We start from the raw sequence: 144,179 nt of genomic DNA, 5'->3' as shown, positions 1-144,179 counted from the left end.
CACTCAGTTTACTTTAAAATGTTTATTTCTTACAAGGTATGCTTGTTTTTATTACTCTAAATAAACGTGGGTTCTGAGGGGGTACCGACACAAAGTGTTCTTAGAAAATTTATTTCTGACAAGGTATGCTTGTTTTTACTGTAAATAAACGTGGGTTCTGAGCCGGAGGTACCGACACTCAATTTACTTTTAAAAGTTTGGTTCTGACAAGGTATGGTTGTTTTAGCTATAAATAAACGTGGGTTCTGAGGAGGTACCTACTCAACTTCTTAGAATATTTATAGTTCTGACAAGGTATGATTGTTTTAGCTATAAATAAACGTCGGTTCTGAGAATGTACCTATACAAAGCTTCTTAGCATATTTAGTTCGGACAAGGTGCGGTTGTTTTAGCTATAAATAAACGTGGGTTCTTAGGAGGTACCTATACAAAGCTTCTTAGAAAATATAGTTCTGACAAGGTATGGTTGTTTTTACTGTTAAAAACGTGGGTTCTGAGGAGGTACCAACACAAAGTTTTATTAGAAAATTTAGTTCTGACAAGGTTTTGTTGTTTTTACTGTAAATGAACGTTGGTTCTGAGGAGGTACCGACACTCAGTTTACTTTAAAAGGTTTGGTTTTGACAAGGTTGTTTTTACTGTAAATTAAGGTTGGTTCTGAGGAGGTACTGACACAAAGTTTTCGTAGCAAATTTAGTTCTGACAAGGTAAGGTTGTTTTTACTGTAAAAAAAATGTTGCTGAGGAGGTACCGAAATAAAATATAGTTCTGACAAGATATGTTTTTACATTAAAAAAAAGAAAAGGTTGGTTCTGAGGAGGTACCGACACAAAGTTGTATTAAAAAATTTAGTTCTGACAAGGTATGGTTGTTTTTACTGTAAATAAAGGTTGGTTCTGAGGAGGTACCGACACTGATTTTATTAGAAAATTTAGTTCTGGCAAGTTATGCTTGTTTTGACTGTAAATAAGCGTGGGTTCTGAGGAGGTACCGACACTCAACTTACTTTTAAAAGTTTTGTTCTGACAAGGTATGGTTGTTTTACTGTAAATAAAGGTTGGTTCTGAGGAGGTACCTACACTCAGTTCACTTTAAAATGTTTAGTTCTGACAAGGTATGGTTGTTTTTACTGTAAATAAACGTGGGTTCTGAGGAGGTAGCGCCACAAAGTTTTATTAGAAAATTTAGTTCTGACAAGGTATGTTTGTTTTCACTGTAAATAAACAGTTGGTTCTGAGGATGTACCGACATAATGTTTACTTAGAAAATATAGTTCTGACAAGGTATGGTTGTTTTACTTAAAAAAAAAAAAAAAAAAAAAAGTTGGTTCTGAGGAGGTACCTACACAAAGTTTTATAAGAAAATTTAGTTCTGGCAAGTTATGCTTGTTTTGACTGTAAATAAGCGCGGGTTCTGATGAGGTACCGACACTCAACTTACTTTTTAAAGTTCTGCTCTGACAAGGTATGGTTGTTTTACTGTAAATAAACGTGGGTTCTGAGGAGGTACCGGCACAAAGTTTTCGTAGCAAATTTAGTCTTGCCAAGGTATGGTTGTTTTAGTTATCAATAAAAGTGAGTTCTAAGGAGGAACCGAAACAAAGTTTTCTTAGAAATTTTACAATTCTGACAAGGTAAGGATGTTTTTACTGTAAACAAAAGGTTGTTTCTGAGGAGGTACCGACACAACTTTTACTTAAGGCGTATTTGTTAGTGCAAAACCAGTTTTAGTTTGTTAAACTTTCCATTTGTTAATGAGAACCAGTTTGAAACTAGTTTCGAACCTAAACTGGTTTGCCGTAACTATTAAAACCATGTCCAAGGGTGGTTTGTGGTTTCGGTTTAGGGTTTACAATGGCGGAAATATTGATGCAGTGTAGTGGTCGCGAAAAACTTTATGCAAATTCTATGGTCAAATTGATTTTTTTAGTGGATTTTCAATACTAATGTACTAGTATTACCTTTTTTTACCTTCACATAGTTTTATATAGATAATTAATGTTAATTCTGAACACTACATGTATTTGTTTGATCATTTATTTGTTGCTGTTATTGCTATTTTTCTCAGTCTGGCAAGTGTCTTCTTGTATAAATTGGCAATTAAAAAACGTTTTAAATTGTAAATTTTCATTTGTTGTAAATTGGAAAATACTGCAAGATGACGATTAATGTTTATGAGATAACAATCCGATAAAACAAATTGTAAACATTACTAGAATTCATAACTGTGATATAAATTGAAATAGCCTATGAGAACAAGAGCTTATGAAATTATGAGAATTGTTAAAATTTGTAATAAAGTCGTCATTTCTAGGTCAGTGATTTTTGGTATGTATGTTGTTGCATTGAGATAAGCACAACTCATTGTGAAATTAAAAAAAAAAAATGGTTCCATTCTCGATTTTGGTATGAAACATTTGACAGGTACCATGATGAACATAATTGTGATTAGGTATGGTGCACCACCATTTATAATTCATTGATATTGGCAGTCTGTACATCTCTTTTTAACAGAGATTATTATAATTTGTCAGTATCTTACCAATAATTAATTAAGAGATTTTTTATTTTTATGTCTAAATTCTTAGCAAAAAATACACCTCTTTCTCTCTGCAGTGTCAATGATTATTTAACACAATTTTAAATTGATGCTAATTTTTAATGCCCAGTGACAAATATTTCATGCATGTTCAGGAAAACACAAGATTAAAAGTCGGGTATATAATGTTAGTCAAGAGATGCGATATTATTGCTCATGAGCCAACTATCCAAATAGTGGATGTAAGCAATTATAGGCAACATTAATGCCTTCAACAATGACAAAACTAGATACTGTAAAGCCGTTTATAAAAGGCCATGAAATGTGAAACAATTAAAATAAAAAAAACTAACGGCCTAACTATACAAAACAAAACAATTTACAAAAAATCAAATATGAGTTGAGACATGAACCAACGACAACCACTAAACAGCTTCATAAAAAATATGGCAGGGGTTGATATAAAAACAAAGATGTGGTATGATTGCTAATGAGACAACTCTTCGAAGAGACCAAATCACACACAAAATAACAGCCATAGGTCACCATACAGCCCTCAACAATTAGCAAAGCTAATAATACCACATAGACGGCTATAAAAGAACCAGAAATCACAAATGTAAAACCATTCAAAGGAGAAAACTATAACAGTTTTCACAGGCACTTGAGTTGTCTCGGGCTCTTGTCTCAGATCTCCCCCCCCCCTAATATACTTTAATATATATTTCAGACAAACATTGAAGATTTCTCGTGCAGTTTAAGAGTATTCTTAAATATTAAATACTAGTAGTGGGGGTGAAGCCTGGTTGGTTTAACGAAATTGAGTTAAAGGAAAGCACAAATAAAAGTGTAACGAAGAGAGCACACTTTTACAGTCATTTCTACTGGACGTATCTTAATTTTCTAAACAATTAATTATTGTAAACTTAATTCATGTCATCGAACATAACAAAAATTTGCTATATTTGACGGCAAATTGAACTTTTTTATTTTATTGATCTTCTGTAGAATATCTCCAAAAGAGGTCCAGATTTATTTTTTTGGATTCTTCACCAAAAGGCATTCTGGAGATGTGCAGAACAAACTTGCCCAAGTAGTTTTGACATCATGTTTTTACCTATAAACTTTACATTTGTTGAAAAATATCTCAACCAAAACCAGTTTTGAAACTCAAACCAAAACTAATCAAAATCGGTTTTAAACCAAAACCTTAAACTAAAATCAGTTTTTCTGTAACAAATACGCCTTTAGAAAATATAGTTCTGACAAGGTATGGTTGTTTTACTTTAAAAAAAAAAAAAAAAAAAAAAAAAAAAAAAAGGATGGTTCTGAGGAGGTACTGACACAAAGTTTTATTAGAAAATTTAGTTCTGACAAGGTTTGGTTGTTTTTACTGTAAATAAAGGTTGGTCCTGAGGAGGTACCGACACTAGTTTTACTTTTAAAAGTTTTGTTCTGACAAGGTATGGTTGTTTTACTGTAAATAAAGGTTGGTTCTGAGGAGGTACCGGCACAAAGTTTTATTAGTAAATTCAGTTCTGACAAGGTTTGGTTGTTTTTACTGTAAATGAAGGTTGGTTCTGAGGAGGTACCGACACTAATTTTATTAAAAAATTTAGTTCTGGCAAGTTATGCTTGTTTTGACTGTAAATAAGCGTTGGTTCTGAGGAGGTACTGGCACTCAAATTACTTTTTAAAGTTTTGTTCTGACAAGGTATGGTTGTTTTACTGTAAATAAAGGTTTGTTCTGAGGAGGTACCGACACTGATTGTATTAGAAAATTTAGTTCTGGCAAGTTATGCTTGTTTTGACTGTAAATAAGCGTTGGTTCTGAGGAGGTACCGACGCTAATTTCATTAGAAAATTTAGTTCTGGCAAGTTATGGTTGTTTTGACTGTAAATAAGCGTGGGTTCTAAGGAGGTACCGACACTCAAATTACTTTTAAAGTTTTGTTCTGACAAGGTATGGTTGTTTTACTGTAAATAAAGGTTGGTTCTGAGGAGGTACCGACACTAATTTTATTAGAAAATTTAGTTCTGGCAAGTTATGCTTGTTTTAACTGTAAATAAGCGTAGGTTCTGAGGAGGTACCGACACTCAAATTACTTTTTAAAGTTTTGTTCTGACAAGGTATGGTTGTTTTACTGTAAATAAAGGTTTGTTCTGAGGAGGTACCGACACTGATTGTATTAGAAAATTTAGTTCTGGCAAGTTATGCTTGTTTTGACTGTAAATAAGCGTTGGTTCCGAGGAGGTACCGACGCTAATTTCATTAGAAAATTTAGTTCTGGCAAGTTATGCTTGTTTTGACTGTAAATAAACGTGGGTTCTGAGGAGGTACCGGCACTAATTTTATTAGAAAATTTAGTTCTTGCAAGTTATGGTTGTTTTGACTGTAAATAAGCGTGGGTTCTAAGGAGGTACCGACACTCAAATTACTTTTTAAAGTTTTGTTCTGACAAGGTATGGTTGTTTTACTGTAAATAAAGGTTGGTTCTGAGGAGGTACCGACACTAATTTTATTAGAAAATTTAGTTCTGGCAAGTTATGCTTGTTTTAACTGTAAATAAGCGTGGCCCCGAAATTACAATGTAAAACAATTCAAATGAGAAAACCAACAGCCTTATTTATGTACAAAAATGAACAAAAACAAATATCACTGAACCACTGAATTACAGGCTCCTGACTGGAATGTTCATAATACATGTACACTAAATGTATGTTCATAATGAAATTAATAGAAAACAAAAAATGGGAATTTTGGAAATAAAGGAGGAGGGTTAAAAAAACATCTTCCTGTCCCCAAGTACCTATGACTTTTGATACTTTTCCTGAAATTCTCAAGTCATTAAATCTTTTACAAAATTCTTCCTACAACACTTTACATCCTTTCAAATACGCTCTGAATTCCCGCGATTTCGCGGGTGTGTTCTAGTGTCTTTTAAAGATGTTGCCTAAGTGGTCCTTGGACATTTTGAGTGCTAGTCTTATGGCGTTTGTTAGACATGTCTTATGAGAGACCTAATTTCGATTGTACTACGACCATCTTAAAATATCTATATAACTAATAAAATAGGTAGAGAATTTAATGAAATATATAATGATAAGAAAGAAAATTAATGTCTAATATAATTCAGCAGTTATGCCCTTTTCGTCCAAAACGGGCATCTTATTATTATGAATGGTGTATCTTAAAATAGATTATCAATTAAAGTTTGTGTTTTCTATCGTTTCTTCACAAGTAAAAACGTATAAATAGGATCAGCTTCACGTCACCATTCTGTGAAGACAGTTACAAATATACATGTATGTGTACATATTAAATCTTTAATACAAAAAACAATAATTGATTTGAAATAAATTTCAGGTGGATGGGTAATAGGATTATGTCCCCATTCCGTGGTATATGCATCTAAGTGTCTTCTGCGTGGCGAAAGTCCAAGAGATTTTGTAGATCTTCTGCGATCATTTAAACACCAGCCGAATGTGGTAATTGTCGATGTGGCAAACAAAGTAGCTTCATGTGGCAACCGTTTGCAACCAGGAATGTTCCATCCACATGAAGGAAGAGTTGCAGAGGCAACAGAAGAAAACTTATTTAGAGCTGAAGAGGGTTTACCGTTTAGTCTTCCGTTCTTACAGGAAACACAAGATGAAGTGAACGAAGCGTGCAACCCAACGACTGGTTCTTCGGACCATTACTGTCTATTTGATTGGTTCCATGAAGGAAACTGTAAGGAGCAAAAAGAAAATCTCCGCAAAATTTCCCTTGTTGAAGGATTGGCTGGTTCTATCGATACCCAAGCTGCTGAACAATTTTTCAACTCTTTAAAACGTGACCTATATTTTATTAATCAGATGTCACCGTTAGTTCATGTATTCATTTGCCGCTTATTGTTCCATCTTCACAATGAAACTGTCAACGATCACCTATGGTCACAGCAACAAAAAATGACACCATACACACTATGTGTGAATGAATATGGCCAGGTTCAGCATACAAAAAATGCAACGACAAACGGAACCAAATGCAGCTATTTTAGAAGAAGTTCAACTTCGAATACTATTACCATAGATAAAGATGCAACAGACAATGCTCGTACCAACTACGAACAGGAACAGGAGGCAATATATACAGCAGAACCTGTGCCTGTTACGATACAAACGCAAGGTAAAACCGATGGAGTGCCAGCAGATAACAGCTTGATAGAATTATTCCATAGAAAATTAAACGATTATATAGAGGGGTCTGAAGAATTAAGTGGAAATGAACAAGATGCACTCAATCGGAACATGAAATATGCCAATGAAACCATAGGGACATCTGCATCAATGGAAAGACGACAACAGATATCAGAACATATTATCAATGACATTTTTATGCAGTGCCAGGGTTCATCCAACTACTGTGGTCTTTGTGTCGTCAATAATATATTGGGACCGGACCAGCACAACAACTTTCCTGTTACAATAGAACAGATGGACGAACTCGCAGACAATATGTGGTTGAATATAGCAAACGACCCATTTTCAACCCCATCATTCATACTCCCAGTTCTCCGTGACAGGGAAGGATTTTACACAATCGAAGTTCTCCTGGCTGCATTGGAACACAATGATCTAACGACTGTAAGGCTTGATCCATCAATCGTTAACCACTCCACAATAGAGGAAATTTGGAACAGCCTTAAACTGTACGATAAGGAAGCAATAAGTCTGCTTATAAGATACAAGACAACAGCTCACTACGTTGCTATAACTTGGAGAGGAAATTGTTATCGCCTTATAGATTCCAGGGAACCTTCAGCTAGTTTGATTAGTCCAACGCAAATGAGTTGTTTAATTAAATTACACTGCAACCATCCAGGATCAATCTATCTAGTTCAGGTATATCAAGTTATTCGTATGTTTGTAACATAACATAAATAAGATGCCTGGTATACATTAATGAGACAGCTACCAACGACTCATACAACAAATGTTATTTGGTATTCAAACATGTACAAGTCCTAAAATCTAGATATAAATGTACATATTAAATATACAAACGAAAGCATTTTTCAGATTTTAGTGCAAGATATTGTTGTCAATATAATAGACCGAATAGGTGTATACAATTTACTTCAAGATATTGTTGTCAAAGCAGAATGATAGTTTTCAATTATACAGAAGGATTCGATCATATGTTATCAAAAAGCATGATAAATACATGGTTTCCAATTTCACTTAACGAAATCTCTATGGAAATACTTGTGTATATAACAAACTTCATGAAATGATTAAGACTTATTATACATTAATACATTATTCATATATATATATATATATCTCAATTTGTAAGACTAATTATGATAGCATACTGCCGAAAATGTAATTACATAGATCTGTATCATGATATATATTAGTAATATTAACATATGTCAGTTATTTAAGTTTTTCTTGAATTTTAGAGAAATGCAACAAGTGAAGAGGAATATTGGGAGAGGACATTCGAAAACCAAGAATCTCCTCATACGGTAATAAATAGAAATAACTGTATATACAGTGTTTATAACACCTAGTCAAATATCAAACTATAATTATCAGTAAAAAATAATCTTTCTATAAAATAAGTCCATTTACAAGATATCAGTTTACTGTATCAGAGCCCCCATAAGATTTTCACCATCTCTGTATTTTGGTTCAAATGTGTTGAAGATAAACTCATCATAGATACCAGAAATAAAATTTAAGATTTACGCCAGACGCGCGTTTCGTCTACAAAGACTCATCAGTGACGCTCGAATCAAAAATGTTATAAAAGGCCAAATAAAGTACGAAGTTGAAAAGCATTGAGGACCCAAATTCCTAAAAGTTTTCTCGGATGTTACGTAACTAAAATTGAAAAAAAAACCTGAAAAAGCAAAAACAGTTTACATAACTGTCATATGATATCGATCTCAAATACATATAACCCCGCAACATTCTTCTTTTAATGCATGTCCAAAGTTGAGAGCCCGTAATTCGTTGATTGTCGTTGGCTTCTGTTTGTTTTATTTGTTTTCCGTATAGTGGTTTTACATAGATTATTTAATTATTTAAAAATTATTTAACATTTTATCAAATTAAAGGATTTATTTACTTAATTGTAACGTCGTACGGTAACCTTTTATTTTATATCGTTTTGTTTTCTTTATATAAATGGATATTTGGCAATCGTACCGCATCTTTTTCTTTTTGTATAAAAATTACATTCCTATTATATAGGCTACAGAAACGAATGGGAACCGACAGAACCAATACGAAACAAACATGGAAGAAGATATATTGGATAATATGGAATCACAGAGACATGACCTGAATACGGGGACGCATCAGAAGGTTGGATTAAATATTGAAAATATAAAAAAAATAATTATATCGCTGAAATAACTTATTTGACTATTTTTCCACATTTTTATACCTACTAACGTTGGATAAATGATTTAATTAAAATCATTCGACGATTTATTTATACTGGTTTGCTTAACTTCCAGTGACGAAAGACGTTATAAATGAAGTGTTTTTAAAGAGGATACTGAGTTTGAGGCCCAATTATTTTTGCAATAAAACACATTTTCATCTTCCGTAGCTACGTGTAAAAACATGCCACAAATGTATGTCATTTCTATAAACAATACCTGCCTATTTAAACGAAAAAATGTCATAAAACAATTAAGAAATTACAGTACTGCATGTGTTGGAATTGGTAATTTGACGTTGTCGTCCATGCCTGACGATTCAAAGTTGTTGAAACACTAGGGACGGGATTTTTTTTTCAAACCCAAATTATCATGTAATTTAATGTGTTCTTTTTTCATCTTAGGACAATACAACGGAAGACGTAGAAGAACAAACTAGTGATGAAAACGACAACGGTACAGAATATATGACAAACGTTGAAAATATAATGGTAATCATTACTTAATATGCTTGAATTTATGAATAGGTGATTATAATAATCATAAACGGTGAATACTTGTATCATCATACCACATCTAATTATTTCTATATCCTATATTATCTAAGTAGACATATCTACAAAATTTTGTTGATATAATTAAAAGCATGCAATCCTTCAATTTTACCAATTTTGTCCAATTTTATTTTAGATCACTGAACATGAGTCTGGAATAGCATGGTGTCTTTTCCCTTACTTTTCCTTCTCAAAATTCTAATCCTTACATTATATATCAAGCCGTCCCAGTTGTATCGTTGTAGAGGAATCGTCTTGGTTCTAAGTCGTGGGTAAATTTACCAGTTTTTTTTTCGGAGCAACAACAAAGACTGATTAGCTCGGATTCAGAATGATGTGTATCTTGTATAATATGCAGCTTTACCAGAAATAATAATTTATATTTTTACCACTTAAACATGTTTTCATCTGTTCATATGTCCATGAGTCCATGATATATTTGCCACTTGACGTTAACTACCAATCATTAAAAATTGGAGCGTGTCAGATATAACTTACTATCGCTTGAATAATTAACACAGATTGCAAACGTTCGTATTCGCTTATTATATTCGCTTATTATTGTGCAAAGTCGGGAATCCGAACTAGACTTAAAAATAAACAATCTGTCTTTATTTCAGGGCGAACGTAATTACGAATTAAGGAAGAATCCAACACAGGTATACTTTATTGAACTTAAGCATACACCATATAAAAAAACAACGAATCAGATATATATATATATATATATATATAATATACAGAGTTGGCAGAAGATACAACATACTTATAAAGAGCTGTGCCACGAGCCAAGGACACGCCAGTCGCATTTTCAAAGAATAAATTTCCATAACTCTTCTATGTCATATCAGATAGATATATATATATATGTTGTGTATATATAAGTTGTGATGTTGTATAAATTATAATTTGTACATACTTTTGTACAAGTTATCAAGGATTTATGAACAGCTTTACACAAATGAATGATGCAAGCACCCAGTCTTTTGTTTCTCATATTTCTGTCTACAACTACATGATACAGACTAATTACGAACATTGATACATACACATTATAAATACACAGACAGACTTTTTATGGATATGATTTTGGTATACCGTGAAAAATAAACTTTAGATTTAAATCATTTAGGTATCCTCATTTCCAGTTTATGGACAAAGAGAGAAGCTCAAAATGTTTGGTTGGTGTATGTACATTTGAATTTAAGACATTAAACTGATACATTTAAAAAAAGATAAACTTTTATCACCTGGTGCAAGAAGGTATGCATCAAAAAAACTTATAACTTGTACAAAAATCCTGTACAAATTTGTACATACTTACATCTTGTACACAACATATACATATATAAAAAAACTAAAGAGAGGTAATTTAAAAAGAAAACATTGATACAAGGACGTATAACTAACATATACGTCCTTGATTGATATAATTGTCCTATATCTCAATTCATATAGATCGATAAAAACTTACGCAAAAGAATCTCCAAAGTTTCACAAAAACTGATCAGAGCAATTTTGAGATATTGTCCGAAAACTGAAAAATCCTGCTCTTAATATGAACAAAACCCAAGAAGTAGGAAACGTAAACTCTAAAAGTTTATAAAAATCGAAATGGAGCTCAAATAATATAAACAATTCGTCCAAGTGTCATGCAGATTAGAAAGTGTTTTTGAGTTATTGTCCGATATGATGACGACGGAAGGATTGATGTACAACGGTATACTAATATGTCGACATACGTCCCGTATATATAAACTATGTCGAAACTAACGTTACATTGTAATAAAACCATATTGAATAGAAGGATAATTTCCGTTTTATGCTTCACAGAAAAGAAGGAAAAGTTTTTGGTATGAATTTGACCAGAAGAAGAAGGGCAAGGGATTGCAAAGTTGTGTAAGTGTCTGTCTTTAATTATAATGTATACATCAACAGCAGTCGAAAAGTCTGAAACGATATTTAACATCTTCAAAATTTGACTTTAATGAAACTTTGCCAATTGTAAAAAAAATGTACCAATAAACGATGTGTGATTTTTCAAAATTGAATAGAAGAAAGTTCAATTTATTTCAAAAATGGAAAGCATTTTACTGTTAAGCAAAATATGTCACATAAAAGTTCAAAGGTCATCTATGACACAGTAATTAATAACTATAGGTCACTTTACGGACTTCAACAATGAGTAAACCCATATTGCATAGTGATCTATAAGAAACAATGAAATGACAAATTTAAACAATACAAACTAGAAAAGTTCTTTATAACTTTTGAAGCTTAACATTGTTAAAAAAATAATATTTTGAACTGTTATATATTTAGTCTATGGAAGACATTCTTAGGAATTCAGATAAGAAAGACGATCTTCAAAGTGATAACGAGGGCAGTATGAAAGGTATTAAAAAAAATAACCTACTAGTATACAAACTCTATATTGTACACAAATAGTTTCTTAAAAAAGAAAACGATTTTATTACTAAGTTGCAAAACTTAAGACTCTTTATCGGCCTTAGATCAGTGCAAGAATCGAAAGGCTAGAGGGTCGATTAAGAGTACAATATGAATAATTGCAAAACTAATGTGGCATCTCGTGTAGCATTCGAGAACACTTTTTCTGAACAGGATATCAGATTTCCACAATTCCGTTGAATAACATGTTATAGTCATCGATTTCTTACTACAAAGTGATATCTGTAAGGGTTAAGTACATAATTTGGTTTCAAGAGGAAGGAATAAAGTCACACTCAACTTGTTTTAAGAGGCAATTTTTTTAGAACAAAAGTAGAACATTGTTGCTTGGTAATCCAAAGGCCACAGCTTGTCAATGGACGTCAGAGCAATCTCGGACCATATAAAAATCGTTGTATAATTTTCAACAAGAGACAAAAATAAAACAGAAATTAATAACTATAGGCTAATGTACAGCCTTCAACCATGAGCAAAGCCTATACCGCATAGTCAGCTATTAAAGGCCCCGAAGTGACAATGTAAAACAATACAAAAGAGCAAACTAACGGCCTAATGTATGTACATGTACACAAATTGAACAGCTCGAAAAACAAATATATGTAACACATAAACAAACGACAATTTTTGCTTGGGTGCTTCATTTTAATTTTGTTCCACATGTGTTACATATACACAGTAAGCATTCATTTGTTGTTTCAGATATGTCAACGAGTTCTGAGTTGGAACACGATGTTGTTTCAGATATGTCAACGAGTTCTGAGTTGGAACACGATGTTGTTTCAGATATTATGTCTACGAGTTCTGAGTTGGAACGCTGTTGGAGCTCTGATGTTGAACAGGTAAGAAGATTCAATCAAACCGGTTATGAACATATTAACAATTAGTGCAGAACAAAGAAAAATGTTATTCTTTTTGAAAGGAGTAGGTCCAGTAAGACCCCTTTTTGGCCCCAGAATATAGCAGTTTTACAAAACTGTTAAAATGTAAACTTTTAGTTATTTATTGGACAGTAAAATGATTCTGCTACATAAATATAGGCTGTTTTTGACAATATAGTGCACATATATCGGGTACTAGCACCATTAAGTCATGCTAAATTACTGAAATCTTCACAATTCTAGCATTTTAGTTTAATTTTAGACGGTTTTCGTGTAAAACAAAAGTGGCCGCATTCGTGTTCATCCTTAATATTGAAATGTAAGTTGTATTTTATGATAATACATAAAATATATAAAGGTTGAGGATGAACACGGATGCGGCCACTTTCATTTTTGACAAAAACCATCTGAAAAGTGACATTTTTCGGCATATTTGTTAGATTTTTCCTATTTCAGCTTGAATCGGTACGTTTTTAATGACTGAATCAGTTAAAATCTTTCACATAAACTAATTGATTCAAATAAAATAGACACTTAAGTGTTTAAAAAGTGGTCAAAATATTTCGTCAGATGAACCTGAAATTTGAGGCCAAAATCGGCCCTTACCGGACCTACTCCTTTGGAAAAAATATATATATGGTGTGTCTATCCTTAAGATGTAATTACTGACTGAGTAACAACTTTTAAAGAAATGATATAGTCGTGAACACTTAAACATGTTTATAAATATTTATACTAAGTTTACTAAATATTTTTAAATATCTATGCAATTTCAACAATACTTTTCCAGTCGTATCACTTTTATTTGGCCCATAAATGGCATAGGAGACATACATAGTTGCAGCATATATTTATTTTTTAGCCGAATGAGAGATTGGTCAGTTATATAAAGATTTTCAAAAATAAGTTAAACAATTTCATAGTTATCGTTTTAACAGCTACAGAAAGACAGTCCAGATAACCAGGAAATTGGAGGCAGCGAAGAGGAAGAGGAAGAGGACGATATAGATGATGGTAATCTATTTTGAATTCTCCATTTTCTTTTATGCTCACAAAGAAAAAGTAAAGATTATTTCTCATTTAATTAAACAGTTCTAAAAGAAAAGAAAACTTCAAATTGATTTCGATAAAAATAGTATACAATAAACATTTTACAAGGACATCTTTGTAGTTTGTAAGCATTATGTAGTAATGTTCTGTAGCTAGGAATTATTTCTCGGGCCCTTTATATTAATGTTCGATGTGAGCCAAGGCTCCATGTTGAAGACCGTATTTTGGCCGTTAATGTTTTTATGCCCCACCTACGATAATAGAGGGGCATTATGTTATCTGTTCTGTGTCTCTGTTCGTTCGTTCGTTCGTTCGTGCATCCGTTCGTCCGTTCGTCCCGCTTCAGGTTTAAGTTTTTGGTCAAGGTAGTTTTTGATGAAGTTGCAGTCTAATCAACTTGAAACTTTAAATACACATGTTCCCTATGATATGATCATTTAATTTTAATGGCAAATTAAAGCATTGACCCCAATTTCACGGTCTACTGAACATTCAAAATGATAGTGCGAGTGGGGCATCCGTGTACTATGGCCACATTCTTGTTTTATTATAAATTGTGCCTTGGATGGAGAGTTGTCTCATTGACACTCATACCACATCTTCTTGTATCTACTTATTTATTTAACAGTCTTCGTTTATAAAGCCTCGGTCACACCTTAACGGATAGCTCGAACGGATGCTAACGAATAACTTTTTCCTGTTAGCTTCCGTTCGTCTTATCCGGTAAGGTGTGACCAAGGCTTTATGTTTGAAATTATTAAGAAACTAAGGTTTCAACTCCCTAAGGCAAATTTAACTTTAGATGGATTTGGCTATTTATTTTTATTTAGGTATGTATGTCATATATATCGTTTCGGTAGTTATACACCTTCGGATTTCAAATACTTGGCTTTGAGCGTTCCTGATGAAGGTAAATCCAGGAAAGCGCTTCGGATGCGAGGAATTATTGAACATGTTTGTTTTTTTTATTCTTTTATACATTTTATGATTTCTCAATTTTGATCGAATTTTGAGGCTATGTTTTATTAATTTCAATGCCTTCAATAGCTATCTATGGTAGAATGAATAAAAATACAGTTATCACTTCAATCATTCTAAGCACACGACAATTATAATCTGGTAAAATAATATGTTTTTTTTATCTTCAGATTTTTCACTGGAATTTGCAGATTTTGAAGTAAGTAAAATTTTAATGCAAACACTTATTACTGTTATCATAATTGTGATAAAGGCCAACAGCAGTGACGCAGATAGCTTTATAAATTCCCATTACATTATAATACCTTCTATCTGTTGTACGAAGCTTTCTAAGCGGATAGTGTAGCCTAGTGAGGAAGCCTGTTCATTTTTCGTTCTGGTCTTCTGTCACACTTTTGCATAAACAACTAAACTGATCCTGAACAGAGTAACTGAATTTAATAAAATTCATCCGAGTCTTACTCATATGGTGTCTTTTTGCATCTCCGTTATAATGCATGGATAATTATATCTGCACACTAAACAAATTTGACTCGACTTATACTTCTTAAAAACAGACTCATAATTAAATGACATCTCTCATATAATGCAATTCTTTTTATGTTTTCCTCGTTAAATTGGTTCAATTCGTCGAATATGTTTTAGTGATAGTTAAAATGCAAAACCAATGTTTATGAAAAACCAAGTACAATTCTTTGCTAATCGCCATCAGAGCTTCCAAAGTTTATAGTGGCTGACACCATGACAAAGATCCCAGAATGATAGAAACATTCATAAGAATTTAGCTTCAATTTATACTTAATTTTCTTTTTTAGAAAATGGGGATACTGACATATATTTATGGAATCATGCACTGTATGGACAGTACTTGGTGAGTTTAAAATCATTTAAAGCACGACATTTCTTAGTTTAAACAGTACGGATGTGGACGTTGATACCAGATATACAAGCTTTTCTCGATCTTTATTTACTATAGATATAGGAAGATGTGGTATGAGTGCCAATATACAACTCTCCATCCAAATAACAATTTATAAAAGTAAACCTTTATAGGTCAAGGTACGGCCTTCAACACGGAGCATGTTTACTGAGTACTCACGTCTGCTGCGACATTTTTGGTCTAAGATATCCAACTAATTATATGATGTATAATGCCAATCAACCTTGCAGGCAACATTAATTTCATCGACTTACACCCCTGGTGATGAATAACAACCATTTAACTTGAAAGGAGTGGTGGTTATACCCAATTCGATGAAAAAATAAAATCTATTCAAGTAGAAGATTAAAAAAATATATTCTGAATCCAGTACCCCCATACCTTATAATGATAAATTTAGAAGAAGAAAAAAAATTATTGAAACTAAATAAAATCATATTGCAATGGGATAAAAACCTTAGCCCCTTTTGAAGTTAAAAGTTTGTTCCCTAATTTAAACTAAGAAATTATGGTGTGTGTTAACTCTAACTAGTTCAAAGAGGTATGTTTTTTTACTTCCACTGCCAGTAGCGGACTTAAAAGCCATGAGATTACACTAATTAGTTATTGTCATTGATTTATTATATGTTATGCTGATTGTTGTTTTTTTTGTTGCATCGATCATACTGCAACAGTGTATCAACTATCATTTTTGCTTTTCAGTGATGAGGCTGATCACGAGCGTCACCATCAATTTATTTGCAACCCTGAAACAATATACAATAAAGAAAGGAAAAGAGTAGCTTTTGGTTTCGGAGTAATTTCTAATAAGGTATGCATCAAGGTTTTAATAAACGTACGATGGCTCTTCGGATTATTTTAACAAATTTGTTGATATTGTTAATAAATGCTGTATGCAATATATAAAAAAAACAATGAGGAAAACAAAAGTAAAAACTTTTTACGGAAAAGGGACAACCCCCGTATTCAGTGAGCTGTTCTCATCACTTGGCGTCCGTCGTCCGTGGTCGTTAACTTTTACACAAATCTTTTCTCTGAAACTAATGGGCCAAATTTAACCAAACTTGGCCACAATCATCATTGGGGTATCTAGTTTAAAAAATGGGTCCGGTGACCCGGTCAACCAATCAAGATGGCCGCCATGGCTAAAAATAGAACATAGGGGTAAAATGCAGTTTTTGGCTTAAATAACTCAAAAAACCAAAGCATTTAGAGCAAATCTGAAATGGGGTAAAATTGTTTATCAGGTCAAGATCTATCTGCTCTGAAATTTTCAAATGAATCAGACAACCTGTTTAGTTTAGACATATTTTATTTGCTGAATTAAAGCAAAATAGATTAGACACAAGTAAATCATACTTATGAAGTCTTCTCCATTGTTTATAGGTTGCTGTCCCTGAATTGGTAATTTTAAGGAAATTTTACTGTTTTTGGTCATTATCTTGAATATTATTATAGATAGAGATAACTGTAAACAGCAATAATGTACAGCAAAGTAAGACAAAAAAAATAAGTCAACATGACCAAAATGGTCAATTGACCCCCTAAGGAGTAATTTCCCTTCATAGTCAATTATATCACCATCACCAAAACACAATTTTGTCATGAATCCATCTGTGTCCTTTGTTTAATATTCACATAGACCAAGGTGAGCGACACAGGCTCTTTAGAGCCTCTAGTTTCTATTAACTATGAAAGTTGAATACATAAATAGAATGGCGTTAAAAGTGAATGCTTCTCTCTTTTCCTAGTATTTCATTTACCTGAACTCAAATGTTTCGGTATTGTATCTTGACTTTTTTCAATATATAGACTGTCTTAAACATTAATCGTGTTCACAGTATATGAATATTTTGAATGTTCGGGATTTATTATGGTTATTTTTGCAGATTATTAGTGCTCTGTTGAAGTATTTGACAGAAGAACTTGTATACAACCATCAGGTTCCCTTCAGATTCGGCGGCAGAAGAATAAGAAAGATGAAAAATATTGAACTTAACAATATTTTTTTGAAATATAAATTGTAAGTTTAATCTTGTTGCTTATCTGTCGATTTATAAGGGATGCTTATTTTCTTATAACAATTAAAGCCTATTTTGACAAAATGCATGCTTCCAAAATGTCGTTTGTAAACTGCGCTCACTCGACAAAAAGCTTCATATTGTGACTCGCAGATGATATTTTACAATGTCAACATGCAGACAACCTGATAATCGGTACATCATAATTTTTATCGCATTGTGGTTTTTTAATTATGAGGCTGTGATTGGTTTAACACCGTGACGTGGTGCCGTTTCTATGGAGCCGTATGGCCGTTAGTCAGTTTCATATTTGGTAAGGTTCATGACGAAAACGCCACGGTCACGTTTTCTATTGATGTAGTTTTTCTATTGATGTAGCGAAAGGTTCACATCAGCAAAGTATGTATAAATATGTCGATTTCTTAAAATGACTTTACAAACAAACAAATAGGAATAAAAAAGTTTAACCATTACAAGCCGCTGAAGTTTAAATTCTGTTTATTTATAATTTCAGTTTTGCTGACAACTATGTGACCTTTGTTCTACACAAGGAGGCAATCATATACTTCCTCCAGAAGACAACAATGTGTCCATATGAGTTGGCAAACGAACAATGTATGGAGAAAGAAATAGATGTAAATAATGAGGTGCAAAAGAAGTATAGGAAATAACTATGAACATTCAAATTCAAAATATATATTGTATTAAAGTAGTTATGATGGTCTTATAACATCAATATTCAGCATTTTAAAGATGCTATTTTTATTTCCTTATATTGGTTTCAAAGCTGTAAATAAAATGACAAGAAACAGTATAACAAAATTAAACAGACAACCATTTGAATTTTGAACTTAAATTAATGGAGTTGTTTTAAAGGAATGTAATGCTATCTTTTTATTCTCGAATGTAAGAGATACATGAAAAATTAGTTAAAGTCTAATGAAACTTGCAATTTACTACTTTTTTTTTATTATGTTGCCATACACATTCATCATGTTGCCGGGAACGCGGTATGTGTATATTTGGTTATTGTGGTTGTGAAGGGTATAATTTACATATAAATATGTTAAAAACTAAGATTGTTGTATTTAGAAACAGAGGTGTTATCAAACCAGATGAAAAATGGTTCATTAATGGAGAGAATATAAGTTATATGTGATGAATTTATTTATCTAGGTATGCTGTTAAATTATAATGGTATTTTTAGGAATACTCAGAAAATGTTGTCAATTCAAGGTAAAAAGCTGTTTTTTATTCAGTAAAATTTAAGAAGACTGTTTTTATACAGAAACACTTCTGTTTTTACTTGATACATATCTGTCAAGCATAGTGAATTATGGTAGCGAGGTTTGGGGATATCATAAAGCATTTGAAACTCTTTACTTACATTTTTTAAAGAAGATTTTGAAATTTAAGAAGAGTATTGCAAATTACATGATGTATTTTGAACAAAGTAGAGTCCCTATGTATGTACATAGATGCTGTAAAATAATGAAATATTGTTGTAAATGTTAAAAACTGACAATTGTATTCTAAAAAATTGTTATGCAGAAATGATGGAGGCTAGCAATGTAAAAAGTAAAAATAAATTGAATTGGTCATGTAAAATACGATATTTATTATGTGATTATGGCTTAAATCATGTCTGGTTGACACAAAATGTTTTAAATGTAGATGTTTTTATAGCTGATTTCAAACAGCGTGTTACTGATAGGTTTATATCTGAAGCAATGTCATTTGTTTTAGGAGTCTTCTAAATGTCTGTTTTACAAATACATAGATGACGGTCATGGTTTGCAGTTTTATCTTAGTAGACCTGTTAATTTTGGAAAGTATGTATTGCCAAAAAAAATCGTAATCGTTGAATGTGTATATCATACTTTAATTAAATATTATAGTATTGAATGGGTGTTTTTATAATAGCCCTGTTATGTGTCCAAGGTCTGTAATAATGGTCGAGGAAGTCTGTAATGGCCTGAGGCAACGCCGAGGGCTATTACAGACATCCGAGGCCATTATTACTGACCGAGGACATATAACAGGGCCATTATAAAAACACCCATTTCTTAATACATTTATTAACCAACTGAACAAAAGTGTATGTGTTGCTGCTTAACTTGATGTACTGTCTTACTCTTTTAATGACAGTTTAGTTGGAACAAAATAATTTGTACTTCACCATTATAAAGCTTTGAATATACCAAACATCCAAGAAGTTGAAAGAGATATGTGTTAAAAAACAGGATGAACAGTGATCCCTTTATGTGGTTCTTTAATGTTGGTTGCTGGTTACTACTTTTTAATAATATACAAAAAGGTATTATACTCTTTACAACTTAGTTTTATTAACTTTATTAGAAACCCCAACATGGCTTAATACAGACAAACTGGGCATTAATACAGGGCCATTACAGAAAAACAGGGCCATTACAGAAAAAAACAGGGCCATGATAGAAAAACAGGGCCATTACAGAAAAAAACGTCCATTACAGAAAAACAGGGCCATTACAGAAAATATGTAATTTTTAATAAACAGTCACTTTTGGCAGTAATGCACTTGTTGGTTAATAAAAGATTTTTAAATAAAGCTAATTAATAACATGCTCCTACATTTGTTTTTAATTGTATTAATTACATATTAATGCATTACCTTATTGTAATATTTGTTTCTTACTATATTTAATGTAATATTTATTGTACTTGATATCTATAAGATGTATTGCTTTTGGAAAAAGGAAACTAAATTTAATACAGCGACAGCTTGTGTTCATACGGATGATCTAACAATCTAATTTATCTTTGACATAATTGAATTCTAAAAAACTGTGTGTATTTATATAATTTAATTTGAAGTTGAACGAATATTTTTTGTTATACATTTCAGCTTTACACTTGTTGTGTCATTGTCTTATATATATAGAGATATCACCTTTCATTATACTATGATTTTGCATATATTCTCATTTTGTTGTTTTGTCGCTGTCAGATCAAAACGTAATAAATAGTTCTATATGTTACCCTCTAGACGTTTTTTATGCCCCACCTACGATAGTAGAGGGGCAATTTGTTTTCTGGTCTGTGCGTCCGTTCGTTTGTCCGTCCATCCAGCTTCAGGTTAAAGTTTTTGCCTTTAGGTTACAAAAAGGAAACGTATATTTACAAAATTTCCTTCTAGATACTAACTTTTGACCATAAACAAGCTTCTGTCAAAGTTTGGCAGAAATCAAGGATACTTTAAGAAAGTTATTAAAATTTTAAAAAGTTTAACCACAGAGCTGGCAGAAAAACTAAGTCCAATTTACAAGTAAAATACGAAAAAAAAAAGTATTTTTTTTTTTTAAATTTTACTTCTTGATACCATCTTCTGATCATTAACAAGCTTCTGTTCAAGTTTGGAAGAAATCCAAGGTAGTTTAAGATAGTTATTAATTTTTTTAAAACTTTAACCACAGAGTGAATGTTCAATACGGATAAACAGGATTTTTTACAAAATTTACTTCTGAGACCATCTTATGATGATGAACAAGTTTCTGTCCAAGTTTGTTAGAAATCAAGGATAGTTCAAGAAAGTTATCAAATTTAAAAAAAACTTGTAACCACAGAGTTATTGTTAACCACAGAGTGATTGTAATATTAATTGTCAGAAAAACTAAGTCCATTTATAATTAAAATACCGATAAACAGTATTTAAAAAAAATATATTTCTAAATACTATTTTATGATCATAAACAAGCTCCTGTCCAAGTTTGATAAAAAAAAATCCAGGATAGTTTGAGAAAGTTATCAAAATTTGAAAAAAAACTGTAACAAGAGTGAATATTTATGGATACCGCCGACGACGGAGTGTAAGATCGCTATGTCTCGCTTTTTCGACAAAAGTCGAAGCCTCGGCAAAAAAGACTAAACAGTAAAAGTTGATATTTACAAAGACAAGTAATAAGAAACCCACATCAACAAACGACAACCACTGGAAATGAGAATTTCCTGACTTAGGTCAGATGCAACCAAATGCAGCGGGTTTAAACGATTTGATAGGCACCAACCTTCACCCTACCCTGAAAGAATGGTGTTAAATCACAAGATATAATGACACACTATTTAATATCAATTGAAATGGTTTAACTCAATCAAAAGACATATATATTAAAAAAACAAGTGAACATAAATTAGACCGTTTAATGTCTCGTTTGAATTGTTTTTCATTGTCATTTTGAGGCTCTTTATAACTGACTACGGGCGGCCAGACAATGACCTATTGTTGTTAATTTCTGTGTCATTTGGTCTTTTGTGGATAGTTGTCTCATTGGCAATCATACCACATCTTTTATATATATAAGTACGTCTGAGTCAGTGACAACCCTACAACAGATGTATCCATCAGATCGCCATCAATGATGGTGATACATGGCTGTGTACATAATGTATATACAACTCGTCTAAACATCAACCCAACAATGTTAGATCTGTAAATTTGCTTTTTTTTTGCGAAAGCAAATTTACAGATCTAACATTGTTGGGTTGATGTTTAGACGAGTTGTATATATATGTATATATATATAAAAGTCTATAAAAACGACCAACCAGCAAATTTACTATGTATATATATATACAGAATCAACGAATAAATTTGATCTAAGACACAATGTAAATACAAAAATAATAAAACGAGGGGGGGGGGGGGGGGCAGGTGTAAAACAATATCAGAAAGACAACCATAACCATACACAAAATACCTGCAAGTAAAATAGCGCACACAGCCGTAGATAGAAATAATTTTGTTGTTAGGTAAACATGGAGCGCAGAAATATTTGTTATTCGTCCATAGTGCGATAACAGAAATGATAATTTAAAGTTATACCACACTGAATCCCTTAATGTCGGTACTAAACAAAAACCAATCGTTATTTACAGTAAAAAAATACAATACCTTGTCATAACCAATTCATTTCAGTTAATTTTCGTCGGTAACACCTCAGAACCAACCGTTATATATGGTAACCAACAATACCTAACCAAAATATTTTTTAAGTGAACTGAATACCACTGAGTTACCCTTCAGAACTAACTTTTATTTACAGTTAAAACAGCAACACCTGGTCAGAGTTTAACTTTCTTAGTAAACTGAATATCGGTACCTCCTCAAAACCAACCGTTACTTATAATAAAATCAATCGTACCTTGTCCAAACAAAATTTTCTCAGTAAACTTTATGTCGGTACCTCCTCTGCACCATCTTTACTTACAGTAAAAAACAGCAATGCCTCGTCAGAGTTAAACTTTCTTTGTAAACTGAATGTCAGTACCTCCTCAGAACTTTACCGTTATCGGTACCTCCTCAGAACCAACCGTTATTTATAGACTGGAAACAACCATACCTTGTCCTAACATTTTTTTTCTCTCAGTAAACTGTATGTTGATACAACCTTATAAAAATCCTTTATTTACAGCAAACACACCAATATTTTAATTGTCTAATCAAACTGAATGTCGGAACCTCCTTACAACCAACCGTTATTAATACTGAATAAAATCAACAGTACCTTGTCAAAATAAAGTTTTCGTAGTAAACTTAATGTCGGTACCTCCTCAGAACCAACCTTTATTTGCAGTAATAAAAGCAATACCTGGTCAGAATTTAATTTTCCAAGTAAACTGTAAATCAGAACCAACCGTTATTCATAGTAAAATCAAACAAATTTGTCCGAACAAAATTCTACAGTTAAAACAACAATATATAGTTAGAACTAAATTTTCTAAGTAAACTGTATGTTGGTACCAACTCAGAACTTGAACCTTTATTGTCAGTAAAAAGTACTAGACCAGGTACATCCTTAGAACAAACCTTTGTTCAATTAAAAAAAATGTCAGAACTTAGTTTTTAAGTGAACAGAGTGTCGGTACATCCTCAGAACCAACTGCTATCTATGGCATTAAATGAAAAAAACAAAAAAAACACCTGTAAGAACCAAATTTTTAACCGAAACTTTATGTTACCTCATCAGAACCACCCTTTCAGTGATATTGTTTGCCTTAAATTACCGGAGAACAAAGGTTTTTTCCCCTGGAGAAAAATCCCAATTTGAAAAAAAATGGCTTAAAATCATTCCCGAAGGACAACTTTTTTCCCAAACAAGGCAGTCTCAGTAGTAATTGTGCATGAATACAAACTGAAAAACACTCAATTAAACCCTTTTCATGCCTACAATGACTAAATGTGCAGATTTGAGGGTCTATTTATGTATCATCACTGATAATAAGGGGTCTTATTTCAAATTATGGTTTACCTCTTGAAAGGGGGTCTGCAAATTGAAGTTCCAGTCAAATTCATGGTTTATTATAAATTTCCCAATTTGATCAAAATGACGAATATTTTCCCAATAAAAAAGGGTAGAGGTAGTTTTGAAAAAGCCAACAATATCACTGCCTTTATTAACAGTAAAAAAAAGTAAACTGAATGTCGGTACCTCCGCGGAACCATCCTTTACTTATAGTAAAAATAGCAATACTTGGTAATATTTAAGTAAACTGAATGTAGATACCACCTCAGAATTTAATTTTTCTAAGTAAAGTAAATGGCAGTGACTTCCTCAGAGATCTCAGAACAGACAGTTTTCCCCAGTAAAATATAGTAGATATACGTTATACCGTTTCTTCTATTAAAGCGTCTAATGTTTTAATGAATTTTAAGTAAGCTCCACTACACAAAATGTTGTTCAAATAATGTTCATTCATTGAACAATGCACAATTTTAATGTGATTTGGGTAAAACTCTATGTCACTTAACTAACTGTGGTATCCGTTGACATTTGAATTATAAAAAAAAAATTCTTCTAATGTTAGTTCAGGGAAAATCTATTAAAGAAATTAGATGAAAAGGTGAAAAGATACATAAAGAAATTAAAAAGACATATTTTCATGAGATGAAAATTTGGAAGTGACCCAATGACAATTTGAAAAGTAAAATAAAAATCACTTCTTTCATTTTCGGGGTACCAAATCGCTCGCAAATTCGCAAACTGTTTAGAATACTCTAAAAAGCATACTAGGAAAATTACAAATTATAAACTACATAATTCTTTTATACAATACAATACAATGTATGGTCGTTACAATTAAGCTTCCCTAGGGAGGAGTTACAAAGATACAGACATTAATACATTGACTATTAAAGGATTGCATATCCCCAGGTGTATAGATCTCAATAAAATCTATAATAACATCAATACGGATCATCATATACATTATCGGATGAAAAATAAGATCTATAGCTATAAAAAAATTGAAATTGACTTATTAAATGTTGGAGGTATCTATCTCTGATTTTTTGTAATGTCTCCGTTTTTCTTATTAACCGTTAATTAGATATATTTGTAAAATTAAAATAGTTTGTTAGCAGCTTATTTCACCCAAATAATAATGTGTAATTCATAAATAGATATATAGCCTATATACATGACATGGTAAAGTAATCACCACATAAACATTTTTATTACACCGACTCTAATCATGATGAGGCAAAGTTGAAACATAGATGTACAACTTGATGTTTTCTTTTAGGGTCGTTGTTATCTGTCTTTATTTTACGGGAGTGAGATGTCAAAAAATTACATATCTGCGCAAGACTGATATTGGTTCTGAGAGCGTACTCCGGTTCTACACAAGTAATGGTTCTGAGGAAGTGCACCGCTGCCGTACCCTGATCTTAAAATTGCGTCGATCAATCATTATAATTTCAGAAATCGCAATTCTCTATTAAAAAGGGTACATTCAGAAAAGACGACAATTTAAGAAGTAAAAAATATTCTATGCCGTATAAAATCGATCAGATTGGCTTACTTATAGATGTTATAGATAACTATCCACGGTACCATTATCCATATATCATAAATAAAGTGCTAGGCGCACGTGTTCGACACCCATTAAAAATAGCTTTGCACTGAAAATTACATCGTTGATTATAGGTAGGCACTTAAAGTTAACCATCGAGGGACGTTAACTACCGAGGGTAGTAATGAATATTCATCTTTACCGGATGATTGACAGCGATGTAAATAAAAACATGAGAGTGATTACCGTGTGTCAACGTCATATCAAATTAATTCAATTTAATTGTTAGAAATACTGTTTTCTGCTGAAAATTAAAAAATAAATAAAATTGAATGGAATGGAATGGAATGGAATGGAATTGAGCTATGTACAATACAGTAAATATTAGCAATTAGAATTAGACGGTAGACAAGCATATTTTGCCTATTGATTCTTTTTTGCATGCCTATTTGGTTATATTATAATGCACTAATTGTTTTGATACTGTTTAATGATTAAATAAGACCCATATGTGAACCATTTATGCACTTTTAATATAAAGATCAGATGCACACAGGATCATACAGTTCGAGCTAACTATTTTATGTACGAGAGCTATTACTAATGTAACGGTGATGCTTAGATAATCTCCCTTTGCTAGAATATGGGATGACGCAAAATGAACTATATCACTGTGCAAGAACGGAATAGCAAAGTGAATATATAAATCAAACTGTATTGGGATGATTTGGTAAACGTTTATCCAACTTACTGGATATTTTATGAAAGATTTTGCCATTTGTATAGAGGAATTATACCTTTTCAAATAAACTTGGGAGAATAATACACTAATTATAGAATTTTTGGCATCTTAAACGAACTAATCTTGTCAAATGAAATATACATCAAATTCATAGTCTTTGAATGTAAATTTGTTGCGTGCAATTGTTGAATATATAATGCGATGAGTGTCATTATAGCCTGAAATGAGATTTTGATTACAACGATTAAGAAAAAATCCTGATTAATTCAAACGCAATACTTCAAAATGCGAGTCTTAATTATTGTCGCAATAATAAAAACCTCGCATTAATTTCTGAATTTACAGACATCTGTACCGTCAGCGTACCGTGATCTGTTAAAGTTTTTTTTAATAGTTAATTCCGGTGTCACTTTGTCTCTTTTAGAGAGTTGTCTCATTGGCAATCATGCCATATCTTCTTTTTTTATATAATAAAACAAAAACCTGAACGACTTTACATTATAAATTAAAATGCATCCTAGTCGTGATGGAGACAGAGTCAAATGAACAAATGGACTCGATGAAACTGAACGAAAAAAAGAAAGAAAACACCAATTTGATCTGAAAGGGGTGAATTCTATTCTTTATTCAAACTCGAGTTTGGTTTGGAACCGTATCTATTGCGATTACTACTCAAGGACAGATATTTCATATCTAAACTTCGATGCTCGAATTTGAAGTTACCTATTGAGACGGGTAGATGGGCGGGGATCGCGAGGGAAAATAGAATATGTACATTATGTAATGAGGGAATAGGGGATGAGTTTCATATATTGTTTACCTGTAAAAATGCTGATGTTTCTGCTCTTAGATCAAAGTTTGTACCAAATTACTATGTAATGAATCCAAGCAAGAAGAAATTCACTGGCTTGTTGTCTAGATGTAACGTACAAGTTCAAAGGAAATTATCAATTTTCGTGAAGAAAATCATAAAATACTTAATCTAATTATACCAATTGTCTTTTAAAATATACTATGTATTTGTGTCGTTTGTCCTGTCTCACTATATATTATTTTAATATGGTTGTATATATTATTGTCCTCTTGTACACAAGTATGTGTCTGAGGTTATGAATAAAATCTTGAAATCTTGATACGAGAAAAGATTATATTTGCTTCGGCTTTTTCCATTTGCGCCAATCTGCACTTAATTAGCGCCTATTTTTTTTATTTCTTTGCGCCAAATTTATTTTCTTCATTTGCACAAATTAACAGGTAAACACAAGTCATGAGGCATATAAGATGCATAGAATTTATTTATATAATAACAAAAATATTCCTTCTGGCCTTTTGCCACCTGCCACTTGCTCACACGTGACGGGGAGGAGGAGGGGGATTGAAAGCAGGATAAGTTTATTGCAAGTGTACATCACACTTGAAGTAGCACTTTATAAAATAAGATTGTAACAGTTTGACATAAAAAGCACATTTGCATATGCACAAATCTTTTTTAACTGAGTATTGTCATGCAACACTTCTGTTGAACTGCAACCTTGTGATATCTTCCCTACAATAAAGCATCCCCTTTTTTATCAAAATTTTTATAAGTTAAAGCCTGTTTTTTTCTTTATGGCATCGGTTCCATATATGAAAGTAAATGTTCGGGTACCAGAAGTGTGATTAAATGATGATACCCATGAGCTCAACATGTGTCTATACACACATTTATCTATATTGTAGCTTGTGTTCATTGAATTGCTGCGTTTAGTTAAACAAGTTTAATTTTATCATCTAAATTTATCAGACCTAACCTTTCGAATCAATTTGGCGCAAATTAAAAAATGTCAATGTGCGCAAATGAAAAAAAATATGCTTTTTCAAAATTGGCGTAATTGTCATACGTACATTCATCGATCACATATTACTGGTTAGATAAAAAAATATTTTTTATTTAGATTAAGAAGTACTTTAAGAAATTGATTGATTGTTGTTTGCCATCAGTACAGCCGCAAATATTTCAGACAAGTTCAGGGAGAAAACTAAATAATGAATACAATAGGGAATGTTACTGGTCAAATAAATGTCATCGGTCATTCAGAGTGAAGTATAGATACGAAACTTGGGACTGTCGATTGAAAATAGTTTGTTTTGATAACAACCGCCGGTAGGTATAGACAAATACGGTTGATAGACGGTATATAGGAGCATTAAATTTTATGTTAACCACCGACAGTAGGTATAAAGAAATACTATTGACAGACGGTATATAAAGGAGCACTATATTTTACGTTAACCACCGACGGTAGGTATAAAGAAATACTGTTAATAGACGGTATATAGGAGCACTATATTGTATGTTAACCACCGACGGTAGGTAAATTCAGATACTTCTGACAGACGGTATATATGAGCACTATATACGGACCATATAATACGTTATATTGACCATCGACGGTAGGTATAAATGAAAACTGTTGATAGACGGTTTATAGGAGCACTTCATTGTATGTTAACCACAGACAGTATGTATAGACACATAATTTTAATAGACAGCACTATATTTTACGTTAACCACCGACGGTAGGTATAGACAAATACTTTTGATATACGGTATATAGGAGTACTGTATTGCTTGTTAACCACCGATGGTAGGTATAAACAGGTACTGTTGATATACGGTATATAGGAGTACTATATTACATGTTAACCACCGACGGTAGGTATAGACTAAATACTGTTGATAGACAGTATATAGGAGGACTATATTGCATGTTAACCACCGACGATAGGTATAGACAAATACTGTTGATATACGGTATATAGGTGCACTGTACTGCATGTTAACCACCGACGGTGAGTATAGAAACAGGTTAGAAACATAGTGTTGATAGACGGTATATAGGATCACTATATTGCATGTTAACCACCGATGGTAGGTTTAGAAAAATACTGATAATAGACGGTATATAGGTGCACTGTATTAAATGTTAACCACCGACGGTAGGTAGAGAAAAATAGTATGGAAATACGGTATATAGGAGTACTGTAATGCTTGTTAACCACCGATGGTAGGTATAGACAGGTACTGTTGATATACGGTATATAGGAGTACTGTATGGCATGTTAACCACCGACGGTAGGTACAGACAAATACTGTTGATAGACGATATATAGGAGTACTGTATGGCATGTTAACCACCAACGGTAGGTATAGACAAATACTGTTGATAGACAGTATATAGGAGGACTATATTGCATGTTAACCACCGACGGTAGGTATATACAAATACTGTTGATAGACGGTTTATAGGAGCACTATATTGTATGTTAACTACCAACAGTAGGTAAAGACTAAAACTCTTGATAGACGGTATATAGGAGCACTATATTGTATGTTAACCACCGACGGTAGGTATAGACAAATACTGGTGATAGACGGTATATAGGAGCACTATATTGTATGTTAACTACCGACAGTAGGTATAGACTAAAACTCTTGATAGACGGTTTATAGGAGCACTATATAGTATGTTAACTACCAACAGTAGGTAAAGACTAAAACTCTTGATAGACGGTATATAGGAGCACTATATTGTATGTTAACCACCGACGGTAGGTATAGACAAATACTGGTGATAGACGGTATATAGGAGCACTATATTGTATGTTAACTACCGACAGTAGGTATAGACTAAAACTCTTGATAGACGATATATAGGAGTACTGTAATGCTTGTTAACCACCGATGGTAGGTATAGACAGGCACTGTTGATATACGGTATATAGGAGTACTGTATGGCATGTTAACCACCGACGGTAGGTACAGACAAATACTGTTGATAGACGATATATAGGAGTACTGTATGGCATGTTAACCACCAACGGTAGGTATAGACAAATACTGTTGATATACAGTATATAGGAGGACTATATTGCATGTTAACCACCGACGGTAGGTATAAACAAATACTGTTGGTAGACGGTATATAGGAGCACTATATTGTATGTTAACTACCAACAGTAGGTATAGACTAAAACTCTTGATAGACGGTATATAGGAGCACTATATTGTATGTTAACCACCGACGGTAGGTATAGACAAATACTGTTGATAGACGGTATATACACATGTAGGAGCACTATATTGTATGTTAACTACCGACAGTAGGTATAGACAAATACTGTTGATAGACGGTATATAGGAGCACTATATTGTATGTTAACTACCAACAGTAGGTAAAGACTAAAACTCTTGATAGACGGTATATGTAATAGCACTATATCGTATGTTAATCACCGACGGTAGGTATAGACAAATACTGGTGATAGACGGTATATAGGAGCACTATATTGTATGTTAACCACCGACGGTAGGTATTGACAAATACTGCTGATAGACGGTATATAGGAGCACTATATTGTATGTTAACCACCGACGGTAGGTATAGACAAATACTGTTGATAGACGATATATAGGTGCACTATATTGTATGTTACCTTCCGACAGTAGGTATAGACAAATACTGTTGCTAGACGGTATATAGGATTAAACCATTGTGGTGACGTCAGCCTATTCATTTACCGTGGATTCCTTTTCTAGAATCAACGCTTCCTAAATCCGTCGCTGAAATGGACTCACCAGATTATATTCTATTGTTTCCTTTGTGTTCCTAATATCATTAAGTTTGAATTGACTAATTTCCTGATTTCTGTTCACTAATGCAATTATTTTTAAAAACTTACCTTTAATTTTTGTAATTTCTATATGCCTTCACTGGGAATCGAACCCGTCCATAAGTTTTGTAACTTGTTACTGACATTAACATATCGACGAAACCTCTGGGCTACCAATCGGTTACGATTTAAAAGTCTATTTTATATATATAAATGAATATATGATATACATCGGTACAACGGACACACATGGCTTGTACCTTAATATATACATAATAGGTAATCGTATAGCATGAGTTGATAGCCACGAGGTTTCGTAGTTAAGATAAATGAGTTAAAGCTAAGGACTTGTCTGTTTAGATTCGAATCCCTGAATTCTTTTTGTTGTTCCAAATTAGTCTAGATTTCCAGTTTTTGTTCTTGTTTTGAATGTTATTGTGGATATTTTGTGTAAAAAAGCGATTCTGGTCGTTTATTATCGGATAATGGTTAGCTATTCCATATGTTTCAAAGAAAACAAAAATGGATTGCATAATAATGGTCCATTTTTCTTTTATAAATTAATATTATATGATTTCATCTGTTTTACTACATAATTTTACAAATTTTAATTCACAAATTCCTATGCTAGAAAATCGTGATATGTCTTGAATTAGGCTTATTGCTAGAAATTCCAGAAACATACTTATTATATGCACTATATATAATGTTTTTGTCGGGTTGTTGTCCCTTTGACACATTCTCCATTTCAATTAAGATCAATTCAAATAGAAATAAGTTCGAATATGTCCTATTTTGTAAAAACAGATAACATTCGGATGCCTGATGATATGAAGATCTTTAAGGGCAGACTTGTTGTGTTATAATATATTTGTATTTTTTTAAATATTTAATTGTGATATCTAATTTATTGTAATGGATCGTTTGACACAATATCAGGGTTAATTAAACTCACTTACAATACCTTCTAAGTAAGAATAGACTTTAATTTTCAAAAGACATTATCACAATAGTTTAAGTGATAGATACAATGGATAAGCGTTGATTCATGAAAAACAAACCATTCGCCCTGCGGGCTCATGGTTTCTTTTTCAAGAATCAACGCTTATCCATTGTATCTATATCACAAACTATATTGTATGTTAACTACCGACAGTAGGTATAGACAAATACTGATGATAGACAGTATATAGGAGCACTATATTGTATGTTAACTACCGACAGTAGGTATAGACTAAAACTCTTGATAGACGATATATAGGAGTACTGTATGGCATGTTAATCACCAACGGTAGGTATAGACAAATACTGTTGATAGACAGTATATAGGAGCACTATATTGCATGTTAACCACCAATGGTAGGTATAGACAAATACTGGTGATAGACGGTATATAGGACCACTATATTGTATGTTAACTACCGACAGTAGGTATAGACAGATACTGGTGATAGACGGTATATAGGACCACTATATTGTATGTTAACCACCGACGGTAGGTATTGACAAATACTGCTGATAGACGGTATATAGGAGCACTATATTGTATGGTAACCACCGACGGTAGGTATAGACAAATACTGTTGATAGACGATATATAGGTGCACTATATAGTATGTTACCTTCGGACAGTAGGTATAGACAAATACTGTTGATAGACGGTATATAGGAAAACTATATTGTATGTTAACTACCGACAGTAGGTATAGACAAATACTGGTGATAGACGGTATATAGGATCACTATATTGTATGTTAACTACCGACAGTAGGTATAGACTAAAACTCTTGATAGACGGTATATAGGAGCACTATATTGTATGTTAACCACCGACGGTAGGTATACACAAATACTGTTGATATACGGTATATAGAAGCACTATATTGCATGTTAACCACCGATGGTAGGTATAGACAAATACTGTTGATAGACGGTATATAGGAGCACTATATTGTATGTTAACTACCAACAGTAGGTATAGACTAAAACTCTTGATAGACGATATATAGGAGCACTATATTGTATGTTAACCACCGACGGTAGGTATAGACAAATACTGTTGATAGACGGTGTATACACATGTAGGAGCACTATATTGTATGTTAACTACCGACAGTAGGTATAGACAAATACTGTTGATAGACGGTATATAGGAGCACTATATTGTTTGTTAACTACCAACAGTAGGTAAAGACTAAAACTCTTGATAGACGGTATATGTAATAGCACTATATCGTATGTTAATCACCGACGGTAGGTATAGACAAATACTGGTGATAGACGGTATATAGGAGCACTATATTGTATGTTAACCACCGACGGTAGGTATTGACAAATACTGCTGATAGACGGTATATAGGAGCACTATATTGTATGTTAACTACCGACAGTAGGTATAGACAAATACTGTTGATAGACGGTATATAGGAGCACTATATTGTATGTTAACTACCAACAGTAGGTAAAGACTAAAACTCTTGATAGACGGTATATGTAATAGCACTATATTGTATGTTAATCACCGACGGTAGGTATAGACAAATACTGGTGATAGACGGTATATAGGAGCACTATATTGTATGCTAACTACCGACAGTAGGTATAGACAAATACTGGTGATAGACGGTATATAGGAGCACTATATTGTATGTTAACCACTGATGGTAGGTATAGACAAATACTGCTGATAGACGGTATATAGGAGCACTATATTGTATGTTAACCACCGACGGTAGGTATAGACAAATACTGTTGATAGACGGTATATAGGTTCACTATATTGTATGTTACCTTCCGACAGTAGGTATAGACAAATACTGTTGATAGACGGTATATAGGAACACTATATTGTATGTTAACTACCGACAGTAGGTATAGACAAATACTGGTGATAGACGGTATATAGGAGCACTATATTGTATGTTAACTACCGACAGTAGGTATAAACTAAAACTCTTGATAGACGGTTTATAGGAGCACTATATTGTATGTTAACTACCAACAGTAGGTAAAGACTAAAACTCTTGATAGACGGTATATAGGAGCACTATATTGTATGTTAACCACCCACGGTAGGTATAGACAAATACTGGTGATAGACGGTATATAGGAGCACTATATTGTATGTTAACTACCGACAGTAGGTATAAACAAATACTGTTGATAGACGGTATATGAGAGCATTATATTGTATGTTAATTACCGACGGTAGGTATAGACATATACTGTTGATAGATGGTATATAGGAGCACTATATTGTATGTTAACTACCGACAGTAGGTATAGACAAATACTGTTGATAGACGGTATATGGGAGCACTATATTGTATGTTAACCACCGACGGTAGGTAAATTCAGATACTTTTGACAGACGGTATGAACACTATATACGGACCATATAATACGTTATATTGACCATCGACGGTAGGTATAAATGAAAACTGTTGATAGTCGGTTTATAGGAGCACTTTATTGTATGTTAACCACCGACAGTATGTATAGACACATAATTTTAATAGACAGCACTATATTTTACGTTAACCACCGACGGTAGGTATAGACAAATACTTTTGATATACGGTATATAGGAGTACTGTATTGCTTGTTAACCACCGATGGTAGGTATAAACAGGTACTGTTGATATACGGTATATAGGAGTACTATATGTCATGTTAACCACCGACGGTAGGTATAGACTAAATACTGTTGATAGACAGTATATAGGAGGACTATATTGCATGTTAACCACCGACGATAGGTATAGACAAATACTGTTGATATACGGTATATAGGTGCACTGTATTGTATGTTAACCACCGACGGTGGGTATAGAAACAGGTTAGAAACATAGTGTTGATAGACGGTATATAGGAGCACTATATTGCATGTTAACCACCGATGGTAGGTTTAGAAACATACTAATAATAGACGGTATATAGGTGCACTGTATTATATGTTAACCACCGACGGTAGGTAGAGAAAAATAGTATTGATAGACGGTATATAGGAGTACGGTAATGGTTGTTAACCACCGATGGTAGGTATTGACAGGTACTGTTGATATACGGTATATAGGAGTACTGTATGGCATGTTAACCACCAACGGTAGGTATAGACTAAAACTCTTGATAGACGGTATATAGGAGCACTATATTGTATATTAACCACCGACGGTAGGTATAGACAAATACTGTTGATAGACGATATATAGGAGTACTGTATGGCATGTTAACCACCAACGGTAGGTATAGACTAAAACTCTTGATAGACGGTATATAGGAGCACTATATTGTATATTAACCACCGACGGTAGGTATAGACAAATAGTATTGATAAACGGTATATAGGAGTACGGTAATGCTTGTTAACCACCGGTGGTAGGTATTGACAGGTACTGTTGATATACGGTATATTGGAGTACTGTATGGCATGTTAACCACCGACGGTAGGTACAGACAAATACTGTTGATAGACGATATATAGGAGTACTGTATGGCATGTTAATCACCAACGGTAGGTATAGACAAATACTTTTGATTGACAGTATATAGGAGCACTATATTGCATGTTAACCACCGATGGTAGGTTTAGAAAAATACTGATAATTGACGGTATATAGGTGCACTGTATTATATTTGGCAAAACCTTTTCAACTTTTTATCTTCAGTGCTGTACAACTTTGTACCTTTTTCACTTTCGATCTTTTATATCTGGGCGTTATGTATTCGGGTTTAGTTTTCTGTAATTAGTTAATACTTCAGTTTCTTTATGTATATCTCTTTCATATTCATTTGATTAAATTTACTGTTTGCAATAGCATGAATTGTTCTAAATAATAAGAATGTTCTTATCCCGGGCATAAAAACAATGCCGTCTTTGGCGAAAGCTTTTCAACTTTTGATCTTCAGTGTTGTACAACTTTGTACTTTTTTCACTTTCGATCTTTTATATCTGGGCGTCACTTGTAAGTCTTGTGTGGACAAGGCGCGTTTTTTGGCGTATTGAATTTTAAACCTGATGCTTTTTGTTATCTATTAATCATGTTTTTCTTTGTCTAATATGTTCTCCTATTAATTTGTATTGTAGTCCTGTAATATTATGTTGTCATTTCAATGTTATATTTAACTTTGCCATTAAAGTGCGAGGTTTGGCATGCCACAAAACCAGGTTCAACCCACCACTTTTATTCCCCTTTAAAAGTGTCCTGTACCAAGTCAGGAAAATGGCCATTGTTATATTATTGTTCGTTTCTGTGTGTGTTGCATTTTAACGTTGAGTTGTTTGTGTTTTCTCTTATTTTTGAGAAATTGAGATAAGACGTGGCACGGTACTTGTCTATCCCAAATTCATTTATTTGGTTTTCATGTTATATTTGTTATTCTCGTGGTGTTTTGTCTGATGCTTGGTCCGTTTCTGTGTGTGTTACGTTTCGGTGTTATGTCGTTGTTCTCCTCTTATATTTAATGCGTTGTCCTCGGTTTTAGTTTGTTACCCCGATTTTGTTTTTTGTCCATGGATTTATGAGTTTTGAACAGCGGTATACTACTGTTGCCTTTATTTAATTAACCACCGACGGTAGGTATAGACAAATACTGCTGATAGACGGTATATAGGAGCACTATATTGTATGTTAACCACCGACGGTAGGTATAGACAAATACTGTTGATAGACGGTATATAGGTGCACTATATTGTATGTTACCTTCCGACAGTAGGTATAGACAAATACTCTTGATAGACGGTATATAGGAACACTATAGTGTATGTTAACTTCTGACAGTAGGTATAGACAAATACTGGTGATAGACGGTATATAGGAGCACTATATTGTATGTTAACTACCGACGGTAGGTATAGAAAAATACTGTTGATAGACGGTATATAGGTGCACTATATTGTATGTTACCTTCCGACAGTAGGTATAGACAAATACTGTTGATAGACGGTATATAGGAACACTATATTGTATGTTAACTTCTGACAGTAGGTATAGACAAATACTGTTGATAGACTGTATATAGGAGCACTATATTGTATGTTAACTACCGACGGTAGGTATAGACAAATACTGTTGATAGCCGGTTTATAGGATCACTATATTGTATGTTAACCACCGACGGTAGGTATAGACAAATACTGTTGATAGACGGTATATAGGAGCACTACATTGTACGTTAACTACCAACAGTAGGTATAGACTAAAACTCTTGATAGACGGTATATAGGAGCACTATATTGTATGTAAACCACCGACGGTAGGTATAAACAAATACTGTTGATAGACGGTATATAGGAGCACTATATTGTATGTTAACTACCGACAGTAGGTATAGACACATACTGTTGATAGACGGTATAAAGGAGCACTATATTGTATGTTAACTACCAACAGTAGGTATCGACAAAAACTCTTGATAGACGGTATATATAATATCACTATATCGTATGTTAATCATCGACGGTAGGTATAGACAAATACTGTTGATAGACGGTATATAGGAGCACTATATTGTATGTTAACTACCGACAATAGGTATAGACAAATACTGGTGATAGACGGTATATAGGAGCTCTATATTGTATGTTAACTACCGATAGTAGGTATAGACAAATACTGTTGATAGACTGTATATAGGAGCACTATATTGTATGTTAACTACCGACGGTAGGTATAGACAAATACTGGTGATAGACGGTATATAGGAGCACTATATTGTATGTTAACTAGCGACAGTAGGTATAGACAAATACTTTTGATAGACGGTATATAGGAGCACTATATTGTATGTTAACTACCTTCAGTAGGTATAGACAAATACTGTTGATAGACGGTATATAGGAGCACTATTTTGCATGTTAATCACCGACGGTAGGTATAGACAACTGTCAATAGACTGTGTAATGGAGCACTGTATTGTATGTTAATCACCGACGGTAGGTACAGACAAATACTGTTGATATACGGAGTATAGGAGCACTATACTGTATGTTAACTACCGACAGTAGGTATATAGACAAATACTGTTGATAGACGGTATATAGGAGCTCTATATTGTATGTTAACTACCGACGGTAAGTATAGACACATACTGTTGATAGACGGTATATAGGAGCACTATATTGTATGTTAACTACCGACAGTAGGTATTAGACAAATACTGTTGATAGACGGTATATAGGAGCACTATATTGTATGTTAACTACCGACAGTAGGTATAGACAAATACTGTTGATAGACGGTATATAGGAGCACTATATTGTATGTTAACCACCGACGGTAGGTATAGACAAATACTGTTGATATACGGTAAATAGGAGTACTGTATTGCATGTTAACCACCGACGGTAGGTATAGATAAATACTGTTGGTAGACTGTATATAGGAGCACTATATTGTATGTTAACTACCGACGGTAGGTATAGACAAATACTGGTGATAGACGGTATATTGGAGCATTATATTTCATGTTAACCACCAACGGTAGGTATAGACAAATACTGTTGATAGACGGTGTAAAGGAGTACTAATTCGTATGTTAACCACCGACGGTAGGTATAGACAAATACTGTTGATATACGGCGAATAGGAGTACTGTATTGCATGTTAACCACCGACGGTAGGTATAGATAGAATGAAATTCAAAACAGTGTGGCTGTGGCCATTGATTGACACATTAAATTCTTCCATTGACTTGGACAATTTACATGAACGTTTGTCTGTAACGACCACTATTCACGACGTACCTACGATAGACATTTAAACTGTGGGGTTACCAAAGGTTTCTTAACGCCTTTAATTATAAAATAATTCAAAAAATTAATCAGGAATAACCTTTATGTTTTGATTTATATAATTGATATAAATGAAAACATCGTGTTATTTCTGATTAGTTTTTCGAATTACTTTATTAAATTGTTGAGAACCTTTGGTGACCCCATAGTTTAAGTGTCTTTAAAAAGTAAATAGTGAGCAGTGGTAGTTACATACAAACGTTCACCTTAATTGTCCCAGTCAATGGATGAATTTAATGTGTCAATCAATGGCCACAGCCACACTGTTTTGAATTTCATTATAAATACTGTTGATAGACGGTATATAGGAGCACTATATCGCATGTTAACTACCGACGGTAGGTTTAGAAAAATACTGATAACAGACGGTATATAGGAGCATTATATTGCATGTTAACTACCGACAGTAGGTATAGACAAATAATGTTGATAGACGGTATATAGGAGCACTATATTGTATGTTAATCACCGACGGTAGGTATAGACAAATACTGTTGATATACGGTAAATAGGAGTACTGTATTGCATGTTAATCACCGACGGTAGGTATAGATAAATACTGTTGGTAGACGATATATAGGAGCACTGTATTGTTATTGGTTGCTGTCTTTGATATTGATTTTACGTTTATCGTTTCAGCATTCATCGGGCTGTTAGTTTTCGTTTTTCGTCACATCTAGTCAGGAATGGGTTTTAATAGCATTTTACATGAAAACATATGTGTAACTCATGACTGATTCACATTCGTTTGTCTTTGGTGGATAAGTTTCCCATTGGCAATATTACCACATATCTTCTGAATTTTCATTGCATTATCTAAACATGTAAAATTCGTATATAGAAAATATATACGTATAGATAATATATATATAATATAAAAAAGTAGATGTTGTATGATTGCCAATGAAACAACAGTAGTGTTTGTGGGACAGAATGACCCCCATTAAGGTGGACGTCGGACGCTGAAGCCATATTCGAAAGTTGGCGCAGACGCCGACGCCATATTTGGGCCTTAAAGCGGACGCCATAGTCGACCCTGAAATCAAGACGCAAACTTCGGGTTGGACCATGTTACTCGGACACGCCGACGCCATATTTGGGCTTAAATCCTGGACGCTATATCTTAATGTTTGACCAGGCTACCCTCCAGGGTGGATACTTTTAGTGACCCTAGAAAGAGTTTTTCAAGACTTGAGACCTGCTATACATCCATGTAGGTGTTTTAAGATTTTTTTTTCTTTTCTTCTGTTTTTTTTTTCTTTCTTTTTTCATTATTTTTTTTTGTATCATTATTTTTCATTTAACCAAATAGAGCTACGAGTTTACTGTCATTCTGAATCGTCTCAGTGGATGAAAAGTTGTTGATAATGTCCTTCATCTCGAGTCCCGACATCTCAATTTGACGTAATAAATGCAATACAGACCACATGTATCTGAATCATCGGGTTGGATTTGATTGCAAACCACACAGTATTTCGGTCCATTGACTATGAGTACATTTCTGAAATAGCGTTGGTACTTTTCCGGTAATCGTCCTAAGGAGTCGAAAAATTCTGATGGACCCGATGCGGGGAAATGAAATGCAACCCAATGACTCCCCTTTTGATCACAGTTGTCCGTATTGACCACAAACCTTCTAGGCAAGTCTTCTGCACAGCAAACGGTCACGGGCAATCCACTCAAAGCATCCTCTACATCTTTCCCGGTCATCGTTAAGGGCAATGCCGTTTTTATTCCCACAACCTTGCTGACGTTGGGCTTCTAATCCACGTAGGTGAGCAAACACTAAGTACTCCGCAATCCTGACAGGCGATGAGATCTTTCCGTATTTCAGCATCCTCTGACGAACTATGTGTTGTCTCGTCGGCAATATCTTCGTCTGATGAGACCGAACTATCGTCTTCAAAAGTATTCGAGGGACGGTCGTCATCCCTCTGTCCGTCTGGTGTCTCTCCTTGACCGACCTGCAAGACCTCTGTGTGCAATCTGGAGGCTTCTGGGGTTCTAGCTTTTAGGTCAACAAGAAAGTACCCGAAAGGTGTCCTCTTTGCCTCTTCAAATTTCCAGAGAAAGAAGTCCCCTCGAGAAGGATACATCTGTCGGCCAAGAGTCACGATGGGCTGTCGATCAATGCAGTTATTAAAGAGAATGAGATAATGACAGTTTCGTCTCTGGGTGAGGTCTTTGCCAAAGTATAAATTCTGATTAAAAACGACGACCGATAAATTCCTATGGTGACACCCTTCCGTAAACAAATCATTTATTCTGGAGTCTTTGTCCGATGTCGACATGAGGTCATCTAATAGGATCATGTTTCGGATGTTGGGATCGAAAAAAATCGTCCCTTTCGAAATCAAAAGGAATTCCACGCGTGGAAGCACTGCATGTTCGTTGTATTTCCTCGTAATGAGGTTGCCACCTTTTATACAACCAAACGATCCTGTCTGGACTAGGACTCCACAGTTTTTTTTTTTGTGTTGAAACAAATAAAATAAAATAAGTTTTATCGCAGGAGGTTGGACCGGACACAATCATGGTGAAAGGGTGTCTAAACACGAAAGCCTTCTGCTGCTGCTTTTTTTTCTGCTGCTGCTGTTGCTGCTTTTGCTGCTGCTGGGTAACACCTGGTTGGTATAGTGGCTCATCGGAAGAATGCTTACTTCTTATATGTCTTTGAAGATCGTGCGGCCACACATACACTTTACAGCAAATATTGCAATTAAACATACTCGTAATTTCCTAGTCCGGCCGATTGGTGCAGATATAGAGCAGAATTGTTCACTTGATGAGCAAAGCACGAAACTTTGCATAGTAGTTCTTGGTTATATACCCTTTGATTTCAGCTATGGACCCACTCTGAAAAATCCAATATGGCTGCCATTTTCAAGATGGCGGAAAAACGGTATAAAAATCAAGATTGTCCTAAAGGTATTCTATATAATTTCGGAAATTAAAGTTATGATTCTTCAAAAATGGACTTCATGTTCTTGAATTTGTTATCAATTAATTTTAAAATATAAAAAAAAAAAAATTTGGTTATTTCTATTACACATACATTTGCAAATATGGCTGCACTTACAAAAATAGTGAAATTCAAAATGTTAATCAATATGACATGTTACATGTTATTCTTTAAACGCTTTCAGTTTTAATGGTTGGAATGAAATAGGTTGAAACGAGTCGATTGAACGTTAATATAGGTCGGTTAAATGTGGTGGAATAGTAGATAACTCATCTGAACTTTGAGGCAGTGCCGAGGGCACCCTGTCTCGTGTCTCTTCAATGTAACGTCTTACGTCACTTATCGCGTTTGTATCTGCCGTACGCACTACATCGTCAAATTGTTCTATGTAATCAATAGGTGTACCTTTCTTCAGGCGGAATAGGCGATTCCCATCATTAAAATGGTTAAGGGGCTACTATTTCCTTTTCCAACGACGTGCGAAACCAATTCGCAACTATTCAGCGAACATGGTCCTAAAATGCACTCCTGATCAGCACTTTTATTAGTTTTAATGGTAACAGTCATTTCTGAGTTTGGTGGAACTGTGATGGTTCGTTTTATGCAAACTTGCTGAGTTGAAATCTCGTTTCTCATTTACTAATGTTATCATTGCAGCAGTGTCCACTATCATGCTCACATTCTGGTCATGTATAGTACCTCGTTCTGCTAAGCTCTTTCAAATGGTTCGTCTGATGACAATATCGGACGAGGCCGTGGGCCTCTGTTCGATTTTGTGATGAGGTGATGTTTCATGGCCAATGGACTTTGGAATCGTGCGTTGGCCTACTGGCCCGACCCTTTGCTGTTTAAAGACTCCATTGTTGGAGTAGCACTTTGATTTGTTCCGTATCCTTGTGAAGGTGATCGTTGTCTGAAATAACCGGGATTTCTGGAGTTTGCCCGTGGAGATGCTAACCGTTGTCTTTGGGGACTATATGATCTCTACCTTAGTGGGTGTGTTGCTGATCGATAGGCATTAAGCTTGGGTATAATCTATCAGGCGATCTACCGCGAATGTATTGCTCAGGAGATCCTCCATGTGTATATTGATCAGGTGATCTTCCATGATTATTTGATCAGAAGATCCGAGGTTATACTGATCGGTCAATCCACGGCTATGCTGATTAGTTGAAAGCATAATATCAGCTAGTTTTGTGACAATTTGTGCGAGGTTATGCCCCTCATTATCCAAAGGTCTGCTCATATTTCCTTTATCGGTCGGTGATACAGCAAAGTAGATTTGTCGATGGTTATAATTGGCACTTTTTGATTCATATATCGCCATCTGGTTTGCTATTGAGGTTTTTAGTTGATTCAACGCCTCGTTGAAATTTTCTGGGTTCCTCTTTATTACATGCCTTGAAGAATCTTTGTCTTTACATTCTGGATGGAATGCTTCGATTCCAATCAGGTTTGGTCGTCTTTCTTGCTGAAGCGCTGCTCCAAATGAATGCTTTGTTAAGGCCTTGGAATCATCATCTGTGCGAGCGTACTCAAAGCCAACATCGGCCTGCAATATGGGGCCTACACACATTTTTCTGTTTTCCCATTGTCATCTACCGGCAAATCGTTCAAATTGGTAAATGAACGCCTTCCAAGTCATGGATCCTCTCCAATTGAGTTTTTTTAATTTTAGGGAGCTGTGGGCTTCGTCTCCGGTCCCTTGCACCAATATTTTCTTGTCATCGGGTATATTCTCTCTCCAATGAGGAGTCTGAAGAAATGGTGTTGCCACATTCTTTTGGTTTCCTCTGCCCTTTCCTGGACCGGCCAGTGGAGTCAGCTTGCTGTTATGGGAAGCCTGTTAGAGTTCCAGGAGCTGACGAGGTTGTCATAATTGGAGTGATAAATGTGGGATTTGCCATTGACTCGACGGGGATGATACCGTTAGTAGGCACTGCATTCAGCATTGGAGAAACTTGATAGAATCCTCTTGCAGTCAATTGTTTCTGTAATGGTGTGCTGCTCTGAACCAAATATTATTGACTCATAGTAGATGGTAAGTGTGCGTAAGACGACACATAAGCCTGTTGCTGGTATCCTTGATAAGTACTAGAGGGTTTTAGTATGTTCTTAATTGGAGATTGTTGTTGAATAATTTAAACTGTTTCATGCAGGGCCAAAAACCCTGACATAGGACTTTTGACTTAAGGCGAAGACACCTTCAACAGAGTTGGCGCGGTTGCTGGTTCATGCGAACTATAATTGGGGAAAGACCCAAGGCATGGATTTTGTTGTGTACTTTTGATAAACTTGCGTTGTACTGGCTAAGGTCAATTTTTGGCTTAGATGATGTGTCCATTGCAGGAATTTTAACTTCTTTATTTCGATTGTCCACTAATTCATTTACAACAGATGCCAGTTGTTGGAAGGTACCATGCTGTTCAAATGCACTTTTAAATTGAACTGCGTCTACTTCCTCAGGTGTTGTCAGCTTGTCCATTTGTCTCACGACAGCATTGAATATCTTATTGGTCTGACCATCAATTCCGCCAAGCATTTATTGTGGTCTATCCTGTCTTCAGACTGCTGAAGTTGCTGAGATATTGCTCTCATCTGTTCGTTATTAATATGCATTGCCTCTTTCTGTTCAGCTTGAAACGTAATGAGACCAACACATATTTTATCAATTCGCGATGATTCGCTCTGTTTTATATTGCGGTAATCTCAGCTGTTCTTTGGGCATTAAATTTACTACTTGCTAAAAATTCTTGGTACAATTGTTCAATAGTAATTTCTGAGCTATCCTCTGTTAAAGCGTCCGAGTTCAGCTGTGGGTTTCTCCATATCCCCAAGTGATTAATTTTCTGCCATTTTAATGTTCTTGTCTTTGTTGTCCCAAATTCCTGCCATTTCACTGATATGTGTTTAAATTATTCTCAATTCACAGTTTGATATCTCAAATCACAGCTTTTATGTGTGACCCAAGACAACAAATAGTGCAGCTTTTAATGAAAGCTACTACTGCAGCTTTTTATGAAGGCTACTGCTTTGTGTATGAAATGACAAACAAGGCAAAATCAAAAAGGACAGATACTAAATGACACTATATATCAATAAAATGCTTATATTCAGGTCAATTCTCAATTATGAATATTTGCTCCTTTTTAAGGCGGCCATTTTGAAAATAGCCGCCATTTTGTATTTCAAAGATAGATCAAAACAAAATCTTGCTAAGTGCACCAAGTCATTCAAATATGTTGATTTTTTTGCTTCCAGCATCAAAATCAAATCCACTGTGGTTTGTGTAATACTGGAAAATATTTTAGAACGTACGGCAGCCATCTTGAAATAAGCCGCCATATTGAATTTTGAGGGTGGGTCCATAGCTAATATTGCTCAGTACACAAAAATGTACCATCATGCAAAAACTGGTGCTTTCCTCATTATTTGAGCAATTTTTTCACCGATCGGCCGGACTATAAATGACAGTGAGTAGTTTCCTCTTATAGATTTACTTCACTTCCTTCGAAAATATAGCAAGAAAAATACATGGTCATCTTTTAGACGACATATTTGAAGATGATCGTATCTCAAAACAAATTCGATGTGATACAATTCATTCCTAGTTACCGTGAAATAGACTGGTTTCCCAAACGTCACGTCCGTGATATCTTCATTTAATCGTATCGACTGGAGAATATGAAGAGATTTTCCCTAACGTACGACTGGTGCACGAAATCGAAACAGAAGTACATACGTCTCGTTTAAGCTTCTAATTCCGGTATGAACGACACCTTCAATGCACATTCCCACGATCCATCCAACGTATAGCGTTTTGCAAGGCGCACTTTGAAATTGCCACGTACGTTATTTTCAAACTATGGATGAAAGCGAGTTTTCGCTATTAATAAATAAACAAAACTCGCCCATATCATTCTTTATTTATTTTTTCGTCCATTATTCTCTATTCTGAAAACCCAATCCAAACTCCTGGTATATAAATATTGATTGATTAAATATATTATCCGTGTATTTTTGAAGATAAAAACCAACTACGACCGTGGATTTTCAAATATATAGTTAAGATTATGTTAAATGAGAAACAATTTTAAATGACCAGACGTGGTTTTAATCATTTGGGTTGAAATCCTAATCATATGATAGTAATTATATGTGGTTGAAATGAGTTGGAATGCAATACTACTCAATGTTTACGGTTCTCATGCTTATCTTAAAGATAAAGATAATTATTTAATGTCACAGACTATATTTCTATAATTGGTGTCCGTTAATTAGAACCAAATAAAAAAGTGTACACCTGTAAACATGTTATTGAAAAAAATTGTATAAAGATACTTATTTTTAATCACCAGATGTGCTTTATCTCTTAATCTAATTATTTGAGATGTCATGTTAAACAGGACCATAGGATATTAATTAAGTGGTTCAAATAAGTCGGAAAGCTACGGACGCCCATAGGACCTCCCACAAATATAATTTGAATTCGAAATCACGAATTTAAATCGTTATTACGAATTTTATAATTCGTTATAACAGCTTAAATTTGTGAGAACGAATTGTTGGAAATCGTTATATCAGATTTTGTAATTCGTTACCAATTATTACGAATTAAATTCGTTATCACAATTTTTTGTAATGTGAGATACCGAATTAAAATCGTTATAACGAATTGTATAAATGATTATTACGGATTAAATTCGTGATAACGAATTTGTGGAATTTGTTATCACATTTTTTTTATGTAATTTGTGATTCCAGATTAAAAACATTTTCACCTAAATTTGAACTACCTAACCTGGCACACAGGGTTAAGTGAGCTTTTTTCTCTTTACTGAAATCTTTTGGTCAAAGTTAAACAAACTTGACCACGAGCAATTTAGTTTTAACGATTTCTATTTTAAAAATTAGCAAAATTGATTGGACACTTAATTTGGTTGTTTGTTGGTTTTGTTTTGTTTTTGTAAATTAGCGCTGAATGGGCACAAGTTCAGAACGGTAAAAGTGACGTCACCCAATTTCAAACTTGATCATCAGACTCAGTGTTTTGTGTTAATAAACATTGTGTATTAATTCAATAACATTTGGTTGAGGCAAACTAAATGTAGAGAGCGGAAATTACAGAATAAGCACTACGTCTTTGACCATTTGTAAAGGGGCATAATTCACGAACTATAAAAGAGACGCCCTTCAATTTCAAATTTTATCTGTGTGTTTTAGTAATTGGCATAGTGTATAAGTTGAATTTATAACATTTGGTTGAGGCAAACGGAAACCATTTCTGGGAACGTACCCGACAAACGGACTGGACTGACGGACAAGGGCTAGACTAAACTTCTCCCACGCCTAGCGGCGGGGGCATAAAAAATGTGTTTGATACCCATAATTCGTGACAGTAACATTTATATTCCTTTTTCTTAATTTAAAGTCTTCTTAGACAGGCGATTTCCTTCGTGTGTATCGCCAATCAATATATTTTACACAGAAGCAAAAGAATTAGTTTCGGCAACATGGTTAATCGAAGTGTAAAACCTAAGATTTTCATCCCTAGGTTTACATTTCGATAAACCATGTTGGCGAAACTATTTCCGTTGCATCTGTGTAAAATGTATCCAGGTACACACACTAATGATATTCACCGCTTAAAAAAACTTTGGTAGAAAATAAAAAATAAAAATATTTCGGTCAAGAAATATGAGAATTAGACAAGTTTTCCCCCGGAGAGTTTCGGTGTGTAAACTGGGTCGCTGGCTAATAAACCCACCCGTTTACACGACAAAAATTTCTAGGTATAGTGTAAAATGCGTTAAAACTAAATTGATTGCGGTCAAGTTTGTTTCACTTTGTCAAAAAGGTTTTAATGATTTTTGTAAAAGTAATAAACAGCGATGGGTGCAGAGTGAGGAAGAAAGCTCTCTTAATTCTGTGTGCCATGTGAGCTAAAAATCTGTGATAATGAATTTTAATCTGAAATTACCAATTACAATAAAAACTGTGATAACGAATTCCACAAATTCGTTATCACAAATTTAATCAGTTTAAACAAATTCTACAATTCGTTATAACGAATTTATCGTTATCACAAATTACAAAAAATTGTGATAAGGAATTTAATTCTTAATAACGAATTACAAGATCTGTTATAACGATTTTCACCAATTCATTATCACAAATTTAATCTGTCAAAACGAATTATAAAATTCGAGATAACAATTTAAATTCGTGATTTCGATTTTCGAATGTTTCACGATTGTCATGTTAATAAGATAAGAAATCCAAAAATTAAAAAGATAAAGACAAATATTTTATGTATTGATATCAAACATTTTAATCCAATTCTTTTTACACGGGAATAGTTCCGCCTACTGCATTGAGTGACAGTTTTCCTGATTAATATAAATAGCATATCTTGGAGAATTCTTACAGTTGTTATAAACATGTATAAGCAGTTAATTATTTAAGAGGTAGAAGATTCTTTTCAGAATTATCACAGACTTATTACGTAGGGGTTGGGTAAGCGTTTATCAAAGACAAATTCTCGTCCATTTTCGAGAATATACCGTCCACTTTTAAGGGTATGACGTCACTTTAAAGGGTAGTCTGATGCAACATTAAGGTATAGCGTCCAAGTTTAAAGCCCAAATATTGCGTCGGTGTCTCGATGTCCGAATCATACGGTCCAACCTCAAATTCGCGTCCCGATTTCATAGTCGACCATGGCGTCCGCGTTAAGGTCCAAATATGGCGTCGGCGTTCACACCCAGGTCCAAATATAGCGTTAGCGTCCGACGTCCACCTTTATGGGTTCATTCTGTCCCACAAACACTACTGACAACTCTCCACAAGAGACCAAAATGGCACAGAAATTTACAACTATAGGTCACCGTACGGCCTTCAACAATGAGCACAGCCCATACCGCATAGTCACCTATAACAAGTCCCGAAATGACAATGTGAAACAATTTAAACGAAAAAACTAACGACCTAATTTATATACAAAAAATGAACGAAAAACAAATATGTAACATATAAACAAACGACAACCACTGAATTACAATCTCCTAACTTGGGACAGGCACATACATAGAGCATGTGGCGGGGTTAAACATGTTAGCGGGATCCCAAACCTCCAATAATCTGGGACTTTGGTGTAACAGTACAACATAAGAACGAACTATAAAAATCATTTGAAAAAGGCTTACTCATCAGATGGAAAAAAATACAAATATATAAGATCCATACAATACATACAGACCATATATCGAAACCAATATATACTAAGCATTCAGCCAATCAAACAAAATGCATCTTAGAACCAAAGATCATTTTCACACTGTATATGGGTTAGAGATCTTAAAACAGAGTTTTTTTGGACACTGTATATGGGTCAGAGATACAGTTTGTATACAGACTGTATCTAAAAATTAGAACCATAGATAAAGCACACAGAAAATGCATACAGACTGTATATAAGAGCCACAGGCAGTGAAACACTTTATCTTGCAGTAACTGGCAAAACATACAGACTTTTGTTTCAACTTGGAACAACTTACAATGCATACATACTGTGTCTCTGATCCATAGACAGTGTTAACCGACTAAATCTAAGATATACCGACAATAGAAGTATCTTAGACTCATAGTCAAAGCATATAAACAATGTATAAAGACTAAGAACGACGTACAATACATAAACTTAATTTAATTTACAACAAAGAAAATGCATACAGACTGTATCTGGGAAGCACAGACAATGCATTGACTGTGTGTAATCAAAGAACCTTTGTGAGCACGCTCACATACTTCACAGCCCGACATTGTCACTAAGCAAACAAAATTTCAACAGATTATTTAGTTCAAACACGCATGAAATTCTGTTGTGTAATTTCAGAAGATATGCAGAAGTATATTTAGGCCGAAATTCTAAGTTCAGAAGGCATAGTTCCTAATTCCTAACAAGAGTACACACGTTGAAATTTCTCGCCTTATTTATGTTGATAGACCTAAATATAAAGTTTTACTACAATTATCACATAAACTTATTAATAACATGACCAAAGAAAATGAGATCAAGGTCATATGACCAAAATGAGGAATACATTTACACCTTATAATCATTCAATACAAATCAGGTCAAGGTCAGATGACACTTTGCACAAAAACTAAACACTGAACAATGAACCTCGAAAATTAGGTCAAGGTCAAATGAGACTTGCGAGGCTGACATCATAAGATATTTCCAGACACCAAATAAAGTTGACCATATAGTATTAGAAAAAACGAACAAAACTCAAAAGCTTAACTTTGACCATTGAACCAAGGAAATGAGGTCAAGATCAGATGACACCTGCCAGTTGGACATGTACACCTTACAATCCTTCCATACACCAAATATACAAGACATATTTCATATAGTATCTGAGATATAGACTTGACCACCAAAAACTTAACCCTTTTCACTGATCCATGAAATGATGGCGAGGTCAAGTGAAAACTGTCTGATGGGCATGCTGACCAAGGTACGCAAATACTAAACATAGTTACCCATAATATGAGAGAAATTACAAAAACTCTTAACTTTTTTTCAAGTAGTCACTGAACCATGAAAATGAGTTCAAGGACAATGGACATGTGACAGACGGAAACTTCCAAACTTAAGGCATCTGTATTTAAAGTATGGAGCATCCAGGTCGTTCGCCGTCTAAAATATAAAGCTTTTAAGAAGTGAACTAACGCTGTCGCCGCAGCCGCCGGATCACCATTCCTATGTCGAGCTTTCTGCGACAAAAGTCGCAGGCTCGACAAAAACAAGAATGTGTCCATCGTACACCGTTCCCCACTTGCCCTATCATTTTCTTTGTTCAGTGGACCATGAAATAGGGGGGAAAAACCTTCTTTGCCATTAAGCTTAGAAAAAAACATATTATTGGAAACATATGTACTAAGTTTCAAGTTTATTGGACCTGACCTTCAACAAAAACTACCTTGACCAAAACATTTAACCTGAAGCGAGAAAACGGACGAAGGAGCAGACGCATAGACCGGAAAACTAATGCCCATTTACTATCGTAGGTGGGGCATAAAAAAAATCAATCATGATTTTCTGCCAATATGCACATTTACATAGCATGTCCTAACTATCTAAAAAATTCATGAAACTCTGTTGTGGTCTTTAGACAGATTTTATGACAAACTGTTGTAGGAGTATATAGAAAATCAATGAATTGATAATTTCATAATTTCCTCATTATCTACAAAGATTTATAAAACTCTGTTATGTGGTTTCAGAGGAGTTGCAATAACGAGAACAGGACTGACAGACCGATGGATCAAACACATTGTACCATAAAGAACTTTGTTTGGTTTGGTTTAATAAAGGGTCTGCTAAATAATGTAAGGCTGAGATAAATTAGTCATTTGGTCACACCAGTTTTTTGGCGAGGTTCGTTTTGTTCAGTCTGTGATGTTCTTTGTTGTGTTTTGCATTCTGTTGTTTGTTTTTTAATCTTTCTCTTTTTTTTCCGTGGTTTTGTCAGTTTATTATTGACTTATGTGTTTGAATAAGCCTTTAGTATCTTTCGCCTCTCTCTTCGGTCAATTTGATTATGTGGGACATACAGATTTAGACCCAAACTTGTCTCTGATTGTTTCGTGATTATTGCAGATGTAAATCATACTATAAAATTGAGTATGGAAATGGGGAATGTGTCAAGGAGACAACAACCCGACCATAGAGCAGACAACAGCCGAAGGCCACCGATAGATCTGCAATGTAGCGAGAAACTCCCGCACACGGAGGTGTCCGTCAGCTGGCCCCTAAACAAATATGTATACTAGTTCAGTGATAATAGACGTCATACTAAGCTCCGAATTATACACAAGAAACTAAAATTATAAATCATACAAGACTAACAAAGGTCAGAGGCTCCTAACTTGGGACAGGCGCAAAATTGCGGCGGGATTAAACATATTTTTTGAGATCTCAACCCTCCCCTATACCTGTAGCCAATGTAGAAAAAACAAACGCGAAACAATACGCACAGTAAACCCCAGTTTAAGAGAAGTCCGAGTCCGATGTCAGAATATGAAACAAAAGAAAATAAACAAAATGACAATAATACATAAATAACAACAGACTACTAGCAGTTATTGACATGCCAGAACCAGACCTTAATTAAACTGATTGAAAGATTATGTCTTCATCATATGAATATCAGGCACAATCCCTCCTGTTAGGGGTTTAGTATTATACCGTCATGAAATATACAACCCTCTTATTTACAATATCATTTGATCAACACCTATTTACAAGGGTCTATTTGATATGATTTTTCTCATTGTTGAAGGCTGTATGGTTGCATATAACTGCTTACATCCACTTTATTTGAACTTGAGTGGATACATGTAGGCGTCTCATTGGCAATCATACCACATCTCCGTATTTTTACAGTATTGTATCAGTACTGTTACCTAATAACAGGACAAAACAAGACAGCAATTTGACAAAACTAAAGACATACATACTTGATTTTACTTCTCTAAAGATATAAACAAAATTTTCATAGTTCGTATCTGAACATGTACACAGCCATGGGAATTTTAAGGGACTATATTTCAGTGTGCATATATTTAGTAGCTAATCTAGCTACTTCCTGTTTATCAGACCGGTACCTTAGAAAAGAATTGTGACAATATATCCAATCTTTTCAAAAACCAAAGACTAACGTCACTAGGAGCAGCAGTTAGTTGTCAAAGATACTCTAGATAGAAAGATAATCTGCCACTTTTATAAAAGGGACTACACATAGTTTTTGAAAGGATATAATCGGTTTGTGCCGAAATTACTTTCTTTAGTCCAGAAACTCATTTGTGCTAAATGGTAATCTCCACCCACATTTAGGACTGGAAGTTATTTGTAGTTTTTATCAACAGCTTGCACTTTTTCTAAATTATATTTGCTTCTTTTAAGACTGACCAAAACTGTTTTTTTACCATTGTGGTTTGATTAAGGTAGTGTATATCAAACAGCTTTTGGAAATATTTTGGACAACCCTCTTATTTACAATATCATTTGATCAACACCTAGTGGTCTTTGGTGGTATCTCGCATAACATTAATAAGGTCTTTTTTAAAAGGCAACTTGAAATTATTGGTCCCATATTTATGTGCTATAGCAAATGTATGGGCTGCTGATCTGCATATATGATAGCAATATATTCTTATGTTTTCAATGACCCCTTACTTCTTCACTCCACTTTATAAGATAGAAATAAATGTTATTCCATATTTTATTGTTTTTTTTAAAGGTATCATAATTTATACATAAAGACAAAACTAAGCACAGTGAAAAAAGTCTACTCTGTCCTGTAAAGTTTGAGATGTTTTTGTTGTTCAATCTTTGTCACTTGTATGGAAACACTAAATCTTGATAACCTACAACAGAAATATTATCACTTTTATTTCAATTCAATTGTTGCAGTTATCATGCATGTAATAGAGAAAATGATAAATTAGACCAGATCTCCACATTAATAATATCAAAACTAGAGGCTTCAATGAGCCTGTGTCACTCATATGATACTTTTATTTACAATTGATGCATGATACAGAAATTGTCCATACCAACCGTCAGTGTTTACCATACAATACAGTACTTCTATACACTGTCTGTATACAGTATTTGTCGGATTTTGTCCATACCTATCGTCGATGTTTGACATAAAATACAATACTCCTATATACCGTATATCAACAGTATTTGTCTATACCTACCGTCGGTGGTTAACATACAATACAGTCCTCCTATATACCGTCTATCAACAAAATTTGTCTATACCTACCGTCAGTGGTTAACATACGATATAGTACTCCTTTGCACCGTCCATCAACAGTATTTGTCTATACCTACTGTCGGTGGTTAACATGCAATAAAGTGCTCCTATATACCGTCTATCAACAGTATTTGTCTATACCTACCGTCGGTGGTTATCATACAATATAGTGCTCCCATAAACCGTCTATCAACAGTATTTGTCTATACCTACTGTCGGTAGTTAACATACAATATAGTGCTCCTATATACCATCTATCAACAGTATATGTCTATACCTACCGTCGGTGGTTAACATACAATATATTGCTCCCATATACCGTCTATCAACAGTATTTGTCTATACCTACCGTCGGTGGTTAACATACAATATAGTGCTCCCATAAACCGTCTATCAACAGTATTTGTCTATACCTACCGTCGGTAGTTAACATACAATATAGTGCTCCTATATACCGTGTATCAACAGTGTGTGTCTATACATACTGTCGGTAGTTAACATACAATATAGTGCTCCTATATACTGTCTATCAACAGTATTTGTCTATACCTACCGTCGGTAGTTAACATACAATATAGTGCTCCTATATACCGTCTATCACCAGTATTTGTCTATACCTACCGTCGGTGGTTAACATACAATATAGTGCTCCTATATAACGTCTATCAACAGTATTTGTCTATACCTACCGTCGGTAGTTAACATACAATATAGTGCTCGTATTACCATCTATCAACAGTATATGTCTATACCTACCGTCGGTGGTTAACATACAATATAGTGCTCCCATATACCGTCTATCAACAGTATTTGTCTATACCTACCGTCGGTAGTTAACATACAATATAGTGCTCCTATATACCGTGTATCAACAGTATGTGTCTATACCTACTGTCGGTAGTTAACATACAATATAGTGCTCCTATATACTGTCTATCAACAGTATTTGTCTATACCTACCGTCGGTAGTTAACATACAATATAGTGCTCCTATATACCATCTATCAACAGTATTTGTCTATACCTACCGTCGGTGGTTAACATACAATATAGTGCTCCTATATACCGTCTATCAACAGTATTTGTCTATACCTACTGTCGGTAGTTAACATACAATATAGTGCTCCTATATACCATCTATCAACAGTATTTGTCTATACCTACTGTCGGTAGTTAACATACAATATAGTGCTCCTATATACCGTCTATCAACAGTATTTGTCTATATCTACCGTCGGTAGTTAACATACAATAAAGTGCTCCTATATACCGTCTATCACCAGTATTTGTCTATACCTACCGTCGGTGGTTAACATACAATATAGTGCTCCTATATACCGTCTATCAACAGTATTTGTCTATACCTACCGTCGGTGGTTAACATACAATGAATATTGTTAGTGCTTCATAAGCCTCTAAAGGCTGGCTGATATGGTATACTACAGCTAATGTATTGAAATGTAATTGTAATTTCATGTATATTGTATCAGGTTGCACTTTAAATAAAATAAAATCTAAATCTTAATCTATAGTGCTCCCATCAACCGTCTATCAACAGTATTTGTCTATACCTACTGTCGGTAGTTAACATACAATATAGTGCTCGTATATACCATCTATCAACAGTATATGTGTATACCTACCGTCGGTAGTTAACATACAATATAGTGCTCCTATATACCGTGTATCAACAGTATGTGTCTATACCTACTGTCGGTAGTTAACATACAATATAGTGCTCCTATATACTGTCTATCAACAGTATTAATTTTGTCTATACCTACCGTCGGTAGTTAACATACAATATAGTGCTCCTATATACCATCTATCAACAGTATTTGTCTATACCTACCGTCGGTGGTTAACATACAATATAGTGCTCCTATATACCGTCTATCAACAGTATTTGTCTATACCTACTGTCGGTAGTTAACATACAATATAGTGCTCCTATATACCGTTTATCAACAGTATTTGTCTATACCTACCGTCGTTGGTTAACATACAATATAGTGCTCTTTGATACCGTCTATCAACAGTATTTGTCTATACCTACTGTCGGTAGTTGCTCCTATATACCGTCTATCACCAGTATTTCTCTATACCTACCGTTGGTGGTTAACATAATATATAGTGCTCCTATATACCGTCTATCAACAGTATTTGGCTATACCTACCGTCAGTGGTTAACATACAATATAGTGCTCCTATATACCGTCTATCAACAGTATTTGTCTATACCTACCATCGGTGGTTAACATACAATATAGTGCTCCCATATACCGTCTATCAACAGTATTTGTCTATACCTACTGTCGGTAGTTAACATACAATATAGTGCTCCTATAAACCATCTATCAACAGTATATGTCTATACCTACCGTCGGTAGTTAACATACAATCTAATGCTCCCATATACCGTTTATCAACAGTATTTGTCTATACCTTCTGTCGGTAGTTAACATACAATATAGTGTTTCTATATACCGTCTATCAAAAGTATTTCTCTATACCTACCGTCGGTGGTTAACATACAATATAGTGCTCCTACAATGTATATACCGTCTATCAACAGTATTTGTCTATACCTACCGTCGGTGGTTAACATACAATATAGTGCCCTCATATACCGTCTATCAACAGTATTTGTCTATACCTACTGTCGGTAGTTAACATACAATATAGTGCTCCTATATACCATCTATCAACAGTATATGTCTATACCTACCGTCGGTAGTTAACATACAATATAGTGCTCCTATATACCATCTATCAACAGTATAATGTCTATACCTACTGTTGGTGGTTAACATACAATATAATGCTCCCATATACCGTCTATCAACAGTATTTGTCTATACCTACTATCGGTAGTTAACATACAATATAGTGCTCCTATATACCATCTATCAACAGTATTTGTCTATATCTACCGTCGGTGATTAACATACAATATAGTGCTCCTATATACCGTCTATCAACAGTATCTGTCTATACCTACTGTCGGTAGTTAACATACAATATAGTGCTCCTATATACCGTCTATGAACAGTAATTTTCTATACCTACTGTCGGTAGTTAACATACAATATAGTGCTCCTATATACCGTCTATCAACAGTATTTGTCTATACCTACCGTCGGTGGTTAACATACAATATAGTGCTCCTATATACCGTCTATCAATAGTATTAATCTATACATGTACCTACTGTTGGTAGTTAATATACAATATAGTGCTCCTATATAACCGTCTATCAACAAAATTTGTCTATACCTACCGTCAGTGGTTAACATACGATATAGTACTCCTTTGCACCGTCCATCAACAGTATTTGTCTATACCTACCGTCGGTGGTTAAGATACAATATAGTGCTCCTATATACCGTCTATCAACAGTATTTGTTTATACCTACCGTCGGTGGTTAACATACAATATATTGCTCTTATATACCGTCTATCACCAGTATTTGTCTATACCTACCGTCGGTGGTTAACATAAGATATAGTGCTCCTATATACCGTCTATCAACAGTATTTGGCTATACCTACCGTCAGTGGTTAACATAGAATATAGTGCTCCTACATACTGTCTATCACCAGTATTTGTCTATACCTACCGTCGGTGGTTAACATGGAATATAGTGCTCCTATATACCGTCTATCAACAGTATTTGTTTATACCTACTGTCGGAGTTTAACATAGAATATAGTGCTCCTATATACCAAGAGGGATAACGGATCTGCATCTAGAATTTATCATGCTGCCCTTTTTTTTGATTTTTAAAATTCTTGTTATCCCTCAATTTTTACATTCATCCCAAATAATACAACAGTAGTCAATTAGGGGCAGAACACCCATTGTATTATGTTTTCTTGCAGTTATATAAAAAAAAATGTATTTAAGAAAGATGGTATATTCTGGATTATATATTAGCACAACCTTGGTCATTTTTATTTCTCCAGTTACTTAGTGGGCTGTCAATTTTTAAAATAATATATTTTCACATGAAGAATTTTGTAATACTTTAATTTATTATCAAGTTTGGTTGAAAAGTCTGAATAGTTTCTGCTTTGTTCCAGTAATCAAACATTTTGTTTCATTTACATCTATGAACATGTTATTCAATTTACACCACTCTTCAACCCTGTATAAATCTTCTTGAACATCATCATTTATATTTTCTAGATGTTTCCCCCTGATTTATGAATAGTGGTGTCATCAGCATATACAACGATATAGGTCTGTTTCACAATTTTTAATGCATAAGGGAATGTCATTTATAAATAGCACAAACAATAGAGGACAAGGTATAGAACATTTGGGAACACCAAATTTTACATGTTGTTGTTCAGAGTTAACATTACAAATGTATACCTTTTGTTATTCAGGTACGACTTAAAAAAACTAACAGTAGTCTCACTAAATCCATACATGTCGAGCTTTAAACAAAGAAAGTCATATTCTACCAAATCAAAAACTTTTTTTAAATCTTAATAAAATTGCTAGGTTTAAATTACCATCTTTCATTTCTTGCAACCATGTGTCAATGATATTAAATAAATGTCAAGCTCAATCCAGTATATATTCCAAGTTATGGACAAATGATAATGCTATTAAAAATACCAAATCATAACCAGTGCTTTTCTCTTTTTCTATTTACAGTATATGACTAGGTAATAATGATTACTTTTTTCAACTATTGTCATACTTTTTTGTTTCCTCTGCTTTTGTATCAAGGGCATAATTGTTTATGGCAAACTAAGCATCTGCATAATCAAACTATTCTTAACTATACTCTACCTCAAATTCTGGAAACTGCAGAATTTTTGTCATAGCAGTCTTATGGTAGCTGAACTATTTCTATTTTTTGTAAATCTGGATTAATAAGTCTTTTGTCACATTCTGGGGCTATAGAAAAAAACCATTACAGAATTATCAAAATTATGTGTGTATAATGTTTGTGTACAGTCATTCAACTAAAAAAGGACAAAAATTATTTTTTGTGTATAAATAAATAATTGTGATTTTAATGTCTTAATATTATAAGAAAAACTTCAAAAGATTAAATTTAAATTATAATCTAAACATGAAAGAGCACATATAAATCAACCTTTTACTCAGATTTATATCTAAAACCAGTTATAACTAGCTATAATATCTTTGACTTCACAAATATCATCATCTATAAATTTTACAAATCAGTATTTATTTGGTGGCACTTCCTGCACACTAAGTATGTTATGCCTTAGGTTTAATTTTGATGCAATCACATTTCAGAAGGTACATGTCTTGAACTGTTTTAATGAATAAATTACAGTTTTAAACTCAGTTTAGGCTGACCTGAGGTCAATAATCTTAAACAATCTCATCAAACTATCAGTTTTACTGTAATATATTGATATTGTGACATTTATGGGAAAGAGCATATGAGTTAGTCATATTGGTCAATACAATGAAAAGTTTATAGCTGAGACTACTATAACACTATGTGTTATACTAGTAGTCTCAGTTTATAACTATGTTAATGTTAATTATATACATGACATAATAATTAAATCATTTAAAAAACTATTCCAAAGATTTCTCTCAAATCATGTTTACATTTTTTTAGAGAAGAGTCTGTCTGAAATATATTCAGGGGTAGTCCAAATAATTATGACTTTTTAAAAATCTATATTATGGGGAAAAAAAGGGGGGGGGTCTATTATGTTTTTTTCATACAGGAGGAAGACGTCAAAGCAAAAAAAACCCAACAAAACAAAATAAAATAATAGCCTGTCAAGACGTCCTTATATCATAATAATTTGGTCTAATTTTGGGATAATACATTTAACTTCCTTTGATGTCGGGGAGGGGATAAGTTTTGACTATTAATTATTCTTGAAACTAACAATAATTATTTCTTATTGTTACTTTGTTAAGCGAGCGCGATGTGTGGTTCTCGAGTTATTTAAAAAAAGGGGTGTGTTACCATATCAAATTTACCCAGTTTGGAGACAATAAATATTTAAAATCTAACCATAAACTCCAATGTTCCTGCTTTTTTTAGCAGAACAAACACGATGGCATTCTCGTCTCTGTTATAATCAATAGTTAACTCATTTCTTCTTCCAGGTTATTTCTTAATCAATTATGCAACAGTGGTCAACAGCCTAATGATCTCCGATCAGGACAGTCAACGGATAGTACGTCCACGACTGGCACGTTCAATAAAACATTATTTGATTGGTCCGGTACTAACTCTTTACAATAAAGAAATTAATCATTTGCTACTATAAATACATTTGTCCTCGTTGTTATATATGTCGAGTTATCTCGCCTACAACAATCTTAGTATTTCGTATTTATATTATTTTTGTAAAAACAAGGATTTGTATAGATAGTACAAAATATATATACAAATTGTAAGAATAAATAAATTATAGTTTCTATCATAAAAAAATATAACTGAAATATTAAAGGATTAAACGCCTTTTAAAAAGAATTCATTGGTGTATAAACTCTACAAATTCACTCACCTTGAAACGAGAAAAAAATCTTTCGGACTTTTACATTGTTTTATGATATGATCTGATATGTTTGTGACTGATTAAGTCAGGGGGGGGGGGGGGGGGGGGGGGTTAACTTCCTATTATTGGGTATACGGGGATGTGCCAAAAATATGGGTCATAATTTTGCGAGATTTTATATAAAAATGACCCTCCTTTTTTCAGTGAATGTTATATTAAAATAGGCACGTTTTTTGGGGCAAAAATGGCACACCCTACAAAAAAAATATCGAAGTTAACAACCCCCCCCCCCCCCCTGACTTCTAATTTCAACATCTTCTATGCAAAACACTTTTTAACACCAAAAGGATTAGATGCAGCCAGACAGTCGTATTTATACGAATTTACAAATCAGTGATTTTTGTTATAACGACTCTAATAAAGTTGTTATTTGTCCGAAGACAACCATTGCAAAAAACTTAGATTTACATGACCATTGATGTGGATATCAATAAAGATAAATGTCCATCAAGAAAGCTGTATCTACTCATAGATCTATGATCTACTGAATAAAAATACCAACAAATTAATTGTTGTCTCCTTTTCTAATTTAATGATAACAATATCATATTTAATGATATTGTCAACTATATAAAAATAAAAGATGTGGCTTGCTAATTACATACATGTACCAACGACAACCAACGCACTACTGGCAAACGGAAAAAAGTCACATGAAAAATATTTAAAAAAAGTCGCATTATATATTTGATTAAAATCATTTATCAGAAGTATGTTGGAATGTACATGAAAAGTCACTATGTATATGTAATTGCAATGAATTATAAGCCAGAGTTTATAATGCAGAGAAAACGTCATATTAGACTTGTATTAGATCAATTATTCTAAGTGGTACCCTTTTATATGTAAGTGAATAGGTAACAGTATAGGAACAGTTGAACTAAATCAATCAAATGTGATGATTTGTTATTAATTAAACTAGTTTTTTTTCAACCAGACTCAAGCTAGCGAACAATAAGCCAGCGAACAATAAGATGAATCAAGCTAGCGAACAATAAGCCAGCGAACAATAAGAAAACGCGCCAACATGATCATGCCTAAAAACCGAAGACTTGCAATAACACCAAACGTACTTATAAATATGATGACAAATAAATAAATATTATGACAAATTTTCCAGTAGGAAGATGAAATGTTATTCCATTTTAACACATACAAAGTTTTATTATTTATTCGTGTATTAAATACAACTCTTTTTAAAGCCGGGAATCTAAAAAAAACGCTTTAGCTATTAACCCTTTCTCCTTTCTCTCTGATAAGGGATGGGTTATTATCTGTATAATAATAATAACAATTGATAACAACAGGTTACAATAAACTAGTGTAGCGATTCAATTAGATCTTCAAGCTTATAGAAATTATTCGATTGAAAAGAAAAGCTGAAAACCATTATATTCACCTTTCGCCTAAGAACTAGCTAGTTCAGGTAATTATTCAAAAGTAAATAGTAACTCTAGTAATTTATTTAATACATTCTTATAAGAAAAGCGATAAGTGTAAGAACTACACACGTCAAATAGAACGAAAACGATTTGACATAAATATTTTGGTTAATCTAAACAAAAAAATATTTAGATTCAAGCCTAATATGTAAAATAACTATTATATAATAATCCGTATACATTTCCCTACGGCAAAGTCCCGGATGGGGTAGGGTGACCCTACCATCCCCCTTCTTTCCATCATAAAATTTTCCCTACGGCAAAACTTATTTGCTCACAAGTTACAAATGATAGGCACTTGCCCAAGGTTGCCTGGATATTTTTTTTAGCTCCAAAGTTGGGGTCGGGTGACCCTATCATCGTTCCCCCTTATTTAATTCATAGCAAACTCCCTACAGCAAAGCTTTTGTCCACACTAGGTAAATCCGATAGGCAATTGCCTAAGCTTGCCCGGACCCAAAGACCCAGGTGGGTAAAGTTACAGAACTTTTTTTTTTTAGGTCTAAAGTTTGGGTCGGATGACCCTACCACCCCCCTTATTGAATTCATAGCAAAGTCCCTACGACAAAGCTTTTTTCCACACTAGGTACACTCGATAGGCAATTGTCTAAGCTTGCCTGGACCTAAAGATCCAGGTGGGTAAAATTACGGAACTTTTTTTTTTGAGGTCCAAAGTTGGGGTCGGTTGACCCTACCATCCCCCTTATTTAATTCATAACAAAGTCCATAGGCAAAGCTTTTGTCCACACTAGGTACACTCGATAGGCAATTGCCTAAGCTTGCCTGGACCCAAAGATCTAGGTGGGTAAAGTTACGGAACTTTTTTTTTAGGTCCAAAGTTGGGATCGGGTGACCCTACCATCCCCCTTATTTAATTTATAGCAGAGTCCCTCCGGCAAAGCTTTTGTCAACACTAGGTATACTCGATAGGCAATTGCAAAAGCTTGCCTGCACCTAAAGATCCAGGTGGGTAAAGTTACGGAACTTTTTTTTTAGGTCCAAAGTTTGGGTCGGGTGACCCTACCATCCCCCTGATTTAATTATAGCAAAGTCCCTACGGCAAAGCTTTTGTCCATACTAGGTACACTTGATAGGCAATTGTCTAACCTTGCCTGGACCCAAAGATCCAGGTAGGTAAAGTTACGGATCTATTTCTTTGAGGTCCAAAGTTTGGGTCGGGTGACCCTACCTATACCCTTATTTAATTCATAGCAAAGTCCCTACGGCACAGCTTTTGTCCACACTAGGTACGTACACTCGTTAGGCAATTGTCTAAGCTTGCCTGAACCCAAAGACCCAGGTGGGTAAAGTTACGGAACTTTTTTTTTTTAGGTCCAAAGTTGGGGTCGGGTGACCCTACCATCCCCCGTGAATTAATTCATAGCACAGTACCTACGGCAAAGCTTTTGTCCACACTAGGTACACTCGATAGGCAATTTCCTCAGCTTGCCTGGACACAAAGGACCAGGTGGGTAAAGTTACGGAACTTTTTTTTTGAGGTCCAAAGTTGGGGTCGGGTGACCCTACCATCCCCCTTATTTAATTCATAACAAAGTCCCTACGACAAAACTTTTGTCCACACTAGGTACACTCGATAGGCAATTGCCTAAGCTTGACTGGACCTAAAGACCCAGGTGGGTAAAGTTACGGAACTTTTTTTTTAGTCCAAAGTTGGGGTAGGGTGACCCTACCATCCCCTTATTTAATTCATAGCAAAGTCCCTACGGCAAAACTTTTATCCACACTAGATACACTCGATAGGCAATTGCCTAAGCTTGCCTGGACCCAAAGATCCAGGTAGGTAAAGTTACGGAACTTTTTTTTTATGTCCAAAGTTGGGGTAGGGTGACCCTACCATCCCCCTTATTTAATTCATAGCAAAGTCCCTACGGCAAAGATTTTGTCCACACTAGGTACACTCGATAGGCAATTGCCCAATCTTGCCTGGACTTAAAGACCCAGGTGGGTAAAGTTACGGAACTTTTTTTTTTTTAAGGTCCAAAGTTGGGGTCTAGTGACCCTAACTTTCCCCTTATTTTATTCATAGCAAAGTCCCTACGGCAAAGCTTTTGTTCTCACTAGATACAATCGATAGGCAATTCCCTTATAAGCTTGCCTGGACTCAAAGATCCAGATGGGTAAAGTTACAGAACTTTTTTTTTAGGTCCAAAGTTGGGGTCGGGTGTCTCTACCATCCCCCTTATTTAATTCATAACAAAGTCCCTACGGCAAAGCTTTTGTCCACACTAGATTCACTCGATAGGCAATTGCCTAAGCTTACATAGACCTAAAGATCCAGGTGGGTAAACTTCTGGAACTTTTTTTTTTAGGTCCAAAGTTGTGGTCGGGTGACCCTACCATCCCCCTTATTTAATTCATAGCAAAGTCCCTACGGCAAAGCTTTTGTCCAAACTAGGTACACTCGATAGGCAATTGCCTAAGCTTGCCTGGACCCAAAGACCCAGGTGGGTAAAGCTACGGAACTTTTTTTTAGGTCCAAAGTTGGGGTCGGGTGACCCTACCATCCCCCGTGAATTAATTCATATCAAAGTACCTACGGCAAAGCTTTTGTCCACACTAGGTACACTCGATAGGCAATTTCCTAAGCTTGCCTGGACCCAAAGAACCAGGTGGGTAAAGTTACGGAACTTTTTATTTTGAGGTCCAAAGTTGGGGTCGGGTGACCCTACCATCCCCCTTATTTAATTCATAGCAAAGTCCCTAAGGCAAAGCTTTTGTCCACACTAGGTACGTACACTCGATAGGCAATTGTCTAAGCTTGCTTGGACCCAGAGACCCAGGTGGGTCAAGTTACGGAACTTTTTTTTAGGTCCAAAGTTTGGGTCGGGTGAACCTACCATACCCCTGATTTAATTCATAGCAAAGTCCCTACGGCAAAGCTTTTGTCCATACTAGGTACACTTGATAGGCAATGGTCTAACCTTGCTTGGACCCAAAGACCCAGGTGGGTCAAGTTACGGACCTTTTTTTAGGTCCAAAGTTGGGGTCGATTGACCATACCTCCACCCTTATTTAATTCATAGCAAAGTCCCTACGGCAAAGCTTTTGTCAACACTAGGTACACTCGTTAGGCAATTGTTTAAGCTTGCCTGGACCCAAAGACCCAGGTGGGTAAAGCTACGGAACTTTTTTTTTAGGTCCAAAGTTGGGGTCGGGTGACCCTACCATCCCCCGTGAATTAATTCATATCAAAGTACCTACGGCAAAGCTTTTGTCCACACTAGGTACACTCGATAGGCAATTTCCTAAGCTTGCCTGGACCCAAAGAACCAGGTGGGTAAAGTTACGGAACTTTTTATTTTGAGGTCCAAAGTTGGGGTCGGGTGACCCTACCATCCCCCTTATTTAATTCATAGCAAAGTCCCTAAGGCAAAGGTTTTGTCCATACTAGGTACGTACACTCGATAGGCAATTGTCTAAGCTTGCTTGGACCAGAGACCCAGGTGGGTCAAGTTAAGGAACTTTTTTTTCAGGTCCAAAGTTGGGGTCGATTGACCCTACCTTCCCCCTTATTTAATTCATAGCAAAGTCCCTACGGCAAAGCTTTTGTCCACACGAGATACATTCGATAGGCAATTGCCTAAGCTTGCCTGGACCAAAAGATCCAGGTGGGTAAAGTTACGGAACTTTTTGTTTTAGGTCCAAAGTTTGGGTCGGGTGACCCTACCATCCCCCTTATTTAATTCATAACAAAGTCCCTACGACAAAGCTTTTGTCCACACTAGGTACACTCGATAGGCAATTGCCTAAGCATGACTGGACCTAAAGACCCAGGTGGGTAAAGTTACGGAACTTTTTTTTTTAGGTCCAAAGTTAGGGTAGGGTGACCCTACCATCCCCTTATTTAATTCATAGCAAAGTCCCTACGGCAAAACTTTTGTCCACACTAGGTACACGCGATAGGCAATTGCCTAAGCTTGCCTGGACCCAAATAGATCCAGGTGGGTAAAGTTATGGAACGTTTTTTTTTTAGGTCCAAAGTTGGGATCGGGTGACCCTACCATCCCCCTTATTAAATTCATAGCAAAGTCCCTCCGGCAAAGCTTTTGTCCACACTAGGTACACTCGATAGGTTATTGCCTTAGCTTGCCTGGACCTAAAAACCCAGGTGGGGAAAGTTATGGAACTTTTTTTTAAGGTAAAAGTTGGGGTCTAGTGACCCTACCTTTCCCCTAATTTAATTCATAGCAAAGTCCCTGAGGCAAAGCAAAGGCGGGAGATGGTAGGGTCACCCGACCCCAACTTTGGACCTAAAAAAAAAATTCCGTTACTTTACCCACCTGGGTCTTTGGGTCCAGGCAAGCTTAGGCAATTGCCTATCGAGTGTACCTAGTGTGGACAAAAGCTTTGCCGTAGGTACTTTGCTATGAATTAAATCACGGGGGATGGTAACTTTACCCACCTGGGTATTTGGGCCCAGGCAACCTTAGGCAATTACCTATCATTTGTACCTAGTGGGCAAAAAAGCTTTGTCGTTGGGAAAATTTTATGAACGAAAGAAGGGGATGGTAGGGTCACCCTACCCCCACTTTGGACCTCCCAAAAAAAAGTTCCGTAACTTTACCCACCTGGGTGTTTGGGCCAAGGCAACCTTAGGCAAGTGCCTATCATTTGTACCTAGTGGGAAAAAAAGCTTTGTCGTAGGGAAAATTTTATGAACGAAAGAAGGGGGATGGTAGGATCACCCTACCCCCACTTTGGACCTCCAAAAAAAAAGTTCCGTAACTTTACCCACCTGGGTATTTGGGCCCAGGCAACCTTAGGCAAGTGCCTATCATTTGTACCTAGTGGGCAAAAAAGCTTTGCCGTAGGGAAAATTTTATGAACGAAAGAAGGGGGATGGTAGTTGTCATATGGGACACTTTTCGAAAGGCGTCATTTAGATATGCAGGTAAATATACTAAGTAGTGCTTTTATTACTCGTACATAGATAGATTTTTTAAGAGGCCATAAAGGTACACAGCTGTTTCTTCGTTTTCGTGTATTGCACTAAAACAATATCGTAAGTTCGAAGTTTTAGTGGTTTTTTTAGTTGGCCACCCTATTTTCCCCTTTACTGCAAGTATCAACTAAAAGAGTAACGAGTATGACTCTCTGTTTTCGACGTTAATGTTATTTTGTCCCAACTGACCCCAACCAGACGGCAACTTTATTGAACTTACATTATTGAATTAAAATATACATACGGGATACACAATGGCAAAACTTAAACTAAATATACTATTAATGTTTGTTATGCTCTTAACATGTTTTTTCCGGCTTTTAACATTATGGAATCATTATCGGAATAATGCTTTTATAACGGTTATACAATAAATTAAGAAAGAACGCAAATACTATAGAATTAGTAACTCACATATACTTCAAGACACGATGAAGGAGACTTTATAGTTGATATTATAATTAATCCACGCTCAGGACGTTGGATGTGCCAGTCTTTTATCGCCATAATATGACTCTTTTTTACCATAATATTACTTTTCAATGTACATTAGAATTAATCCACGCTCAGGTCGTTGGATGTGCCAATCTTCTATGACCATAATATTACTTTTCAATGTATATTAGAAATAATCCACGCTAAGGACGTTGGATGTGCCAGTCTTCTATAGTCGTAATCTTACTTTTTAGTTGATATTATAATGAATCCACGTTCAGGACGTTGGATGTGCCACTGTTCTTTGACCATAATGTTACGTTTCGATGAACATTACAACTAATTAATAATAGTACTCAGGACGTTGGACGTGCCAGTATGTTATGGTCATAACATGCCTATTTACATGACATCAGAATTAATCCACGCCCAGGACGTTAGATTTGCCAGTCTTCTATGGTCATAATATGACTTTTAAATTGATATTAGAATTGATCCACGCTCAGAACGTTGGATGTGCCAGTCTTTTATCGCTATGATACGACAATTTAGATGACAACAGAATTAATCCACGCTCAGGACGCTAGATGTGCCACTATTTTTTTACCATAATATTATTTTTCAATGTACATAAGAATTAATCCACGCGCAGGACGTTGTATGTGTCAATCTTCTATGACCATAATATTACTTTTCAATGTACATAAGAAATAATCCACGCTCAGGACGTTGGATGTGCTAGTCTTCTTAAGTCGTAGTATTACTTTTTAGTTGATATTATAATTAACCCACGCTGAGGACGTTGGATGTGCCAGTCTTTTATCGCCATAATATGACAATTTAGATGACATCAGAATTGATCCACGCTCAGGACGTTGGATGTACACTGTTTTTTACCATAATATTACTTTTCAATGTACATTAGAATTAATCCACGCTCAGGACGTTGGATGTGCCAATCTTCTATGACCATAATATTACTTTTCAAGGTACATAAGAAATAATCCACGCTCAGGACGTTGGATGTGCTAGTCTTCATTAGTCGTAATATTACTTTTTAGTTGATATTATAATTAATCCACGCTCAGGACGTTGGATGTGCCACTCTTTTTTACCATAATATTATTTTTCGATGTACATTAGAAATAATCAACGCTCAGGACGTTGGATGTGCCAGATTTCTAAAGTCGTTATAGTACTTTTTAGTTGATATTATAATTAATCCACGCTCAGGACGTTGGGTGTGCAAGTCTTTTATCGCCATAATATGACAATTAAATGACAACAGAATTGATCCACGCTTAGGAAGCTGGATGTGCCACTATTTTTTTACCATAATATTATTTTTCAATGTACATAAGAATTAATCCACGATCAGGACGTTGGATGTGCCAATCTTCTATGACCATAATATTACTTTTCAATGTACATAAGAAATAATCCACGCTCAGGACGTTGGATGTGCTAGTCTTCTTTAGTCGTAATATTACTTTTTAGTTGATATTATAATTAATCCATGCTCAAGAGGTTGGATGTACCAGTCTGTTATCGCCATAATATGACTCTTTTTTTACCCTCATATTACTTTTCAATGTACATTAGAAATAATCCACGCTCAGGACGTTGGATGTGCCTGATTTCTAAAGTCGTAATATTACTTTTTAGATGATATTATAATTAATCCACGCTCTGGACGTTGGATTTGCCAATCTTCTATGACCATAATATTACTTTTCAATGTACATAAGAAATAATCCACGCTCAGGACGTTGGTTGTGCTCGTCTTCTTTAGTCGTACTATTACTTTTTAGTTGATATTATAATTAATCCACGGTCAGGAGGTTGGATGTGCCAGTCTTTTATCGCCATAATATGACTCTTTTTTTACCATAATATTACTTTTCAATGTACATTAGAAATAATCCACGCTCAGGACGTTGGATGTGCCAGATTTCTTAAGTCGTAATAGTACTTTTTAGTTGATATTATAATTAATCCACGCTCAGGACGTTGGGTGTGCAAATCTTTTATCGCCATAATATGACAATTAAATGACAACAGAATTGATCCACGCTTAGGAAGTCGGATGTGCCACTCTTTTTTTACCATAATATTACTTTTCAATGTACATTAAAATTTAATCCACGCTCAGGACGTTGGATGTGCCAATCTTCTATGACCATAATATTACTTTTCAATGTACATAAGAAATAATCCACGCTCAGGACGTTGGATGTGCTAGTCTTCTTTAGTCGTAATATTACTTTTTAGTTGATATTATACTTAATCCACGCTCAGGACGTTGGATGTGCCAGTCTTTTATCGCCATAATACGACTCTTTTTTACCATAATATTACTTTTCAATGTACATTAGAATTAATCCACGCTCAGGACGTTGGATGTGCCAATCTTCTATGACCATAATATTACTTTTCAATGTATATTAGAAATAATCCACGCTCAAGACGTTGGATGTGCCAGTCTTCTATAGTCGTAATCTTACTTTTTAGTTGATATTATAATTAATCCACGCTCAGGACGTTGGATGTGCCAATCTTCTATGACCATAATATTACTTTTCAATGTATATTAGAAATAATCCACGCTCAAGACGTTGGATGTGCCAGTCTTCTATAGTCGTAATCTTACTTTTTAGTTGATATTATAATTAATCCATGCTCAAGAGGTTGGATGTACCAGTCTGTTATCGCCATAATATGACTCTTTTTTTACCCTCATATTACTTTTCAATGTACATTAGAAATAATCAACGCTCAGGACGTTGGATGTGCCAGATTTCTAAAGTCGTTATAGTACTTTTTAGTTGATATTATAATTAATCCACGCTCAGGACGTTGGGTGTGCAAGTCTTTTATCGCCATAATATGACAATTAAATGACAACAGAATTGATCCACGCTTAGGAAGCTGGATGTGCCACTATTTTTTTACCATAATATTATTTTTCGATGTACATAAGAATTAATCCACGATCAGGACGTTGGATGTGCCAATCTTCTATGACCATAATATTACTTTTCAATGTACATAAGAAATAATCCACGCTCAGGACGTTGGATGTGCTAGTCTTCTTTAGTCGTAATATTACTTTTTAGTTGATATTATAATTAATCCATGCTCAAGAGGTTGGATGTACCAGTCTGTTATCGCCATAATATGACTCTTTTTTTACCCTCATATTACTTTTCAATGTACATTAGAAATAATCCACGCTCAGGACGTTGGATGTGCCTGATTTCTAAAGTCGTAATATTACTTTTTAGATGATATTATAATTAATCCACGCTCTGGACGTTGGATTTGCCAATCTTCTATGACCATAATATTACTTTTCAATGTACATAAGAAATAATCCACGCTCAGGACGTTGGTTGTGCTCGTCTTCTTTAGTCGTACTATTACTTTTTAGTTGATATTATAATTAATCCACGGTCAGGAGGTTGGATGTGCCAGTCTTTTATCGCCATAATATGACTCTTTTTTTACCATAATATTACTTTTCAATGTACATTAGAAATAATCCACGCTCAGGACGTTGGATGTGCCAGATTTCTTAAGTCGTAATAGTACTTTTTAGTTGATATTATAATTAATCCACGCTCAGGACGTTGGGTGTGCAAATCTTTTATCGCCATAATATGACAATTAAATGACAACAGAATTGATCCACGCTTAGGAAGTCGGATGTGCCACTCTTTTTTTACCATAATATTACTTTTCAATGTACATTAAAATTTAATCCACGCTCAGGACGTTGGATGTGCCAATCTTCTATGACCATAATATTACTTTTCAATGTACATAAGAAATAATCCACGCTCAGGACGTTGGATGTGCTAGTCTTCTTTAGTCGTAATATTACTTTTTAGTTGATATTATACTTAATCCACGCTCAGGACGTTGGATGTGCCAGTCTTTTATCGCCATAATACGACTCTTTTTTACCATAATATTACTTTTCAATGTACATTAGAATTAATCCACGCTCAGGACGTTGGATGTGCCAATCTTCTATGACCATAATATTACTTTTCAATGTATATTAGAAATAATCCACGCTCAAGACGTTGGATGTGCCAGTCTTCTATAGTCGTAATCTTACTTTTTAGTTGATATTATAATTAATCCACGCTCAGGACGTTGGATGTGCCACTCTTTTTTTACCATAATATTACTTTTCAATGTACATTAAAATTTAATCCACGCTCAGGACGTTGGATGTGCCAATCTTCTATGACCATAATATTACTTTTCAATGTACATAAGAAATAATCCACGCTCAGGACGTTGGATGTGCTAGTCTTCTTTAGTCGTAATATTACTTTTTAGTTGATATTATACTTAATCCACGCTCAGGACGTTGGATGTGCCAGTCTTTTATTGCCATAATACGACTCTTTTTTACCATAATATTACTTTTCAATGTACATTAGAATTAATCCACGCTCAGGACGTTGGATGTGCCAATCTTCTATGACCATAATATTACTTTTCAATGTATATTAGAAATAATCCACGCTCAAGACGTTGGATGTGCCAGTCTTCTATAGTCGTAATCTTACTTTTTAGTTGATATTATAATTAATCCACGCTCAGGACGTTGGATGTGCCACTGTTCTTTGACCATAATGTTACGTTTCGATGTACATTACAACTAATTAATAATAGTACTCAGGACGTTGGACGTGCCAGTATGTTATGGCCATAACATGCCTATTTACATGACATGAGAATTAATCCACGCTCAGGACGTTAGATTTGCTAGTCTTTTATGGTCATAACATGACTTTTAAATTGATATTAGAATTAATCCACGCTCAGAACGTTGGATGTGCCAGTCTTTTATCGCCATGATACGACAATTTAGATGTCATCAGAATTAATCCACGCTCAGGACGCTGGATGTGCCACTCTGTTTTTACCATAATATTATTTTTCAATGTACATTAAAATTTAATCTATGCTCAGGACGTTGGATGTGCCAATCTTCTATGACCATAATATTACTTTTCAATGTACATTAGAAATAATCCACGCTCAGGACGTTGGCTGTGCCAGTCTTCTATAGTCGTAATCTTACTTTTTAGTTGATATTATAATTAATCCACAATCAGGACGTTGGATGTGCCACTGTTCTGTGACCATAATGTTACGTTTCGATGTACATTACAACTAATTAATACTAGTACTCAGGACGTTGGACGTGCCAGTATGTTATGGCCATAACATGCCTATATACATGACATCAGAATTAATCCACGCCCAGGACGTTAGATTTGCTAGTCTTCTATGGTCATAATATGACTTTTAAATTGATATTAGAATTAATCCACGCTCAGGACGTTGAATGTGCCAGTCTTTTATCGCCATGATACGACAATGTAGATGACAACAGAATTAATCCACGCTCAGGACGCTGGATGTGCCACTTTTTTTACCATAATATTATTTTTCAATGTACATAAGAATTAAACCACGATCAGGACGTTGGATGTGCCAATCTTCTATGACCATAATATTACTTTTCAATGTACATAAGAAATAATCCACGCTCAGGACGTTGGATGTGCTTGTCTTCTTTAGTCGTAATATTACTTTTTAGTTGATATTATACTTGATCCACGCTCAGGACGTTGGATGTGCCAGTCTTTTATCGCCATAATATGACTCTTTTTTACCATAATATTACTTTTCAATGTACATTAGAATTAATCCACGCTCAGGACGTTGGATGTGCCAATCTTCTAGGACCATAATAATACTTTTCAATGTATATTAGAAATAATCTACGCTCAGGACGTTGGATGTGCCAGTCTTCTATAGTCGGAATCTTACTTTTTAGATGATATTATAATTAATCCACGCTCAGGACGTTGGATGTGCCAATCTTCTATGACCATAATATTACTTTTCAATGTAGATAAGAAATAATCCACGCTCAGGACGTTGGATGTGCTCGTCTTCTTTAGTCGTAATATTACTTTTTAGTTGATATTATAATTAATCCACGCTCAGGACGTTGGATGTGCAAGTCTTTTATCGCCATAATATGACTCTTTTTTACCATAATATTACTTTTCAATGTACATTAGAATTAATCCACGCTCAGGACGTTGGATGTGCCAATCTTCTAGGACCATAATAATACTTTTCAATGTATATTAGAAATAATCTACGCTCAGGACGTTGGATGTGCCAGTCTTCTATAGTCGGAATCTTACTTTTTAGTTGATATTATAATTAATCCACACTCAGGACGTTGGATGTGCCACTGTTCTTTGACCATAATGTTACGTTTCGATGTACATTACAACTAATTAATACTAGTACTCAGGACGTTGGACGTGCCAGTATGTTATGGTCATAACATCCCTATTTACATGACATGAGAATTTATCCACGCTCAGGACGTTAGATTTGCTAGTCTTTTATGGTCATAATATGACTTTTAAATTGATATTAGAATTAATCCAAGCTCAGAACGTTGGATGTGCCAGTCTTTTATCGCCATGATACGAAAATTTAGATGTCATCAGAATTAATCCACGCTCAGGACGCTGGATGTGCCACTCTGTTTTTACCATAATATTATTTTTCAATGTACATTAAAATTTAATCCATGCTCAGGACGTTGGATGTGCCAATCTTCTATGACCATAATATTACTTTTCAATGTACATTAGAAATAATCCACGCTCAGGACGTTGGCTGTGCCAGTCTTCTATAGTCGTAATCTTACTTTTTAGTTGATATTATAATAAATCCACAATCAGGACGTTGGATGTGCCACTGTTCTGTGACCATAATGTTACGTTTCGATGTACATTACAACTAATTAATACTAGTACTCAGGACGTTGGACGTGCCAGTATGTTATGGCCATAACATGCCTATTTACATGACATCAGAATTAATCCACGCCCAGGACGTTAGATTTGCTAGTCTTCTATGGTCATAATATGACTTTTAAATTGATATTAGAATTGATCTACGCCCAGAACGTTGGATGTGCCAGTCTTTTATCGCCATGATACGACAATGTAGATGACAACAGAATTAATCCACGCTCAGGACGCTGGATGTGTCACTCTTTTTTTACCATAATATTATTTTTCAATGTACATAAGAATTAAACCACGATCAGGACGTTGGATGTGCCAATCTTGTATGACCATAATATTACTTTTCAATGTACATAAGAAATAATCCACGCTCAGGACGTTGGATGTGCTTGTCTTCTTTAGTCGTAATATTACTTTTTAGTTGATATTATACTTGATCCACGCTCAGGACGTTGGATGTGCAAGTCTTTTATCGCCACAATATGACTCTTTTTTAACATAATATTACTTTTCAATGTACATTAAAATTTAATCTATGCTCAGGACGTTGGATGTGCCAATCTTCTAGGACCATAATAATACTTTTCAATGTATATTAGAAATAATCTACGCTCAGGACGTTGGATGTGCCAGTCTTCTATAGTCGGAATCTTACTTTTTATTTGATATTATAATTAATCCACACTCAGGACGTTGGATGTGCCACTGTTCTTTGACCATAATGTTACGTTTCGATGTACATTACAACTAATTAATACTAGACTCAGGACGTTGGACGTGCCAGTATGTTATGGCCATAACATGCCTATTTACATGACATGAGAATTAATCCACGCTCAGGACGTTAGATTTGCTAGTCTTTTATGGTCATAATATGACTTTTAAATTGATATTAGAATTAATCCACGCTCAGAACGTTGGATGTGCCAGTCTTTTATCGCCATGATACGACAATTTAGATGTCATCAGAATTAATCCACGCTCAGGACGCTGGATTTGCCACTCTGTTTTTACCATAATATTATTTTTCAATGTACATTAAAATTTAATCCATGCTCAGGACGTTGGATGTGCCAATCTTCTATGACCATAATATTACTTTTCAATGTACATTAGAAATAATCCACGCTCAGGACGTTGGCTGTGCCAGTCTTCTATAGTCGTAATCTTACTTTTTATTTGATATTATAATTAATCCACGCTCAGGACGTTGGATGTGCCACTGTTCTTTGACCATAATGTTACGTTTCGATGTACATTACAACTAATTAATACTAGTACTCAGGACGTTGGACGTGCCAGTATGTTATGGCCATAACATGCCTATTTACATGACATCAGAATTAATCCACGCCCAGGACGTTAGATTTGTTAGTCTTCTATGGTCATAATATGACTTTTAAATTGATATTAGAATTGATCCACGCTCAGGACGTTGGATATGCCAGTCTTTTATCGCCATGATACGACAATGTAGATGACAACAGAATTAATCCACGCTCAGGACGCTGAATGTGACACTCTTTTTTTACCATAATATTATTTTTCAATGTACATAAGAATTAATCCACGCTCAGAACGTTGGATGTGCCAATCTTGTATGACCATAATTATACTTTTCAATGTACATAAGAAATAATCAACGCTCAGGACGTTGGATGTGCTAGTCTTCTTTAGTCGTAATATTACATTTTAGTTGATGTTATAATTAATCCACGCTTAGGACGATGGTTGTGCCAGTCTTTTACCGCCATAATATGACAATTTAGTTGACATCAGAATTAATCCACGCTCAGGACGTTGGATGTGCCACTCTTTTTTACCATAATATTATTTTTCGATGTACATTAGAAATAATCCACGCTCAGGACGTTGGATGTGCCAGATTTCTAAAATCGTAATAGTACTTTTTAGTTGATATTATAATTAATCCACGCTCAGGACGTTGGGTGTGCAAGTCTTTTATCGCCATAATATGACAATTAAATGACAACAGAATTGATCCACACTTAGGAAGTTGGATGTGCCACTCTTTTTTTACCATAATATTACTTTTCAATGTACATTAAAATTTAATCCACGCTCAGGACGTTGGATGTGCCAATCTTCTATGACCATAATATTACTTTTCAATGTACATAAGAAATAATCCACGCTCAGGACGTTGGATGTGCTAGTCTTCTTTAGTCGTATTAGAGCTTTCTTACAAATTGACGAAAGGTACGAACGAACGTAAAGGGAGCACGTATTTCATTTCTACAATAACAGTTAAAAGAGTCTTTGTTTTATCCAGTAAAACAGCATTCTTTTCTAAATCAAGTTTATTTTAAAAAAATAATAATATCGCAAATAATACACGATTTTAATATAATCAAACAGAGAAAAATTGTGTCAAATACACTTACGTCCGATTCGTTACTTACGTAAACCACGAGTACACACATTTCCGCGGGAATTTTTTAAGCACGAGTTTCACGATTAACATTTCAATGACATTATTGAAGTACGTTAGTCTAAATTCAACGACAAGATTCATATTTATTTTTATTTGTTACAGTACACATTCAGAAAATTGTCAAAGTGGAACATCGAGCTTTGCTAAAAAATGATGCTACAATGTTTTTAAAAAGTAATGTTGAATAAATTTAGAAAAAAAGACTTTGTATATCAAGAAAATAAATCTACAATTTTGCACCATATACCTTGTGGATTTTATAATGACGATTTAACAGTATACATGTTTGGAAGATAGACGTGAAGTTGTCACTTATCGTCCAGTGGCTAATATTTCATGAATATTTAGGACTATCTATAGGCAAAACGCAATTATATGCTAAAATAACCGTTCCCCGGTGCATCATATATACATATTTAGGGGGGGGGGGGGGGGGCAATGAATATCACCATGGGAGAGGCGATGATTCAAAAGTTATTAAACGAGCACCAGTATATGGAATTTTCATTTTATTATTTTTAGCGTTACAAATTTTGAATCAAGGAAGTATTTGAGTTTCAGTTAGATAAGAAGACAATGTATTTGCTTTGACATTTTTTTAGGTTAAACAGTGCAACATTGTAATATTGAAGAGTGGTGGAGGGGCCGGTTTTTAGTATTCTAGGGGCATTTTTTTCGTCTGTCTATTTTATATTTAGAATATTTTGTAGTGTTATCTTTGACCTGGTGGTATCAATAATCATATTCTAACCTATCGTACGTCCCGAAATCCTAAATATATCTCAAGAAAAATCCAATTTAATAAGTGTCGTTGCATGCACGATAATTGTCCGAAGTTCCACGACTTTTATTTAAATATGTCAAAATAAAGGATCCCTAAAACGAGTCTTACGTATGATTCGTCAAGCATACGTACCTTTCGTCAATTTGTAAGAAAGCTCTAATATTACTTTTCAGTTGATATTATAATTAATCCATGCTCAAGAGGTTGGATTTACCAGTCTGTTATCGCCATAATATGACTCTTTTTTTACCATAATATTACTTTTCAATGTACATTAGAAATAATCCACGCTCAGGACGTTGGATGTGCCAGATTTCTAAAGTCGTAATATTACTTTTTAGATGATATTATAATTAATCCACGCTCAGGACGTTGGATGTGCCAATCTTCTATGACCATAATATTACTTTTCAATGTAGATAAGAAATAATCCACGCTCAGGACGTTGGATGTGCTCGTCTTCTTTAGTCGTAATATTACTTTTTAGTTGATATTATAATTAATCCACGGTCAGGAGGTTGGATGTGCCAGTCTTTTATCGCCATAATATGACTCTTTTTTTACCATAATATTACTTTTCAATGTACATTAGAAATAATCCACGCTCAGGACGTTGGATGTGCCAAATTTTTAAAGTCGTAATAGTACTTTTTAGTTGATATTATAATTAATCCACGCTCAGGACGTTGGGTGTGCAAGTCTTTTATCGCCATAATATGACAATTAAATGACAACAGAATTGATCCACACTTAGGAAGTTGGATGTGCCACTCTTTTTTTACCATAATATTACTTTTCAATGTACATTAAAATTTAATCCACGCTCAGGACGTTGGATGTGCCAATCTTCTATGACCATAAAATTACTTTTCAATGTACATAAGAAATAATCCACGCTCAGGACGTTGGATGTGCTAGTCTTCTTTAGTCGTAATATTACTTTTTAGTTGATATTATACTTAATCCACGCTCAGGACGTTGGATGTGCCAGTCTTTTATCGCCATAATATGACTCTTTTTTTACCATAATATTACTTTTCAATGTACATTAGAATTAATCCACGCTCAGGACGTTGGATGTGCCAATCTTTTATGACCATAATATTACTTTTCAATGTACATAAGAAATAATCCACGCTCAGGACGTTGGATGTGCTAGTCTTCCTAAGTCGTAATATTACTTTTTAGTTGATATTATAGTTAATCCACGCTCAGGACGTTGGATGTGCCAGTCTTTTATCGCCATAATATGACTCTTTTTTACCATTATATTACTTTTCAATGTACATTAGAATTAATCCACGCTCAGGACGTTGGATGTGCAAATCTTCTGTGACCATAATATTACTTTTCAATGTATATTAGAAATAATCCACGCTCAGGACGTTGGATGTGCCAGTCTTCTATGGTCGGAATCTTACTTTTTAGTTGATATTATAATTAATCCACACTCAGGACGTTGGATGTGCCACTGTTCTTTGACCATAATGTTACGTTTCGATGTACATTACAACTAATTAATACTAGTACTCAGGACGTTGGACGTGCCAGTATGTTATGGCCATAACATGCCTATTTACATGACATGAGAATTAATCCACGCTCAGGACGTTAGATTTGCTAGTCTTTTATGGTCATAATATGACTTTTAAATTGATATTAGAATTAATCCACGCTCAGAACGTTGGATGTGCCAGTCTTTTATCGCCATGATACGACAATTTAGATGTCATCAGAATTAATCCACGCTCAGGACGCTGGATGTGCCACTCTGTTTTTACCATAATATTATTTTTCAATGTACATTAAAATTTAATCCATGCTCAGGACGTTGGATGTGCCAATCTTCTATGACCATAATATTACTTTTCAATGTACATTAGAAATAATCCACGCTCAGGACGTTGGCTGTGCCAGTCTTCTATAGTCGTAATCTTACTTTTTAGCTGATATTATAATTAATCCACAATCAGGACGTTGGATGTGCCACTGTTCTGTGACCATAATGTTACGTTTCGATGTACATTACAACTAATTAATACTAGTACTCAGGACGTTGGACGTGCCAGTATGTTATGGCCATAACATGCCTATTTACATGACATCAGAATTAATCCACGCCCAGGACGTTAGATTTGTTAGTCTTCTATGGTCATAATATGACTTTTAAATTGATATTAGAATTGATCCACGCTCAGGACGTTGGATATGCCAGTCTTTTATCGCCATGATACGACAATGTAGATGACAACAGAATTAATCCACGCTCAGGACGCTGAATGTGACACTCTTTTTTTACCATAATATTATTTTTCAATGTACATAAGAATTAATCCACGCTCAGAACGTTGGATGTGCCAATCTTGTATGACCATAATTATACTTTTCAATGTACATAAGAAATAATCAACGCTCAGGACGTTGGATGTGCTAGTCTTCTTTAGTCGTAATATTACATTTTAGTTGATGTTATAATTAATCCACGCTTAGGACGATGGTTGTGCCAGTCTTTTACCGCCATAATATGACAATTTAGTTGACATCAGAATTAATCCACGCTCAGGACGTTGGATGTGCCACTCTTTTTTACCATAATATTATTTTTCGATGTACATTAGAAATAATCCACGCTCAGGACGTTGGATGTGCCAGATTTCTAAAATCGTAATAGTACTTTTTAGTTGATATTATAATTAATCCACGCTCAGGACGTTGGGTGTGCAAGTCTTTTATCGCCATAATATGACAATTAAATGACAACAGAATTGATCCACACTTAGGAAGTTGGATGTGCCACTCTTTTTTTTACCATAATATTACTTTTCAATGTACATTAAAATTTAATCCACGCTCAGGACGTTGGATGTGCCAATCTTCTATGACCATAATATTACTTTTCAATGTACATAAGAAATAATCCACGCTCAGGACGTTGGATGTGCTAGTCTTCTTTAGTCGTATTAGAGCTTTCTTACAAATTGACGAAAGGTACGAACGAACGTAAAGGGAGCACGTATTTCATTTCTACAATAACAGTTAAAAGAGTCTTTGTTTTATCCAGTAAACAGCATTCTTTTCTAAATCAAGTTTATTTTAAAAAAATAATAATATCGCAAATAATACACGATTTTAATATAATCAAACAGAGAAAAATTGTGTCAAATACACTTACGTCCGATTCGTTACTTACGTAAACCACGAGTACACACATTTCCGCGGGAATTTTTTAAGCACGAGTTTCACGATTAACATTTCAATGACATTATTGAAGTACGTTAGTCTAAATTCAACGACAAGATTCATATTTATTTTTATTTGTTACAGTACACATTCAGAAAATTGTCAAAGTGGAACATCGAGCTTTGCTAAAAAATGATGCTACAATGTTTTTAAAAAGTAATGTTGAATAAATTTAGAAAAAAAGACTTTGTATATCAAGAAAATAAATCTACAATTTTGCACCATATACCTTGTGGATTTTATAATGACGATTTAACAGTATACATGTTTGGAAGATAGACGTGAAGTTGTCACTTATCGTCCAGTGGCTAATATTTCATGAATATTTAGGACTATCTATAGGCAAAACGCAATTATACGCTAAAATAACCGTTCCCCGGTGCATCATATATACATATTTAGGGGGGGGGGGGGGGGCAATGAATATCACCATGGGAGAGGCGATGATTCAAAAGTTATTAAACGAGCACCAGTATATGGAATTTTCATTTTATTATTTTTAGCGTTACAAATTTTGAATCAAGGAAGTATTTGAGTTTCAGTTAGATAAGAAGACAATGTATTTGCTTTGACATTTTTTTAGGTTAAACAGTGCAACATTGTAATATTGAAGAGTGGTGGAGGGGCCGGTTTTTAGTATTCTAGGGGCATTTTTTTCGTCTGTCTATTTTATATTTAGAATATTTTGTAGTGTTATCTTTGACCTGGTGGTATCAATAATCATATTCTAACCTATCGTACGTCCCGAAATCCTAAATATATCTCAAGAAAAATCCAATTTAATAAGTGTCGTTGCATGCACGATAATTGTCCGAAGTTCCACGACTTTTATTTAAATATGTCAAAATAAAGGATCCCTAAAACGAGTCTTACGTATGATTCGTCAAGCATACGTACCTTTCGTCAATTTGTAAGAAAGCTCTAATATTACTTTTCAGTTGATATTATAATTAATCCATGCTCAAGAGGTTGGATTTACCAGTCTGTTATCGCCATAATATGACTCTTTTTTTACCATAATATTACTTTTCAATGTACATTAGAAATAATCCACGCTCAGGACGTTGGATGTGCCAGATTTCTAAAGTCGTAATATTACTTTTTAGATGATATTATAATTAATCCACGCTCAGGACGTTGGATGTGCCAATCTTCTATGACCATAATATTACTTTTCAATGTAGATAAGAAATAATCCACGCTCAGGACGTTGGATGTGCTCGTCTTCTTTAGTCGTAATATTACTTTTTAGTTGATATTATAATTAATCCACGGTCAGGAGGTTGGATGTGCCAGTCTTTTATCGCCATAATATGACTCTTTTTTTACCATAATATTACTTTTCAATGTACATTAGAAATAATCCACGCTCAGGACGTTGGATGTGCCAAATTTTTAAAGTCGTAATAGTACTTTTTAGTTGATATTATAATTAATCCACGCTCAGGACGTTGGGTGTGCAAGTCTTTTATCGCCATAATATGACAATTAAATGACAACAGAATTGATCCACACTTAGGAAGTTGGATGTGCCACTCTTTTTTTACCATAATATTACTTTTCAATGTACATTAAAATTTAATCCACGCTCAGGACGTTGGATGTGCCAATCTTCTATGACCATAAAATTACTTTTCAATGTACATAAGAAATAATCCACGCTCAGGACGTTGGATGTGCTAGTCTTCTTTAGTCGTAATATTACTTTTTAGTTGATATTATACTTAATCCACGCTCAGGACGTTGGATGTGCCAGTCTTTTATCGCCATAATATGACTCTTTTTTTACCATAATATTACTTTTCAATGTACATTAGAATTAATCCACGCTCAGGACGTTGGATGTGCCAATCTTTTATGACCATAATATTACTTTTCAATGTACATAAGAAATAATCCACGCTCAGGACGTTGGATGTGCTAGTCTTCCTAAGTCGTAATATTACTTTTTAGTTGATATTATAGTTAATCCACGCTCAGGACGTTGGATGTGCCAGTCTTTTATCGCCATAATATGACTCTTTTTTACCATTATATTACTTTTCAATGTACATTAGAATTAATCCACGCTCAGGACGTTGGATGTGCAAATCTTCTGTGACCATAATATTACTTTTCAATGTATATTAGAAATAATCCACGCTCAGGACGTTGGATGTGCCAGTCTTCTATGGTCGGAATCTTACTTTTTAGTTGATATTATAATTAATCCACACTCAGGACGTTGGATGTGCCACTGTTCTTTGACCATAATGTTACGTTTCGATGTACATTACAACTAATTAATACTAGTACTCAGGACGTTGGACGTGCCAGTATGTTATGGCCATAACATGCCTATTTACATGACATGAGAATTAATCCACGCTCAGGACGTTAGATTTGCTAGTCTTTTATGGTCACAATATGACTTTTAAATTGATATTAGAATTAATCCACGCTCAGAACGTTGGATGTGCCAGTCTTTTATCGCCATGATACGACAATTTAGATGTCATCAGAATTAATCCACGCTCAGGACGCTGGATGTGCCACTCTGTTTTTACCATAATATTATTTTTCAATGTACATTAAAATTTAATCCATGCTCAGGACGTTGGATGTGCCAATCTTCTATGACCATAATATTACTTTTCAATGTACATTAGAAATAATCCACGCTCAGGACGTTGGCTGTGCCAGTCTTCTATAGTCGTAATCTTACTTTTTAGCTGATATTATAATTAATCCACAATCAGGACGTTGGATGTGCCACTGTTCTGTGACCATAATGTTACGTTTCGATGTACATTACAACTAATTAATACTAGTACTCAGGACGTTGGACGTGCCAGTATGTTATGGCCATAACATGCCTATTTACATGACATCAGAATTAATCCACGCCCAGGACGTTAGATTTGCTAGTCTTCTATGGTCATCATATGACTTTTAAATTGATATTAGAATTGATCCACGCTCAGAACGTTGGATGTGCCAGTCTTTTATCGCTATGATACGACAATTTAGATGACATCAGAATTAATCCACGCTCAGGACGCTGGATGTGCCACTCTTTTTTTTACCATAATATTATTTTTCAATGTACAAAAGAATTAATCCACGCTCAGAACGTTGGATGTGCCAATCTTCTATGACCATAATTATACTTTTCAATGTACATAAGAAATAATCAACGCTCAGGACGTTGGATGTGCTAGTCTTCTTTAGTCGTAATATTACATTTTAGTTGATATTATAATTAATCCACGCTCAGGACGTTGGATGTGCCAGTCTTTTACCGCCATAATATGACAATTTAGATGACATCAGAATTAATCCACGCTCAGGACGTTGGATGTGCCACTCTTTTTTACCATAATATTACTTTTCAATGTACATTAGAATTAATCCACGCTCAGGACGTTGGATGTGCCAATTTTCTATGACCATAATATTACTTTTCGATGTACATTAGAAATAATCCACGCTCAGGACGTTGGATGTGCCAGATTTCTAAAGTCGTAATATTACTTTTTAGTTGATATTGTAACTAATCCACGCTCAGGACGTTGGGTGTGCAAGTCTTTTATCGCCATAATATGACAATTTAGATGACAACAGAATTAATCCACGCTCAGGAAGTTGGATGTGCCACTCTTTTTTTACCTATTATTTCTTTTCAATGTACATTAAGATTTAATCCACGCACAGGACGTTGGATGTGCCAATTGTCTATGACCATAATATCACTTTTCAATGTACATAAGAAATAATCCACGCTGCAGGACGTTGGATGTGCTAGTGTTCTTTAGTCGTAATATTACTTTTTAGTTGATATTATAATTAATCCACGCTCAGGACGTTGGATGTGCCAGTCTTTTACCGCCATAATATGACAATTTAGATGACATCAGAATTAATCCACGCTCAGGACGTTGGATGTGCCACTCTTTTTTACCATAATATTACTTTTCAATGTACATTAGAATTAATCCACGCTCAGGACGTTGGATGTGCCAATCTTCTATTACCATAATATTACTTTTCAATGTACATAAGAAATAATCCACGCTCAGGACGTTGGATGTGCTAGTCTTCTTTAGTCGTAATATTACTTTTTAGTTGATATTATAATTAATCCACGCTCAGTACGCTAGATGTGCCACTCTTTTTTACCATAATATTACTTTTCGATGTACATTAGAATTAATCCACGCTCAGGACGTTGGATGTGCCACTCTTTTTTACCATAATATTACTTTTCGATGTACATTCGAAATAATCCACGCTCAGGACGTTGGATGTGCTAGGTTTGTATAGTCACAATATTACTTTTTAGTTGATATTATAATTAATCCACGCTCAGGACGTTGGATGTGCCAGTCATTTACCGCTATAATATGATAATTTAGATGACATCATAATTAATCCACGCTCAGGACGCTGGATGTGCCACCCTTTTTTTTTATTATAATATTACTTTTCAATGTACATTAGAATTAATCCACGCTCAGGACGTTGGATGTGACAATCTTCTATGACCATAATATTATTTTTCGATGTACATTAGAATTAATCCACGCACAGGACGTTGGATGTGCCAGATTTCTAAAGTCGTAATATTACTTTTTAGTTGATATTATAATTAATCCACGCTCAGGACGTTGGGTGTGCAAGTCTTTTATCGCCATACTATGACAATTTAAATGACAACCGAATTGATCCACGCTCAGGAAGTTGGATGTGCCACTCTTTTTTTACCATAATATTACTTTTCAATGTACATTAGAATTAATCCACGCTCAGGACGTTGGATGTGCCAGTCTTTTACCACCATAATATGACAATTTAGATGACATCAGAATTAATCCACGCTCAGTACGCTGGATGTGCCACTCTTTTTTACCTTAATATTACTTTTCGATGTACATTAGAAATAATCCACGCTCAGGACGTTGGATGTGCCAGATTTCTAAAGTCGCAATATTACTTTTTAGTTTATATTATAATTAATCCACGCTCAGGACGTTGGGTGTGGAAGTCTTTTATCGCCATAATATGACAATTTAATTGACAACAGAATTAATCCACGCTCAGGAAGTTGGATGTGCCACTCTTTTTTTACCATAATATTACTTTTCAATGTACATTAGAATTAATCCATGCTCAGGACGCTGGATGTGACAATCTTCTATGACCCTAATATTATTTTTCGATGTACATTAGAATTAATCCACGCACAGGACGTTGGATGTGCCAGATTTCTAAAGTCGTAATATTACTTTTTAGTTGATATTATAATTAATCCACGCTCAGGACGTTGGGTGTGCAAGTCTTTTATCGCCATAATATGACAATTTAGATGACAACCGAATTGATCCACGCTCAGGAAGTTGGATGTGCCCCTCTTTTTTTTTTATCATAATATTACTTTTCAATGTACATTAAAATTTAATCCACGCTCAGGACGTTAGATGTGCCAATCTTCTATGACCATAATATTACTTTTCAATGTACATAAGAAATAATCCACGCTCAGGACGTTGGATGTGCTAGTCTTCTTTAGTCGTAATATTACTTTTTAGTTGATATTTTAATTAATCCACGCTCAGGACGTTGGATGTGCCAGTCTTTTATCGCCTGAATATGACTCTTTTTTACCATAATATTTCTTTTCAATGCACATTAGAATTAATCCACGCTCAGGACGTTGGATGTGCCAGTCTTCTATAGTTGTAATGTTATTTTTTAGTTGATATTATAATTAATCCACGCTCAGGACGTTGGATGTGCTAGTCTTCTATGGTCATAATGTTACTTTTAAATTGATATTAGAATTAATCTACGCTCAGGACTTTGGATGTGCCAGTCTTTTATCGCCATAATATGACAATTTAGATGATATCAGAAATAATCCACGCCCAGGACGCTGGATGTGCCACCCTTTTTTTTTATTATAATATTACTTTTCAATGTACATTAGAATTAATCCACGCTCAGGACGTTGGATGTGACAATCTTCTATGACCATAATATTACTTTTCGATGTACATTAGAAATTATCCACGCTCAGGACGTTGGATGTGCCAGATTTCTAAAGTCGTAATATTACTTTTTAGTTGATATTGTAATTAATCCACGCTATGGACGTTGGGGTGCAAGTCTTTTATCGCCATAATATGACAATTTAGATGACAACAGAATTAATCCACGCTCAGGAAGTTGGATGTGCCACTCTTTTTTTACCATAATATTTCTTTTCAATGTACATTAAAATTTAATCCACGCACAGGACGTTGGATGTGCCAATCTTCTATGACCATAATATCACTTTTCAATGTACATAAGAAATAATTCACGCTCAGGACGTTGGATGTGCTAGTCTTCTTTAGTCGTAATATTACTTTTTAGTTGCTATTATAATTAATCCACGCTCAGGACGTTGGATGTGCCACTCTTTTTTTACCATAATATTAATTTTTTAATGTATATCAAAATTTAATCCACGCTCAGGACGTTGGATGTGCCAATCTTCTATGACCATAATACTGCTTTTCAATGTACATTAGAAATCATCCACGGTCAGGACGTTGAATGTGCCAATCTTCTATGACCATAATATTATTGTTGAATGTACATAAGAAATAATCCACGCTCAGGACGTTGGATGAGCCAGTTTTCTATAGTCGTAATCTTACTTTTTAGTTGATATTATAATTAATCCGTGCTCAAGACGTTGAATGTGCCAGTCTTTTATCGCCATACTATTACTTTTCAATGTACATAAGAATTAATCCACGCTCAGGACGCTGGATGTTCCACTCTTTTTTTTATTATAACATTACTTTTCATTGTACATTAGAATTAATCGACGCTCAGGACGTTGGATGTGACAATCTTCTATGACCATAATATTCCTTTTCGATGTACATTAGAAAAAATCCACGCTCAGGACGTTGGATATACCAGTCTTCTATAGTCGTAATATTACTTTTAAGTTGATATTATAATTAATCCATGCTCAGGACATTAGATGTGCCAGTCTTTTATCGCCATACTATGACTATTTAGTGACATCAGAATTAATCAACGCTCAGGACGTTGGATGTGTTAGTCTTCTATGGTCATAATGTTACTTTTTAATTGATATTAGAATTGATCCACGCTCAGGACGTTGGATGTGCTAGTCTTCTATGGTCATAATGTAACTTTTTAATTGATATTAGAATTAATCCACGCTCAGGACGTTGGATTTGCCAGTCTTTTATCGCCATAATATGACAATTTAGATGACATCAGAATTAATCCACGCTCAGGACTCTGGATGTGCCACCCTCTTTTTTTTATTATAATATTACTTTTCAATGTACTTTAAAATTAATCCACGCTCAGGACGTTGGATGTGCCAGTCTTCTATGACCATAATATTACTTTTCGGTGTACATTAGAATTAATCCACGCTCAGTGAGTAATTTGGAAATTAGTATGGCGTTCATTATCACTGAACTAGTATATATTTGTTTAGGGGCCAGTTGAAGGACCCCTCCGGGTGCGAGAATTTCTGGTTACATTAAAGACCTGTTGGTAACCTTCTGTTGTTGTTTTTGCTAAGGTCGGGTTGTTGTCTCTTTGACACATTCCCCATTTCCATACTCAAGTTTATTCTATATATACTAGTAGTCGTAATATCACTTTTTAGTTGATATTATAATTAATCCACGCTCAGGACGTTGGATGTGCCAGTCTTTTACCGCCATAATATGACAATTTAGATGACATCAGAATTAATCCACGCTCAGGACGTTGGATGTGCCACTCTTTTTTACCATCATATTACTTTTCAATGTAGATCAGAATTATTCCACACTCAGGGCGTTGGATGTGCCAATCTTCAATGACCATAACATAATATTTCAATGCTAATTTTAATTAATCCACGCATAGGACGTTGGATGTGCCAGTCTTTTATGGTCGTAATATTACTTTTTAGTTGATGTTATAATTTTTCCACATTCAGGACGTTGGATGTGCCAATCTTAAATGACCATAGTATAACATTTCAATGTACATTTAACAGGTCGAGAACTCTAGATTTCCTGACGTCAGAATATATTTGCATAGTAATTTCCCAAACACAAGGCCAATATGGCCTTGAAAAACTTACCAATCGGGTCAATGAACTTCAATGCATTTTGGGCTACTACGAGTATACAACTACTTGAAAACACGTGGAATTAGTGGAAAAACTGTCAAATAATATAGTGTCTGGGACTCTTTAAATAAATGTTTTTGCTATGCAAATATGTTTATTATAAAATATATAACATAATCTTCAATTTGCATGCTCAGATTAAAAAAGTATTGTTTACGGGCTTAACATTTCGACTTTCTTTTTCGCCTTGTAAAAGTAGTTGAACAGGTTTTTTCCATTGTTATGCATTGTACCTGTGCAATAATTTCACGGCGTGATACAGTGATATTTCATATAAAGTGACCACTGTCCAATATGAACATTTTTTTTAGCTCTTTTAAACCTGTATGAGTCTTTCCAAAATATTTCTGCCTCGAAAAACACGAAAACTGGCACTAAAACACTTCCATCTGTACTGGCCGGGTGTGTAAACTTTTTATCAGGACCTGAACTAAAAGTAAGAACATCATAATATTCAGTATGCTAAAAATAAATGTTATAAAAATGGGGACGATAAATAGCTTCATATATTTTGTATAGTTTCATCCATCGATAAAGTCCGTCTGTCGCTAATTTTATCCCAAAATATATCTCACAGGTATTTTTATCGTTCGGCTGCTGTCCTATTGGATAATTGACGTATGTGCAATATCTCCTATTATTTAAATCCTCTGGGTCATAGTGGGTCCAAATTACCTATTAGTTTTTTTCTAGAACGTGCTTTGTATATAGAAATAAGAAGATGAGGTATGAGTGCCAAATGAGACATCTTTCCATCCAAGACACATTCTAGTAGAGTAAGCAATCATAGATTCAATGCTGAAAAGTAAGCTATACACAGCTACTTTTGCATAGTTACTATTTCTGTACTAAAAATTTGTACTACTGGAAATTTACTTTTAATATTTAGTACTATTTCTTTACTTTAAAACTATTGTAATATTTAGGTACTTGTATTTTACAGTACTTGATTTGTACTAAATATTTTAAGAGATTTGAAATAGAAAAACTTTCAAAATGCTGAAAATGTAATAACCAAAAATCTGTAGTACCTAAATTTCAAGTACAAATAAAGTACTGTAAAATACAGGTACCTAAATATTACAATAATTTTAGAGTAACAAAATAGTCCTGAATTTTAAAAGCAGATTTCCATAAATTTTTAGTACAGAAATAGTACCAATGGAAAGTAGCTGTGTATAAAGGGACCACGAGTGCAAAACAATCCAAACAACAACAAAAAACAAAAAAACAACGGCCTTATTTTATATACTCAAGGAGAAGAAATTTATCCAATAAATAAAAAAAAAATACCATAGGTTTAGACCCAACGCTGCAATTTTCACAAAACATATCAAAGTTCCCACTTTGTCGCACATAAACATGGATAAAACCATAAATAATAATAAACTTTATTGCCAAATAAAAAAAAATAAACATGTTTGTGACAAACTGCAGAAAAAAACGAACAAAAACACTCATATTAATGATTTGATTATTTAAGGTTGGCAAAAGTCCGAGTCCGTTAAAAAAAATCAAAAAAAATCAAATATCTCCATCAGAAATAAAAAAAGAACTTTGCAAAGACGAAAACAAAATGAAACTACAGTTTAACTACCTTCAGAACAAGGGGAACAGTTTGAAAGTCCCGAATACTGAAATATGTCAAAAACTTAACTTATAGGTTTTGTTAACACTGTCAGACAAGAATTTAAAAAGGTCTTGTGGTGCAGTTTTGATGAAATATGAAAGATGATATGGCTTTGTGTATGTTCTGTACCCGTCAAATTCTGATTAGGGAAATATTACTTAGTGTTCTACAGTCGTCGGTAAATATTTCATAATTGAAAACCGCACCTTCTGAAAGACGTTTGTATACAAAAATAAGGAAATGGGATATGATTGCCAACGGGACAATTATCTACTTAAGCTCAAATGAAGTGGATGAAACTAATGACATGCAACCGTAATACCTTCAACAATGAGAAAAACTCATACCGTATAATCGGCTAAAAATGGCCCGCTTGATGATTATACATTGTTGTTTCTTAAAAACATATGAATGAACACATTCTTATCGTCGATTTAAATTACTTTTTAATCATAAAAGAAGGTACAATATCACAAAAAAATTGTGAAAACCCCATCAGATATTTGACAAACTCTAAGTCTTCGCCTTTTTGTACGAACTCAAAATTCAAGCATCACACATTTTTCTTTAACTTTCTATACGAAAGTTGCTGCCCTCATAAATATTAGCACCAGCTGTTATCGACCGCTAACCTTAAACTAGTAAGTTTGTCGTATTGGTAATTGTGTTTTCATTGTTGTTTCGTTCCTGTCTGGTGGACGAATACCTGAAATCTCCGTGATAAACACCAAACATATAAATATAATTAATGGCTGTGACGTTACGCGCGATGTTCGTACATGTAAGCGTAACATAACGTCGCGAATATTACGTAACGTTCAAACCAAAACTTCGACTGAAACGTTGGTTTTAAGCATGTGCGACATTCTTGTAAGACTCCGCAAAATCGACGGTGCGTTTTAACTACTTATCGAAAATTGATGTACTTTAGATTTTTGAAAAATTAAGAAAAATAACATTTTAAAAAATCATAAAATTCTACCATTATAAGAGCTCTGATAAGCAAACAATTGACGTAAATTTTAGTTGAGTTCGTTTTTACGTCAAAAAATGGCGGTGTGACAACCTTGTAAGCCTTTGAAAATCGCTCATAAATAACCATATATCATTTTTCAGGATATTTGTCTTTAAATTCATAAAATTAAGCAAATTAACATTGATGAAGTAAATACAAATACTAACCTTTTTTCCATATTAGATAAATGTTTTTGATTCTCAAATCTGGAATACCAATTTTTTTTCCCGTGGGACAGATTTGCCCTTGTTGTATGGAACACTTTATTTTTTCTATGACGTCATCATAACGTCATAAAAAATGCATAAAAAACTGAAGGAACCTTTTTGTTAAATAATGGAAAAACCGTTTTTCAAAATATTAAATACTTTAGACGAAAATCACAGTTTAGTGGTTACAATAAATGAAATATGTTACGCGGGACAGCCTAAAAATAGCCGTTTTTAAAACTGAAGCTTGTCGCATGCAGCATAAAACATTGTTTCACAACTATTTTTTCTTTTTTATTTAAAAAAACATTTTTTTTTCAAATGCGTACAATAGCAATGAATATGGTATCACAAAATTAAATATTTTGGACTTGCATCTTGCCAACTACACCGATTTTCCAATGAGGTACGAACATCACGCGTAACGTCTGACATATATTACGTATATCGGGTAATTCAAACACTTGTTTCTTCGCATAGAAACAACTCTTCGTTAATCTGAGCATGGAACGAATACTTTATATTACGAACTATAAATGTGTTTTACTAACCATCTATGGATCCGTAGGGGGTCAGTAGCGAACCATATAACTTATATTATCGGAAAAATACTCTTAGGACGTTTGATGTAGCTAACCGTATAACGAATTTATCGGACGCTGGACTTTGTAAAACCATTATTTGACTTTTTAGTAGACAACAGAGTTAATCCACGCACAAGACGTTGTCTATCTTTCAATTTTCATATTATCGCTTTTAAAGGACATCAGAATAAACCCACGCTTAGAACTTTGTAGTTGCTTACAATTTATGGCCATATTTATGGCCATAATGTTCAGGATATTTCAAAGTTAATTTTTAAAAAACTTAGGGTGTTGAATTTGCATCCCTGATATGAACATTTTATTACGTAAAAATGTGTAAAAAAAATGTCGTCCTGTCAATAAATCTATTTATAGGACATTCGGCGAGTATACATCTTATGAACATTTATTTGAACAATGATTGATAATCAAAGTAAATTTCTGCTTAAGACGTAAAGGTGTATACCTTCTATTAGTAAGTAGAAATTGAAATATATTAAATCAAGCTCAGGAATGTTTCAAACGTATTTATTTTGACTATTCTGTATGATTAATGATCTTTTTTTTTTTATAAATAGATCAGCACGCAGGTCGTTTTTGTACATACTATAAGGTATATTAGGTAAATACTATAAGATTTTTCAGATATATTTACCATGGACGTTTTTAAAAGTTACTTTTACACTGAATTATATTGGGATTCACAATTATTCTTATGATTATGTACTCGTGAATGCAAACGAATACAGATAACATTGGCAGTTTCTCTTTTTACCGGAATAAAGAATGCACATACGAATTAGGTACGATTTAGTTACCTAATAAAGATTATATAATGACCATAACAATTATACTAATATTTATTATAATAATAAGAGCATTTGATGAAGATTTAAAGAATTAAACGCAGTTAATATTTGGGTTTTTTTCTTTGAATTTTCATATTACATAACATCTTTTTCGATTCATGCAAGTTACTTTAAATATGTTAAAAGTTTTTGTTATGATCTGTCAATCTTAGAAAACTAATTTAAAGCGAGATAACCATGACACATTTCAAATATATAATACAGACACAGTTATCTTTCCTTAGCGTCCTCTCCGTGGACTAACGTTCTCAGCGATGACGTTCCCAGCGATGACTACGCTGTTGACCCCTTATCCAATTATGATTATCAGCTGTCTATCTATTTACCATGTTTATGTTAAACTGGTCCGTAATTCCATCGTAGTGTATCGATAAGTGAACACAACAGGGATCCAGTTTATTAAACGTCTGTAAACCGAGGTATATAATATACAAGGTTCCTGAGTCAGTAGGTTGGTCCCCTCCGTAAAACATTCAGTATATACAGAATATACAAGTATTGTCAAGAATTTCAATAACGGCCGGGAAACAGACTACTGAGTCAGTAACCGTAACTATCACCGTGCTTTGTGCGCATGCGCAAGAAACACCAACAACAAGGATAAAACAGGGTACATAGTTCCGTAATTTCGTATATTTTTCTTATCTTCATACTAAAGAGCTCCAAAAGAAGGCGTGCTTAGGTGCACTGGGCGGGTCTAAAAACCGACTCTCGGTGGTTAACGTCTCTCGATGGTTAACTTTAAGTGCCTACCTTGATTATACAACTGATGCATTTATCGATATTCAGCAGAGAATTTTTTGGACAGTTTTCTCGTAACTAACTCAGGAAAAACTTGAGATTAAAGAATAAAGCGGTCAATGCCTTAGTTAACGATATATCATACGACTGTTATTGGAAAATAAGACTTAGGAACAACTTGCAAAATTTAAGATTCGTCTTTTCAATAATCATAATAACATGAGTTACAGGACAATGAGCGAATCTCTATCTATACCGCCGTTTCAAATAACTATTAAAAAAATGCATAAAAACAGACGGGCATTGAAATTTCTCTTTTTGTATTCCTATCATAACAACTTTAACCCGTTATCAATTGACTCTGGGTCTGTTTTGTTTTTATATCGACCAATTTTTTGTTTTCTTAATGTTCAGTGGCAAAGATTGCACATGCATATTCAGGACGAGAACAAATTAACAAAAAATACAATAGGTAGGTCATTATTAGAGTTCGTCCGGTCTGAAGATCGGGGAAATTCGGACTTCCACTGGAACAATTTGAGTAAATTGGATGGGCAGATAAATTTTACCTTGCACCAACCAACATACGAACAACTCACTCAAAGAGACTTTAAAAAGTGTTTATAACGTGCAGAAAGCGTGACACTCTCTTCAAGAGGCATCGGATTACACGTTCCCATTCTTTTAGAACGTGGCTGCGTGCTTGTATGTATCCCGCACAACAAACTAGACTTCCAACTTTGTCAAGGGTTTTACTACCGGTGGGGAAAAAAACAAATTGACCATATTTATAATCCACAGACACCTTGAAGGTAACTGGTTTTTTTTTTATGAATATCCAAATGGTTATTGTCTGTGAAACGGTTTTTCACAATTGTTAAACACAAATTGTAAATCGAATTGTACCTCGGATTTGATATTCGCTGCTGAACTAGCAAAGACCCTACAAAGATGAGAAGGGCGTTTGCGTGGCTTTAATATGTGCCTCAAAATGTGTCGTTGGTTGATCTAAAGGGACTATTAGTTAGGCTGTATGGGATCTACAAGTACGCAGCCACGTTCGCAGAGGGCTTAAAAGTTGGCATAAAATCGCTCAATTTTTTTTCATGTTATTTTAGCATTTTCGACAATTATGACCCAATTTAAAAATCGTTCATCCGTCCCCCAATCAACCAATCAATTTCGGTGACTGCATGCAGAACGTATACAGTGGTAATAAATTCAGACTTTATCATATATACTTGCTCGATTTTGTCTGTTAGTGAATTCATCAAATGAGAAAATGATCTGACACACCAACACAATCGAGATGCGTAAACGCCAAATGTAAAGGCAGATGGTATGTTAAATCGCAAGAATGGGAAGACGACAACAATGTTATTTACTTCAGTTGGATTATCTTCGCTGTAGGTTTATGTATCATATATACACCTTGAGGGGGTTAGCCCCGAGTGGTTGCATCTTTTTTTACACGAATATATTATTGTCAATGCAGAATGATAGTTTTCAATTATATAGGTTTGTGGGGGAAGGGGGATGTGTCGGCGATTTGACAATATGTTATCGAAAGCATGATATTTGCAGTTTCATTTACCGATTTGGTTTAAAAAAATCGAATGTGTTGCACAGGATATTATCGGCTATATACAGTAATTTACTATCGGTATTATGTGTAGCACGAATTGCGATAGTTGAAGAGCGGAGTGACAAACAAATGCGTCGGGTTGTCTTTTGAAGATTTCACTTTTGTATATTGTTAGAGTTTACCAACTATATTAAAAACAATATCTTTTTAAATTTTGTTGTGACCATAATGTCTGCAGTACTGTAGACTTTGCGATATAGCAAGTACCAGACACATGTATATATACACACAGACAATGAGGTAACAAATATGTCAGAAGTGACCTTCGCTTATCTCCAACAAAACCAGTTTCTATTCCTAGCTTGACCTAGCTTATTTAATGAGCTTAAATGGTATATTATATGCAGTTATGTTCTCTCTTAATATTTTGTCCTTTTTATAATAAATAGGATGATACTGCCGACGTTGTGATTTTTCCAAAATTTAAACTGTGACATTTTGAGACGGTCCCTAAGTAGAACGTAAAGTGAAGGTAGAATTATACAAAAGGAAACAATCCATGGTAGATGTGACGATTATTCAATAATCATGGAAAACATAGAAACAATTCAGGAATGTGTATTTGATCATAAAATTGCCTTGATTGCTATCTCTATTATAAGTAAGTATGGTTTATTCAGTATTTTGTTTTGATTTCGATTCTATTAGATATCGTTTTAGTTCTAATTCTTGAACTTTCTGTCACGTGCAACTACTTGTATTTTGACTCGTTGATAACTCGTTTTTATCAACTATTAAATTATGGCTATATTATAGTACATCCACCAAAGTCATCTATCGAATACAGAAAGGCATCTAGACTTATAAAATTTACATGGATGTGAAGTTAGCAGCCGGTTCGTCATTCGTTATTCAATATCCAACCGGCTGCTAGCAGTCGGTTGGATATTCAAATTTATTTGAAAATCATTAAAAAATATAATATTTGATAACATAATTATGATGAAAATGAGGGTTCAACCCCTGGTCTTTCAAAATCCATAAAATTCAATTAAATCTATGTATCTGTATCTACCTATTAACTAAATGTCTGCATTATATTAGAAAGATTGAGAGATCAGGGGGCTCTCATTTTTGCCCTGTGCCCTTTGTTCTAAAATTTTGACAATTTTTAGCCAGGCCTGAGGGGGGTCTCACCCTCATTTAACATGTCAGGTAGATGTTCACTATATATTTCTTTTTTTGGGCTTTCCATAAAAATTCTATTTATATTCCAAAATCTCTCAAGCTTGATCGGTTTTACTTTTTGTTTGAAGAAATATCACATATAAAAGTCTACATCTTTTAAGTTCTTTTATTGACAAAAATCTATGTTACATAAAGACAAATATGCCAGTTAGAAAAGGGTTTATATTCGAGAACAACGAGAATTTACGTCAGAAGAGGTGAAGAAACGATTTCCTACGTATCTTGTCAGTCCTCTTGAGTATGAAAATCATGCTTTAAGTATTTCTTTTTTATATGATTTTTAAACAAAATTTTGAAGCCGGTTGGATATTGAATATCGAATATCGAATAACGAACCTACTGCTAACCTCACATACATCAAATTTACATGCATTTTTTGCCTTTAATTTTCTTCTTTTTTTTTAGGTGGTCATTAATTATCATCCTGGGCCGCGTTCAATATCGAAGCTGCTACGTAGTGCTACGTAGAGTTTGACTAATGAACGTGTAGCTATAGACTAGCTGCTACATAGATATTGATAGCAGCTACGTAGCCGCTACGATATTGAACTCAACTCTGGTCATATATAGAGGTAAAACATCGAGCTGTGATGAACGCAAAGGCAGCAACCATTTGATTTTCTGGGGGGATGGAGGCTTTGGATTTTTTCCCATGCAAACTTTGTTTTTTTTAGCGACAAGTCGAAATTTTTTTCTTTCAATTTTAGCATTACATATAGTGGCAGCTGAGGGTGAAACAAACATTTTTTTTTCAGGGTCAAAAACAAATTATTTTTTTCTCCAAAAACTTGAAAAAAAATCCATAGCCCCCCCCCCCCCCCTTTCCCCCGTTAATCAAATGGTTTATGCCTAATTGGGTTGATCAAGGTATCAACCTAAAATGAACAGATTACAAAAAAGTGCATAACAAAGCATCTCGTCTTATCACCAAGACAGGGAAAGAGCCTATTGTGTCGATACTTGCCGATTTGTATTCTCATTGGCTCTCTGTCTAATACTGACCACAATACAAAATACTTATTTATGTGTACTTTACATGTACTTTTAGTGACATCGGCCTTACTTACATTCTGAAGTTAGTCAACATACACGTGCCACACCGATATATTTGTTCAAACTCAAGACAAATACTTTCAAAAGTTCGGACGAAGACGTACGGTGAATTTAGAAGAAAAAAATCAATATGATTGGGAAGCGGCATTTCTTTGGAACGATCTCACGAACAATTTGAGACATTATATTATTTGAGTGATTATAATCTCAGCTTGAACCACATTTTTATCGCATTGCCTTTTTAATAACAATTTAGAAGATCAAATTAGACAAGAAATCAAATAAATACCAAGATCAACAGCGTGGGATTGCAGAGATTTTCACTCTTTCAATCATGTCATTAAGTCAAACTCGAAGGGACATTCATATTGTTGTCCAGCCGTCATGGAATTTTAGGAATTTTGGTCAGAAGCTTGTTAATAATCAAAATATACTAGATCTATCTGAATTTTTTAAATAATTATTTTCATTGTTCCATATTTGACTGATAACCATTAACTGGTCATTTTGACACAACTTGCATTTTAAACATGATCAACAATGCATGGGGAACAATTAATATATATTCACATTTCACCCCATATTAAAAAAGACATCTATATTTATATTCGTTCAAGAAGCAAACACACATTGATACTTTGCTGGGCAGGTTCTAAATATAAATTATATCTTACTGTTTTACTGTGCGTATTGTTGTGTTTGATTTTTCTTCACTGGCTAGAGGTATAGGGCAGGATTGAGATCTAACAAAATATGTTTAACCCCGCCGCATTTTTGCAATTGTCCCAAGCCAGGAGCCTCTGGCCTTTGTTAGTCTTGCATGATTTTTAATTTTAGTTTCTTGTGTATATTTCGGAGTTTAGTATGACGTCCATTATGACTGAACTACCATACATTTTGTTTAGGGGCCAGCTGAAGCACGCATCCGGGTGCGGGAGTTTCTCGCTGCATTAAAGACCCATTGGTGGCTTTCGGCTGTTGTCTGCTCTTTGGTCGGTTTGGTGTCTCTTTGACATATTCCTCATTTCCCAATTTTATTCTTCGTTTTTCCTTTATAATTTTTTTTAAATTCACAGTCGTAGCTTTATGGGGGATTAGGAAATATATAAAAGGAACAATGTATAATGGAAAAAGACGTATTGATGGTAAAACTGCAATAATCACTGGTGGCAATACTGGCATTGGTAAAGAAACGGCAATAGATCTGGCAAAACGAGGTAAAATGAACAGTAGTAAAAACATGGCATAGAAAGAATTAAAATCAATGATATTTGCCATGGGTGGGTGATTCGTTTTCCATTTTGAACTATTACATATATTCTGTACACCAGTAATGGTAGAAGGTGCTTTAGGGAAGTTCGTATTTCTTGTTTCCATGCACATCACCTGTTTTGATGATTTCTAAAACATACAGAATTGATTTGAACCCGGTACGAACACGTGGAACACTAAAAAAAAGAAAACTACTATTAAATACATGTAACGGCGAAAACAAAGTTCTTAGTTAATCACACCAACATATTTTGAAATTAACCTTAAGCTCTTTAGAAGACGCCGCTTCATAAGAATGAAACAGAGAACATACCATAAATCATGTCTTATATACGGTTGGATTTTTTTTTCAAGTGAATATGAGTTGGATGTATTTATTTTTTATATAAATGTATAATATACTATAAACCAGTCTGATTGCATTGTAATTGTATACTAGTATTTAAATTGTATGTACCTATGCTAATCAATGTTCTTTTTCCTTATACGTGTATTCACTTTTATGACTCTTACGGACCTTTAATTAGTAATAAAATATGTTCTTGTTCTACATCAATACAATCTTATTTCTTTGTTTGTTTGTAACAGTTGTTAAAACATTCAAAGAAGGAAGTAAATTAACTCAAGAATAATCTTCAAGACTACTGTGCCATTTCCAAATTCTGTCATCATACCTAGTGTTTTTATTTCGTGTAAATCTACACACAACCAACCTCACGAAAATAAGTGTTCTATATATTATATAATTTACATTACAGGTGCAAAAGTCATTATTGCTTGTCGTGACATGACCAGAGCAAACGCTGCAGCAGACGATATAAAGCGTATAAGCGGAAGTAAAGAAATATATGTAAGACATCTAGATCTGGCTTCCTTGAAATCTGTCAGAACTTTTGCTGAGAATATTAAAAGAACGGAGAAAAGAATAGACATCCTATTAAATAATGCTGGTAAGTCGAATTGTTTTTTACAAGAAAAATACGAAAATATATGAAACAAATATGTTTAAGCATGTCTGTTATACGTGAAGTTAGTTAAATTTAAATTTTTTTAGATACTTTTATTTTGAATTGACAATTATTATGTATACTTTTACATATCTATACCAAGACGAAAACAACATCATTGTGGAGGCAATTTTTATTTTTACATAGCTGGTATTTACAAATTCCAAAAAAGTTATTTATGCAAGAATCAGAAAGGAAAACTTAAAAAAAATAAGAACCCTTTCTCCAAAAGGTATAATTAAAATTCATTTTACGAAGCCAGTACCTTTTTTCCTGTCAAAATAAAAATACTTTAATTATCAATAGGAGTTATGGCGTGTCCATATGGGAAGACAGTGGATGGGTTCGAGATGCAGTTTGGCGTAAACCATCTAGGACATTTTCTGCTTACAAATCTTTTACTTGATTTGATAAAGAAGTCAGCTCCAAGTCGAATCATTAACGTATCATCGTTTGCCCATGTCTTCAGTGAGTATTAAAGTATTATACATACAAATATGAGATTAGTCATTTAACAAATCAGTCTCTTGGTGTTTTTTTTAATAAATAAAAATATTAAATATAACACAAGAAAAGTAATGATTTGAAATTCATTTTTCAGACATTAAAATTGAGAATGGTAATTGGGAATTGTAGTGTTGTGTAACTGAGTTGAAGTTTTAATGAAGATTTCCTAATGTTTTCTGTTATTCATTTTTTGTCAAAATCTACACCTTTTCTATTGTATAACTTAAAGGATTTTTATTCCTATCGTTTAATCATTTATTATTTTAAGAGGTTTTCCATTTCCCGTAATGTACTGGATATAAAATGAATTGGTTTGTTAACTGTCCGTCGTAATTCAGAAACTGTCTTGTAATTCACGAATTGAAATAGAGTCTGCATTGATTGGTGGTCCTTCACTTGTGTATTCTTAAAGTTTTAGTATCTAATTTTATTATCCCACTACCCTCTTTTTGCCACTTTATTCTGTATTTTATCCCATTATTCCATATTCTGTAAACCCCAGACCCCATTGAAACATGGAACCATCTTATCACACAACATGTCTACAGCATATTATTTTCATGAAAATTATATTTACAGCTGGTCCACTTGATTTTGATGACATTGCAAAAAGGGAGAAAAGCTACAGTGAAAGCAGAGCTTATTCACAGAGCAAACTTTGTAATATATTATTTACAAAACAATTGGCATCTCGATTAACTGGTAAGATAAAGAAGATCTTTCTTTCTCGTCAAATTGAATACTTTAACCTATTTTAAAAACAACAGTATATAAAAAAAAAGGAAAATAACAAAAACATCGAGGAAAATTTCAAAACGGAAAGACCATATTCAAATGGCAAAATTAAAACCTAAAACGGATGGACAACGACTGCCACATTCCTGACTTGGTACAGGCATTTTCTTATAAAGAAAATAGTGAATTGAACCTGGTTTTATAGCTAGCTAAACCTCTCACTTTAAAATTGACACCATTGTGTGAACAAAAGAAGCAGACATACTAGGTAAAATGTTTAAAATAGGGTGCAGCCGTCAGCATTGGGTTATCAAACCATCATCATCATTGTAATTAAGCTTACTGTCAAACTTCTTTTGAAGTACATTGTATTTTTTTTTATGTGTTTAAAGCTATGCTAATGCAGTATATTTTCACGAGAAGATGAATTGTATAATATTGCACTCACGTCTTCCAGCCTACCAATAGAAATAAGAACATGAAGAAGATGAAGTATGAGTGCCTATGAGACAACCCTCCACAAGAGACCAAAATCATTAATGACACAGAAATTAAAAACTATAGGTCACCGTACTAAGTTCAGTCCATATGCATTGTATCTGACACAAATCTGCACATTTAGTAGAGTTGATAACTATACCTTAGATATAATTTACCATGGCAATTCTTGTGCTTATGTTTAGCCCATATAACAAACAGAAACCCCATATGTCAGTGTAGTGTTTAAGATAAGTGCATATGTCAGACACTTACCTCCATAGGCAAGTGTAGGGTTTAAGTTAAGTTCATTTCTTGTAGGAACTGGTGTTACAACTTACTCCTTACATCCTGGTTCAATCAACACAGAGCTTGCCAGACATATGAGAGTCAAGGTCAAATTTATTATGGAGGCCTTGTATTTTATGATCACTTTCTTCATCAAAACTCCGTATGAGGGAGCACAAACTAACATTTATTGTGCTGTTGAAGAGTCTTTGGATAACGAAACAGGAAAATATTACAGGTAAAACATTCGGCTTTTAAAATGAATATATAACTAAATGCATGACTTTGTATACAATTTCTTTTCCTGTTTACATTTTTCGATCTCCTTTTATATAATCTCTACACTTATGAAGCAGTTATAATCAGCTAAAAATTAAATTAAACAAAAACCCACCCATTTTGATTCTCATGGGTGTTCTCACTACTTGAGATATACAAGTGGCAAAGATATACTTATTATTGGAAAAAGTTTCTTTTCACTCGCAATAATAATAGAATTATCAATGGGCTGAAATAAAACAGACTATATCATCCAAAAACATATTCAAATATAATTCAATCTGGAAAAATAATGTTATAATATTTTTAATAGCCAATAATTTATTGCTAAGCAAGCGATATTTACATAACATTTTGTTTATTGTTTTAGTGATTGTGCTGAAACCACACCTACAAAAACTGCTTTAGACGACGGCGCTGCTAAGAAATTATGGGAACTGTCTGAAAAACTGGTCGAACTTTAACCATCGGGAAAAAAGACCTCGAAATATTGAACATGTAGCACGTTATCTAGAAAGTTTAAGATGCAAGTGTTGCACAGTCTTTAGTTCCCTTTATTGGCTTCTCTGTGTTATGTCCGAAATGTGATCCATACTAAGAACGGATGGACGAGCAACATATAAATTAAATAAAACTAGTAAAAGGTTTGACTGCAATAAATCTTACAGTTAAAACATTTGAAAATTTATAAACATTTTTGCTGTATAAATTTTTCAACTAAACAGTTCAATCATTTGAGTCCCAGATGTCTCTTATAATATTGACGAAAAACACTGTGTATATGGAAACATGTGATCGTTTATTAATTTCCTACAACTTGACCATTAAGTCCATAACATAAAGACAAATGCTTATCAACAAAATAATATCAAACGAATAGTTGTGTTACCTCGTGAAAATGCAAATTTACGATGAAACTTCAGCCAAGCGCTTTTTTTTTTTTAAAACTTTAAAAAAAAGGGAGGGTTTAACAGAAAATGACATAATTCAGATAATGGACAACGCCTCCGGATCTTTCCTCATATGGCATTAATTTATTATTTCCTATCTAAATTAAAAATGTATACTCTTCAACAAAATGTATTAAAATATCCGGTTTCTTTGGAAATTAACGATTATCAACCCTTAAGATTTAATTGTTCTTGACACATAAAGTTATTTTGATTTCGTGTCTCGTGTTCTGATGATGTTATTTGAAACTGTTATATATATTTTTATTCGATCAAGTAGTCAACTTGAACAAATGTGAAAGTATTGTTTTGTTTCTGCTTATGGTGTGTTCTTTGTTTATATACGATGCTACAACTTCATCGTGCATTTACAGGCCCAACTTACAGAACCAAATTGTTGCAAATTGTGATAACAGAGGTTTTTTTTATCTGTAACTAGGAATCTGAACAGAAGTATACAATTGTTGGATCTCTCAAATAATTTGTTCACTGTCATCAAAAACAAAACACATTAATAAGCTACACGAAAATAGACATTTTGATTTTAAACAGTAACAATATATCTCAAGTCCATGAATATGGGTTTGAAGGCTTACTTTCTTCAAAAATTCTGCGGATGGAAACACATGATATTAAATTTTTCTAAGCTTCCTTTAAGAGTGTTTCGTCCTCTTGACAAGTTGATGGTTCTTGAAATAGGCACGAAACGAACAGCAATCGACTGAAAATAAATCGTTTGTTTATCCTGACAATGTGTTCTCTAACTTGAAAAGTTTACAAAATTTATCGATGGACTTGTTTGATAGACCTGAGTTTGGTGATGTTTTTAGGTCACTCCAAAATCTAGCCATATTAAAATTTAGGAGGTGTTATTTGAGATTCGGCAAATTATCAAATGAAAGTTTCAGAAACTTTTCTCCGAAACTAAGAGAGTTATATATTACTCGTTGCCATCATTTTCTTCACATAGACAAAGGAATTCTTCGGTATTTTCCGGAATTGAACATTTTGGACCTGTCTCATTCATATATTCATTTGTACCAGGCACTGAATATACTTTATCCTTATCAAAACAAAAAGATGTCGGCTATTAACTTTCATCATATAAGCGACAAAAGTATCAATAACGACAAATTTCCGTATTCTGTAATAATTACAAAAGAACTAATGAGATATATGAGCTCTATCTGCATAGAGGCTTTATATTTGTCAGCGACAGGGATCGTAGATGACGAGTTTTATTCATTGTTTTCATTCCAGTACCCTGTGTGCTTCAAAACATTTATCAAATCTGCAAACAGAATACCGGCTACAACTGTCGATCACTTTATGCAAACAGTTGTTTTCTTCTCAAAAGCTAAGCATATTAAAATATATGATATGTCTTGCAGTCCTAGACAACTTCTTTAACCGTTATATCTTGATGTATATCATCCCGAAAAATTCATTGAAAGTCAGGAAAAACAACATAATTTACAGGAGTCTTTTCATATAAACGTCAACTTACCGCCATCACTGGAATTTGTCCGCCTAACTCATATAACGACAGTGTCTGCAACTGTATCCTTCTCATGCAAAATTGCATCGCTTAAATATTTTGATGTTTCATATAGTGTTTTTAAACAGTATCCAAATGTGTCAAATGAATGTGGAAAAAAAATTACATATTTAGATGTTTCTGGTTTATCTTCAAATATGCTGTTCCAGTCAGTTTCCCTACCGAAACTCACTACTTTAAAAATGCCCCATGAAAGCATTGACAGAAGTATCTTTGAAGGGAAAAATGGATGGTCGCACCAAAGCTTCAAATAATAGATCTGTCTTTCAATAACCTACGGACTTTAGATATGGAATTTTTCAACGATAAGAATATTACGCACTTTAATTTATCCAATAACCTTTTCAGGAAATTTCCAAGAGGTGTATATTAACTCCATAACCTAGAATCGTTAGATCTGTCAAACAATTTGATAACATCTATTGATGATACTATACACAAATGGTTCGATGAGATTATCGTTCCAAATCAGAATTTGAGTTTGAATTTGAATAACAATGCTTTAGTTTGTTCATGCGACACTGTTGAGTTTCTGTTATGGCTTACAAAAAAAGTATCTTTTGTAATCGGAAACAATTACACTTGTACTATTTCAAACAATTCGCATGCAAGTTAACCTAATTGAAGTCACCAAAGATATTAATAAGTATTTTGCTGACTGCCAAGCTACTTTATGGCTTAGGATTGGTATAGTATAAGAATCATGTACTTTTGGTGTTTCGATACCACTTTCAATTCTATATTATTACAGATGGAAACTTATTCTGTTTTTGTTTAGAAAATTTAGACGAGCCGTCGAGAAAGGGTTACATGTGAATAATGAATATGACGTATATATTTTGTACGAAGAAAGAAGCATATCATGGATAAAAAATCAACTCCTTAAAAAAGTTGAACATGAATGGGGACTAAAACATTCGTACATGACCGTGACCTTATTCCTGGAGAATTCACGTCAGATTCAAAGGCACTTTCAATGCATCAAAGTAGACATGTAATTTTCATTATAACGGAACGTTTTGGTGAATACGAATGGGGGAATTTTGAAATCGAAAGAGCCAAATATGAGAAATACACACAAAATCTTATCACAATTATAGTTATTTTACAAAATGTGCCCGTCAATGACATTCCGGAACAACTCGTGGAAACATCAAATTATCTTCATCAATTGGCATGAACATGAATTTGAAGTTTCTGAAAATCAGACTAGGTGGTTCAAACTAAAGACGTTGCTTTTTTTAATTAGATATATGGATTAAGAAAACAACATGAATGGCTTCATAGGAAAATATGATGGAATATGTTAATAACATTTGATTTACCCTACATTGCTTTGACCGAAGCACATTATGCATGAATCGAGGAAGCGAGTTATATCCCATTTTTCGTTTTTCCTTCCTATACAGATGATATAGAGTCATCCCCTGAAATAACGTCAATTCTTAGTAATAAAAACACATGACTAAATAGTCGGCCTTCTGAATTTATTCGTTATATGCATGTCTTCCATAATGGAAAATTCAAATTCTAAATATATAAATATTCTGGAACTTACTTTCAACAGGAGTTGAATATTTGAAAGTCACTGATGTGAAGGAACCGATAGAGTTGAAGAGCTGTATGCCCCCAAAAATTACCAGTGTTAAAACATTCAAACGGGAAAACCAACGGTCTAATCCATATAAAAAAGGAGAAACGAGAAACAATTATGAACCACATAATGGAAGTTAAATATTTACATATTTGTACCTACAATAATCGACTGTTTTGTGAAAAAAAATGTCTTTAATTTACGTTTAGAAACATCTCGAAGCTCAATGCTATCATTTTAGTATACCAACGTACGATGCATAAATCCTAAAGAATACACCTACATTAAACGTTAAAAGCCAATAGCAACCGATGTAGGCAGTTCAAATATACAAACTTTACCATTTTCACCTCCTGTAATGAAACTGGATATAATTAGGTATCAAAGGTTCCAGGCGTATAATTTGATATATAAGGCTGTAGATAACAACAATTAGAAAACCCATACCGTATAGTCGGCTATTAATCGGCCAGGTGTGAAAAATGTTAAACAAATGGCCTAAAAACAATTTACGAAAATAAAATATAACAGACACGTCACAAGGACTACAACTATAGGCACATACAGAATCATATTAAGTTGTTGTTAAGTACAATGCAGAATGAGGTTGGTTGAAATCTGGATACTGTGATTCAATTATACTCGTTGGATATTAATTTTCGTGAATTTCATGAGTACCGGGAAACCACGAACTTAAATGTTCAACGAATTACAAATTTTCTTGAGAAATGAATGCAAACTTTGCCAAAACCACGGATTTGAATGCAAACGAGTTTTTCTCGATCCAGGAAAATGGAAACCACGAAAATAAATAAAATCCGCAGTATCATACTTTCTATTGGTGGGTACTAGTATTTGAATTTGATTTGTTTCTGTATTTTGAATACAAGAAATCTTAATTCCAAAATCTACTAAAAAATATTGGAACTCCAGTGTGTACTAGGATGATTCTACGTCCTACTGCATTTCAATTTTTACCCTAACCTTTATATCCGATGGTAGCACCTTAAAATGTAATATCAGCACAACTTCAAAACATACTCACTGACCATTTCGGTCACATAATATTTATATATGTGCCTTGTATTCCGAGAAAAAAAAACATCTAGTGTGAATTACTTAATTTCAAATGTTAAAAAATGAATGAAATTGGGTATTTGATTTTAACCAGTTACTGCAACAAAAATATTCAATAGTTATGAATATGGTTTATAAGGCTTAGATATAGGAAAATGTGGTATGATTGCCAATGAGACAACTCTCCATCCAAGTAACAATTCATAAAAGTAAACCATTATAGGTCTAGGTACGGCCTTCAACGAGGAACCTTGGATAACATCGAACAGCAAGCTATAAAGGGCACTAGAATTACCAGTGTAAAACCATTCAAACGGGAAAACCAACGGTTAAATCTATATAGAAACGAGAAACACGTATGATCTACATAATCAAACTAATGTACATCAGATTCCTGACTTAGGAACACATTTGCAGCGGGATTAAACGTTTTATTTGTACCAAACCTTCTCCCCTTTCTGAAACAATAGTATAACATCACAACATAGAAAAACACACTGTAAAATATCAATTGGAAGGCTTAACTCAATCAAAAAATTCTTCAACTGAGGATCGGAAGTATTGGTCTTTTTTTAATATTACTTATCTTTTTTTTACCTATTGACAATACCTGACAAAGACAGGAATGAGTAACGACCACCTGAAAACGGATTGTTTGTTCATCCTTCCATTTACTTTCCACCATGTTAAGATTTTTATCGTTGTACTTTGAGGTGATGTCAGTGAGTGCCTACATTTAATGTTTTTCAGTTAGCGTTTGATTACGGACACTAACAAAACTATACTAGTAATAAAATTGAGAATGGAAATTGGAAATGTGTCAAGAGCAGACAACAGCCGAAGGCCACCCGTTGGTCTTCAATGCAGCGAGAAACTCCCGCACCCGGAGGCGTGCTTCAGTTAGCCCCTATACAAAAAAGTATACTAGTTCAGTGATAATGGACGTATAATGTCGGCTTCATGCCTTAATATTTTCCTCGTTTTGACTTAAAAGGACGATTTCTAGTTGGGATCTAATACAAACGTGATGCTTTCACTTTCCTATTGTATACTACTAGTTTCTCAGCAGTAACTTACCCTCTGTCACATCGTATTACGTTTAAATATAACTCAATAGATACGTTTTATTTTATTCTGTTGCGTGTTCACACTTCAGACTTGCTAAGTAGGGCTGTCTGCTAAACCGAGTTATGAGAAGGAACAGCTGAATCGACTTAATTAGTTTTGATTTCCTTTGAGGATAGTGTTCGTCTGAGAGAACACTTTTTCAGAATTTTAGTAAAATATAAGCAACCATTTTGTCAACAAAACAGTCAGTATGTGATATAATTATCACGAACTATATTTCGATTTATAATTTGGCACTGTGCTAACATTACTAGATAATCGATTTGTAAGAAGAACAACTTCCTGTTCCGTTTTCTTTCTTGCTTTCCGTGATAGTTGATATATCCGTGCTATACAAAGGGGACGAACACATACCTTATAATTCATTTGTATTAAAAAAAACATTGACAGATACGTGACTAGGTTCAAAGTGAGAACAATCTATGAGCAAGGAGCCCTATGTTTTTATTTTTATTTTTTTAAGTACATTGCAGAAGGTCATGGACTTTATTTGCTAAAATAACTTATTATTTTAATGATTTATTCTACTGCATTAAAATAAGATATATCCGTCACCTTTCATAAGCCTTTGAAAAACAATTTAGTTCTATAAATACATACATTTTGAATTTATGTTGATAAAAAGTAATGTGATAGGTTTGAGGACTCACCATATGTACTTGGCTATCTCCAATAATCTGCCGGAAACGTTCGTTCTTAAAGGGAAAATAATAAGTAAGGTTGAAAACGTCTGTTATTTGTAGTAAATAGTTGAAAGCATCTTTTATTCTATCATGTTGTAAATTTTTCATATTTTATGAATCATTGCTATAGCATCTAGAAATTCCTTTTATCTTGTACATGTATTTGTGTAAGGGTAAAATGTACAACATCTGAAAAAGGTGTCTTTAAAACTTAGCCAAACGAACTCGAAACATTGTACATGCAGTATGTTATCGAGCACGTGTTTGGATCAAGAGTTGCTCAGTTTTTGGTGTTTTATGTTGTATTGTGTTTACTGTTGTCTGTCTTTTGATGGTTTTCAGAATTAGTGTTTTGCATGGCTTTGTCAGTGTGCGTTCATTAAACGTGTTTGAATGTTCCATTAGTATCTATAGATAATCTTATAAAGTTCTGAAAAATGATCAATATTTAAGAACAGATGGATATTGAACTAATGTAATTTACACCCCATGTAACCGAAGAACCCTGTTCCAACAAACCTTACAGTTAAAACACTTGAAAAATGGGAAATCACTTTGCTTTATTAATTTAACATTAAACTGTTAAATGATCTGGTTTATTATATAACATTCGATATATGAAAAATTGGGACCAATTTTCAATTCCATCCATGCATCTGAACGGTTAGCTCCAGCAAATAAAAACAAATACTTAACGACAGAATGACTACCAAATGAAAATGGTTTTATTCGTTGAAACTCAAATCTACGAGGGAATCTATAAGCAAGCCTCTTTTTGTTTTTGTCTAGGTTGTGATATTATTCTGCTGTGAGTGTATAATTGTATTGATGACTCTATAATATAAAAAAGAGAAGACGTGGAATGATTGCCAATGAAACAACTCTCCACAAGAGGCCAAAATGACACAGAAATTAAAAAATATAGGTCACCGTACAGCCTTCAACAATGAGCAAAGCCCATACCCTATAGTCAGCTATAAAAGGCCTCGAAATGACAATGTAAAACAATTCATACGAGAAAACTAACAGCCTTATTTATATAAAAAATGAACGAAAACAAATATGCAACACATAAACAAACGACAACTACTGAATTACAGGCTCCTGACTTGGGACAGGCACATACATACATAATGTGGCGGGATTAAACATGTTAGCGGGATCCCAACCCTCCTCCGAACCTTGGACAGTGGTATAACAGTACAACATAAAAACGAACTATAAAAATCAGTTGAAAAAGGCTTACCCATCAGATGGACAAAAGTTCAAGTGAACGTGACCGGGTACTTGTACATCCCAAAAAACAAAATGACACTAGAAACAGATCTGAGAGTACTCGCAGTTAACTGATAGCTAGTTCAAAGCTACTAACAACTAATAAAAAAATCATGCATCTGTCACGATCCAGATGTATTTTATAGAGTTATTCACATATTTATTTAGTCGAGCTTGTATATAGATAACGATTGTGAAATTGTCGTCATGATCAGAGAATTGCACTTGCAGTCTTTGCGCAGGACGCCTATTGTTCACGGTTTATTTTATACATAGTTTTAACATACGCTTTTATGTATATATGTACGTTTGGCCTAAGTTTGGTTCACCTGTGTTTAAACGCACACTGATTAGGCTTGGCCTATTTACACACCTGTTGACTATTTTTAAATAGTGGTCAATCGAGTTCTTCGGACAAGTTTGGCTATTTTTAAACAGTGGTCAGGTGATTTCTTTGGACACGTTGTCATTTCATTTCTGCTTGGGATTGTCGTGTGGAAGGATGCCACACTCGTTAGAGCATTTCATATTTGTTAGCTAAATTTAACCTACAATGGTTCTACTGTATATAGTGCATCAATTCCGAGGTAAGTGTTTTATTCTTACATATATTTATATATACTTTTCTGTATGTTACTTTGTTTATCAAATTTCCGAAACTTTCAGACTTCTGCAGATAATTTTCCATTATGTAAATTGTATAATTTAGAATGTTTTGTAAACGGATTTAAAGATATGAAAACCATGTTTTATATTCAGATATTTGCGGTTTTACTAGTGAACAAGAACAAGATTATTAATTACGGGTACAAATTGAATGTACGTGATATTTATGTGTACAAGGTTCCGAATTTCCTTATGTACGTGAAACTATCATGCAAATTATGATATTTATTACAGTATGACACATTTTGCTACATATAAAATGTATGTGCGTATTTATCTACGTAAATTAATAGAATATATATGTTCATTTTATGAACGTGAGATTATAGAGTTCATGTTTATGTTGCATGAACGTGCAAGTAAAATGCATATCTAAATTGATAATCGTACTAAAGAGTTTGTACAATTATATTATTGCTAGGTTCCAGCCTGCACCAGAGTAATACAATGCTGCGGTGTTAAGGAGTGGTCATACAGATTGAACGCAATCATACATGATAATTCATCAAACAACATATCTACATATTATAGTGGAACTGTCGTGCACGATACAATAACCGTCATAACGATACCATAACCGTCATAACGATATAAAGGGAAGTAATCTGGATAGACAATACAAACTACTGAAGCTGTTGGACTATTTATTTGGACTTTAATATTTATAATAATTTGATGTATTTTTCTTCTTTATTGTTTATTTTTTTTATTGTTTATTAAATAATTTATTTATTCTAATCGTTGATTCTTTTGTCAATATTGTAAAATAGCACTGAAAGACTTCTCCATCCGCCCGTCCGTGACAATTGGTGTCAGAAGTGGGATAAGTCTGAAGTGTTTTTTCTTATACATTTTGAAGTTAAATTTATATTTTCTATAGAAGAATTATTTTTTTTATATACATTGAATATACATTTATAACGTGTAGTAAAGCTTACTATTGTATTTTTCAGAAACTGTAATGTCGACAGAAACCTGATAGTTTGGAACCTCAGAATTTGTAAAATTTCTACACTACAGTGCCTCGGGGTTGTTGCACGCTGCAAGTACAAACAGTAGATTTAATGTAGGTATTGTTATTTAGAGTAAATTTAGTCTAAGGCGATTGTTTATTTTGTGTTGTGATTGACACTTGTGGACCAGGCTATGGTCAACTGTGATACTAAAGCGTAGTGTTACGAGATATATATATGTGATATATTGAGCATTGTCCTTAGTCTAGTTTATTGTTACATAGCAAGTCATATTAGCAGGAATCAATCATGGAGACTCTAAAAGAGTTACGACAGTATGGTGAGTCGTTGGGGTTAGCCAATGAAGATTTAATTAGGTTCATTGAGTCACAACAGGCGAAACAGCGCGATGATAGACGTTTTGAAAGAGAAAGAGAGAAGGAAGAATGGGAAGTTGAAAAGGTAAGATTAGAACATGAATTGGAATTGAAAAGGCTAGATAATACTCGTTTATTTGAAACTGAAAAACACAGGGAAGAAAAAGGTAATGTTAACCCCTCAAAGGTACCTAAACTACCTCCTTTTGAGGAAGGTACTGATGATATGGATGCATATTTGCGTCGTTATGAAAGGTATGCTATATCGCAAAAATGGGACAAATCAATATGGGCCACTCATTTGAGTGCACTTCTTAAAGGTAATGCATTAAATGTGTACGCTTTGATGCCCTCAGATCAAGCATTAGATTATGATGCTCTTAAGACATGTTTGTTGAAGAGGTATAACATGACTGAAGATGGCTTTAAGCAGAAGTTTAGATCTTGTCGTCCAGAGTTTGGTGAAACGTTTCAACAATTTTCTGTTCGTTTGGGTAGTTATTTTAGTAGGTGGATTGATATGTCTAATGTTTTGAAGACGTTCGATGGACTTTATGATCTTATGTTAAGAGATCAGTTTTTACATATATGTAGTAACGAGGTTATGTTATTTCTGAAAGAGAGAGTACCGAAGTCCATAGATGAGATGACTCGGTATGCTGATCAATTTAAGGAGGCAAGGCGAGTAAATATAGTATCACTTACCAATCAGACTCAAAAAGGTAAGTCACAGCCGTCTCAAAAACCCAACAATGCACGGAACCAAGAACCGCCAAAGCAAAGTGACAGAGATAGAAATAGACATACAGGAGGTTATGGCGGTGGAAACAGGTTTGATAGAAAGTGCTTTAAGTGCAACAAATCAGATCACTTGATATCGAACTGTCCATTATTGAAAAACAAGGTTGGTAATGTACAAAATAGTGGTTCACGGGGAAAGGAAACTCCTATTTGCGGGAATGTTATTACTCTTACTGATAGCATTATTACTACACAGGTAAGTAATCTTACAATACCTGAACAGTGTGAAAAGAAACCAATCAAAATGCCTGTAGCTAAAGGTAAGTTAGGTAACCGTGTTGTGACAGTACTTCGCGATACAGGATGTAATGGAGTTGTTATAAAGAAAAGTCTTGTAAGTATAGATTGTTTTCTAGACGATTATCAGACATGTGTATTAGCTGATGGGTCGAGTGTTAAAGTACCTATAGCTATAATTACTATAGACAGTCCTTATTATCAAGGTGAAGTAAAAGCATGGTGTATGGAACAACCATTATATGATGTTATTATAGGAAACATAGATGGTGCTAGGGAGCCTTATGATCCCGATATATCTCCGACGGTAAGTGTAGTAACTCGACAGCAAGCGAAGAAGAGAGATAATCCATATCCGAAATTAAAAGTTCCAGGAAGTATTAAGGATGTTAGTCTAGAGGACATTGAGCATGAACAGCAGTCTGATGCAAGTTTGTCGAAGCTTAGACAGTATGTAGCTGAAGGCAGAAACTTTGAGAAGACCAATGGTACAAAGGTAAATTACATATTGAAAAAGAAACTTATGTATAGAGAATTTATGTCGCCAAAAGTAGAAAATGGTAAGTTATTCCGTCAGTTGGTCGTTCCTGAAGTTTATAGAAGCGATGTCATGAAATTAGCACACGAGTCATTGATGGCGGGACATATGGCTACACGACGTACAGTTTATCGTGTATTATCAGAGTTTTACTGGCCAGGAGTTCAATCCGATGTTAAGCGGTATTGCCAGTCCTGTGATATTTGCCAACGCACTGTACCAAAAGGTAAGCAAGTTAGAGCTCCTTTGGGTAAAACCCCTATCATAGATGTACCTTTTCGCAGAGTAGCTGTAGATATAGTTGGACCTTTAGTACCAGTGACTGATAAAGGAAATCGGTATATACTAACACTTGTTGATTACGCTACAAGGTATCCAGAAGGAGTAGCGTTACCATCTATCGAGACAGAAAGGGTAGCGGAAGCATTGATTGATATATTTTGTCGGGTAGGTTTTCCAAGAGAGATGTTGACAGATATGGGCGCACAATTTACTTCCAATTTAATGTCTGAGGTAAGTAGACTGATTTCACTTCGGCAGCTTACTACCACACCGTATCATCCTATGTGTAACGGACTCGTTGAAAGGTTTAACGGTACGATGAAGCTGATGTTGAAGCGACTATGTGCAGAGCGTCCGCGAGATTGGGATAAGTATTTAGGACCAGCATTATTTGCCTACAGAGAAGTACCTCAGGAGAGTGTTTTATTTTCCCCATTTGAATTGGTATATGGTTGGCCAGTCAGAGGTCCAATGACAATTCTTAAAGAATTGTGGACTAGAGAAATTACTGATCCTGAAGTGAGGTCCACATACGAGTATGTTATCAATTTACGAGAAAGATTGGAATCGACTTGTGAATTGGTTAAACAAAATTTGGAGAAAGCGTCACGTAAACAGTCGCGTATATATAACAGAAAGTCACGTTCAAGAAAGATGAAGGTAGGTCAAAAGGTATTGGTGCTACTACCCACTAAAGCAAATAAGTTGCTGATGCATTGGAAAGGACCATTCTCTATAGTAGAAAAGATCAGTGACCTTGATTACAGAATTGATATGAGAGGTAAACTTAAAATGTTTCATGTCAACATGCTGAAACTGTATGTTGAACGTGAGCAAACTAACGTGTGCGTTACTGCACCAGATCACAAGGTAGGTTTTGTTGCTACAGTATCAGTTATAGATCTCGAAAATGAAGATACAGACGATGTAGACAATTACGAAAGTGAGTTAATCGAAACGCCCGTTGCAGTTGCTAAGGAGACATTACGAGATGTTCATATCAACGAAGCTTTAAAAGCAAATGAAACAGTTAAGGTACAGTGTTTACTAGATAAGTTCTCACACGTGTTAACAGATATTCCAGGTAGGACAAATGTACTACAGCACGATATCAAGTTGACTTCTGATGATCCTGTTCGATTTAAACCTTATCCCATACCATATGCTATGCTAGACACGGTAAATAAGGAAGTCGATAAGATGATAGAAATGGATATCATTGAGCGATCAGATAGTCCTTATTCAAGTCCATTTGTGATTGTGAAGAAGAAAGATCAGAGTAATCGGTTTTGTATAGATTTTAGAGGTTTAAATAGTATTACAATTTTCGACGCAGAAACGATGGGTAATATAGAAGAGATGTTTTCAAAGTTGTCTGGTTATCAGTTTATATCTAAAATTGATTTAACCAAGGGATATTGGCAAATTAGTCTTGTGGATGCTGCAAAACCCAAAACAGCATTTCAAACACCTAGAGGATTGTTCCAATTCAAGGTTCTGCCATTTGGCTTGGTCAATAGTGGTGCTACTTTTGTACGTTGTATGAGGAAAGTTTTAGAAGGGTTGGAAAACGTTGATAACTTTGTTGACGATATTATAGTGTACACACGTTCTTTTAATCACCATATGGAGGTTTTGGATAGTGTATTTGAGAGGTTGGCATCTGCTAATTTGTCAGCAAGACCCTCAAAGTGTTATATAGCGTATAGCAGTCTTGAAGTTTTAGGTCACATTGTCGGAACAGATCGCCTTTCACCAAATCCAGATAAAATTGAGGTAATCAAAAATGCTCATAGGCCTACAACCAAGAAACAAGTTAGAAGTTTCATTGGCATGGCTGAATTTTACAGAAAGTTTGTTCCCAATTTCTCAGATATAGCTAGTCCGCTTACTGATCTGACGAAAAAGGGACAACCAAATCAGGTACGTTGGGAAGCTATTCATGAAAGAGCATTTTCAAGTTTGAAGAATGCATTAGTAAAAGCTCCTGTTTTAAAGTTGCCGAACTTTTCTCAGGTATTTATCCTTCAAACTGATGCTTCTGATAATGGAATAGGCGCTATACTGCTACAGGATGAAGATAATATTAGATTGCCTGTATCGTACGCTAGTAAAAAACTGAAAGCTAGTGAACGAAATTACTCCACTATCGAGAAAGAATGCCTAGCCATTGTATGGGCAATCAGCAAATTTCAAAGGTATTTATATGGTAAACAGTTTATATTAGAGACCGACCATCAACCTTTGATATATTTGCAAAAGTCTAAAATTGCAAATGCACGATTGATGAGATGGTCACTCTTGTTACAGCCGTATAGGTTCAGGATTGTTGCCATCAAAGGAAAGGACAACGTTGGAGCAGATTTTTTGAGTCGTATATAGGATCGTGGAGATAAATGAAAGTAAGAATACTTTCTTAAATTGGGGAGGTGATGTCACGATCCAGATGTATTTTATAGAGTTATTCACATATTTATTTAGTCGAGCTTGTATATAGATAACGATTGTGAAATTGTCGTCATGATCAGAGAATTGCACTTGCAGTCTTTGCGCAGGACGCCTATTGTTCACGGTTTATTTTATACATAGTTTTAACATACGCTTTTATGTATATATGTACGTTTGGCCTAAGTTTGGTTCACCTGTGTTTAAACGCACACTGATTAGGCTTGGCCTATTTACACACCTGTTGACTATTTTTAAATAGTGGTCAATCGAGTTCTTCGGACAAGTTTGGCTATTTTTAAACAGTGGTCAGATGATTTCTTTGGACACGTTGTCATTTCATTTCTGCTTGGGATTGTCGTGTGGAAGGATGCCACACTCGTTAGAGCATTTCATATTTGTTAGCTAAATTTAACCTACAATGGTTCTACTGTATATAGTGCATCAATTCCGAGGTAAGTGTTTTATTCTTACATATATTTATATATACTTTTCTGTATGTTACTTTGTTTATCAAATTTCCGAAACTTTCAGACTTCTGCAGATAATTTTCCATTATGTAAATTGTATAATTTAGAATGTTTTGTAAACGGATTTAAAGATATGAAAACCATGTTTTATATTCAGATATTTGCGGTTTTACTAGTGAACAAGAACAAGATTATTAATTACGGGTACAAATTGAATGTACGTGATATTTATGTGTACAAGGTTCCGAATTTCCTTATGTACGTGAAACTATCATGCAAATTATGATATTTATTACAGTATGACACATTTTGCTACATATAAAATGTATGTGCGTATTTATCTACGTAAATTAATAGAATATATATGTTCATTTTATGAACGTGAGATTATAGAGTTCATGTTTATGTTGCATGAACGTGCAAGTAAAATGCATATCTAAATTGATAATCGTACTAAAGAGTTTGTACAATTATATTATTGCTAGGTTCCAGCCTGCACCAGAGTAATACAATGCTGCGGTGTTAAGGAGTGGTCATACAGATTGAACGCAATCATACATGATAATTCATCAAACAACATATCTACATATTATAGTGGAACTGTCGTGCACGATACAATAACCGTCATAACGATACCATAACCGTCATAACGATATAAAGGGAAGTAATCTGGATAGACAATACAAACTACTGAAGCTGTTGGACTATTTATTTGGACTTTAATATTTATAATAATTTGATGTATTTTTCTTCTTAATTGTTTATTTTTTTTATTGTTTATTAAATAATTTATTTATTCTAATCGTTGATTCTTTTGTCAATATTGTAAAATAGCACTGAAAGACTTCTCCATCCGTCCGTCCGTGACAGCATCTAAAACTAAATCTATAAGTTAACATTACGATTATACACTAACAGCAGAAATCGTAGACAAGGCACATGGTTTCTCGGATTTATTTACGAATATTCAATATAAGTAAAGTCCAAAAAAGAGAATTTTACAGAAAAACGAGAAAAACTGATAATTACAGACCTTCTAAAATTCAAACTGACCACACGCACGATACACGCATGGTGAATGCATGATACACGCACGGTACACGCACGATACACGATACACGGACGATGAGTGATGAGCGTTACACGGAGGATAAACGCAAAATGAATTTTTAAATGATGAACGCACGATACACCCATGATGCACAATGAATGATAAATACACGATACACGCACGTTGAATGATTCATTGACAAATGAACAACGAACGCTTTTTACACGATTCTCAAAGCTATTTTATTTAGAATAGTATATAAAATTGATATGCATTTTAATTAAAGGCAATACTTGTAGCTGTTTTGCCGATACCAGAATAATAGATAATATGCTATTTTGCCAGCTCAGATTCAAATAACTTAATTAAAGTCGGCTATTTTATAGACACCGGAAATAGTTGTGTACTTGGACAGAAGCTCCTAACAATCAAAATATAGTGTCTTGATTTTGTTCAGCCTGAGAGTTCAAGTTTACGGCAAACGAAGGCGAGACATTGTGTTCCGCGAAACCCTTACTAATTCTATTTCATACAGTTCAAAATCAAAATTTTATTTTTATTCATATAACGTCCGACGCATTATATCTACAGACAGTGACTGGTTCTAGAAATTATTTCAACTTCATGACTGTTTGATATAATTGATTGCAATAAATGAATGATCTATGTATTTTTATTTTCATGTTATATATTTTTTCACTTTGACGGATAAATTTTATAAACGATTATATATGTATATATCTAAAAAATATTGTAAGCTGACATAACAACTGATTAAACAATCATAGTCTCTTTTTTATGTAAGTTACAATGTTCCCTATAATATCCATTGTTATCAGAATCGTATGTGTTAATTTAGAGGAAAAGATAATTATTTTGTCAGAAAAATTTGATTCGTACAAATTAATTAGAACTAGCTAAGAAAATGACATTTACAAAATAATTAGAAAATTTAAACATTTGTAATACCAAATACTTCATAATATACTTCTGAAACGACTTTTCGTCCTGAATATGCATGAAATTTTTTGCCACTGGACGTTTATGCAACCACTGAATAATCAATTAATCAAATTTTGCATTCAGTAAAAATGAATTAAACAATATAAGACACAATTGGTGTCTGTTTTATGTTTGTACAGTAAACATACTGAATTTGTTTATATTCCTTATACAATTTCAAGTATGTAAGAAAATCCATACATATTTTCAAACATCCTGACACTTTAAATTTCTAGGAGGTGAGATTCTCGGGGTTTTACCCAAAACTCTTTGGGAAAATGCAATTTTTAATTCCAATTTGAAACCAAACGGTACTAGATATCCCAAGTTTTTTTTAAATGCATGTCTTATTTGATAAGGAGATTTGAAAATTCGATCTCAATGGTAGTTGAAATTATTCAGTGTAATCATTTTGTGTCCGTCGTTGTCTTTTATACATATCAATTGGTGTATCCACCGTTTGCTGTTCGTAATCTGTTGTTTATGGCAGTCAGGCCTCGCGATCGGTGTCTAAATTTAAGCCCCCACTTTGGTAAATTAATGATCGTTTATAGGGGAGGGGCTATTTTTCTCGATGCAAACATTCTTTTACTTCCTGAAAAAAAACCAGCTTCACAATTTTCTATATTTTTTTCATTTAATCATAAACCGATGCATATCAAACGATTTTTAAAAAATTTTAAAACATATTTTTATGGTAAATATATCTATATGTCAGGGTAATTTTCTTATCCAAATAATTTATTTTTTTATTTTTTAAGGTGATAGTGTTATCAGTTATGTAATTTGACACGTGTCTTATAGTTCAGTGATTTTCGGAAAAATCAAAGAAAACCGGCACATGCATTGTTCAATTATCAATTGTGATCTTTTATTGATTAAATTTGAATATATGCATTTAATATCAATCTCTATCTAGATAAGAAATTTGTTTACATTGTACTTTTAGTCCTAAGTAGCACATTAGTGCACTTAGGAGTCCGTAGCCGTGTTTAGACGCACCATTTTCTGCTCTTTGGTCGGATTGTTATCTCTTTGACACATTCTCCATTTCAATCCTCCATTTTATTCAATTAGTTGTGAATCTCTTTATCTCTCTGTTCGCAGAATTAATCTAAAAAGCAGACATTAAACTCTTTCTTCTAAAAACTTTTAGCATTTAAACCTTATTGCATGACATTGAATTAGTATTTTATTATCAGTCTTATCACATATTATATGACCTGAATAATAGTTGATTTTGAATACGTGTTTTATAGTTTCGCAAATGATACTTGTCCACAAATGAACATGTTGAAGCTGGTTACGAGGTTTCAATACATATTCGTACAATTGTTCTTTAAGTTTTTGAAAGTACGTGTTGAAGTTTTGATAACAAGAAAAAGATGTGGTATGATTGGGGATGAGACTACTAATCGCAAGAAATAAAATGACACAGAAGTTTTCACCATAAGTCACCCCACGGCCTTCAACAGTGAGTTATGAACATACCACAGTCATTATTTCATAAATTATCTCATACAATATGTTAAACAGACAATTTGTAAAAAAAATATTGTAAGGGTTCCGCGAATCCCAATACCTCGCCTATTCTTTCTGTTAATCACAGGCTCAACAAAAATGAGGAAATAAATCAATAAAATATTCGTGTTGATACTATCTTTTAATTGAAAGAAGCTTCGGTCCAAGTTTAGAAAAACCCAGGATAGTTTATGAATCTAATAAATGTTTAAAAACTTCTTGATACTATCTTATGATTTTGTAACAGCACCTCCTTATAAAACACTCCTTTTATTATAACCACTCTTACAGTATGTATTCATTAATAGAATCTGCCATAGTATATATTATGAGCACTTTAGATTTGTTTGCTCTTGACCCATATAGTTACTTTTGTTATTTGTGTCTTATGTTCTGGTGGTTTTATTTCATATGCATTTTTTATATTTTGTTATAAAACAAGGAGTAAACATGAACAACGGTAAAAGAACTTTTTGGCTTTTGATCATTGTGTGGATTATGTTTATGTATGGTGCTACAACTTTATCGTGCAATTACAGCTTAAATTCAAAGAATCAACTTGTGGCCCATTGTGATAACAGAGGTTTTATAACTGTACCAAGGAATCTGATCAAAAATATCAAAGTGTTGGATCTCTCACATAATTTGATCACTGTCATCAAAAACAACACATTTATAAACTATACGAAAATGGACAATTTGAATTTAAACAGTAACAATATATCTGAAGTCCATGAATATGGTTTTGAAGGCTTACGTTATTTACGGATTTTGAGGATGGAAAGTAACGCTATTAATATTTCTAAGCTTCCGACAAGAGTATTTCGTCCGCTTGAAAATTTGATTGTTCTTGACATAGGCAGGAATGAAGAGCAATGGATGGTACATGAATCGTTTGTTTACCCAGACAAAGTATTCTCTAACTTGAAAAGTTTACAAAATTTATCTATCGACTTGTTCGATCGACCTGAGTTCGGTAATGGATTTAAATCACTGCAAACTTTATCCGTATTAAATTTTAGGAGGTGTTACATGAGATTCGGAAAATTATCAAATGAAACTTTCAGAAATTTTTCTCAGAAACTAAGAGAGTTATATATTACTCGTTGTCATCATTTCTTTCACATAGACAAAGGAATTCTTCGGTATTTTCCTGAATTGAACATTTTGGACCTGTCTCATTCATATATTCATTTGTACCAGGCACTGAATATACTTTATCCTTATCAAAACAAAAAGATGTCTGTTATCAACTTTCACCATATAAGCGACAAAAGTATCAATAACGACGAGTTTCCGTATTCTGTAATAATTACAAAAGAACTAATGAGATATCTGAGATCTATCTGCATAGAGGCTTTAGATTTGTCAGCGACAGGCATAGTAGATGACGAATTTTATTCATTGTTTTCATTCCAGTACCCTGGGTGCTTCAAAACGTTTATCATATCTGCGAACAGATTGCCGTCAACGACTTTAGAACACTATATGCAAACAGTTGTATTCTTAACAAGAGCTACGAATCTTAAAACCTATGATATGTCTTATCTGCCTGCACAATTTCTGAAACCGTTATTTATTGATGTATATCATCCCGAAAAGTTCATTGAAAGTCAGGAAAAACAACATATATTTCAGAAGTCAATACATATAAACGTTTACCTACCGCCCTTACTAGAATTTGTCCGCTTTACTCATATAACTGTATTGTCTGCTTCTGTATCAATCACATGCAAAAATGAATCGCTAAAACATTTTGATATTTCATATAGTGTTTTTGAACAGTATCCAAATATATCAAATGAATGCGGAAAAGAACTTAGATATTTAGATGTGTCCGGGTTATCTTCAACAATGATGTTTGAGTCCATTTCCCTACCAAAGCTCACTACATTGAAAATGAATCATGCCAGCATTGACAGAAGTATAATTGAAGGAACGCAATGGATGCTGGGGCACGCACCCAAACTGAAAAGTATAGATCTGTCTTTCAATAACCTATGGACTTTGTTAGATACGAAATTATTTAACGATAAGAATATAACGCACTTTAATTTGTCCAATAACCTTTTCAGGACAGTTCCTAGTAGTGTATCTAAACTCCGTCTCCTAGAATCATTAGATCTGTCTAATAATTTGATAACATCTATTGATTATACTATACGAAAATGGTTCGATGAAATTATCGTGCAACATCCGAATTTAAGTATCAATTTAGATAACAACGCTTTAGTTTGTTCATGCGATACTGTTGAGTTTTTGTTATGGCTTACAAAAACAAAAGTATCTTTTGTAAACGGAAACAATTACACTTGTACAATGTCAAACAATTCACAAGTCAATCTTATTGAAGTCACCAAAGATATAAATAAGTATTTTGCTGACTGCAAAGCTACCACGTGGCTTAGGATTGGAATAGTATTAATTTCGTGTACTTTTGGTGTTTCGATACCACTTTCGATTTTATATTATTACAGATGGAAACTTATTCTGTTTTTGTTTAGAAAATTTAGACGAGCCGTCGAGAAAAAGTTACATGTAAATTATGAATATGACGTATATATTTCCTACGAAGAAAGAAGCATATCATGGATAAAAAATCATCTCCTCCCAAAATGTGAAAAAGAATGGGGACTAAAAACATTCGTACATGACCGTGACCTTTTTCCTGGAGAACTCACGTCAGATTCTAAGGCACTTTCAATTCATCAAAGTAGACATGTTATTTTTATTATAACGGAACGATTTTGTGAATACGAGTGGGGGTCCTTTGAAATCGAAAGAGCCAAATATGAGAAATACACACAAAATCTTATGAAAATTATAGTTATTTTACAAAATGTGCATGTCAATGATATCCCAGAACAACTCGTGGACATATCAAATGACGTTATCTTTATTAAATGGGATGAATATGAAAATGAAAATCAGACAGAGTGGTTCAAACTAAAGACATTGCTTTTCCTAAATTAAAAAATGGATTAACAAAACATATAAATAGCTTCATAGGAAAATCTGATGAAATATGTCAAATACATTTTATTTATCTTCTTTAATACAATTAGTTCGAGTAGATATACACTGAAATAAACGATGTAAAAATTTTGGGAAGAGAGAAAAATGTATCAACAAAATTAGATTTTGAAAAAAATAATTGCAGTACTTTTTTTCGGAGAAACATGTGTTAATCTAAGAATTGAATTCTTCTTTTTTTTGTAATGTTATTGGGGCGTTAAACCGTTGACCGGAGCACTTATAAAGAGCAGAACCGCTTAATACTAAAAATGTCCCTATCTTCAACGATTTTACAACCCTATAAATTTACAAGAAAAGCGTTCATTTTTGTTTTGATTACATGTTTATGCTAGAATCGTGAAATAACGAGTTATTTCACATTTTCTAAAGCATTGTTGTGACATTGTCATAGGAATCACGCGCTGTCAGGAATGTTAAATTTTATTGGGAAATAATATTTCGGTATTCCTATCGATTGCTGTTAGCCAATCAAAAGTACGGATTCTAATTATTCTGACATGTTATAAATTAATAAAAAAGAATCATTTAAAAGTGAATGAAGCGAAAAATAATCAACAGAATATTTAAATCATAACTAAATAAAGCAGATGTTTGAATCCGCTTCATTAAAAAAAGGGACACTTGTTCTCTTCCCCCATTGTTGCTTGACAAATTAACATTAAACAACTGGTTGATCTGGTTTTATCATGTATACATGATATAAATAGATTTAATTTAGACAAATATGTTCAAACTCATCTCCCTGTGTTAAATATTATATTCGTTAATATGTAGTATATAATTCAGAATAAGAAGACATATTTTATGATATTGAATATTAAAGATCATAAATGTTATCAAATAGTTCGTGTATATGTGTGTTTGTTTTTGTTGCAGTTCAGTGTTCCTGTTGTTCTGTTGTGTTCCTTATAGTTGATTAGTTTCCCTCGGTTTTAGTTTGTAACCCGGCTTTGTTTTCTCTTAATCGATTTATGTCTTTTGAACAGCGGTATACTACTGTTGTATTTATAAACATATTTTTTTATTTGTCCAAATGTTTGTTTACAACAAATTTGATAACATTATAATAACAAAGTCAATCACATAGCTTCAAAAATCAACATACAATCAATTATACTACTATTTTTATTTTACCTTAAAATTAGATTTTAAAACGTTTTTATTCAGGTTGTATACGTTTTTTCATTTAAATCTGTTTTTGTGTGTTAAAAGCATGATAATTTACACCTCATATAACCGAAGAACCCTGTTCCAACAAACCTTACAGTTAAAACACTTGAAAAATGGGAAATCACTTTGCTTTATTAATTTAACATTAAACTGTTAAATGATCTGGTTTATTATATAACATTCGATATATGAAAAATTGTGACCAATTTTCAATTCCATCCATGCATCTGAACGGTTAGCTCCAGCAAATAAAAACAAATACTTAACGACAGAACGAATACCAAATGAAAATGGTTTTATTCGTTGAAACTCAAATCTACGAGGGAATCTATAAGCAAGCCTCTTTTTGTTTTTGTCTAGGTTGGGATATTATTCTGCTGTGAGTGTATAATTGTATTGATGTCTCTATAATATAAAAAAGAGAAGACGTGGAATGATTTCCAATGAGACAACTCTCCACAAGAGGCAAAAATGACACAGACATAAAAAAAATATAGGTCACCGTACAGCCTTCAACAATGAGCAAAGACCATACCGTATAGTCAGCTATAAAAGGCCTCGAAATGACAATGTAAAACAATTCATACGAGAAAACTAACGGCCTTATTTATATAAAAAATGAACGAAAACAAATATGCAACACATAAACAAACGACAACCACTGAATTACAGGCTCCTGACTTGGGACAGGCACATACATACATAATGCGGCGGGATTAAACATGTTAGCGGGATCCCAACCCTCCTCCGAACCTGGGACAGTGGTATAACAGTACAACATAAAAACGAACTATAAAAATCAGTTGAAAAAGGCTTACCCATCAGATGGACAAAAGTTCAAGTGAACGTGACCGGGTACTTGTACATCCCAAAAAACAAAATGACACTAGAAACAGATCTTAGAGTACTCGCAGTTAACTGATAGCTAGTTCAAAGCTACTAACAACTAATAAAAAAATCATGCATCTAAAACTAAATCTATAAGTAAACATTACGATTATACACTAACAGCAGAAATCGTAGACAAGGCACATGGTTTCTCGGATTTATTTACGAATATTCAATATAAGTAAAGTCCAAAAAAGAGAATTTTACAGAAAAACGAGAAAAACTGATAATTACAGACCTTCTAAAATTCAAACTGACCACACGCACGATACACGCACGCACGATACACGCACGGTGAATGCACGATACACGCACGGTACACGCACGATACACGATACACGGACGATGAGTGATGAGCGTTACACGGAGGATAAACGCAAAATGAATTTTTAAATGATGAACGCACGATACACCCACGATGCACGATGAATGATAAATACATGATACACGCACACACGATACACGCACGTTGAATGATTCAATGACGAATGAACAACGAACGCTTTTTACACGATTCTCAAAGCTATTTTATTTAGAATAGTATTTAAAATTGATATGCATTTTAATTAAAGGCAATACTTGTAGCTGTTTTGCCGATACCAGCATAATAGATAATATGCTATTTTGCCAGCTCAGATTCAAAAAACTTAATTAAAGTCGGCTATTTTATAGGCACCGGAAATAGTTGTGTACTTGGACAGAAGCTCCTAACAATCAAAATATAGTGTCTTGATTTTGTTCAGCCTGAGAGTTCAAGTTTACGGCAAACGAAGGCGAGACATTGTGTTCCGCGAAACCCTTACTAATTCTATTTCATACAGTTCAAAATCAAAATTTTATTTTTATGCATATAACGTCCGACGCATTATATCTACAGACAGTGACTGGTTCTAGAAATTATTTCAACTTCATGACTGTTTGATATAATGGATTGCAATAAATGAATGATCTATGTATTTTTATTTTCATGTTATATATTTTTTCACTTTTACGGATAAATTTAATAAACGATTATATATATATATATCTAAGAAATATTGTAAGCTGACATAACAACTGATTAAACAATCATATACGTTCAGGTATTTCACATCCAATTTTTTATGGAAATATTCTTTATAAAGCACAAAGGTGTCAGTATTCACTTCAAAAACTAACAAAACCTTTGAATAGACTTAAGAATTAAGAAGGGATATAGTTACGATACTGTTGTCAGGTCATTAAAGATTGCATATTTTGGCGTTAATATTGATTCACTTATAGGGTCTTTGCATCGCAACTAAACACATTTATTCAAAAACCAGTTGTTGGCATGACACGGGTTATGTTCTTCTTATATATGTTATGATGGTATGATACTAAACCCCTAACGGGAAGGATTGTGCCTGATGTTCATATGATGAAATCATAATCTTTCAGTCAGTTTAATTGAAGTCTGGAGCTGGCATGTCAGTTAACTGATAGTAGTATCTTGTTATTTATGTATTATTGTCATTTTGTTTATTTTCTTTGGTTACATCTTCTGACATCAGACTCAGACTTCTCTTGAACTGAATTTTAATGTGCGTATTGTTATGCGTTTACTTTTCTACATTGGCTAGAGGTATAGGGGGAGGGTTGAGATCTCACAAACATGTTTAACCCCGCCGCATTTTTGCTCCTGTCCCAAGTCAGGAGCCTCTGGCCTTTGTTAGTCTTGTATTATTTTAATTTTAGTTTCTTGTGTACAATTTGGAAATTAGTATGGCGTTCATTATCACTGAACTAGTATATATTTGTTTAGGGGCCAGTTGAAGGACGCCTCCTGGTGCGGGAATTTCTCGCTACATTGAAGACCTGTTGGTGACCTTCTGCTGTTGTTTTTTTTCTATGGTCGGGTTGTTGTCTCTTTGGCACATTCCCCATTTCCATTCTCAATTTTATTGTACAGTATACATACTGAATTTGTTTATATTCCTTATACAATTTCAAGTATGTAAGAAAATTCATACATATTTTCAAACATCCTGACACTTCAAATTTCTAGGAGGTGAGATTCTCGGGGTTTTACCCAAATCTCTTTGGGAAAATGCAATTTTTAATTCCAATTTGAAACCGAACGGTACTAGATATCCCAAGTTTTTTTTTAAATGCATGTCTAATTTGATAAGGAGATTTGAAAAATCGATCTCAATGGTAGTTGAAATTATTCAGTGCAATCATTTTGTGTCCGTCGTTGTCTTTCATACATATCAATTGGTGTATCCACTGTTTGCTGTTCGTAATCTGTTGTTTATGGCAGTCAGGCCTCGCGATCGGTGTCCAATTTTTAGCCCCCACTTTGGTAAATTAATGATAATTTATAGGGGAGGGGCTATTTTTCTCGATGCAAACATTTTTTTACTTCCTGAAAAAAAAAAACAGCTTAACAATTTTCTATATTTTTTTCATTTAATCATAAACCGATGCATATTAAACGATTTTTTTTAAATTTTAAAACATATTTTTATGGTAAATATATCTATATGTCAGGGTAATTTTCTATTCCAAATAATTTATTTTTTTATTTTTTAAGGTAATAGTGTTATCAGTTATGTAATTTGTCACGTGTCTTATAGTTCAGTGATTTTCGGAAAAATCAAAGAAAACCGGCACATGCATTGTTCAATTATCATTTGTGATCTTTTATTGATTAAATTTGAATATATGCATTTAATATCAATCTCTATCTAGATAAGAAATTTGTTTACATTGTACTTTTAGTCCTAAGTAGCATATTAGTGCACTAAGGAGTCCTTAGCCGTGTTTAGACGCATCATTTTCTGTTCTTTGGTCGGATTGTTGTCTCTTTGACACATTTTCCATTTCAATCCTCCATTTTATTCAATTAGTTGTGAATCTCTTTATCCTGCTGTTTGATGTTTTTGCAGACAAAAACAATTCGCAGAATTAATCTAAAAAAGCAGACATTAAACTCTTTCTTCTAAAAACTTTAAGCATTTAAACCTTATTGCATGACATTGAATTAGTATTTTATTATCAGTCTTATCACATATTATATGACCTTAATAATAGTTGATTTTGAATACGTGTTTTATATATTCGCAAATGATACTTGTCCACAAATGAACATGTTGAAGCTGGTTACGAGGTTTCAATACATATTCGTACAATTGTTCTTTAAGTTTTTAAAAGTACGTGTTGAGGTTTTGATAACAAGAAAAAGATGTGGTATGATTGGGGATGAGACTACTCATCGCAAGAAATAGAATGACACAGAAGTTTTCACCATAAGTCACCCCACGGCCTTCAACAGCAAGTAATGAACATACCACAGTCATTATTTCATAAATTATCTCATACAATATGTTAAACACACAATTTGTTAAAAAAAATCGTATGGGTTCCGCGAAACCCAGTGTCTCGCCTATTCTTTCTGTTAATCGCAGGCTCAACAAAAATGAGGAAATTAATCAATAAAATATTCCTGTTGATACTATCTTTTAATTGAAAGCAGCTTCGGTCCAAGTTTAGTAAAACCGAGGATAGTTTATGAATCTAATAAATGTTTAAAAACTTGTTGATACTATCTTATGATTTTGTAACAGCACCTCCTTATAAACACTCCTTTTGTTATAACAACTCTTACAGTATGTATTCATTAATATAATCTGCCAAAACTTCCGGTTTCTTAGGAAAGTATATATTATGAGCACTTTAGATTTGTTTGCTCTTGACCCATATAGTTACTTCTGATGTTTGTGTCTTATGTTCTGGAGGTTTTATTTCATATGCATTTTTTATATTTTGTTATAAAACAAGGAGTAAACATGAACAACGGTAAAAGAACTTTTTGGCTTTTGATCATTGTGTGGATTATGTTTATGTATGGTGCTACAAATTTATCGTGCAATTACAGCTTAAATTTAAAAAACCAACTTGTGGCCCATTGTGATAACAGAGGTTTTATAACTGTACCAAGGAATCTGATCAAAAATATCAAAGTGTTGGATCTCTCACATAATTTAATCACTGTCATCAAAAACAACACATTTATAAACTATACGAAAATGGACATTTTGATTTTAAACAGTAACAATATATCTGAAGTCCATGAATATGGTTTTGAAGGCTTACGTTATTTACGGATTTTGAGGATGGAAAACAACGCTATTAATATTTCTAAGCTTCCGACAAGACTGTTTCGTCCGCTTGAAAATTTGATTGTTCTTGAAATAGGCAGGAATGAAGAGCAATGGATGGTACATGAATCGTTTGTTTACCCAGACAAAGTATTCTCTAACTTGAAAAGTTTACAAAATTTATCTATCGACTTGTTCGATCGACCTGAGTTCGGTAATGGATTTAAATCACTGCAAACTCTAGCCGTATTAAATTTTAGGAGGTGTTACATGAGATTCGGAAAATTATCAAATGAAACTTTCAGAAATTTTTCTCCGAAACTAAGAGAGTTATATATTACTCGTTGTCATCATTTCTTTCACATTGACAAAGGAATTCTTCGGTATTTTCCTGAATTGAACATTTTGGACCTGTCTCATTCATATATTCATTTGTACCAGGCACTGAATATACTTTATCCTTATCAAAACAAAAAGATGTCGGTTATTAACTTTCACCATATTAGCGACAAAAGTATCAATAACGATAAGTTTCCGTATTCTGTAATAATTACAAAAGAACTAATGAGATATCTGAGCTCTATCTGCATAGAGGCTTTAGATTTGTCAGCGACAGGCATAGCAGATGACGAACTTTATTCATTGTTTTCATTCCAATACCCTGGGTGCTTCAAAACGTTTATCATATCTGCGAACAGATTACCGTCAACGACTTTAGAACACTATATGCAAAATGTTTTATTCTTAACAAGAGCTACGAATCTTAAAACCTTTGATATGTCTTATCTGCCTGCACAATATCTGAAACCGTTATTTCTTGATGTGTATCATCCCGGAAAGTTCATTGGAAGTCATAATCAGGAAAAACAACATATTTTTCATCAATCTTTTCATATAACTATTAACCTACCGCCCTTACTAGAATTTGTCCGCTATACTCATATGACAGTAGTGTCTGCGTCTGTGTCATTCACATGCCAAAATACATCGCTAAGGAATTTTGATATTTCATTTAGTATTTTTGAACAATATCCAAATGTGTCAAATGAATGTGGAAAAGAACTTATATATTTAGATGTTTCTGGATTATCTTCAACAATACTGTTTCAGTCCATTTCCTTGCCGAAACTAACTACATTGAAAATGACCCATGCCAGCATAGACAGAAGCATAATTGAAGGAAGACAATGGATGCTCGGTCACGCACCTAAACTCAAAAGTGTAGATCTGTCTTTCAATAACCTATGGACTTTGTCAGATACGACATTATTTAATGACAAGAATATGACCCATTTTAATTTGTCCAATAACTTTTTCAGGAGAGTTCCTAGTACTGTATATAAACTCCGTCATCTAGAATCGCTAGATCTGTCAAATAATTTGATAACATCTATTGATTATACTATACGAAAATGGTTAGATGAGATTATCGTGCCAAATCAGAATTTGAGTTTGAATTTGAATAACAATGCTTTAGTTTGTTCGTGCGATACTGTTGATTTTCTGTTATGGCTTACAAAAACAAAAGTATTTTTTGTAAACGGAAACAATTACACTTGCACAATGTCAAACAATTCGCAAGCCAATCTTATTGAAGTCACCAAAGATATCAATAAGTATTTTGCTGACTGCCAAGCTACCACGTGGCTTAGGATTGGAATAGTATTAGTTTCGTGTACTTTTGGTGTTTCGATACCATTTTCGGTTTTATATTATTACAGATGGAAACTTATTCTGTTTTTGTTTAGAACATTTAGACGAGCCGTCGAGAGAGGTTTATATGTAAATTATGAATATGACGTATATATTTCCTACGAAGAAAGAAGCATATCATGGATAAAAAACCATCTGCTTCCAAAAGTTGAAAAAGAATGGGGAATGAAAACATTCGTACATGATCGAGACCTTATTCCCGGAGAATCAACATCAGATTCTAAAGCACTTTCAATTCACCAAAGTAGACATGTTATTTTTATTATAACGGAACGATTTTGTGAATACGAATGGGGGTCATTTGAAATCGAAAGAGCCAAATATGAGAAATACACACAAAATCTTATGAAAATTATAGTTATTTTACAAAATGTGCATGTCAATGATATTCCAGAACAACTCGTGAACATATCAAATGATGTTATCTTCATTAAATGGGATGAACACGAAACTGAAATTTCAGAAAATCAAACTAGGTGGTTCAAACTTAAGACATTGCTTTTTCTTAATTAAGAAAATTATAAACAGCTTTTTAAATCTGATGAAATATGTCAAATATATCTTATTTACCATTAAGATATATTTTTCTTTCTTTAGTACAGTCGGTTAAAGAAGTTAACACTGAAATAAGCGATATATGTTAATACATTTTTTGGAACAGATTTAAAATAAATGGGTACTATCAAAATTCGATGTGATAACTATAAGTCGCCGTACTTTTTTCGGAGAAAATATGTGTTTATTCAAGAATTGAATGGGTTTTTTTTTTGTAAGTTTTTGTTCCAATAAACAAAAAATAAACGTTGATCGAAACATATTTTTATTATACTAAAAATTGTGCGTACAATCACAAAACAAAGAAACGTTTAATTTTGATAATAACGTGTTAATGCAACAACCGTGAATATTCTAATTACACTCCATTGATCGTTTGTATCTTATGCATTGTTGTAACATAGCACAGTAAGCACGTGTTGTCAGGAATGTGTTTTAGGAAATAAAATCTTATTTTTGAAATGCCTATCGATTGTTGTCTGCAAATAATTAGTACGGATTATTATGGAACATGCATGTAATGTAACAGTCAGTTTCTAATATATTTTTTAAAAAGACATCTGTTCTTTTTCCCTTTTGTTACTTTTTAGAATAACATTAAACATCTCGTCAAACTGCAGATTTTTTTTCTAATTTTGATATCTTAATGTGATTAAATTGAATATATTCAAACTACTCTATAAGTGACAAATACTATATTCGTTAATTTAGAAATATATCTGTAATTCTGAAGTTTTTCTATTGTGTATTTTAAAAAATAAGAAGACATATTTTAAGATATTAAAATTGAGAAAGGAAATGGTGAATATGTCAAAGCGACAACCACCCGACCATAGAGCAATGAATATTAAAGATCTTATAAATGATTTAATTTTTAATTTTTTATTTTTGTTAATATCGAATTCAATTACGTAGTACATATATTGCAAACAAAAACAATGATCAAAATAATTTAGATGTCGGCGTCCACAGCTCATATAAAAAAAAATTAGATGAGGTATGAATACCTGTGTGACAACTATCCACCAAAGACAGCTGTACGGTCTTCAAAAATAAGAAACTACCATATTGTCGGCTTATTCATTAACGGCTATCTATCTCAATCGCAAAAATATACTTTTATCTTTGAAAAAATGAATGAAACAGTGACATATGTTCATGCCAATTCACCTTCAATTTTGTTGATCATGATCTTATGGTACGTTTTAAAAAATGTCATGCTTTCCACACACAAAAACACATTTAAATAATAACCTGAAGAAAACAAATTTAACCACTAACCTTTAGGTAGAAAAAAAGAGTAAAAGATAAAAATCAGAAAATGGAAAAAACTCTTTCTGAATTCTATGCGTCCGTAATTTTTTTTATCAATTTACTTTCATCAGGAATGTTTTTCGGAATATTTAAAAGCCATAGATGTTCAAAACCAGAATGTTTGAAACAAAACCTTTGAACAAACATGGCATAAATATAATAGCCAAATATATATGCGGTCAACTTTGCCAGAGTGAGTTGAGGCCTTAGTTTTTTCTCTCATAATTTGTAAAAACGGATAGTACACCTGCAGCGGTATTAACCAAATGAGATAGAAAATCGCTGGGTCCGAAGCGCTTTTCTAGATTTGCCTTTACAAGGAAAGTTGAAAGCCAAATATTTGAAAGATAATTAGAGGGATGTATAAGAGTTGATACAGTCAAAGAGCTGTAAGACCAAATGGTATGTTAGTGTAGTATCCGGAGGGTTTTAGGTCATCAGACAGACCATCTAGAGATGTTCGAAGCACTTCCCAGAAACCATCCTCTTCCGGTTAAACTAATGGCTAATGCAGACGTCTAAATCATACTAGAAGAGCAATCGGCCGTTCGTGTCTGCAGGAACGACCGTCTAAGGTATATATCGGTATTAAGATATACAACATTGGCGCTGCGAGCAATCAGCGGGCAGTGTAACGTCTATAAGGGACATTTTTTTTATGTTTTTGCCGTGCCGGTTGTGGACGGCAAAAATAGTAAGACAGGAGGGAAAGGTTATTTGGTTTATTCCAGCGAGGGAATAAGTCATTTCAGGCACTCGTGGAGTATTTTGGAGGAATACTTCACGGTTGTTTAGGAGAAATGATTGTCCAAGTAGACGTCAGATTACCTTTCTGACCCTGAAGGGACAGCTGGGTACCAGTCGACTTGTTATTGTTTTGTTTACTTCTGTTAACCGCAGACCAGAAGGACGGGTTAGCAGTCGTTGTGTTATTGTTTTGTTTACTTCTCTTAACCGCAGACCAGAAGGACGAGTTTCCAGTCGTTATGTTATTGTTTTGTTTACTTCTGTTAACCGCAGACCAGAAGAACGGGTTACCCGAAGCAGAAGTACATGTATCTGTGTTATTAAATAAATAAATTGTGATATTAAGTGTGTTAATTGTTGTTGTTTATTCTTTAAATAAATAAACTTTGTTATAAATTGTTAGTCAGTAATTTACAGTTACAAATGTCAGTTGTAAACCTAAACACTTGTAGCTTTCAAGAGTTACTCCAGCTCCCAGGTATAGGCATAAAAACTGGGGAGCAAATAATGGACATTAGGGAGAGCAAGGGCTTTGTGACCGAATCAGACTTAGTCACAATCTCCCACCTACGAGTAACAAGGGGCCTTTTATCCAGGCTGGACTTCAGCCCAAATGGAGGTGGCCAAAATATTGGGCCACCACCTCAGGACCAAGGCAGGCATGGTGAGATGTTAGACAGGGGACACATTGCTCCACAGGGCACACCATCCCAAGTACAAGGCCAATCTGCATTTAGGCAAGAAGCATGGCACCAGGCGCAAAGTCCCTGGCCCTTGGAAGGGCCCAGCCAGATGGACTCTGCCTTCCTTTAATATAGTTCATATTCTGGGGATGCTAATGCTATACCTGAACCCACAGGGAATTGGGATGGGGGCTACAGGGAAAAGTTACAGAAAAAAGAGTGGAGTCACCATGATATTGGTGACCCAAACCAAGGTAATCCCCCTCACCACATGTAAAGGGGTAGTATTGGGAACAAGCCGTATTGACAGTGCGTGGGACAAACTTACCCTGAACTATTGGGGCACACCTTCACACCCCATGATATGGGTCACGCAAGCAACTATGCAGGTCAGGGGTCAGCACCCTGTACCCAACCAGCTTACACTGGTGGGGGACAGTATGAGATGGCCTGCAGTTAGTATGGCAAGAGGCAAGACAATAGGGGTGCGGACACAAGGCAGACCCCATCTCATGACTATGGGGATAGGCAACCCAAGAACGAGTATAATCAAGGGTATACAGCGGTGCCCCCAAAAGGGGTCACTGCAGGGGTGGGCTATAGACAAAAGGCATACCAAGTACCATATTGTAACAAACCTAGGGTTACTATAAAACTGTTTAACTCATCATTCAGGAGGAGTGGAATCAACGGCATTGTGGAGAAACAAATTTGTAATAAACATAACAATGATATTTATTTTAGTAGTATCTTGACTTCTTCTTTCAATATAATAAACATTAAATACACATTCATCATTCAACAGACAAAGCAATAAATCGGGTGGTCAATATAAAAGGTAGTTGACGATTCAAGAGATTGATTCAGAATGACATGTCTGTCTACAGGCTCCTATTTATGTCTTTTGGCACTTACTATGACGTTAGAGTAAACGTCCAATCGTCCAATCAAAAGCAACGTTTCTTACGTCTTTTGGCTTGAAACGTTCAAGAAGACTATTCGATTTCGTTATTACTAAATAAATACTCATTATTGAGTTGTCCTCATTTTGTCATTCTTGTCCGAATTTTATTTAAAAGCGAAACAAACCAAAAGGACATTTCTACATAATGCTATAATTAAACGGACAGTAAATTCCTTTCTCATTAATATAATCCTGGTACCTTTGATAACTATCATTACGGCGTATGAACTTATGTGTAATTTACCTAAACCTTACGCATTAGATATAATGCCTAAATGAAATCAATGAAAACCCTGTTCTCTCATAAATAAACACAAGGTTAATGAAAAGGGAGGCACAAACATAATAAATACGCAATTTATCTGCATTGATAAAGTGTTAACTTAAACAAATAATGATATTGAGATCGCAAAGTGAAAGTACAGAAAGGTGTCATGGCGGATGTAAACAAGTTGAATCTCACGACAAGGTTTGTCAAAATAAACCACTATATAACGAGATAATCAAAGTATTTCATAGGTCAACATTACCAAGATATACATATAAAACTGGCCCTTATCACTTGCAAAGTACAAATAGTTTAAATCATGAGTATGAAAGTCAATGCATTTATCAGTGTTTGTGCACTCCCGAGAAGTTGACCACCCGGCAATATTCAAATAAATATAAGTCATATACAATAAATAATACGATAAATAATAACAATTATCAGTCCAGATTTGTCACAATATAATGAGAATAGGCCTATGGAAAACACAAGGGGACCTGACAACAGAGGTGGGTAACGAGGAACTTTAGGTGGCATCTCTAAAGTTACCAATGCCCCAAAAAATATTAAGTATGACGGGAAGGGCAGCTGGCAGGCCTTTTTCACAAAAATTGCAAGGTATGCGGAGGTTTGTGAATGGGGTCCACAGGAATGCAAGGACCAACTTTGCTGGTGTCTTGAGGTAAAATCCAGTGAATAGTATGCCGTCATAACAGAAAGAGACAGGGAGGTGAGTTATAGGGAGCTTATGGAGAAGCTTCACAAGCGTTTTGGTTGCAAGGCGCTCCCTGAGACTGCCCAGTTCCAGTTTATCAATGCCCGGCAAGCCCATGAGGAGTCTCTCGAGGACTGATCTGATTGGGTGTTGTCCTTGGCCACCAGGGCATTTAGAAACCTCCCTGACGATTACATGTACAAACAAGCCGTAATGCGACTGTACCAGGGCATTGAAAACAAACAGTTGGGAGTGCAAATCTCTAACCTTCATCCCCAAAGTATTGAGGTGGCCATAGATAAAATATGGCTATTCCAACATAACACACAGGCAAGCCAAATAGGCGTGAGGTTAGACAGGTAACTGATGGGCAGTATGGAGACCACCATGAGGCCTTCATTGAGTATCAGGGGCCACATGTAAGGGATACCATGGCCTTTTAGAGGGCCCCAGCTAGTACATGGAAAGTGGAGTTAGAAAAGTCTGATAAGAAGTTTGAAAACCAACCTGGTCAAGTCCATGAAAAATTAGACGACATGATGGACCAATTCAAGCAACTCCTCACAAGCCCTATTACAGGAAGCTGCTTACATGGCTGACAGACAGGGACAGAAAGTTGCCACCACTGTGGGGAGAGGGGCCATTCCAAAATGGAATGCCCAAACTATGGAGGTAAGTCCGTCTCAGGGGGTCCCTCCACTGATATAGGGCCTCCATGGGAGGGAGTGTGCTACCATTGTCTTAAGCCTGGACATGTTAAGAAGGACTGTCTGGATTTACAGGAGAGGGATACAACTGTTACCTCCACAATTCAGTCTAGCAGAACAGCAACACGACCATTAAACTTAAACGGGACTACTCAAAAGGCCGGAGTGAGTCCCCGCAAATGAAGTTAGGCCTCTCAGTAGTTGAGTCTGTACCCCAAGGCAGAGTAGCGGAGGTAGCTATAGTGGACCCAGAGGTAGGTGCCAGGAACAGAGAAGGGAACAGAGAACCCAGAGTGTCGGTGAAGGTTAGAGCAGAGATTGAGTCAGAGCAGTGCTTCAATTTTGACATAGAGGCAACTCCTTCAGGCAGATTGGACTGCTACTTATTGAAATGTCTGGCAAACATATTGAGGGATGGTGCACTGGAGTTGGACCACAGCCTTCTCCCAGGTGGGTTTTTGTTGGTTGAGGAAATCCTTAAAAGAGACCCAGGCTTTGCCGGGTACTCTCTACAGGATATTTATAAACTGATCAAGGTTGACGTGGACAGGAGGTTTACTATAACAAAGGACCAAGACAGTGGTTGCTGGAAAATAAGGGCAAACCAGGGGTATTCCTTGATGGTGGATACCCCAGCCATACCATTAGTAGATAAATGTGAGGTGCCCCAAGGCACCTTAGTTACTGCAGCATTGCTCACAGGCGACCAGGAGATTTCAGTAGCCAATATTATGAGGAAACCCATAGGAGCGTTTTTGGCAGTTGAGAATAACAGAAGCATTCAAAAGGTTGCTGCCACAACAGAGACAACTTTGGCAAGTGGTGAGGAGGCCCAAGAAAGTTGGGACTCCACCTCAGACGGTGAGGCACATACCACTTTGGTAGAAGGGGCCAGTGATGAGAAGATAGTCACAGTGTTTCCTACTCCTGTTGTTGTCCAGTCATACATCTCTCACTTTTGAGGAGCCTTCCTCAAGGGGAGAAACTGACAGAAAAGCCGCAACAGAAAGCAACAGTCCGCTCAACAATGAAAAAGTTATAACTTTCAAATCTCCTGTCAACCAGGAATCTGTATACATTAATCCAGAAAGCCCCGATTTGGGATTTGGGCTACTTTTCAAAACAGATAATGTTGGCACTAAATATTTCAATCAGCAGAAGCCGCCACCAGTAGAAAAAAGTAAAATCACAAAAATACTGAACTTAGAGGAAGATCAATTGGGAAAGTCCATAATCACATGGCAAAATCAAATAACAAAACGCATCAAAAACGAATGGACAAAAAGTGGGACGTCAGTCTTTTGTGTGAGCACAGTTAGATCGGGTCCCAACAGAAGACAGTAGGACCCTGGAATTCCCTACCTAAACAAAGGTATAAATACAGTGCAAGTGAGGAAAAATGAGACCAGACTCTTCATGACAGACAATAGATCAGCACAACCTCCTGGGTCCAACTATATAGTGGACATGCAGCCACTAAATGGCCCGGTTCTAGTTTGTATAAAGACGGGGAAGAGTTGGCATACGATCCAGACAAGACAAATTCACAGTTGTCTGGGTTCCCAATTTGTTGGGAACCCATTGCACTATCTTTTAGTTAATCAGTAGACCCATGGATACAAAGGGTCCTTTTTGAGGGGATAGATTTTATACTTTTTAACAATTGTTAGGGGGATAGAGTATATACTTTTTTAAATTGATGCATATTTTCTCTAAATTTGGTATTATTTCAGTATTTTATTGATTTTGGCCTTATTAATAATACTAGGGGGAGTGTAGTATCCGGAGGGTTAGTTTTAGGTCATCAGACAGACCATCTAGAGATGTCCAAAGCACTTCCCAGCAACCATCCTCTTCCGGTTAAACTAATGGCTAATGCAGACGTCTAAATCATACTAGAAGAGCAATCAGCCGTTCGTGACTGCAGGAACGACCATCTAAGGTATATATCGGTATCAAGATATACTCGGGATCACAACATTATTAAAGAAGGGCGAAAATATTAGAGGTACAGTCAAACTCATGTATCGATTATAAACTGAAAAGGTCATGGCTAAAAAATAAAAACACAAACAGACAAATAAAAACACAAATACCACAACATAGAAAACTAAAGACTAAGCAAAACGAACCCCGCCAAAAACTGGGTTTGGTCTCAGGTGCTTCGGAAAGGTAAGTAGATCCTACTCCACATGTAGCACCCTTCGTGTTGCTCATGTTATTACAAACCGGGTTTAAATGATAACTATATCGACATAAGGATTAAGATGATGATACCTTTCGTTGATTGATTGTCCACCAGGAGCGGTGATGACCTAGTGCTGTAAAAAAATGGTTTTGTGAATTATGTAATCTCTTTTATAGTTATTGAACGTATGTTTGAGGTTTTGTCAATAACAATAGCAATGTAATTATTATGGTTCGAAGTATTTCGATTTTCTAATAAGTCAAAAGTAAGAAAAGTTGCAATGTGTGCAAGAATTATTTTTTTGAAGAGACCGAAATCTTTATTTTCTGAGAAAACTATAAATATCTTCATACTGTACATTTCTTTTTTGTTTTCTTGTTTGTAAAAGCATGTAAAATTGTAAAAGGATGTTGCATTTATCTAATAAAATCCATACAATATGGTGTCATAAAGAAAACTTGTGATTGTGATCGCTTTATTATATTATGTTCTGGTTTAACTGTATGTGTGATTAATGATCATCCTTGCTTGGATAGAACTCGCTGTCTGAAAATGTTGACCAAAAACATGAGAATGAGTCCATGCATTTGATTTAAAGATCAGTAATTAAATCGTTATTGTTATTAACAGAATAAGGATAGATCCTTGATATTTTTGTGCTGTCATTTAGAACTATGAAGGACATTACGATCAACATTTTTTTCTTCTCTAAAAGCAATTTTTTCGAAAATAGCATTTAACAGAAAAGTGAGACAATAATTTAACTTTCCGACACATATCGTATTGTCTTCATACAATTAAACTTTATAAAGTGAGTTCTGATCAACAAATCAATTAAACATCTTGTTTCAAAGGGAAGGATATGTTTAAATTTTACAGAAATATGAAAAACAAACTGTTGATTTACGACGCATTTTCAAATTGACTTCATTCGTCTTCCCATTCATTTTTGAAGTGTCGTACTCTTCAACGATAAATGTCAAATATCCGGTTTATAAGGAGAAATATGTTAGTGACCTTTAAAATTAACTGTGTTCTAGTTTTATGATGTTTTTAAATTTACTCCATAACAGTTATCATATTTTTTTTTAAAATAAAGATTTAACATCAAAGACAATTACAGAATTGTTTTACTTTCTACCAATATATGTATTAATGAAACACATACATAATTACAGAGAATATAATAATACAATAATAACAACTATGAATATAATATGTGTAAAATACAAATGGCTGTTATACAAAAGGTAAATAGATTATGTAGTTGTTACAACAAGGAGGATAGTATGTCATACACAAGATTTGACAGATCAATTACAACACAGTTAATGGTCAAATATACCTGTTCAAAATAAATAGCATTTACATTGTTATTAGAGTATATGTTCGATATGGTATATAACGAACTAAAATTCTGCATGTTTAGGATCCATCAATTTGTATTAACTAGAGGTATAGGGGATGGTTAAGATCTCACTTAACATGTTTAACCACGCCGCATTTTTACGACTTTCCCAAGTCGGAAGCCTCTGGCCTTTCTTAGTCTTGTATGTTTTTTTAAAACTTTAGTTCATTTATATGTCAAGGAGTTCATTATGACGTCCAAATACACATTTTTGTTTATTGTTAACTGAAATCTGCATTAGTTTGCGGGATTTTCTCGCTGTGGTAAAACCCATTGGTTGTCTTCGGTTGTGCATTTTAATCTTTGGTCGGGTTGTTTGTCCCTTTGAAACATTCCCCATATCATTCTCTATTCTCTATTTTAGATTTGTGCTAGGATGATTCTAAACTGTACTTAGTTTTTAGTAGTACCTATCATAATGGTACTAAATTAAAACTAGTATAATCATTCTGCGATGTACTACAAAGACAAATTTTATTCACGTAATTTTATATGAAAAATTTCACGTGAGATTCACCTTAAACAAGCTTATACATGAATACTAGTTAATTTAAAAGCATGATTTCTATGTTGTGTGGTAATGTTTGTCTAAGCTGCAACAGAAATCACAAATCCTGTTGGAACTGTGATTATCCGTTAGCGATCGAGACGGAGTCAATTAGTTGTACAAAGCTTAATATTTCAGAAAGGAAAAAACTTAAGATATTTGATATCTTCTTTTTCTTGTATGTTCTGAGGTTTAAGCCGAGTGTTGCATGCATACCTGTAAAAATAAACAATTCATGCCGACGCACCCGGGCTTGCTCTTTTAGATTTCTGGCGAGTTTTTTAGTTTTACATTGATTTTTCTCCTTCGTCGATTTTTAGAGACTTAAATATCGAAAAAAAACTACTGTTACCGTAATGTTCATTTGCACAAATTGTTTATAGTACAACAACTATTAAGAAAATTAAAGTTCTTAAGGTTCGATTTTCTTATAAGTGAGGTTTATAATGAGTATAGAACATCTTTATATGTTGACATATAGATTAAACTCATCATAGAAACCAGGATTGCAATATTGTATTTGCACTATTTCATATTGAACAATTTCAAGGTATTGATTACATGTCTTCAGAAAGGGTTTATCTTTACTCACCTTTAGTTGACCTATCAGTGATCAATGTTTCTGGTTGTGTACGTGTCATACCTTATTAAGTAGATCGAAAATGTATTGAATGCTAATAAAGTATACAAGTCCATCTTGGAGAATTCGATTACCATTGACCTTAATTGCATGGTTGACTAGTCAGTGTCAGGTTTTCACTGTGAGGTCTGTTTCACAGATTCTTTTAACAATTTTTCAACTAGTTTTTTGTATACAATAAAAGTCAGGTGTAATGTCGGTTTGGTCCGTTTCTCAGATACTATAAGCATCAGGCTAACTGTATTCAGTGTATGGAATTAATGTTATTTGTATGTATTCGTCTTGCGGAGATTAATCTGATATTACCCTTATTTTCATGGATCATTTTGTATGTCCAGTTCCTGTGACATTTGAAGTGAAACCTTGATCACAAAGACTCAACAATCAATTTAATTATCATTAGTAAAGCAGGCGAAACATCTCAACTGTGCATTGTTGTTCAAATTATGCGATCGTCAAAACAGAAATATTTGATCCGAAAAGAACAACACGATAATGGACACAACTACAGAGAATACCAAAGAAAGTTACCAAGCTATAAAGTAAATCTTATAAAAGAATAATATGGCAATGAAATTTACAAATCAAAAATGAAAAGGACAGAAGATTGAGAGAAATTACAAAGGCATAACAAAAAGTAAAATCAAAAAATTCTGAACGCCAAGGAAAATCCAATACGAAAAGTCCCTAATCAAATGGCTAAATCAAATGCTCAAACACATCAAACGAATGGATAGCAACCAACTATGTACACAAAGAACTTTCATTAAATAAAAAAAAAAATACAAAAGCACGAGAAAACATTGAGCTATGCAAAACCAGAGGTGACACAATTTGCAGAAAAAATTAACATTTCACCTTCTTCACCTTTTAGACTGAAAAACAAAACATCACCACAAAAAAGATGACTTCAGCTCTTCATTACAAAGCTTTCCATTTCTATGTAGCAACATTCCAGCAGTGCCTGCTACGGAGTATTTATGTCCTAATACTCACGGGCTTGAATTTCCTTTTGATGATTTCCTTGATAGAGGGTTTTCACCCAAAAGGAAGCTATAAAACAAATGGTGAATTTAAAATCATTCTTTCGTACATTTTACAGGCTCCATCACGAGTTGGTTGACCGACATGAAATATCTGTTTCACAGATGATAGCGGAGATGTTTCTAAGATCGTAGTTACAATATTGTCTCCTTTTCACGAATAAGAACTACCAAATTAGAGTTATTACCGAGTGTGTACTAACATTAGCACCCTGATGGGTGGCACATGTGGAGCAGGATATGCTTGCCCTTCCAAATCGTGTAGCTTATTCTTTTATATTCTATATTGTGTTTTTGTGGTATTGTTTGTCTTTTGGTCTTTTTCTTTTTTAGCCTTGGCGTTGTCAGGTTGTTTTTTACTTTGAATATCCCTCGGTCGCCTCTCATTTAAACAGAGTTGCATTGTATACTAATGTTGCCTTTATTTATATATGTCTTGTGTAAAAGAATAAATTGTAACCATTTACTGGTTAAAATATGTGGAAGGTATCATGGATGCCTCCTTATTGTATTCTTTTCTTTTTTTCCCCGAATTTATTCATTATTTTAATGCATTTTGAAAGTTATTGTTATTTTGAAATTTTTCATGAAATTCACAAAACATTTCAGAATTTTATGAAAAAGACCGCGTTATATTAATCTTATTCTCTTTGATGTGTTATATTAGCAGTAACAATATATTGCATTTGCTCAACAAAACAAATAGACAGCATTCTTCTTTTGTTATCAGCACAAATC

General features: G+C 34.3%; 4 protein-coding genes, 1 long non-coding RNA gene and 1 pseudogene across 9 annotated transcripts; 5 read left to right on the top strand and 1 right to left on the bottom strand.

Annotated features, from left to right (window-relative positions):
• Nucleotides 1-53,121: 53,121 nt before the first annotated feature.
• LOC139481408 (uncharacterized) lies at nt 53,122-93,442 on the bottom strand. 3 transcript variants are annotated; one of them, XR_011654614.1, is made up of 3 exons: nt 93,261-93,442; nt 58,483-58,590; nt 53,122-53,280 (listed from the first exon to the last, which is right to left on the bottom strand). It is a non-coding gene; the product is annotated as an uncharacterized lncRNA (long non-coding RNA). The 3 variants fall into 3 exon arrangements; XR_011654612.1 differs by lacking the exon at nt 93,261-93,442 and adding an exon at nt 59,702-59,817; XR_011654613.1 differs by lacking the exon at nt 93,261-93,442 and adding an exon at nt 59,668-59,811.
• A 2,313-nt stretch (nt 93,443-95,755) lies between these two features.
• On the top strand, nt 95,756-103,292 carry LOC139482666 (retinol dehydrogenase 11-like). Of its 2 annotated transcripts, none has more exons than XM_071266675.1 (7): nt 95,756-95,921; nt 98,638-98,778; nt 99,592-99,783; nt 100,147-100,308; nt 100,927-101,049; nt 101,881-102,085; nt 102,497-103,292. In XM_071266675.1, the coding sequence occupies exons 1-7, from the start codon at nt 95,849-95,851 to the stop codon at nt 102,588-102,590; spliced, it is 990 nt and encodes a 329-aa protein (XP_071122776.1). In that variant the 5' UTR covers nt 95,756-95,848; the 3' UTR covers nt 102,591-103,292. The 2 variants fall into 2 exon arrangements, with proteins under 2 accessions (XP_071122776.1, XP_071122777.1); XM_071266676.1 differs by lacking the exon at nt 95,756-95,921 and adding an exon at nt 96,120-96,156 and having other exon boundaries at nt 102,497-102,864.
• Nucleotides 103,293-103,316: 24 nt separating this feature from the next.
• On the top strand, nt 103,317-106,017 carry LOC139483113 (toll-like receptor 4; annotated as a pseudogene).
• A 4,497-nt stretch (nt 106,018-110,514) lies between these two features.
• LOC139481406 (uncharacterized) lies at nt 110,515-117,957 on the top strand. Of its 2 annotated transcripts, XR_011654611.1 has the most exons (3): nt 110,515-110,978; nt 111,479-112,123; nt 117,646-117,957. XR_011654611.1 is itself a non-coding variant. In XM_071264727.1 (2 exons), exon 1 carries the CDS (start codon nt 112,320-112,322, stop codon nt 116,625-116,627), a length of 4,308 nt encoding a protein of 1,435 aa, XP_071120828.1. In that variant the 5' UTR covers nt 112,137-112,319; the 3' UTR covers nt 116,628-117,145; nt 117,646-117,957. The 2 variants fall into 2 exon arrangements, 1 of the variants encoding a protein (XP_071120828.1); XM_071264727.1 differs by lacking the exons at nt 110,515-110,978; nt 111,479-112,123 and adding an exon at nt 112,137-117,145.
• Nucleotides 117,958-121,074: 3,117 nt separating this feature from the next.
• Nucleotides 121,075-124,606, top strand: LOC139481405 (toll-like receptor 4). The gene has a single exon (XM_071264726.1). The coding sequence runs from the start codon at nt 121,146-121,148 to the stop codon at nt 123,705-123,707; it is 2,562 nt and encodes an 853-aa protein (XP_071120827.1). The 5' UTR covers nt 121,075-121,145; the 3' UTR covers nt 123,708-124,606.
• A 4,936-nt stretch (nt 124,607-129,542) lies between these two features.
• Nucleotides 129,543-132,679, top strand: LOC139481404 (toll-like receptor 4). The gene has a single exon (XM_071264725.1). The coding sequence runs from the start codon at nt 129,563-129,565 to the stop codon at nt 132,173-132,175; it is 2,613 nt and encodes an 870-aa protein (XP_071120826.1). The 5' UTR covers nt 129,543-129,562; the 3' UTR covers nt 132,176-132,679.
• Nucleotides 132,680-144,179: the final 11,500 nt, after the last annotated feature.

Source organism: Mytilus edulis, chromosome 7 (genome assembly GCF_963676685.1).
Source record: "Mytilus edulis chromosome 7, xbMytEdul2.2, whole genome shotgun sequence".
NCBI classification, from domain to species: Eukaryota; Metazoa; Mollusca; class Bivalvia; order Mytilida; family Mytilidae; genus Mytilus; species Mytilus edulis.
The sequence above is the reverse complement of the archived record's forward strand: the minus strand, read 5'-3'. Positions and strand labels throughout refer to the sequence as shown.

Excerpts from the sequence above, each read along its gene's own strand:
- LOC139482666 (XM_071266675.1), top strand. The coding sequence starts at position 95,849 with ATGGAAAACATAGAAACAATTCAGGAATGTGTATTTGATCATAAAATT. Across the intron at positions 101,050-101,880 it reads ATTGGCATCTCGATTAACTG|GAACTGGTGTTACAACTTAC; the intron begins GTAAGATAAAGA and ends CATTTCTTGTAG. Across the intron at positions 102,086-102,496 it reads GAAACAGGAAAATATTACAG|TGATTGTGCTGAAACCACAC; the intron begins GTAAAACATTCG and ends TTATTGTTTTAG.
- LOC139481406 (XM_071264727.1), top strand. The coding sequence starts at position 112,320 with ATGGAGACTCTAAAAGAGTTACGACAGTATGGTGAGTCGTTGGGGTTA.
- LOC139481405 (XM_071264726.1), top strand. The coding sequence starts at position 121,146 with ATGCATTTTTTATATTTTGTTATAAAACAAGGAGTAAACATGAACAAC.
- LOC139481404 (XM_071264725.1), top strand. The coding sequence starts at position 129,563 with ATGTTTGTGTCTTATGTTCTGGAGGTTTTATTTCATATGCATTTTTTA.